The 144,179-nt window shown below is 45.9% G+C and overlaps 3 protein-coding genes across 8 annotated transcripts; 1 reads left to right on the top strand and 2 right to left on the bottom strand.

Annotated features, from left to right (window-relative positions):
* Positions 1-47,943: 47,943 nt before the first annotated feature.
* On the bottom strand, positions 47,944-91,272 carry SEC61B (SEC61 translocon subunit beta). The gene is made up of 4 exons (XM_077269487.1): positions 91,135-91,272; positions 77,307-77,404; positions 76,115-76,216; positions 47,944-50,362 (listed from the first exon to the last, which is right to left on the bottom strand). The coding sequence occupies exons 1-4, from the start codon at positions 91,135-91,137 to the stop codon at positions 50,275-50,277; spliced, it is 291 nt and encodes a 96-aa protein (XP_077125602.1). The 5' UTR covers positions 91,138-91,272; the 3' UTR covers positions 47,944-50,274.
* Positions 87,725-90,637, bottom strand: LOC143781071 (uncharacterized). The gene is made up of 2 exons (XM_077267621.1): positions 90,367-90,637; positions 87,725-90,287 (listed from the first exon to the last, which is right to left on the bottom strand). Exon 2 carries the CDS (start codon positions 89,665-89,667, stop codon positions 88,588-88,590), a length of 1,080 nt encoding a protein of 359 aa, XP_077123736.1. The 5' UTR covers positions 89,668-90,287; positions 90,367-90,637; the 3' UTR covers positions 87,725-88,587.
* A 72-nt stretch (positions 91,273-91,344) lies between the features above and the next one.
* Positions 91,345-129,175, top strand: ALG2 (ALG2 alpha-1,3/1,6-mannosyltransferase). 6 transcript variants are annotated; one of them, XM_077269481.1, is made up of 4 exons: positions 91,434-91,841; positions 92,524-92,620; positions 107,131-107,461; positions 123,451-129,173. In XM_077269481.1, the coding sequence occupies exons 2-4, from the start codon at positions 92,598-92,600 to the stop codon at positions 124,351-124,353; spliced, it is 1,257 nt and encodes a 418-aa protein (XP_077125596.1). In that variant the 5' UTR covers positions 91,434-91,841; positions 92,524-92,597; the 3' UTR covers positions 124,354-129,173. The 6 variants fall into 6 exon arrangements, with proteins under 6 accessions (XP_077125600.1, XP_077125599.1, XP_077125596.1 ...); XM_077269485.1 differs by lacking the exon at positions 92,524-92,620 and having other exon boundaries at positions 91,345-91,576; positions 123,451-129,175; XM_077269484.1 differs by lacking the exons at positions 91,434-91,841; positions 92,524-92,620 and adding an exon at positions 91,354-91,413.
* Positions 129,176-144,179: the final 15,004 nt, after the last annotated feature.

Below are 144,179 nucleotides of genomic sequence, written 5' to 3'. Positions count from 1 at the left end.
GGCTGGACAGACATCTCTCTGAGATGGTTTAGTGAATCCTGCATTGAGCAAGGGGTTGGACACGATGACCCTGGAGGTCCCCTCCAATTCCAACATTCTAGGATTTCATGATTCTACATGTGAATGGTGCTGAATGACTCCACCAGAAAGCACATCCAGTCACCATTTATAACTGTACTGTAATCACTATATGTACTGGAGGACTGGTATCTACCACTATATGTCACCATAAGGCGGTCATATCAGTGCTGGTCTTTGTATAGACTTTTATTTTCAGTAACAGGGTGGTCACCTAATGAGGTTCCCCTATACCACCATAGTTATAATCATGATTACCTGGTTAGGGGCCACAGGTGGACACAGACAGTTAGAGGCCCCTGTGCAAGAACAATATATGATCCATTTGCAGCCCAAGAGCTCCTAAAAATGCAAAATTGCACCTTTTTTGGAGGTAGAAATGGGCCTTCTTACCTCTTGCACCCATGTGCAGCTGCGCAAGTTGCACCAATGATATCTCCGCCTGTTAGGGGCCCACTCAGATGTTTCGCCCCCCCTGAGCTGAACCCCTAGCTACACCTCTGCCTATGAGACATTTCCAAAGGTTTTTAATGTCCAAATCTAAGAGCATTGTAGGAGCATGAAAGGTATTGGAGCACTGAACAATATTTAAAATTTTATGAATATTAACCTGCACTTCATGTCAGGGTATAAATATTACTTGGTCTCCTTTCACGAAGTGAGGCAGAAGTAGATTACAGAGGTTGTTCTCTACATGTTATTAATGGCCTATTCTAGGATGGGTCATCAATGTCTGATCAGTCGAGGAACGGCACCTGGCACCCCTACCGATCAGATGTTCTTGTTGTCTACCTTCCATAAATACTCAATTGCGGAGCTGCTATGTCTTTCCATAGTGGCCGTAGCAGGGTACTAAACATTTGCCTCCTATTCATATCAATAGGAGGTAGATGTGCAGAACCCTGCTGCGGCTACTATCAGAAGACAGAGCAGCTCTGCAATTGAGTCATTACAGCCGGTGGCCACCACCACAGGTGTCGGAAACAGCTAATTGACGAAGGGTGTTGGGTAAATCACAAACCTCCAACACAACCACATATTATAGGGGATTCCAAGTTTTTATATATATAATGTCAATCATAGACCCCCATGTGGACACTTTGTCATAGCGGACACATCAATTACATAACAACCCAATTCCACCATGGAACAAACAATGTACATTTTCCAATTTACATTTTTATATACTCTTTATTAGAAATAATAAAAGAATGAAATAGCCAGGTGTGTCAATTACAACCATGAAAAATATTTATACCAGGGCACTACACCCCCCTGTATATCCCCATCAATGTCAATATATCATGCCAAAATAATCTATTATATTATACAAGGGGTCTTACCCCCATAATTATCGCTACCCTGCACCAACTATCCATCACATATGCGACTCCTAACTATAGCATGTCCCAGTTAGAGACTTCATGTCATAATCAATTGATATTGTATACTCACTATAAAGTGCAGAGTGTGCAGCTAGAGGTAGGGAACCAGGAGAGGTTATCTTTGCATGTTTTTAGTGCTTTGGAGGTTGAACATTGACTCTACCATGAGCATGTTGTGATTCGTTCATGTTTTAAATTGTGTGTACTTGTAACTGTCTGGAAACCCTTTGTAAAGTTTTTAAACCTTTCTCCACCTTTATATTAAACGGACTTCAGTTTTCAGGGGTTTTTTCGGGTTATCATAACAGCGCATATTTTAACAATCTTCTACTTACCATTTGCATAGTGAATAATGAATAATTAATTCAGGATTTGTGCTAACATCGGTTTGTGTCATTCTTTTTAAGACATTGAAATACAAGCTGTTGCTGCTTGGAGCGGACCCCAAACGCAGGGCAGCGGGGTACTCGGTACCAGGTCTCTCGGTTCTGAGGATGTCACGGTGGCCCAACCTGGTCCGTGGCCCTGCTAAGGGGCGCCCAATAAAAGGTGTAGGTGGTGGTGTAGGTTGCAGTAAATAACGAGGACACAGGGTTGCAGTCTCTTTACCTCTTTACTGAAGGCTTCGGCATCCACAATCCAGAGCACTGCTAACAGGGCTGGCTGAGACCGGCCGGTCCAAAGGCACATCCAGAGTTCCCTTTACAGGTGGAAATCAGTAGCCTTCCTACTAGCGCCTGTGTGTTGTGGTACCTCCCTGCTGAGCACCATGGGATGGTCCTCACAACTGTCGTGTATGTTTCTGTTCTTTCTCTCCGTCCCCCAGATGATATGGATAGGACGCACCCGTATGACGGGGTAGGCCTGGAGTTATTTTACAGGGACCCTAGAGACGCCCCTCTCCCACAATTGCCTCCGTTGTCTTCGTTAGGTATAAAGGTGAGACAGCCAACCTAAAGTTAACTGCCCTACCGTAGTTCAAAGTAATGCGTAGAGTCTATTACTTCCTCGCCGTTCCGGCCGCCGGCTACGCGCCTCAGAAGGATGTTGCCGATCATGGGGCACGACTCCTTCTGGTTCTATCGCCTTTGTGCTGTGATCCCGTTTCTCACTTCTCCACAATATACTTCGCTTCATGTCCTTTCTTAGGATTCTGCCGCTATAAGGTAAAGGCACGGCTCCATAACGATCTGTCTGTGCTAGGCCGCTGTCAGGATCCCACCCCTGACAGGTCCTCTCTGGAACTCTTCCAGGCTGCTTTCTCCCTAACTTCCTATCCAACCCCCAGTTTTACCCATGTGCGAGGAGTGGCCTAGTAGATAGGACCTTTTGCTCCCCCTGGTGAGTGTGAAGTGTAATGTGTGACTGTGATACCTGGCAAGGTGAACTCTTTTAGTACCATCAGACGTACCATCACTCCCCCTGGTGGAAGAGCGACGTTACTGCAACGACCAGACTCTGGGGCGCTGCACTCCCTTTCCCCCATTAAATCTAGTACTCCCGGACTGGGAAAAGAAGAACAACAATACATGTTAGTAAAAGACATACAACATTTTTGAAAAGCTATGAACAAGTAAATGCTATGAACAAGTAAATGCTATGAACAAGTAAATATAACAGTGCTTCCCTTTATGGGAGGTGGGGACACTTGAACGTTGCAAAAGTTTTGGTCATGCACAGTTCATGACTCTCAGTTCAGTGGGTGCAAACTTCAAACAGCAGGGATCCCAGGTAAACAAAGGGATCCCTTTTGAAAGCTTTGGAGCAATTCACTGTCCATTACTCCATTGTCCATTTTAAGTCTGTAACAAAGATATATATACAAACTTTTTTTAACCAAATAGCAGCTATCGTTAATATTTCCAAGTTTTGTAACGAATTGGGGTTTGATTCTTGGTTCTACGTGTAGACCTCCGCAGTGCAGGGGTTGCTATTGACCGAACAGGGCCCGCTGCGCTTGCTATCGCTGGTGTAGTGCACTGTCTTTTAGCTACACTTCTAGTGAGTCTGGGTAGCACTGGTATGCTGGAGCTCTCAGGGCTGCTGCTACTAATTGTGGGTATGGCAGATTCACCGATAGCAGAGGAAGGACTTGCCGGTTCAACTGTTGGCATGGTATCCTCTGGTGGGGTCTGCTGTGATTGTGGATCTGGATGATCTGGCATCACATTTAGTTCCGGCGGGTTCAGTTGACGAAACGTTAAGACAGGTACCACGATGGCCTGATTTATTTGAGTCCAAGACTGGGGAAAATCGCCAAGAACAGTGTGTATCATCTTCTCCTCTTCTACAGGTGGAGAGGTTCCTGGATCTGTTTCCCTCTCTCTCAACTTATCAGGGCATATTTTAAGGTGGTCTCTGGATATAGCCGTTGAGGTTTCCCCTCCATCTTTACTGATGAGACAGACCTTCGTATTGTCAATATCGGGTGGCAGGATGGTATACGGTTCCGCTTCCCATTGGTCGTCAAGCTTGTGTAATCTCCTCTTCCGTTTGAGTACTTGCTCACCGGGTGACAAGGGAATCGCAGGAGAATGCTGGTTGTAGTCCCTTTATTGTTTTTGTCTGGCTTGGGCTAGACTTTTTTTTCACGCATTCCTGTATTTTGCGGTACCTTTGCTGCCTTTCTGTATCCCAATCTGCATCTGGCGAGGTATCTTCGGGGGTTAGGACCCCCATCTCTAGATCAACAGGTAACTTGCTAGATCTTCCTCGCATCAGGTATGCTGGAGTGCAGTTGGTGGAATTCACTGGGATGTGGTTGTACATGTCTACCAAGTCAGGCAACTTTGTTGGCCACAAGTTCCGTTCCTCCACAGGCAAGGTCTTCAGCAAGTCGATTACCACTTGGTTCATCTTCTCACACATCCTGTTGGTTTGTGGATAGTATGGTGTGGTTCTGATCTTCTTACACCCGTACAGATTGCAGAACTCCTGGAACACCTCCGCTTCAAATGCTGGCCCCTGATCGGTCAGTACCTTCTCCAGGTACCCATGTGGTCTACAGAAGTACTGCTGGAAGGTTTTGGCGGCCGTCCTGGCCTTTAGATCTTTGACAGGCACAACTACCAGGAATCTAGAGTAGTGATCCACGATGGTAAGAGCGTAGACATAGCCTGACGGCTAGGTGTTAGCTTCACATGATCTAGCGCGACCAGTTCGAGTGGCCGTTTGGTGATGATAGGCTGCAAGGGAGCCCGTTGGCTGTCACAGTCCTTCCTGCGTAGGCTACATGGGCCACACTCTCGACACCACTTCCCGATGGCTTTTTTCATGCCAATCCAGTAGAACCTTCCGCGGAGTAGCCTCTCCAACTTCCTCCATCCGAAGTGTCCTGCCCCATTGTGGTACGCTCCCAGAACCATTGGCGCATCTTGCCTTGGGACCACTATCTGCCATACCAATTCATGAGTGCGTGGGTCGATGCTTCTCCGGCACAGCTTACCATCGTGAATAAACAGTTTGCCTCTCCCCTTCCACAGCTGTTGTGTCTCTTGTGGATCATCCGGGCCGGGATGCAAACCTGCCTGCGTCAGGAGCTCTTTCACCCGATGGACCGTGGGGTCACCATCCTGGGTCTCTGCCCATCCGTGGTGGGGCAGGGGATTCAGCATGAAGTCCTGCGTGTTCTTGCGCCTGTTCTCCACATGATGGGAACACTGGGTAGCCTTGGGGCGATGGAAAGTGGGCAGCTCTACCTCTTCAAGTGCCTCCAGGTCTTCCCCCGTTTCTGGCAAGTTGGGCATCCGGGACAATGCATTGGCATTCGCATTCTTGTGCCCTGCCCAGTACTTGATGGTGAAGTCGTAATTGGACAGCCGGGCCATCCACCGCTGTTCCAAGGCACCGAGTTTTGCTGTGTCCAAATGCGTTAGTGGATTATTATCCGTGAAGACGGTGAATTTTACTGAGGCCAGGTAGTGCTTGAACCTCTCCGTCACTGCCCAAACGATGGCGAGGAATTCCAGCTTAAAGGAACTGTAGTTGTCAGGGTTCCTTTCAGTGGGACGAAGTTTCCTGCTGGCATAAGCAATTACCCTCTCCTTGCCTTTCTGGACCTGGGACAACACGGCTCCCAGTCCCACGTTGCTGGCATCCGTATACAGCACAAACGGTTGGTCATATTCAGGGTAGGCCAGTATCTCTTCTCCCGTCAGCGCCAACTTTAAGCAAGTGAACGATCCTTCCAGTCCATCGTTCCAATCAAATGGGGTATTCTTACCCTTGGTTTTCTTGGATTGGCCCACCAACAGGTCTTGCAATGGCGCAGCCTTCTTGGTGAAGTCCTTGATAAACCTCCTGTAGCAGCCTACCAACCCGAGGAACTGCCGGACTTCATGGAGGTTGCCGGGCTTCGGCCAGTCTTTGATCACAGTGACCTTGTCAGGGTCTGGGGCCACCATTTTGGCACTCACTACATGGCCCAAGTACTGCACCTTGGGTTTTAGCAGATGGCATTTGGACGGTTTTACCTTTAGGCCAAAGTTGGACAGGGCTTCGAACACCTCGGCCAGGTGCTTTAGATGGTCCTCATAAGTCTTGGAGAAGACAATGTCGTCCAGGTATAGCAACACGGTTTCAAAGTTCTTGTTCCCTAGACAGCACTCCATCATCCTCTGGAACGTTCCCGGGGCATAGCACAATCCGAAGGGCATGTAGTTGAATTCACAGAGACCCATCGGCGTCGTGAAGGCCGCCTTTTCCTTGTCCGCCTCTGCCACGAGAACCTGCCAGTACCCAATGGTGAGATCCAAGGTAGAGAAGTAGTTAGCAGATTTTAAAGCAGCCAAGGACTCCTCTATCCTGGGCAGTGGGTATGCATCCTTATGTGTAATGCGATTTAGCTGCCTATAATCAACACACATCCTCATTGTGCCATCTTTCTTCCTAACGAGGACTAATGGAGCTGCCCAGGGGCTACAACTGTCTCTCACTACCCCAGCCTTCTTCATCTCTCGCAACATGTCTTTGGCACACTGATAATAAGCTGGGGGTACAGGACGGTATCTCTCTTTTATGGGTGGATGATCTCCTGTGGGGATATGATGTTGAATCCCTTTTACCTGCCCGAAATCTAGGGGGTGCTTGCTGAATACCCGCTCATACTCATGAACCACCCTGTAGGCCCCCTGTTTTTGGTGAGATGGGGTAGAGTCAGTGCCTACGTGCAATTCCCGACACCAATCTTTCAGTTGCCCTGCAGAGCCGTTGTTCTCCGCCAGATTGGACGGGACCAAGGGTCCGGGTGCCTGTATCACACTATTATTAACAGTAAACAGTTTGGCAAGTGTGGCATATTTGGTTAGGTGGACCTTTTCCTCCCCACAGTTAAGAACACGTACTGGCACCCTCCCCTTGCGGACATCAACCACCCCTCTGGCTGTCAGGAGGGTAGGCCTATTATCTGAACATACAGGTTCTACCAGAGCCTGGTAGTCTTTACCCCTGAGGCCTATGGCTGCCCGACACCATATTAACATTTCACTCCTGGGGGGTATCGCAATGGGGTTTGAATCACTCACTGTGACACGGCCAATTTCACCACCAGTCAGCTCCACCTGCTGTCTCTGCATCAGAGCTCTGATTTCTTTCTGCAAGGCACGTTGTTCACTGTAACCAGCTGTTTCTGCTACCTGCTGTAACAAGACAATAACCTCTGCAAGACAATTTTCTATGACATTAGTACCAATGGTCATCATGGGATTACATTCACGTCGGTCAATATCAACAATGACCATCCCTTGGGCCTCCAATTCTACCTGCCCCACTTTAATGGTGACCTCTCTATACCCCACTTGTGGCAATGGCTGACCATTACTGGCTATTATGGTGAAATCATCAATGGGGCCACGAGTAATGTCGGTGTTCCCCCAATAACGATTATAAAGGATGCAAGGCATAGTCGTCACCTGAGAACCGGTGTCGTGCAAAGCGTTCATGGGGATACCATCGAACACGATGGGAAGAACTGGTCGCCCTCCAATGTATTTAGCTCTCCAATTTTGCGGGCCTGATCGTCCTACTCCTGGGGGTTGGCCCTCTGCCCCAGGGGTTGCTCGTTTAAATGACAGTTCCTTGCAAGGTGGCCCAACTGGTGGCAGCGGTGGCAGATAGGTCGTCCGTCCCGATGAAAGCGATCGTCGTCCCTGCCTCTGGTCGCCGAAATCCTCCTCTGTCACTGCCAGGGGACATCCTCCGGTCTGGAAGCCAACTGGATCTTCTCCTTGGGGGCGTCCTGTAGGGACTGTACGGTCCGGGCTAGGGCAGCAACGCTCTTGGTCAGCTCCTGCATCTGGAGGCGTAGTCCTGCAGGGGAATCGTCTTCCAGGATCTGGGCATGGGCCTCAGCGGAAACTGGAGCATCTGGCGCCACGTCCTGGTGGTACGTGAGAGCTTGACGCCTGGGAGGTACTGCACGGCTGGGCTGTCGCTCCGGTAGCGCCTGGATGGCTTTATTTTTGAATTGCACGAAAGTCAGGTCTGGATTCTGCATGGCAAGGAAGTGCAGTTCCTTTGGTGACTGCACAGGAGCCCCTCGATGAACCGCTCTTTCAGGAGTTTATCCTCATCTTGCATGCTGTTTGGGTCACTCTGCTTGATGGCCCGCAGTGCCTCCTGGAGATTAAGGGCATAGTCCCGTAAGCTATCCTGCGGCCTCTGCTTGCACCCATAGAACGTCAATTTAATTTCTGTAGCGGTGCGGGTGTCAAAGGTGGCTTTAAGTTTTGCAAAGACCTGCTGCGCAGTTCTCTTATCCGCGGCAGGCCAGGACTTCACTTCTCTCAGAGCCGCTCCAAACAGTTGGCCTGTTATCATATGAACTTTCTGAGGCTCTGTCAGGGGATAAAACTCAAGCAGGCTGCAGATCCCCTCCTTAAAGTCAGTTAATGTATGTGATTCTCCAGAGTACTCCAGGTAGGTACGGCATGGAGAAGGGCATTATGGCTGCTGTAGCCGCAGCAGTATCTGGCTGGCTGCTGGGGGCGGCAAGCTCTGCGGAACCTGGCGGTGGTACAAGGCCTGTACAAGGCCTGTGGCTGCGCCTACTGCAGGGCCCGGAGGTACCTCTGAGTCTGCGGATGCGACCGCCGCCTCAGCACCTCCTGGATCAGACATGGCCGTTCCTCCCCCCTGCTAACGTGGTGGAAGTCGGGGTTCCTCTTCCGGAATCGGCACCTCACCGCGTCTTCTTGCTCTGCGCTCTTTTCGGCCGGCTCCGCCCACGAAGCTATGGCTCCTCCCCTCGTGCCCCACATGGCGCGGCGATGGCGGATTTTGGCGGCAAATATAAATACACAGTCTTTGTATTAAATCACGATTCAGCACAATTCAGTCACAGTTCTAAGGCACACATGACCTGATTCCTCAGGCTTAAGTAGATCCTGTTTGTGACGCCAAGTTGGAGCGGCCCCCAAACACAGGGCAGCGGGGTACTCGGTACCGGGTCTCTTAGTTCTGAGGATGTCACGGTGGCCCAACCTGGTCTGTGGCCCTGCTAAGGGGCGCCCAATAAAAGGTGTAGGTGGTGGTGGTGGTTACAGTAAATAACGAGGACACAGGGTTGCCGTCTCTTTACCTCTTTACTGAAGGCTTCGGCATCCACAATCCAGAGCACTGCTAACAGGGCTGGCTGAGACCGGCCGGTCCGAAGGCACATCCAGAGTTCCCTTTACAGGTGGAAATCAGTAGCCTTCCTACTAGCACCTGTGTGTTGTAGTACCTCCCTGCTGAGCACCACGGGATAGTCCTCACAACTGTCGTGTATGTTTCTGTTCTTTCTCTCCGTCCCCCAGATGATATTGATAGGACGCACCCGTATGACGGGGTAGGCCTGGAGTTATTTTACAGGGACCCTAGAGACGCCCCTCTCCCACAATTGCCTCCGTTGTCTTCGTTAGGTATAAAGGGACTTCCAATCTAAAGTTAACTGCCCTGACGTAGTTCAAAGTAATGCGTAGAGTCTATTACTTCCTCGGCGTTCCGGCCGCCGGCTACGCGCCTCAGAAGGATGTTGCCGATCTTGGGGCACGACTCCTTCTGGTTCTATCGCCTTTGTGCTGTGATCCCGTTTCTCACTTCTCCACAATATACTTCGCTTCGTGTCCTTTCTTAGGAGTCTGCCGCTATAAGGTACAGGCACGGCTCCGTAACGATCTGTCTGTGCTAGGCCACTGTCAGGATCCCACCCCTGACAGGTCCTCTCTGGAACTCTTCCAGGCTGCTTTCTCCCTAACTTCCTAACCAACCCCCAGTTTTACCCATGTGTGAGGAGTGGCCTAGTAGATAGGACCTTTTGCTCCCCCTGGTGGCCGGGGTGTGAAGTGTAATGTGTGACTGTGATACCTGGCAAGGTGAACTCTTTTAGTACCATCAGACGTACCATCACTCCCCCTGGTGGAAGAGCGACGTTACTGCAACGACCAGACTATGGGGCGCTGCACTGCTTCCTGCAGCAGGTGCCCTTATTGGTGGAATAGTTGGGGCGCCTATAGGCCTGATGGCAGGATTTAAAGTGGCTGGCATTGCAACTGCAATTGGAGGTGGACTTTTAGGCTTCACCGGAGAAAAAGTTAAAAAAAAAAAAAAAAAAAAGAAAATGTTGGAAGAGAACAGGTATTGAGTATAGAATACCATCCACAGGAAGAAATAAAATCCACATAAACCATGTTTGTATTTTAATTAAAGTCTTATAAGATGTTTAAACATAATTTTTATGTAATACTGGTCATATGTATCTTTGTGATGCATGTTTGGTAATAATTTTTGCATTATTCATTTGAAAATAAATTGTAAAGATAATTGTTGACCTTGATTGTAATAGCAAGACACAAAACTAAACTTAAATAATGGTTAACATTTCAAAGTGAACATTCAGGAGTTCCTAAATAAAATTCCTCTTCCAGCTAGCACTCAAGATTCAAGGTACTCCTTAAACTGTAGGATCTCTGAACAGGTTGAGGATAGTGCCTAGGAACAGATGATTTCTCAGTATCCTATTATAAAAAAAAGCTTCTATTTTAATTCCACATATTGTTAAAATATGTATCCATTTACTTCAAGGAAACAGTATGTGACCAGAATTGCCGAACATAATGATTACAGGGAACAAGGATCCATCTCCCTGCTAAATATCTGCCAATCTTTCTTATTAATGTAGACACACACAGATTTTCACATCTATCCTAGATAAGCAACTTAAAGAGATTGTCCACTACTTCATCATTGCTGACCTGTCCTTAAGATAGGTCATCAATGTCTGATTGGCCCCCTTACAAAGGACGGACCGAAACGCGCGTTAGGGCAGGCACACACTCAGTAGGTTCACCATGGCGGGACAGTCCATCTGCACTTCCATGCTCTCTGCCTGTTTTGTGTTCAATGGTGAAGTAAAACTGCTGAAGGGCAAGGCTCCAGCGTAGCAACCTGCCGATGGTCCCACACATGGCGTTTAGCCAGCGCAGAGGGTTGTGGTCGGTCACCACGGTGAAGGTGCGACCGTACAAGTAGGGCTGCATGCGCTGCAGGGCCCAGACTATGGCCAGGCACTCCTTCTCAATGGTGGAGTAGGCCACTTCCCTCGGCAAAAGTTTCCGGCTCAGGTACAACACGGGGTGCTCTTTGTTCTCCGAGTCAACCTCCCTGAGCACAGCACCGAGGCCAAATTCGCTGGCGTCAGTCTGTACCAAGAACGGTCGACTGCTGTCAACTGCTTTCAACACAGGGGCGTTGCACAGTGCGGTTTTCAACGCCTGGAAGGCCCCCTCACAGCCATCTGTCCAGTTGACGATGTGGGGTAGCTCCTTACTGTTAAGGTCCGTGAAAGGTTTTGCCAGGCTACTATAGTGCTGTACAAAGCGCCTATAGTACCCTGCAGTGCCCAGGAAGGACATCACCTGTTTCTTGGTCCTGGGAGTGGGCCAGTCCACGATCGCTCCCACTTTCTCAGGCTCTGACTTTAGGGTGTCTCCGCCTACCCGGTGCCCCAGGTAGGGGACCTCCCTCATGCCCATCTGGCACTTTCCCGGCTTGATAGACAGTCCTGCTTGGTGAATTCGCCCGAGCACCTCCTCAAGATGCTGCAGGTGTTCCTCCCAGGAGGAACTGAAGATGGCAATGTCATCCAAGTACGCCAATGCGTACTTCTCCAGTCCCTGAAGCAGGAGGTTGACCATCCGCTGGAAAGTGGCAGGGGCATTCCGTGGACTCGTACAGTCTGAAGGGTGTGATAAAGGCGGACTTCTGCGCCTCGGGGCTCAGGGGAATCTGCCAGTATCCTCGACTCAGATCCATTATTGTCAGGTATTTTGCACCAGCTAACTTCTCAAGCAGCTCCTCGATGCGCGGCATTGGGTGCGTGTCAGAGGCTGTAATGGCGTTGAGCCCCCTGTAGTCCACGCAGAACCGGGTGGTCCGGTCCTTCTTTGGCACGAGAACTACAGGTGAGGCCCACGAGCTCTTTGACCGTCTAATCACCCCCAGCTGTAACATCTCATCGATTTCCTGGCGCATAACCTGCTGCACCTGGTCGGAGATTCAATAGGGTGTTCGCCGTAGTGGGGCATGATTCCCGGTGTCCACCTCGTGGACTGCTAACTCAGTCCTCCCAGGCCAGTTGGAGAACACGACCCGGAAGGGTTCCAGTGTGGTTTGCAACTGCTGTGGTTCAGTTAACGAGGCGCTTACCTCCACGTCCTCGATGGACCCACCGGCCTTGGCTTGGGCCAGCATGTCCAGGAGGGTGTCCTCCCCGTCTTCGGGCACGCTGAAGACCGGTAGGATGAAAGATTCACGTTCGTGATGAGCCTTCATCATGATGACTAGGGTTGAGCGACTTATATTTTTATAGGATCGGGTTTCACGAAACCCGACTTTCTCAAAAGTCGGGTCGAGTGAAATCGGCGGATCCTATAAAAAAAGTCGGGGTCGGGGTCGGCCGAAACGCGAAACCCAATGCAGTGCAATGGGATACTATGGTTCCCAGGGTCTGAAGGAGAGAAAACTCTCCTTCAGGCCCTGGGATCCATATTTAAGTGTAAAATAAAGAATTAAAATAAAAAATATTGATATACTCACCCTCTGACGCGCCCTGGTACTAACCTGCATCTTCCGTTCGTAAGAATGGCGCTTGAAAGACCTTTCGAATGCTTCACGGAAGGCTGCCGGAAAGAAGCCGAGGGTGAGTATATTCCTATTAGGTATATACTCACCCTCGGACGCACCCTGCTTCTTTCCGGCAGCCTTCCTTCTTAAGAATTAGCGCGTGAAGGGCCTTAGATGACGTCACGGCTTTGTGATTGGTCGCGGCGGCCCACGTGACCGCTCAGCGACCAATCACAAGCCGTGACGTAATTCTCATGGCCTAAATTCCTAGAATGAGGAATTTAGGACCTGAGAATTACGTCACGGCTTGTTGTGATTGGTCGCTCAGCGGTCACGTGGGCCGCCGCGACCAATCACATGCCGTGAAGCATTCGAAAGGTCTTTCAAGCGCCATTCTTAGGAACGGAAGATGCCGGTTACCAGCGGTGATGTCCAGGCTGCGTCAGAGAGGTGAGTATATCAATATTTTTTATTTTAATTCTTTATTTTACACTTAAATGTGGATTCCGATACCGAGTTCCGATATCGCAAACATATCGGAACTCGGTATCGGAATTCCGATACCAGATTCAGAAGATCGCCGACCTCATGGCCGACCCCACACAGGGGTCGGGTCGGGTTTCATGAAACCCGACTTTGACAAAAGTCGTCGACTTCGTAACCAGCATGCGTAGCATCTGTTTGAGGGTACCATTGAAGCGTTCACACAAGCCATTGGTCTGTGGGTGATACGCACTCGATACCAGGTGCTTTACCTGCATTCTCTTACAGAGAGCCTCCATTAGGCGAGACATGAATTGGGTCCCTTGATCAGTGATCATCTCCCTGGGAAATCCTACACATGAAAAGACATTCAACAGGGCATCCGCCACCTTATCTGCCCTAGTTGATGACAGAGCTACTGCCTCTGGGTACCGGGTAGCGTAGTCTACCACAGTAAGGATGTATCGCTTTCCAGAGCTGCTGGGGACGGCCAGCGGGCCCACAATGTCCACCGCGATCCTCTGGAAAGGCTCCTCTATCACTGGCAAAGGGATCAGGGGAGCCTTAAGAGCAGGCCCCGCCTTCCCCACTCTTTGACAGGTGATACAGGAGCGGCAGTAGTTTGACACATCTGTCCCCATCTTAGGCCAATAGAAGTGTTGAGACAGCCGGGCCTTTGTTTTGCTGATCCCCAAGTGTCCAGCTAGCGGGATCTCATGGGCAATCCGTAACAACTCACCCCAGAATTGCTGCGGGACGACCAGCTGTCTTTCCCTCAACCACTCCTTTTGCGATTTTCCCGGGTACTGTCTCCCGGTACAACCTTCCTCGTTCCCAGAACACCCTCTCCTTATCAGTCTCAGACATGAGCGTCTCGGCGAGTTGTCTCAAACTCTCTAGACTCGCATCTGTGCGCAGAGCGGCCTGAAACTCCTGGCTAGGGGAAGCCAGAAGTGACGTCAGGGTCTCTTCCCCACGGGGACCCTCTGGAACCTGCTCTGGGTCCACCTCTGGTTCAGTCACAGTGATGACTGAGGAGGGTCCGGAAGGCAGACAGTTATCCGCGTTCCGGGCACTCTGACTGCGGGTGACAGCAGCTACGTAGGCTGTCTCCCCGGGGATTTCTACCGACCCATCAGCCGACGCTGCTATGGGCTCTACCTCCCCATCCACCCCCATTACCTCAGGAGCATTGCTACTTATGGGCCAGTTACCTTCCTCGATGGCACTGGTCAATTGCATGGCATCACCTTCCTCATGGTTCCCATGTATCTCCCCATTTCCTGTAGTACCGACACTTGCCCCTGCTAGGGGTTCCTCACCCGTCTCACCCCGCAGAGTGACATGGCTGAGCACTCCTGTACCTATGGACACATCAACTTTCACAGAAAAATCATTATCAGGTTCAGTTGGCACAGGTACAACATTTCCACCATCAATCCTCGGGAAAAAATGGTTATCAGATGCATCATTACAAGATAAAGCATGGTCAGGTAACACATGCGATTTCCCATCATCATCATCATCATCAGGGTTAACGTTACCCTTATTAGCAGATTGGGGAGTGGTGTCAGGGACGTAGTATGCAACCTTCCTCCCCAAATCAGTCCCCAACTAAACATCAGTGGGCAAATTATCAGACAGCCCCACTTCCTTCACCCCGCTCCCGGCACCCCAATCAATATAAACCCGGGCCATTGGCAAGGGACAGCTGATGCCCCCAATCCCAGTGACAGTTAGGGTTTTCCCCGTAATGATTTCTTCAGGGGCCACCAGTTCGGGTCGGATGAGGGTTTGTTCAGCCCCGGTGTCTTTGAGGCCTGTAGCATCATGGCCTCCCACGGTGACATGCTGTACGTTGTCACACACCCTCCCAGCCACACCACCCACCAAAAGAACTGCTGCATTAGGCCCTGGGGCCTTGGATGAGGTGTTCTTCTGCTTGTCTGGACAGTGGGGACTGATATGACCAGTCCGCTTGCAGACATAACAGTGGCGAGGTTCAGTGGTAGGTCTTATGCTGTTGGCTACGGGGACAGGACCTCTGGTGTGTTGGCTGGCAGGGGTACTGGCATTGGTTGTAGGTTTACCCCCTCTCCATCTGGTGGTGACTGGCTTCCGCACTTCCGATCTACGGTTGGCCTCATAGGCATCGGCAATCTGCTCTGCTTTCGTCACGTCTTTGGGCTCTCTGTCCATCACGAACTGTCGCACCTCAGCTGGGCAAAGATGTAAGAACTGGTCTTTGATCATCAGGTCTCGCAGCTGTGCAAAGGTGGTCACTGACAGTCCTTGGATCCACTGGTCAAAGTGGGTCCCCAGTCCATGCGCCACATCGCCGTAGCTGTCATGTGGGCCACGTTGGAGGTTCCGGAACTTTCTACGGTACACCTCGGGTGTAAGCTGGTACTTGGCTATCAGAGCCTGCTTGATGGACCCATAGTCACCATCTTGTTCTTGAGCTAGTGCAGCAAACGCCTCCAGAGCTTTGCCTCTCAGCCCTGGTGTCAGGTATCGTGCCCATTCATCTGTAGGCAGTCGGTACTGTCTGCAGGCTTTCTCAAATGCCCGCAGAAAAGTGTCCAAGTCATAACAGGAAAATGGTCGGGCCGGGGCTTTGGTATCTGAGCGCTGCTGGGCTCACGGCTCTGGGCAGTAGAAGGCATCCCCCCTGCCGGAGCATCTCCCGTTCATGTTCTCGCTGGGCTTGGCACTCGGCTCTCTCAGCCTCCCGCTCGGCTCTCTCAGCCTCTTCGAATTGCAGGACCAGCTGCAGACATCTCTCTAGGTCATCTGCGGAGCATTGTTGCAGAGCCAGTTGCAGGCAGAGGTCTGCGCTCCCCTGGTTGCAAGTAGGGCCCATATTCAGTGGTTGGACCTCTGCTGCAGCACCATGTTCGCTTGTGCTGGCTTCTGCGGCCTCTGGGCTCAGTGGCCTGGCTTGGTCTGCTTCAAATTGCACCAGTTCAGCGACCATTTGAGCCTTGGACTTGCCCTGGGGGTTCAGGCCATGGTACGTGCATATCCCAGCAAGAGCGTCCTTCTGCTGGGCGTACCAGGCTTCTCCCTTCACAGCCATGGTTGCCAAATAAAAGATAGGAAAGAAAAACGAAGAGAAAGGGAGGGGATAATTACCAGTACACAATTGTCTCAGGACTAATAAACACTGAGTTCGTTCTCCAAACTTATTTGCGCAGAGTCCTCGCAAGAACTTTCAGCAAGTTTTTAGTGAGAGGAATGATTGCTCAAACCAAGTTACTAATGCTCTAATATCCCACCGCCTTGCCACCAATTTGTCACGATTCCTCACCTCTGCCACCAATATGTCACGGATTGGGGTGACTTTAGGCCAACAGACGGCTATCACATGTGCAGGGGGGCTTATCTTAGTTATCCCTCCACTGCTACAATGTGATGAAAAAAACACACACAAGGCTATTGACCTCTTAGTTTACAGCAGGGGCTTATTTTAGGTATCCCACTGCTCTTCAATATACCACGATCTGCAGGGATTTATGTATATCCCGCTTACAGTTCCACTTGAAACCTGCAGCTCTCTGGCACCCCTTTTACCCTCAGGTCAGATTAGATATTAGATATTAGAATTAGTCGCCAGAAAGGCTGCCTGCTATGCACTGGCTTTTGGACACGCTGCAGCGAGGCGATTTAACTACTCCCGCTCCGCTCAGGCAGGAACAATAATTATCAATGTCACCATCGCTACAACGACTCCCAAAGGCACAGTGCACGGTGTTGCTGCCACCAGCTTCGATTAAACGGGTCCGAAGCTAACCCAAAACAGTAGCGTAATTCCCTTCAGAAGACTTAGGGTACGTTTTAGAACAGGAAGAACGAACTAGTATTAAATATTATACTCCATAAAGTTTAGGCATTGTTTATAGAAAAATATTACAAGGATGTTACAAAATGAGACAATTGCAAATATGTACAAGGTAATTATAAAAATAACAGGGGTTAAATGAGAAAAGGTAACACTCACATGCTCTCAGTTCATTTCAGGCAACCAGGCTAGTTGGCGGAGTTCCCAAATGTCCCAATTCATCAGGGTTTTGGAGTAAGATCAGGCTCACACAGACTCCAGCAGACAGACTCCAGGCTGGGGTGAGGGTAGAAACTTATAAAGTGTAGCTCGGTGACATCACAAAAAGGGTTGGTGTTCCCAGACCCTCCTATCTCTTCAGTTTAACTAAATTCAACCTAAATTTGTCTAATGCCTATAACTCCGCTACAGAACATGTCATAGTCATAACAAACCCAGCATTCATCTCATATTAACGTTGGCATTCTAATGAGATCAAATATGTCCTATTCGTGATGCATAATTACAGAGAAACCCCTACTTTTTACCGGATGGAGTTAGAAGCACATGTTTAGTGTGGCTGATACGTCCGCCGAAGGACATTAACAATATGTATTTATTATTTTCTTAGCCTAAATGGTTGGCCCAATATCTTACTAAAACAGAACAAAGACCCTCATGTTTTAAAAGCGAGATCAGACCAGTTTCTGCTAGCACAACTTTGGACTGCAGTATGCCAGTCGTAAATACCTTTCTTCAATAAAACTCCCCCACATACATTGACAAGGCAAGCTCTTGCCTGAGGGAAAGGGAAGGCGTTTTTTTAGCCCACAGCCTGGGCTAACAAGAGAAACTAAACTTATATGATATTTCATACCATATCGTGACAGTCACTATGTGGTCTGGTCATGGTGTGGTGGTATTTCTTCCTGTATGTGGTATTATTGGTCTTGGTATAGTGGATTGTGTTGTGTATGGCGGTCATTTGTTCTCTCTGTGGCTGCACTTGTTTTTTTCTGGAAGCCCCAAAGAGAATGAATGGAGCTGCGGTCAGAAATCCCACCTGCCGCTGCATTTTAAAATAGTGATTAACCCCTTCATGACCCAGCCTATTTTGGCCTTAATGACCTTGCCGTTTTTTGCAATTCTGACCAGTGTCCCTTTATGAGGTAATAACTCAGGAACGCTTCAACGGATCCTAGCGATTCTGAGATTTTTTTTTCGTGACATATTGGGCTTCATGTTAGTGGTAAATTTAGGATGATAATTTCTGAGTTTATTTGTGAAAAAAGCGGAAATTTGGCAAAAATTTTGAAAATTTCGCAATTTTCACATTTTGAATTTTTATTCTGTTAAACCAGAGAGTTATGTGACACAAGATAGTTAATAAATAACGTTTCCCACAAGTCTACTTTACATCAGCACAATTTTGGAAACAAATTTTTTTTTTGCTAGGAAGTTATAAGGGTTAAAATTTGACCAGTGATTTCTCATTTTTACAACAAAATTTACAAAACCATTTTTTTTAGGGACCACCTCACATTTGAAGTCATTTTGAGGGTTCTATATGGCTGAAAATACCCAAAAGTGACACCATTCTAAAAACTGCACCCCTCAAGGTGCTCAAAACCACATTCAAGAAGTTTATTAACCCTTCAGGTGTTTCACAGCAGCAGAAGCAACATGGAAGTAAAAAATGAACATTTAACTTTTTAGTCACAAAAATGATCTTTTAGCAACAATTTTTTTATTTTCCCAAGGGTAAAAGGAGAAACTGGACCACGGACGTTGTTATCCAATTTGTCCTGAGTACGCTGATACCTCATATGTGGGGGTAAACCACTGTTTGGGTGCACGGCAGGGCTCGGAAGGGAAGGAGCGCCATTTGACTTTTTGAATGAAAAATTGGCTCCAATCTTTAGCGGACACCATGTCGCATTTGGAGAGCCCCCGTGTGCCTAAACATTGGAGCTCCCCCACAAGTGACCCCATTTTGGAAACTAGACCCCCCAAGGAACTTATCTAGAAGCATAGTGAGCACTTTAAACCCCCAGGTGCTTCACAAATTGATCCGTAAAAATGAAAAAGTACTTTTTTTTCACAAAAAAATTATTTTAGCCTCAATTTTTTCATTTTCACATGGGCAACAGGATAAAATGGATCCTAAAATTTGTTGGGCAATTTCTCCTGAGTATGCCGATACCTCATATGTGGGGGTAAACCACTGTTTGGGTGCACGGCAAGGCTCGGAAGGGGAGGCGTGCCATTTGACTTTTTGAATGGAAAATTAGCTCCAATCATTAGCGGACACCATGTCGCGTTTGGAGAGCCCCTGTGTGCCTAAACATTGGAGCTCCCGCACAAGTGACCCCATTTTGGAAACTAGACCTCCCAAGGAACTAATCTAGATGTGTGGTGAGCACTTTGAACCCCCAAGTGCTTCACAGAAGTTTATAACGCAGAGCCATGAAAATAAAAAATATTTCTTTTCTCAAAAATGATTTTTAGCCCAGAATTTTTTATTTTCCCAAGGGTAATAGGAGAAATTGGACCCCAAATGTTGTTGTCCAGTTTCTCCTGAGTACGCTGATACCCCATATGTGGGGGTAAACCACTGTTTTGGCACACGTCGGGGTTCGGAAGGGAAGTAGTGACGTTTTGAAATGCAGACTTTGATGGAATGCTCTGCGGGCGTCAGGTTGCGTTTGCAGAGCCCCTGATGTGCCTAAACAGTAGGAACTCCCCACAATTGACTCCATTTTGGAAACTAGACCCCCAAGGGAACTTATCTAGATGTGTAGTGAGCACTTTGAACCCCCAAGTGCTTCACAGAAGTTTATAACGCAGAGCCGTGAAAATAAAAAATGTGTTTCCTTTCCTCAAAAATATTTTTTTAGCCCAGAATTTTTTTATTTTTTCAAGAGTAACAGGAGAAATTGGACCCCAAAAGTTGTTGTCCAGTTTCTCCTGAGTACGCTGATACCCCATATGTGGGGGTAAACCACTGTTTTGGCACACGTTGGGGTTCGGAAGGGAAGTAGTGACGTTTTGAAATGCAGACTTTGATGGAATGCTCTGCGGGCATCAGGTTGCGTTTGCAGAGCCCCTGATGTGCCTAAACAGTAGGAACTCCCCACAAGTGACTCCATTTTGGAAACTAGACCCCCAAGGGAACTTATCTAGATGTGTGGTGAGCACTTTGAACCCCCAAGTGCTTCACAGAAGTTTATAACGCAGAGCCGTGAAAATAATAAATGTGTTTCCTTTCCTCAAAAATATTTTTTTAGCCCAGAATTTTTTATTTTTGCAAGAGTAACAGGAGAAATTGGACCCCAAAAGTTGTTGTCCAGTTTCTCCTGAGTACGCTGATACCCCATATGTGGGGGTAAACCACTGTTTGGACACATGCCGGGGTTCGGAAGGGAAGTAGTGACGTTTTGGAATGCAGACTTTGATGGAATGGTCTGCGGGCATCATGTTACGTTTGCAGAGCCCCTGATATGCCTAAACAGTAGAAACCCCCCACAAGTGACCCCATTTTGGAAACTAGACCCCCCAAGGAACTTATCTAGATGTGTGGTGAGCACGTTGAACCCCCAAGTGCTTCACAGAAGTTTACAACGCAGAGCCGTGAAAATAAAAAATCATTTTTCTTTCCTCAAAAAAGATGTTTTAGCAAGCAATTTTTTATTTTCACAAGGGTAACAGGAGAATTTGGACCCCAATATTTGTTGCCCAGTTTGTTGTGAGTACGCTGATACCCCATATGTGGGGGTAAACCACTGTTTGGGCACACGTCAGGGCTCGGAAGGGAAGTAGTGACATTTGAAATGCAGACTTTGATGGAATGGTCTGCGGGCGTCACATTGCATTTGCAGAGCCCCTGATGTGCCTAAACAGTAGAAACACCCCACAAGTGACCCCATTTTGGAAACTAGACCCCCGAAGGAACTTATCTAGATGTGTGGTGAGCACTTTCAACCCCCAAGTGCTTCACAGAAGTTTATAACGCAGAGCCGTGAAAATAAAAAATAATTGTTCTTTCTTCAAAAATTATGTTTTAGCAAGTAATTTTTTATTTTTGCAAGGGTAACAGGAGAAATTGGACCCCAACAGTTGTTGTCCAGTTTGTACTGAGTACGCTGGTACCCCAAATGTGGGGGTAAACCACTGTTTGGGCGCACGTCGGGGCTTGGAAGGGCGGGAGCACCATTTGACTTTTTGAACGCAAGATTGGCTGGAATCAATGGTGGCGCCATGTTGCGTTTGGAGACCCCTGATGTGCCTAAACAGTGGAAACCCCTCAATTCTAACTTCAACACTAACCCCAACACACCCCTAATCCTAATCCCAACTGTAGCCATAACCCTAATCACAACCCTAACCCCAACACACCCCTAACCACAACCCTAACCGCAACACACCCGTAACCCTAATTCCAACCCTAATCCTAACCCTAATCCCAACCGTAACCCTAATCCCAACCCTAACCACAACTGTAACCCCAACACACCCCTAACCCTATCCGTAACCCTAACCACAAGCCTAATCTTAACCCTATTTCAAACCCTAGCCCTAATTCCAACCCTAAGGCTATGTGCCCACGTTGCGGATTCGTGTGGGATTTTTCCGCACGATTTTTGAAAAATCTGCAGGTAAAAGGCACTGCGTTTTACCTGCGGATTTACAGCAGATTTCCAGTATTTTTTTGTGCGGATTTCACCTGCGGATTCCTATTGAGGAACAGGTGTAAAACGCTGCGGAATCCGCACAAAGAATTGACATGCTGCGGAAAATACAACGCAGCGTTTCTGCACGGAATTTTCCGCACCATGGGCACAGCGGATTTGGTTTTCCTTAGGTGTACATGGTACTGTAAACCTGATGGAAAACTGCTTCGAATTCGCAGCGGCCAATCCGCTGCGGATCCGCAGCCAATCCGCTGCGGATCCGCAGCCAATCCGCTGCGGATCCGCGGCCGATCCGCTGCGGATCCGCGGCCGATCCGCTGCGGATCCGCGGCCGATCCGCTGCGGATCCGCGGCCGATCCGCTGCGGATCCGCGGCCGATCCGCTGCGGATCCGTGGCCGATCCGCTGCCGATCCGCGGCCGATCCGCTGCGGATCCGTTGCGGATCCGCGGCTGATCCGCGGCCGATCCGCGGCCGATCCGCTCTGTGTGCACATGCCATAACCCTTCCCCTAACCCTAACCCTACCCGTAACCCTAACCCTACCCCTAACCCTACCCCTAGTTCTAACCCTAGTTCTAACCCTAACCCTAGTGGAAAAAGAAAAAAAAATATTTTCTTTATTTTATTATTGTCCCTACCTATGGGGGTGATAAAGGGGGGGGTTTATTTATTATTTTTTTATTTTGATCGCTGTGATAGAACCTACCACAGCAATCAAAATGTACTTGTAATGAATCTGCCGGCCGGCAGATTCGGCGGGCGCACTGAGCATGCGCCCGCCATTTTGGAAGATGGCGGCGCCCAGCGAGGAGACGGACCGACACCGGGAGCCTCGGTAAGTATAAGGGGGGGGGAGATCGGGGCACGGGGGGGCGTCGGAGCACCGGGGGGTGACATAGGAGCATGGGGGGAGCAGGCAGGAGGACGGGGGAGCGGAGCACAGGACGGAGGGGACCGGACCCCATAACGGAGCACTGGGGGGGCGATCGGTGGGGTGGGGGGGTTTCACTTCAGGTTTTCCAGCCATGGCCAATGGTATTGCAGCATCGGCCATGGCTGGATTGTAATATTTCACCAGTTTTTTAGGTGAAATATTACAAATCGCTCTGATTGGCAGTTTTACTTTTAACAGCCAATCAGAGCGATCGTAGCCACGGGGGGGTGAAGCCACCCCCCCTGGGCTGAAGTACCACTCCCCCTCTCCCTGCAGATTGGGTAAAATAGTAGTTAACCCCTTCACCCGATCTGCAGGGACGCGATCATTCCATGACGCCACATAGGCGTCATGGGTCGGATTGGCACGGGTTTTCATGACGCCTACGTGGCGTCATGGGTCGGGAAGGGGTTAACGTGTCCTGTCAGGGATAAAACTTCCCCATTCTCCCGCTCGGTGCAGTTTCTAATGGTCGGATCTAAGCGATCACCTATCCTGTGGAGCCCATGGATCAGTGATAACTTGTTTTAACCAAGAACCCCATTAATGTAAACTACCGTAATTATACATCCCAGCTATTGGGGCACACGGTAGATGTGGAGCAGCTGCCGGTGTTTTACAGCCGATGCTCCACTATAATGACAGATATTTGCATATAGCTGTAGGGTGGGCCCCTAGAGACCATTCCTCTGGTGGGCCCCAGACACCCCAGTCTGACCCTGGATGCGTGTGTGTGAGCTGTGTGTGTTAGCTGCGTGAATGCGTGTGAGCTGCATGTGTGTGTCATACAGTGGGGCTGTGCGTGTGCCTGTCATTATACAGTGGGGCTGTGCTTGTGCTTGTCATTATACAGTGGGGCTGTGTGTGCGTGTCATTATACAGTGGGGCTGTACATGTGCGTCATACAGTGGGGCTGTGTGGGTATGTCATTATACAGTGGGGCTGTGCGTGTGTGAGAGCTGCGTGTGTGTGTGAGCTGTGTGTGTGAGTTGTGTGTGAGCTGCGTGTGTGTGAGCTGCGTGTGTGTGAGCTGCGTGTGTGTGTGTGAGCTGCGTGCGTGTGTGAGCTGCGTGCGTGTGTGAGCTGCGTGCGTGTGAGCTGCATGTGTGTGTCATTATACAGTAGGGCCGTGCGTGTGCCTGTCATTATACAGTGGGGCTGTGCGGTGTGCCTGTCATTATACAGTGGGGCTGTGTGTGTGTCATTATACAGTGGGGCTGTGCGTGTGTGTCATTATACAGTGGGGCTGTACGTGTGTGTCATTATACAGTGGGGCTGTGTGTGTGTCATTATACAGTGGGGCTGTGCGTGTGTGTCATTATACAGTGGGGCTGTACGTGTGTGTCATTATACAGTGGGGCTGTGTGGGTATGTCATTATACAGTGGGGCTGTGTGTGTGTGTGTCATTATACAGTGGTGCTGTGCATGTGTGTATGTGTCATTATACAGTGGGGCTGTGCATGTGCCTGTCATTAAACAGTGCGGCTGTGCGTGTGCCTGTCATTATACAGTGAGGCTGTGTGTGTCATTATACAGTGGGGCTGTGCGTGTGCCTGTCATTATACAGTGGGGCTGTGCGTGTGTGTCATTATACAGTGGGGCTGTGCATGTGTCATTATACAGTGGGGCTGTGGTGCGTGTGTGTCATTATACAGTGGGGCTGTGCATGTGCCTGCCATTATACAGTGGGGCTGTGTGTGTATGTCATTATACAGTGGGGCTGTGCATGTGTGTGTGTCATTATACAGTGGGGCTGTGTGTGTGTCATTATACAGTGGGGATGTGTGTGCCTGTCATTATATAGTGGGGTTGTGCGTGTGTGTCATTATACAGTGGGGCTGTGGGTGTGTGTATTTCGTTATACAGTGGGGCTGTGTGTGTTTGTCATTATACAGTGGGGCTGTGCGTGCGCGTCATTATACAGTGGGGCTGTGCATGTCATTATACACTGGGGCTGTGTGTGTGGGTCATTATACAGTGGGGCTGTGCGTGTGTGTGTCATTATACAGTGGGGCTGTGTGTGTCATTATACAGTGGGGCTGTGTGTGTGTGTCATTATACAGTGGGGCTGTGCGTGTGTCTGTCATTATACAGTGGGGCTGTACGTGTGTATGTGTCATTGGTGCATTCACTGTGTCATTCTATGGACTGCAGACTTGTGCTTCTCACATTGCTCGCAGTTCTGTGGTCATTTGGCGGGTGTGTGGCTGTAAGTTTGTGATTTGCATACATGCGGTCACATGTCGACTAGACTTACATGGCCTAATGCAACTGTACTATTGAACAAGGCCCAAAACAGTCTAGTCGAAATGTGGCTGGGAATATACACTCACCGGCCACTTTATTAGGTGCACCATGCTAGTAACGGGTTGGACCCCCTTTTGCCTTCAGAACTGCCTCAATTCTTCGTGGCATAGATTCAACAAGGTGCTGGAAGCATTCCTCAGAGATTTTGGTCCATATTGACATGATGGCATCACACAGTTGCTGCAGATTTGTCGGCTGCACATCCCAAAGATGCTCCATACAAGGCAGGATGGATCCATGCTTTCATGTTGTTTACGCCAAATTCTGACCCTACCATCCGAATGTCGCAGCAGAAATCGAGACTCATCAGACCAAGCAACGTTTTTCCAATCTTCTACTGTCCAATTTCGATGAGCTTGTACAAATTGTAGCCTCAGTTTCCTGTTCTTAGCTGAAAGGAGTGGTACCCGGTGTGGTCTTCTGCTGCTGTAGCCCATCTGCCTCAAAGTTCGACGCACTGTGCGTTCAGAGATGCTCTTAGGCCTACCTTGGTTGTAACGGGTGGCGATTTGAGTCACTGTTGCCTTTCTATCAGCTCGAACCAGTCTGCCCATTCTCCTCTGACCTCTGGCATCAACAAGGCATTTCCGCCCACAGAACTGCCGCTCACTGGATTTTTTTTCTTTTTCGGACCATTCTCTGTAAACCCTAGAGATGGTTGTGCGTGAAAATCCCAGTAGATCAGCAGTTTCTGAAATACTCAGACCAGCCCTTCTGGCACCAACAACCATGCCACGTTCAAAGGCACTCAAATCACCTTTCTTCCCCATACTGATGCTCGGTTTGAACTGCAGGAGATTGTCTTGACCATGTCTACATGCCTAAATGCACTGAGTTGCCGCCATGTGATTGGCTAATTAGAAATTAAGTGTTAACAAGAAGTTGGACAGGTGTACCTAATAAAGTGGCCGGTGAGTGTATATATTGCATGCTTGCAGTCACAAGACCACCTGTTGCCGGCACCAGAGAATCTTCAGAGCGCACAGTGCGCATGATATGAGGATTCACACATAGTGTCTGTAGACATGTAGCATAAGATCCGACAACCCCTTTAAGGATAAGCACCTACTCATGGGCCACTACTGTGTGCTTGCCCCCCAGGCCAAAATTTGCCAGTCAGCCCCTGATTACAATCCAGCCATGCCCGATGCTGCAATAGCATCAGCCATGGCTGGAGATCGCAGTCTGCCCCCCGCCACCGATCTCGTCCCCACCATCCTCCATCCTGTCATCTGCTGTTCTCCGCTTCCCCATCCTCCTGTCCGCTCCCCACGCAGTCCGACCTGCCCCCCCGCTGTCCGATCCCCCCCTCATACTTACCAACCTCCGGTGTCCGTCCGTCTGCTCCATGGGCGCCGCCACCTTCCAAAATGGTGTGCGCATGCGCAGTGCGCCCGCCGAATCTGCCGGCTGGCAGATTCGATCCAGGTACATTTTGATCGCTGTGATAGGTTCTATCACAGCGATCAAAATAAAAAAAATAATAAATAACCCCCCCCCCTTTATCACCCCCATAGGTAGGGACAATAATAAAATAAAGAAAAAATATTTACTTTTATTTTTCCACTAGGGTTAGGGTTAGAACTAGGGTTAGGGCTAGGGTTAGGGCTAGAGTTAAGGCTAGGGTTAGGCTACTTTCACACTAGCGTTTTGTGATGGCCGTCGCAATGCGTCGTTTTTGAGAAAAACCGCATCCTGCAAAGTTGCCCGCAGGATGCGTTTTTTCTCCATAGAATTGCATTAGCGATGCATTGCGACGGTTGCGTCGTGTTTTGGCGGACCGTCGGCACAAAAAAATTACATGTAACTTTTTTTGTGCGTCATGTCCGCCATTTTCGACCGCGCATGCGTGGCCGAAACTCTGCCCCCTCCTCCCCGGACATTACAATGGGGCAGCGGATGCGTTGAAAAACTGCATCCGCTGCTCCCGTTGTGCATTTATTTCACAACGTGCGTCGGTACGTCGGGCCGACGCATGGTGACCGCCTCGTACCGACGCTAGTGTGAAAGTAGCCTTAGGGTTAGGGTTAGAATTAGGCTATGTGCACACTGTGCGGATTTGGCTGCGGATCCGGAGCGGATTGGCCGCTGCGGATTCGTAGCAGTTTTCCATCACGTTTACAGTACCAAGTAAACCTATGGAAAATCAAATCCTGCTGTGCCCATGGTGAGGAAAATACCACGCAGAAACGCTGCGTTGTATTTTCTGCACTCAATTCTTTGTGCGGATTCCGCAGCGTTTTACACCTGTTCAATAGGAATCCGCAGGTGAAATCCGCACAAAAAACACTGGAAATCCGTGGTCAATCCGCAGGTAAAATGCAGTGCGCTTTACCTGCGGATTTTTCAAAAACTGTGCAGAAAAATCCTCACATGAATCCGCAACGTGGGCACATAGCCTTAGGATTAGAATTAGGGTTAGGGTTGGAAATAGGGTTAAGATTAGGGTTCGGGGTGTGTTGGGGTTAGGGTTAGGCTTGTGGTTAGGGTTATGGTTAGGGGTGTGTTGGGGCTAGTGTTGGAGTTAGAATCGAGGGGTTTCCACTGTTTAGGCACATCAGGGGTCTCCAAACACGACATGGTGCCACCATTGATTTTCAGCCAATCTTGCGTTCAAAAAGTCAAATGGTGCTCCCTCCCATCCGAGTCCCAACGTGCGCCTAAACAGTGGTTTACCCAAACATGTGTTATCGCCGTACTCAGGAAAAATTGCACAACAACTTTGGGGGTCTAATTTCTCCTGTTACCCTTGGGAAAATAAAAAAAATGGGGGGCTAAAAACTTATTTTTGTGGAAAAAAAAGATTTTTTATTTTCACTGCTCAGAGTTATAAATTTCTGCGAAGCACTTGGGGGATCAAAGTGCTCACCACACATCTAGTTAAGTTCCTTGGGGGGTCTAGTTTCCAAAATGAGGTCACTTGTGGGGGGTTTCTACTGTTTAGGCACATCAGGCGCTCTGCAAACGCAACGTGACGCCCGCAGACCATTCCATCAAAGTCTGCATTTCAAACCGTCTCTACTTCCCTTCCGAGCCCTGACGTGTGCCTAAACAGTGGTTCCCCCCCACATGTGGGGTATCAGTGTACTCAGGACAAACTGGACAACAATTTTTGGGGTCCAATTTCTCCTGTTACCCTTGTGAAAATAAAAAATTGCGGGCTAAAAAATAATTTTTGAGGAAAGAAAAATGATTTTTTATTTGCACGGCTCTGCGTTATAAACTTCTGTGAAGCACTTGGGGGTTCAAACTGCTCACCACACATCTAGATTAGTTCCATGGGAGGTCTAGTTTCAAAAATGGGGTCCCTTGTGGGGGAGCTCCAATGTTTAGGCACACAGGGGATCTCCAAACGCGACTTGGTGTCCGCTAACGTTTGGAGCTAATTTTTCATTCAAAAAGTCAAATGGCGCTCCTTCCCTTCCGAGCCTTACTGTGTGCCCAAACAGTGGTTTACCCCCATATGTGAGGTATCAGTGTACTCAGGAAAAATTGCCCAATAAATTTTAGGATCCCTTTTATCCTGTTGCCCATGTGGAAATGAACAAATTGAGGCTAAAAAATTTTTGTGAAAGAAAAAGTACTTTTTCATTTTTACGGATCAGTTTGTGAAGCACCTGGGGGTTCAAAGTGCTCACTATGCATCTAGATACGTTCCTTGGGGGGTCTAGTTTCCAAAATGGGGTCATTTGTGAGGGATCTCCATTGTTTAGGCACACAGGGGCTCTCCAAACGCACATGGTGTCCGCTAACAATTGGAGCTAATTTTTCATTTAAAAGTCAAATGGCGCTCCATCCCTTCCGAGCCTTGCCGTGTGCACAAACAGTGGTTTGTGACCACATATAAGGTATCGGAGTACTCAGGATAAATTGCCCAACACATTTTAGGATCCATTTTATCCTGTTGCCGACGTGAAAATGAAAAAATTGAGGCTAAAAGAAATTTTTTGTGAAAAAAAGTACTTTTTCATTTTTACGGATCAATTTGTGAAGCACCTAGGGGTTCAAAGTGCTCACTATGCATCTAGATAAGCTCCTTGGGGGGGTTTAGTTTACAAAATAGGGTCACTTGTGGGGGAGCTCCAATCTTTAGGCACACAGGGGCTCTCCAAATGCGACATGGTGTCCGCTAAAGATTGGAGCCAATTTTTCATTGAAAAATTCAAATGGCGCTCCTTCCCTTCCGAGCCCTGTCATGCGCCCAAACAGTGGTTCCCCCACACATATGGGGTATCGGCGTACTCAGGACAAATTGTACAATAACTTTTGGGGTCCAGTTTCTCCTTTTACCCTTGGGAAAATAAAAACATTGTTGCTAAAAATCATTTTTGTGACTTAAAAGTTAAATGTTAATTTTTTCCTTCTTGTTTCTGCTGCTGTGAAGCACCTGAAGGGTTAATAAACTTCTTGAATGTGGTTTTGAGTACCGTGAGGGGTGCAGTTTTTAGAATGGTGTCACTTTTGGGTATTTTTAGCCATATAGACCCCTCAAACTGACTTCAAATGTGAGGTGGTCCCTAAAAAAAATGGTTTTGTTTATTTCGTTGTAAAAATGAGAAATCGCTGGTCAAATAAATTTTTTTTCCAGATTGTGCTGATGTAAAGTAAACATGTGGGAAATGTTATTTATTAACTATTTTGTGTCACATAACTCTCTCGTTTAACAGAATAAAAATTAAAAATTTCAAAATTGCGAAATTTTCAAAATTTTTGCCAAATTTCCATTTTTTTCACAAATAAACGCAAAAATTATCAACCTAAATTTACCACTAACATGAAGCCCAATATGTCGCGAAAAAAACAACCTAAGAATTGCTAGGATCCGTTGAAGCGTTCCTGAGTTATTACCTCATAAAGGGACACTGGTCAGAATTGCAAAAAACGGCCAGGTCATTAAGGTCAAAATATAACTTAGTAGATAAACGTGTGCACAGCATTCGACATGTGGTGCTCAGCAGGGGCTGGCTGGCAAATTTTAGCCTGGGGGGCAACCACACAGCAGTGGCCCATGAGTCGCGGCCCATCTTTAAAGGGGTTGTCGGATCTTAAGCTACATGTCTAAAGTCACTGTGTGTGAATCCCCATATCGTGCACACTGTGAGGATTCTCTGGTGCCGGCGCCGGGAACAGGTGGTCTTGTGACTGCAAGCATGCGAATGAATATATATTATATATATATATAACACACACACACACACAGTCCTACTGTATACAGTGACAGTCACACACACAACCCCACTGTATAATGACAGGCACAGCCCCACTGTATAATGACAAGCTCAGCCTCACTGTATAATGACACACACACGCACAACCCTACTGTATAATTAATGACACACACAGCCCCACTGTATAGTGACACACACACGCACGCACAGCCCCACTGTATAATGACAGGCACAGCCCCACTGTATAATGACAGGCACAGCCCCACTGTATAATGACACGCACAGCTCCACTGTATAATGACAGGCACAGCCCCACTGTATAATGACAGGCACAGCCCCACTGTATAATGACAAGCACAGCCTCACTGTATAATGACACACACACACGCACAACCCTACTGTATAATTAATGACACACACACAGCCCCACTGTATAGTGACACACACACGCACGGCCCCACTGTATAATGACAGGCACAGCCCCACTGTATAATGACAGGCACAGCCCCACTATATAATGACACGCACAGCCCCACTGTATAATGACACGCACTGCCCCACTGTATAATGACACGCACAGCCCCACTGTATAATGACAGGCACAGCCCCACTGTATAATCTCACGCACAGCCCCACTGTATAATCTCACACACAGCCTCACTGTATAATCTCACGCACACACTGTATAATCACACACACAGGGCCGGACTGGGACAAAAAAAACCAGCCCTGCCACACAAACCCCACCAGCCCACATACTATAACACTTCCCATCCTGATCAGTGAATTTTGCTATACTTTGTACTGCCCTTCAACACTCCTCTTAAAGGCGTTATTTGAAGAGCCACATGTGAATGGCGCCGCAGTGCGCATGATCGAACACAGGTCCATTTACATGGAGCTCTTTACACCACAGGCAGGCATCAGGGACACCCTGGGGATGAGGAGAGCCCAGAGGATGGCAGAGGACTGAGGAGCACAGCGCCCAGTGACCGCTCTGCAGAGGACTCACAGCAGAGGTGCCATCTCCCTCACAGGGGACAAGCGCTCCTCCTGCCGCCCAGCAGTATCTGCTCCGGAGCCAGGCGCCTCCTCCTCTCCTTCATTAGTGCCCCCGGCGCCTGCGTTGTAAGTTGGAAGGGCAGCGCAAGCTGCGCATGCCCTAAAAAAACTTACAGCGCAGGCGCTGGAGACGCTAATGAAGGAAGAGGAGGTGGCGCCTGGCACACAGAGTACTGAGGGAGGCGTTTGTGTCAGGGGGGAAAAGACATGCCCCCCTGACAAACTACAGGTATGACAGGCAAATTCTAAAAACGATTACTTCAGCGTTGGAAGGGACCAGAACTAAAAGAGCCACCTTCACAGAATGCAGCTTTAGAGCTGCACAAGGTGGCTTTTTTAGTTAAAAATGCCGGGGGGGGGGGGGGAGGGGTGACAGGTTCCCTTTAATACAGGCGCTCATTAGGGTGGAATAACACTAGCATATGGCATTGGATGTGATCTGCCAATGATACTTGGCTCTTGCTCTGCTGTGAGCATGATCCGAGTGTCCGTGCTCCAATGCTCTCGCAGCACAAGTGTGGAGGAGACGGAGAAATTAATTTTTCCATCTTCTCAATGGTCTGACTCGCCGTGTATCAGACTGCAACATCTGCTGAGAAAAAAAAAACGACTGCACACGGACAGCAAGTGAGAAGATAATCGTACTACTTTTGTGGAAGAAAATGGAACCGATTTTTTTTTTATACACTATATTAGTCCATGTGGCAACATTTCACTTCCATATCAGAGAAATGTGCAGTTATGGATCCGAAACGTTGCCTCATGGGCCAATAAGGAGTACGCTACTTTTCTCACAATTAATCGGAGTGATAGATAGACAGATACACACACATACATAATAAGAATAGATACTGAGAATTACACCATTTATGCAGGACAGTAGAAGTATACACAGCTCCACAATATACCGGATATACTTGAGTATAAGTCGACCCAAGTATATGCCGAGGCACCTAATTTTGCCAGAAAAAAACTGGGAAAGCTTATTGAGTCGAGTATAAGCCAGGTATGCATTGTCCCCACATCCCCGTCCTTGTATGCATGGCTCCCCTGTCCCTGTATGCATGGCTCCTTATCCCCGTCCTTGTATGCATAGCTCCTCATCCCTGTCCTTGTATGCATGGTCCCCCCATCCCTGTCCTTGTATGCATTGCTCCTTATCTAAGTCCTTGCATGCATGACTCCTTATCCCCATCCTTGTCTGCATGGCTCCCCCATCCCTGTCCTTGTATGCATTGCTCCTTATCCCAGTCCTTGTATGCATAGCTCCTCATCCCCATCCTTGTCTGCATGGCTCCCCCGTCCCCGTCCGCATGGCTCCTCATCCCCGTCTTTGTATGCATGGCTCCTTATCCCCATCCTTGTCTGCATGAGCTCCTTATCCCAGTCCTTGTATGCATGGCTCCTTATCCCCGTCCTTGTATGCATGGCTCCTCATCCCCATCTTTGTATGCATGGCTCCTTATCCCCATCCTTGTCTGCATGGGCTCCTTAGCTCCTTATCCCCATCCTTGTATGCATGTCTCCTTCCTTGTTCATGTATGCATGGTTCCGATAAAAAAAACAAAAAACACATCCTACTTACCTTCCCTGCATGCCCTCGCAGCATCTCGTTTTGGTGCCAGCAGCTCCTGTGGCTGGGTGATCACGTGTCCCCCACTCATTAAGGTAATGAATATTTACCCACGCCTATGGGAGTGGAGAGGGGTGAATACTCATTACCTTAATGAGAGGCAGACACATGATCACTCGGCCTGAAGAGCTGCTGGCGCCGGAACAAGATGCAGCGAGGGAGCGCAGGGAAGGTAAGTAGGATGTGTTCTGGAAGCCGGCGGCTGTGGCTGTGAATGCTATAAGAGAAATGAATATTCACGGCACTGGAATATTCTGTGACTCGCTGCTCCCCCTCCGTTTTTCTGGGACAATGACTCGTGTAATAAGCCGAGGGGGGTGTTTTCAGGACAAAAAAAAATATGCTGAAAAACTCGACTTATACATGAGTTTATACGGTATACTACAATCTATTATATACACAGAGGCATATTATATACCGTGTTAAGGAATATAGAGCGGTGTATATATTATATTAGATGGTGGCCCGATTCTAACGCATCGGGTATTCTAGAATATGCATGTCCACGTAGTATATTGCCCAGCCACGTAGTATATTGCCCAGTGACGTAGTATATTGCCCAGCCACATAGTATATTGCCCAGCCACATAGTATATTGCCTAGCCACGTAGTATATTGCCCAGCCACGTAGTATACAGCACAGAGCCACGTAGTATATTGCCCAGCCACGTAGTATACAGCACAGAGCCATGTAGTATATTGCCCAGCCACGTAGTATACAGCAGAGCCACGTAGTATATTGCCCAGCCACGTAGTATACAGCACAGAGCCACGTAGTATATTGCACAGGGACATAGTATACAGCACAGAGCCACATAGTATATTGAACAGCGATGTAGTATACAGCACAGAGCCACGTAGTATATTGCCCAGCCACGTAGCATATTGCCCAGCCACGTAGTATATTGCCCAGCCACGTAGTATATTGCCCAGTGACGTAGTATACAGCAGAGCCACGTAGTATATTGCACAGCGACGTAGTATACACCACAGAGCCATGTAGTATATTGCCCAGCTACGTAGCATATTGCCCAGCCATGTATGTCACAGGTTAAAAAATCAAAAATAAACATATACTCACCTTCCGAGGGGTCCCTTGTAGTTCTGTCGCCTGTGTGCCGTGCAGGCGGCAGCTTCCGGTCCCAGGGTGTGATGACGTCGCAGTCACTTGACCGTGACGTCATCGCAGGTCCTTCTCGCGCAGGACCCGTGATGACGTCGTGGTCACATGACCGTGACATCACGGCAGGTCCTTCTCGCAGACCATCCTTGCCAACGGAACCTGCCACTTGCATGGACCGGTCACCGGAGCGTCGCGAGGAGTGGGAAAGGCGGCGGAAGGGGAGTATATAATGACTTTTTATTTTTTTTAAATTATTTTTAACATTAGATGTTTTTACTATTGACGCTGCATAGGCAGCGTCAATAGTAAAAACTTGGTCACACAGGGTTAATAGCGGCGGTAGCGGAGTGAGTTACCCGCGGCATAACGCGGTCCGTTACCGCTGGCATTAACCCTGTGTGCGGTGACTGCGGGGAATATGGAGCGGGCGCCGGGCACTGACTGCAGGGGAGTAGGGAGGGACTAATCGGACTGTGCCCGTCGCTGATTGGTCGCGGCAGCCATGACAGGCAGCTGGCGAGACCAATCAGAAACTTGGATTCCATGACAGAGGCCGCAACCAATGAATATCCGTGACAGACAGACGGAAGTGACCCTTAGACAATTATATAGTAGATAGTGTAGAGATGTGGCAGCAGTGTATATATAGTGTGAATTCCACACTATATACATAGCGCCATACTATATAAACATCTCTACACTATACAAACATCTCTACACTCTCTCTCTATATAATATATATATCCATGTAAAAAAGAAAGAAAGTCGGACCGCACCAACAGTCTGCAGAAAGTGTGGTGGGGAACCGCTCACCTGCGCTTAGCTGGCCATGGTCTCCAATCCTGGGTGCCGAGCTCCACAGAAGAAATCCAGTAATAAGTATCGATAAAGATGGAAGGAGGAACGCACTCACAGGAGGTCCGATGCAGGTAACTTTTATTATAACGTGTGATACATCTTCACGGCCGGGGGTGCTGGAAAGGGAGTGTGGCTGTGCAGGACAACAGCTGTTTCGCGCTTGGCTGGCGCTTCAACAGGTCCGTGAGAGTGTCTGCAGGGACGCTGAGTGAAATAGGGTCAGGTGTGGCGAGGGCCCGTCCCTCCCGCCCACTTCCCCCCCCGTGCGATTCCGCCTCCACCTCACCATGTGACAAGATAAAACATACTTTAAAAACAATACACTAGATTTTACAATAAATGTCAAAACAAAAGGAAACATAGCGCACTGTTCTAATGTAGAAAAGAATCCTCTAGCAAGACAAGACTTTTTCCATTCTAATACGGAGTTCCGCACTGACGATAATAAACTATGGGCTATTATGGGACTCATAACTAATTATTGAAGTGGGCAAAAGGATCAGCTATAAAAGCTACAGAAAGATGGACATGTCCACCCTATCATTAAAACCTAAAGGGCCCATCGCCTGTGACTGTATAATCCATCTAGCTTCTTTCTGTAGAAGCATATTATGTAGATCGCCCCCTCTTTTTAGTAGGGTGACTTTATCTATGCCTGCAAACGTTAGGATATTAGGATCTCCACCATGTCTATCCCGAACGTGTTCAATTAAGTGGGGTACACCTTTGCCCGTTGAAATGGTATTACAATATTCGCGGAAACGCATGTATAGGCACCTGATTGTCTTGCCAATGTAAAAGCGTCCACACGGACAATACATTACATAAACAACGTATTTGGTTTTACATGTTATGAAGGAATTAACTGTATGTTTAATCGGTCCGATATTAAAGTGCCGTCCTGTTAGATGGTTTTTGCAATATGCGCAATGGCCGCAACGAAAGTTCCCTTTCGGTGCGCCTGATTTCAGCCAATTATTGCACTCGCCCGGTAAACGGTTACGCACTAAAATGTCCCTCAAATTTGTGCTACGTTTGTTTGATATCAAGGGACCCCTTTTCACAATATCAACAAGGTCTCTATCTTTTTCGAGAATATGCCAGTTCTTGCGTATGGCACTGCGTATAAAACCATCAATTGGGCTAAATTGAAAACTGAAATTAAAACGTTTGCCTGCAGACGTACCCCTATTGCTGTTTATATTGTTACTAACGGATTTTTCTCTTGCTTCACGTAACAGTTTAGCAGGGTAACCTCTATCCTCTAGCCTATGTATTAATTCATTAGACTACCGTAGCCCCTTCTTGTGTGCTATTAGTTCTATTTACACGTAGAAGTTGGCTGTATGGGAGGGATCGTTTGACATGTGGAGGATGATAACTGTTATAATGAAGTAGAGAGTTGGTTGCCACTGGTTTCCTATACAATGTTGTACTTAAAGTACCACTTGTTGCCTCAACGGTAACATCCAGAAAATTGAGACTGAAGCCACTAAATTCAGAAGTGAAGGACATGTTCATTTGGTTGTCATTCAAATAAGAGACAAAGGAGGTGAATGTCTGTTCGGGGCCGTCCCACACAAAAATCATGTCATCAACATATCTTCTGTAATATTTTATATGCTTGAAGTACACATTCTGTGCTGCATAGATGTACTTTTCCTCGAAGAGGCTTAAAAACAAGTTAGCGAAGGTGCATGCTGCCGGAGTCCCCATTGCAGTCCCGGTAACCTGCTTATACCACACATCTCGAAAGGTAAACGCATTGTGCGTCAAAATAAATTGCAGGCCCCCGCACACAAAGTCAATAAATGTCTGAGACCGATCAGTGGACTCCAAAATAACTCTAATAGAGTCCACCCCCAACTTTTGGGGGATCTTGGTGTATAAATTAGATACGTCTACTGACGCTAAAGCGAACCCTGTTTGCCATTGAAATTGTTTGATAGATTTTAAAAAAGCATCGGTATCTTTAAGATACGATGGAACACTATTCAATATGGGCCGAAGTAACCAGTCGATATATTTTGACAGGGGTTCCGTTAAAGATCCCACCCCGGAAACTATGGGGCGTCCGGGTGGGTTGGTCTCAGACTTGTGGATTTTGGGGACATAATACCAATGGGGCTTGATGGGGAACTCCGGCAGCAGCTTCTCAGCTTTGTTTTGTGTGATAATGCCTACTTCTACAGAATTTTTCAAAAAAGCTTGTAGTGACCCTTTAAATTTTTGTGTGGGATCTTGTGGTAATCTGATGTATGTGCTCTCATCAGCTAATTGCCTATAGGCTTCCTTTAGATATAAATTCTTAGGGATCAGCACAATTTTTCCTCCCTTATCTGCTTGTCTTATTACTGTATCGGACCACTTCGAAATTTCTCTCAATACCTTACGTTCCATATTGGACAAATTGGAGGGTGCATTAGCATATAGCAACGCCTCAACATCTTTTGTGACCAATGTTTCGAAGAGGTCGATCACATTCCCTGGGGAAATAGGTGGCATGTATCTGGATGGAACACCCCCTACAAAGGGTGCTGTGGGTAAAATAGGAATGTCTGTAGTAGTGGCAGAATCATCCGTCAAACTCAGCAATAGTGCCCCATCATTCCTGAAGTCTGCTAAAGATTGTAAACCCATTCCGGCCAGAAAACCTAATGGGCCAATCGTAACTGGTTTCTCGCCCTCCTTCAGGCTTGTTACCGACTCAGTCTTATTAGAAGGAAGAAAAGCCTTGTGCAGATGCATTTTTCGGGTAGCCTTGAATAAATCGATTTTAAAATCAGTCAAATTAAATTCTTCTGGAACGCAATATGACAATCCTTTACTCAATAAAGACAAATGGTCAGACCGTAAAACATGCTCAGTTAAGTTTAATACGTGTTGTTCAGTGACTAACGCTGGCGTCTCCCCCTCCATGACACTTTCTTTCTCTTGCGGCGCAGATCGTAGTTTCCTCCTCCTTCTTCCTCCTCGTCTTGTCCTCCTCCTAAAGGGGAACCTGATCGAATGTTGTCTTTTTCCATAGGAAAGTCATTTTCTGAATTTATGGATGCCGCTGCGCTTTCGCTGAGACTAGAGTCGGATTCGGTGGTATAATAGTCCCTTTTGGGGAACTGTCTACGTTTTCTGTTCCTGTTTTTATTATTACCAGACCGGCTGGGGCCCCTATTTTCATTATTAGGTTGTTTGTTCCATGTAAACACATGCCCATTTTCAAAATCGTTTTTGTCCCGTATGAATTTGTCCCTTTTACGGGCCTTGATCTCTGCTTGAATGGGGATCATTTTCATATCGAGTTTCTTATTAAATTGTGCCCATTGATTTTCAGTAAGTCTATTTTTTAATTCGTCCTGGGTTTTGATCAGATCAATATTTATTTGTGCATAGCTGTGCATATTGGATTTCAATACCAGTTGAAGTAACTCTTGGGAGCATTTTAACATGATGGCTTCCCATTCAGTTCTAAACGTGGGATCAGTAGTAAAGTGCACTATGTCTTTCCATACCCTGAGTCCTCGAGGCACTCTGCCACTTTCAACATACGACTTCAGGGAATTATTGGTCCAAAATAACCTTGTTTCTTTTTCTGTTAAATTTGACATTTTGTATTCCAAAGACTTTGTACTCAGTGTAGTAATCTCGTCCGCTAGCTCACACTCCCTAAAATAATTAGACACGTCCTCCCGGCCGGCTTGTAACCCTGTTTTGATGGCCTGGCCCTCCATAGTAATCTACGGAGTATATGGATTGTTTGGAGTATATTACTCTTTCAGTCCGTTTATGCTGCTGTAACAATGCACGGTGGCTATGTACACCCACCTGGAAAGACTGTGTGCTAGGTCCTAAAGGCAATAATGTCCATGTAAAAAAGAAAGAAAGTCGGACCGCACCAACAGTCTGCAGAAAGTGTGGTGGGGAACCGCTCACCTGCGCTTAGCTGGCCATGGTCTCCAATCCTGGGTGCCGAGCTCCACAGAAGAAATCCAGTAATAAGTATCGATAAAGATGGAAGGAGGAACGCACTCACAGGAGGTCCGATGCAGGTAACTTTTATTATAACGTGTGATACATCTTCACGGCCGGGGGTGCTGGAAAGGGAGTGTGGCTGTGCAGGACAACAGCTGTTTCGCGCTTGGCTGGCGCTTCAACAGGTCCGTGAGAGTGTCTGCAGGAACGCTGAGTGAAATAGGGTCAGGTGTGGCGAGGGCCCGTCCCTCCCGCCCACTTCCCCCCCGTGCGATTCCGCCTCCACCTCACCATGTGACAAGATAAAACATACTTTAAAAACAATACACTAGATTTTACAATAAATGTCAAAACAAAAGGAAACATAGCGCACTGTTCTAATGTAGAAAAGAATCCTCTAGCAAGACAAGACTTTTTCCATTCTAATACGGAGTTCCGCACTGACGATAATAAACTATGGGCTATTATGGGACTCATAACTAATTATTGAAGTGGGCAAAAGGATCAGCTATAAAAGCTACAGAAAGATGGACATGTCCACCCTATCATTAAAACCTAAAGGGCCCATCGCCTGTGACTGTATAATCCATCTAGCTTCTTACTAGGGTCCCTTGATATCAAACGTAGCACAAATTTGAGGGACATTTTAGTGCGTAACCGTTTACCGGGCGAGTGCAATAATTGGCTGAAATCAGGCGCACCGAAAGGGAACTTTCGTTGCGGCCATTGCGCATATTGCAAAAACCATCTAACAGGACGGCACTTTAATATCGGACCGATTAAACATACAGTTAATTCCTTCATAACATGTAAAACCAAATACGTTGTTTATGTAATGTATTGTCCGTGTGGACGCTTTTACATTGGCAAGACAATCAGGTGCCTATACATGCGTTTCCGCGAATATTGTAATACCATTTCAACGGGCAAAGGTGTACCCCGCTTAATTGAACACGTTCGGGATAGACATGGTGGAGATCCTAATATCCTAACGTTTGCAGGCATAGATAAAGTCACCCTACCTAAAAGAGGGGGCGATCTACATAATATGTAGAATTCGCCCTTTTCTTACTTTCGACTCTGCAAAAACTCTTACTGTCTCACTTATTCATTCTCGTCTGGACTATTGTAACTCTCTACTAATTGGCCTACCTTTTACCAGACTCTCCCCGCTCCAATCTGTCCTGAATGCTGCTGCCAGGATCATATTCCTCGCCAACCGTTACACCGATGCCTCTACCTTGTGCCAGTCATTACACTGGCTACCCATCCAATCCAGAATCCAGTACAAAACTACTACCCTCATCCACAAAGCACTCCATGGCTCAGCACCACCCTACATCTCCTCTCTGGTCTCAGTCTACCAACCTACCCGTGCCCTCCGCTCTGCTAATGACCTCAGGTTAGCATCCTCAATAATCAGAACCTCCCACTCCCGTCTCCAAGACTTTACACGTGCGGCGCCGATTCTTTGGAATGCACTACCTAGGTTAATACGATTAATCCCCAATCCCCACAGTTTTAAGCGTGCACTAAAAACTCATTTGTTCAGATTGGCCTACCGCCTCAACGCATTAACCTAATTATCCCTGTGTGGCCTATTAATAAAAAACAACAACATAATCACGTTCCTCCATCATGTTCTCATACACTTTATGCAGTTAATAGCCTCTGTGTCTGTACTGTTACATACTTAGGCAGTTAACTGGTTCATGCAGCTTTACATGAACACCCGAGCCTTACACTATGGCTGGTCCAAATAACTAAAGCAATTGTTACCATCCACCTCTCGTGTCTCCCCTTTTCCTCATAGTTTGTAAGCTTGCGAGCAGGGCCCTCATTCCTCCTGGTATCTGTTTTGAACTGTGATTTCTGTTATGCTGTAATGTCTGTTGTCTGTATAAGTCCCCTCTATAAGTTGTAAAGCGCTGCGGAATATGTTGGCGCTATATAAATAAAATTATTATTATTATTATTATTAATATGCTTCTACAGAAAGAAGCTAGATGGATTATATAGCCACAGGCGATGGGCCCTTTAGGTTTTAATGATAGGGTGGACATGTCCATCTTTCTGTAGCTTTTATAGCTGATCCTTTTGCCCACTTTAATAATTAGTTATGAGTCCCATAATAGCCCATAGTTTATTATCGTCAGTGCGGAACTCCGTATTAGAATGGAAAAAGTCTTGTCTTGCTAGAGGATTCTTTTCTACATTAGAACAGTGCGCTATGTTTCCTTTTGTTTTGACATTTATTGTAAAATCTAGTGTATTGTTTTTAAAGTATGTTTTATCTTGTCAACATGGTGAGGTGGAGGCGGAATCGCACGGGGGGGGGGGAAGTGGGCGGGAGGGACGGGCCCTCGCCACACCTGACCCTATTTCACTCAGCGTTCCTGCAGACATTCTCACGGACCTGTTGAAGCGCCAGCCAAGCGCGGAACAGCTGTTGTCCTGCACAGCCACACTCCCTTTCCAGCACCCCCAGCCGTGAAGATGTATCACACGTTATAATAAAAGTTACCTGCATCGGACCTCCTGTGAGTGCGTTCCTCCTTCCATCTTTATCGATATATATATATATATATATATTCAAAAAATATATACACACACACATCTCTACAATATACGGTAATTAGGACAACATTATGCTATGTTGTGATGCATACATCACGTAAGAGACACAGAGGCTGATGTACATAGGAGACACCGCGACTGCTGAATATATATCACATTGAAGCTACTGTATATACAATATATAGTTGACACTGCGACTGATGTATATAGTTGTAGTATCACCTATATATTGTATGTGATACTGTGACTGGTGTACACACATTATATAGATGAAACTGAAAAAATAAAATGATTGAAACGTTGAATACACGATATATAGGCGATACTGCTACTGCTGTATATGATAGTATCACCTATATATCATGTATACAGCAGTCTATATACATTATATAGGCAATACTGCTACTAATGTGTATATGTTATATATAGGTGATACTGTTGTGTATATATGTACGTGTGTGTGTATACACATACACACACACCAGTATCGCCTATATAACGACATATATACACAGCAGTATCACCTATATACACATCAGTAGCGGTATTGCCTATATAATGTGTATAGACTACTAAATATACATTATATAGGTGATACTGATGTATATAATCACTATACTACCTATATAATGTATGTATAGCAGTCTACATCTTATATAGGTAACACTGCTACTGATGTGTATATACGTTATATAGGTGGTACTGCTGTGTATACATGTACATATATGTGTATACATACATGTGTGTGTACAGTATACTGTATATACAGTATGTATACACACATACTGCAGTGTCACCTATATAAGATATAGGCTGCTATACATACATTTTAGTGGTATAGTGATTATATACAGCAGTATCACCTATATAAAGTATATATAGCAGCCTATACACATTATATAGCTGCAACTGCTGTATATACATTAAAAAATCATCTTGGGACTCACCCAGGTCCCTGAGATTGGGGGGGGGGGGGGGGGGGGAGGTCGGGAGGACGAAGGGCTGAGGTGTGTCGGGTCCTCTCCAGCGTCGGCAGTGAAGAGGATCGATTCCCAGGCATTGGTGAGCAGTCTTCTCTGACGCTGGTACAGGCCGGCCAGCGTCAGACAGTCAGGTGGAGGCGTCCTATGCGCGCCGGCCTTTTCAAATGTGCGCGCGTGGTCTCCTGCTTGCCCGCGCTGACACGGGCAGCAGACGAGCACGCGCAGGAACTAGGACCGCGGCCGTGCTCGCGCACTAGCGTGGGCCGCCGCGGCACTTATCAGCGCGGGCACTACGCGCACACAGGACCTGGCTTAGTTTTAAAGGGCCGGCTGGAGGGATGCAGCGCGCTATGTATTAAAATCGCTGCTGGTCCTCCAGCGGCCCTGTGCAGCTGCTCAGGCACCGGCCCGGGGGGCATATGCACTCCTGCCACCTGGCCCAGTCCGCCCCTGGTGCTCAGGTAGGTTCCAACACCTTAGTAATATGTAATGAAACCTGGCACTCAACTTATATTTGGAAGTGAATTTATTTTCAGCAACAAAATTTGTTGCTGAAAATAAATTCACTTCCAAATATAAGTTGAGTGCCAGGTTTTATTGCATATTAAGGTCAAAATAGACTGGGTCATGAAGGGGTTAATAAATGCCCATCGCACCTCCCTAATTTTCTCGCCAGGTTTGGACTCATTACTAAATTAACAAAATGTTTTTTCTCTTCAGGAAATTTCATTTTTCGGATTTATCTCATCAGCAGAAAGGTTTAAGATGGACCCTGGGAAGGTGCAGGCCAAAACTGATGGAGTTCAACCTTGTCATCTTAACGCTTTGCAGTGTTTTCTGCAAACCATTCATTATGGAGGTGGATTGCTTTGGAGGTCACAGTGGGGGCAGCTTTATTGCAGGGGCCCAAAACTCTGACTAACCTGCGTCCATGTGATTTTTTTTTTTCTAAAAGAAATTATCGTATATACTCGAGTATAAGCCGAGATTTTCAGCCCAAATTTTTGGGCTGAAAGTGCCCCTCTCGGCTTATACTCGAGTCATGATCGGTGGTGGGGTCGGCGGGTGAGCACTGTCATATATTCACCTAGTCCCGGCGTTCCTGTCGCTCCCCCTGCCTGTCACACTGTCTTCGGTGCCGCAGCCTCTTCCCCTGAGCGGTCACGTGGGACCGCTCATTAGAGAAATGAATAGGCTGCTCCACCCCCCATAGGGGCGGAGCCGCCTATTCATTTCTCTAATCAGCGGTGCCGGTGACCGCTGACAGAGGAAGAGGCTGCGGCACCGAAGAACAGCTGTCCGGGGGAAGGAGCGGGACGCCGGGAGCAGGTAAGTATGTCATATTCACCTGTCCTCGTTCCACACGCCGGGCGTCGCGCCATCTTCCCGGCGTCTCTCCGCTCTGACTGTTTTCAGGCAGAGGGCGCGATGACGCATATAGTGTGCGCGCCGCCCTCTGCCTGATCAGTCAGAGCGGAGAGACGCCGGGAAGATGGCGCCGAGGAGCTGCAAGCAAGAGAGGTGAGTATGTGTTTTATTTTTTTTTATTGCAGCAGCAGCAGCAGCTATGGGGCAATAATGGACGGTGCAGAGCACTATATGGCACAGCTATGGGCCAACGGTGCAGAGCACTATATGGCACAGCTATGGGGCAACGGTGCAGAGCATTATATGGCACAGCTATGGGGCAACGGTGCAGAGCACTATATGGCACAGCTATGGGGCAATGGTGCAGAGCACTATATGGCACAGCTATGGGGCAATGGTGCAGAGCACTATAAGGCACAGCTATGGGGCAATGGTGCAGAGCACTATATGGCACAGCTATGGGGGCAATGGTGCAGAGCACTATATGGCACAGCTATGGGGCAAAGGTGCAGAGCATTATATATATGGCACAGCTATGGGGCAACGGTGCAGAGCACTATATGGCACAGCTATGGGGCAACGGTGCAGAGCACTATATGGCACAGCTATGGGGCAACGGTGCAGAGCACTATATGGCACAGCTATGGGGCAACGGTGCAGAGCACTATATGGCACAGCTATGGGGCAACGGTGCAGAGCACTATATGGCACAGCTATGGGGCAACGGTGCAGAGCACTATATGGCACAGCTATGGGGAAACGGTGCAGAGCACTATATGGCACAGCTATGGGGCAATGGTGCAGAGCATTATACACTCACCGGCCACTTTATTAGGTACACCTGTCCAACTTCTTGTTAACACTTAATTTCTAATCAGCCAATCACATGGCGGCAACTCAGTGCATTTAGGCATGTAGACATGGTCAAGACAATCTCCTGCAGTTCAAACCGAGCATCAGTATGGGGAAGAAAGGTGATTTGAGTGCCTTTGAACGTGGCATGGTTGTTGGTGCCAGAAGGGCTGGTCTGAGTATTTCAGAAACTGCTGATCTACTGGGATTTTCACGCACAACCATCTCTAGGGTTTACAGAGAATGGTCCGAAAAAGAAAAAAAATCCAGTGAGCGGCAGTTCTGTGGGCGGAAATGCCTTGTTGATGCCAGAGGTCAGAGGAGAATGGGCAGACTGGTTCGAGCTGATAGAAAGGCAACAGTGACTCAAATCGCCACCCGTTACAACCAAGGTAGGCCTAAGAGCATCTCTGAACGCACAGTGCGTCGAACTTTGAGGCAGATGGGCTACAGCAGCAGAAGACCACACCGGGTACCACTCCTTTCAGCTAAGAACAGGAAACTGAGGCTACAATTTGTACAAGCTCATCGAAATTGGACAGAAGATTGGAAAAACGTTGCTTGGTCTGATGAGTCTCGATTTCTGCTGCGACATTCGGATGGTAGGGTCAGAATTTGGCGTAAACAACATGAAAGCATGGATCCATCCTGCCTTGTATGGAGCATCTTTGGGATGTGCAGCCGACAAATCTGCGGCAACTGTGTGATGCCATCATGTCAATATGGACCAAAATCTCTGAGGAATGCTTCCAGCACCTTGTTGAATCTATGCCACGAAGAATTGAGGCAGTTCTGAAGGCAAAAGGGCGTCCAACCCGTTACTAGCATGGTGTACCTAATAAAGTGGCCGGTGAGTGTATATATGGCACAGCTATGGGGCAACGGTGCAGAGCATTATATATGTGGCACAGCTATGGGGCAACGGTGCAGAGCATTATATATATGGCATAGCTATGGGGCAACGGTGCAGAGCATTGTATATATGGCACAGCTTTATGTGGAGTATCTATGGGGCAACGGTGCAGAGCATTGTATATATGGCACAGCTTTATGTGGAGCATCTATGGGGCCATAATGAACGGTATGGAGTATCTATTTTTAATTTTGAAATTCACCGGTACCTGCTGCATTTTCCACCCTAGGCTTATACTCGAGTCAATAAGTTTTCCCAGTTTTTTGTGGCAAAATTAGGGGGGTCGGCTTATACTCGAGTATATACGGGTATGTTGGAAATCATGACTTACGGTACTTGCTGTAAAATGGGCGGGTGCAGTTCATCCAGTTACTGTGGTCACTAATGACAAGAATCTAGCTTACGTTGAATCAAATAAAAGGTTAACTCCTAGACAGACCAGATGGTTATGGTTTTTCTCTAGGCTTCATTTTTCAATAACATTCAAGTCCGGATCTAAGACTGTGAAAGCTGATGCATTATCATGTAGTCTCCTTTCTGTTTCTCCTCTAGTACCTCTATTATTCCTTAGGGTATTGTGGTTTCTATGGTCACCTCGGAATTGGAAGAGGAGATCCGTGAAGTCCAGTCGTTGGCTCCTTCTGTTACTACAGGGTCCAAATTATTTGTGCCTTTATACATAATATTGCGTTACAGGCATTTCATGATTCCATCTTGAGTGGTCAACTTGGGGTTACTGCCACACAGAAAGCTATTGCTAGACTTTTTTGTGGCCATCCCTGCGTAATGATATTAATATCATATTGTATCTAATTGTGAAGTCTGCGCACGTGCTAAAACTGGCCGGCAGGGGAATTGGCTATGGCCTCATTTGTCCATGGATTTCATCACGGATTTGCCTGTCAGGTGGGAAAACTATCTGGGCGGTAGGTGACAGATTCCAGAAACAAGCTTATTTTGTTCCGTTGTCAGGAATAACTAATGCAGAGACACTGTCCCTGTTTATTTCTCATATTGTAAGGTTATATGGTATCCTTGTTAACATTATGTCTCTAAATTCTAGAGAGATTTTTGTAGTATAGTCGAGATAGACTTGTCATTTTCATCTACTTATCACCCTGAAACCTTAAGTCAGACTGAGAGGACAAATCAATCGTTGGAACAAATTTTAAGGTGCTTTGTGGCAGTTCAGCAGGAGGACTGTTCTTCGTTTTTACCTCTTGCAGTTATTGCTTTTAAAGTCGAGTACGGTATATCAGTTTTCTGGAACCTCCGTTTTTCTGTAATTATGGATTGCATTACCATTTTGAGGAATTTTCTAGGATTAGTTCAAAATGTCCTGGGGTGGAGTTCACAATACAGAGAAGTGGGGAGGTCTGGAGAGAGGCTCAAAAGAATATTGGGACTGCTAAGATTTGCCAAAAATGGACGGCCGAGAGAAGACATTTGGTGAGTCCCGTTTTTAAGACTAGAGACATCAGCCATGTTTATGAGTTTATGACCTCAGATTCCATGACTATCCCATCTCACAGCTAAGCCGTGAGACATTACTCACCATCACAGAGTGTAATAAAGGTGTTTGAGATTTCTGCAAGGTGTTCAAGTTTGTGGATTGTGCATCTGGGAAGAGAATGTAGTAGGTTGTAGTCAGACAGGGGGAGAGTTTAGATAGGGAACAGAGGTGGGTGCAGATGAGGTTCAGTGTGTGACCATCTTTGAGTGTAAAGTGCAGAAAAAAAAAGGAGAAAATAAAAGAAGCATTTCAGCATATGCCATTTTTTGTTGTCTTTGTAGGCAGCACTGGTTACTACTATAGAACAATGTGGAGGGTTTTGTGTATGTCCTGTGTACACCTGCTTTAGTTGCTGTACCATAGCCGAGCTGTTTGACATCTTGAGTCCTTATCCCCCTGTAATAGGTTTCCAATGAAGACTACATTTCCCATGATGACAATTAGAATACTCTTGTTCCCATCTAATGACCTTCTGTCCTGTGTTCTGCAGTCACACCTAAGATGTCAACCTCTCTTATTTAAACTGAAAATAATGATCTAGAAAGAGCAACCAATCACAGCACAGCTTTAATTTTTCAAGCGCAGGATCAAAAAAAAAAAAAAAAAAAGCCATGTGGAGATTGGTTGTTATGGTAATTTTTCTCTTTTAGCTAGTTTGTTATATGGTTGAATACTTCTGAAACTATGAAAAAATACTATTTACATTTGAAGGTAGCCATAAGTACCTATACCCTAACATGCTGACGTATAGAAAAGCGGAAACCCCATGGGGCAGATGCCAATTGCTCCAATTTAGAGGAAAAACTCCTGTCTCCACATATGGCATACCTTTATCTGCATGGGAGTGATATGCAAGGGGGCAGGTGGAAGGGAATCATCTGCCAGGAAGGATTTCATAGTTCACAAAAAGTCAAACTGGTTTTCTGTATACACATTGGTACTAGACTGGTTATCATACATGAGATCACATGACTCAAATTCCTGCAATGTAGAGGGGCTTAAAGTATCAATGTAACTAAAAGGAGATTAAGTAAATTAAAAGAGTAAGAATTATATGTGGTTAAAAAAAATGGCTCTGGTCCATAGAATTTGTTTTCCCTCTTCAGACTACAAACAAAAGCTGTTCTAGTAATTTGGCAATCGCCAGTTTATTTACAGACATGGATTACATGAAAATGTTTGTTTTACAGGCCATGAAGAGCTTCAAGGACATTTTTTTTTTTTTACTAAAATGCTTGTATACTGGGCCAAAAAATAAAACATAATGGCAATTGGTATTCATTGAAAACATTGCACAGATTGGATTTTACAGACTTTGTTCCATGCACATTGCTGGCTGCAGAATAAGTTAAAGGGGTATTCCCTGCTCCAAAATCCTATCCCAATATGTAGGTGTAATAATAATGCAACTATTAAATGCCCAGATTAGAAATGTAGTACAGTTTCTGATTCGCTATGTCTCTTTCCTCATGTGCAGGCATTACAAGACATTAGGTATCCATGGTTATGACCACTGATGAAATGACAGTTAGCTAGTTGCTAGTGGTCGTAACCATGGATACCTAAGGTCCTGCAATGCCTGCACATGAGGAGAGAGACATGGTGAATCAGAAAAAAAAAACAAAAACTATACATTTCTAATTGGAGGCATTTGCGAATATTATTATTATTACACATACTACATATTAGGATAGGAGCTTGGAGATGGGAATATCCCTTTAACTCAGCCGTTTTTTCCCCAGAGTTCTCTCAAGGTGATTTATGACCATATCATAGTTGAGCAGTACTTTGATGTGTTGATAAATAACACTGGTCAACAGCATTTTTGGTGCCAAAGATATTTCATCGAATTTAGGGTATTTTTGGGGTGCTGATTCTGAATATGTCATCAGTTTTGCCAGATTGGCTCAAGTTTTTGAGATTTTTGGTATCTTATTTATAGCACTTGTTGGTAAATGCGACGCATCATCTCATTAATTTCTTTGGATTAGTACTTGAACTGAGCAGTTCTCAATATAGTTTTGTGTTAATTAGTGTTCTAAAAGTTTGTTCATAGCTTGATTTTTGCACTAACTTTATGTTGTTGTCTGTTTTCCAGTGAAAAGCATGAACTCATCAAGAAGAAGTTGTCTTAACGATCCAGACTCATTCTGTTACATTTGTGGTGAATACACACTGCCAAAACATAGAAGAAACATAACAGACTTCGTAAAAAAAGTGTATTTTGCCTATTTTGGGGTTATGCTTGGGGACCAAGACAAGTTTTGGGCACCACACATAGTGTGCAAAGCATGTATCGAATTATTACGAAAATGGAGCAAAGGACAAAGAAAAAGCTTCAAATTTGGTGTTCCAATGGTGTGGAGAGAGCCAAAAAATCATCATGATGACTGTTATTTATGGTAAACACAGGTACAGGCACATCTTCACAATGAGGGACAGGCCTTCTTGCAGATTCCATGTTACTCCCATTTTCGTTTCTTATGCTTATTGAATCCTTGCACTTGCACTGCACAGAAATAACAGTCATCATGATGATTTTTTGGCTCTCTCCACACCATTGGAACACCAAATTTGAAGCTTTTTCTTTGTCCTTTGCTCCATTTTCGTGATAATTCGATACATGCTTTGCACACTATGTGTGGTGCCCAAAACTTGTCTTGGTCCCCAAGCATAACCCCAAAATAGGCAAAATACACTTTTTTTTACGAAGTCTGTTATGTTTCTTCTATGTTTTGGCAGTGTGTATTCACCACAAATGTAACAGAATGAGTCTGGATCGTTAAGACAACTTCTTCTTGATGAGTTCATGCTTTTCACTGGAAAACAGACAACAACATAAAGTTAGTGCAAAAATCAAGCTATGAACAAACTTTTAGAACACTAATTAACACAAAACTATATTGAGAACTGCTCAGTTCAAGTACTAATCCAAAGAAATTAATGAGATGATGCGTCGCATTTACCAACAAGTGCTATAAATAAGATACCAAAAATGTCAAAAACTTGAGCCAATCTGGCAAAACTGATAGCATATTCAGAATAATCAGCACCCCAAAAATACCCCAAATTCATTAAAATATTTTGGACACCAGAAAAAAAAATTTTTTTTGTTGACCTGTGTAATATAACAGAAGATCAGAAAAAGACAGATGAGTTTATAACTTGTCAGAATGGGCTGACTCACAGAATCTCGGTTAATTTATACTGCGGGGAAAGAAAGCCTGTAAAATATAAAATACTGAAATAGTTTTAATGAAATCCCAAAAATTATTAAGTTAAAAAAATAAAATGCATTTAAGAAAAAAAAAAATGCTGAAAAGCCATCTATATCCTTTCACTGTTGTAAAAGAGAAGTATCTGACAAATATCAAAAGTTATGTCTGCGCTTAAATAGACTGATGTTTCTGAAGTCCAAGCGATTTGGTCCAGTAATAGATTAGCTGTAAGCTCTTCATGAACGTGTGTATTTTCCCCAGATGTGCAGCATGAAGACTGATGCAATAAAGAGCAGGCTCATCACAAGAACTGGAACAGGTCCTCTATAACAAGAAAAATAGTAAGTATAATCATTTATATAGTAATATGACTCACATGACATATACAATTATTAGGTATCCTCGTGAAAACAAGCATGTCCATATGTTTATATTTGAGCATATTACACAATAAAGCCCTTAAAGGGAACCTACCACCCCGTTTTTTAAAAATGAGATAAAAATAGTGTGAAATAGGGGCAGAGCTGGGCTTTACATTAGGGCCTTTTCGGTGCCTTTACACCCCCGTTAGGCTGCCCAAATACCTTTGTGAAGTGGCCGTTTTCTGCTGTCACTCAAGTGGGTCAGGTCGGATGGGCGTGGTCACAGCGCTGTTTGTCCCCCAGGATCCTGCTCATCATTACGTTGGTGGCGTAGTGGTGTGCGCATGTCCAGCAGATGAATCCACTGCCCAGGAGATGAATAACGGCGCGGTCTTCGCTATTCAGCCGTTTACCGGTGGGCGCGGCCATCTTTCCTGTGGCCGCGCCTGCGCAGATGGAGCGCTCTGCTGCCCGGGACTTCAGGAAAATGGCCGCCGCGATCTCCATCTGCGCACGCGCGGAATCCCGCGGCCATTTTCCTGAAGTCCCGGGCAGCAGAGCGCTCCATCTGCGCAGGCGCGGCCACAGGAAAGATGGCCGCGCCCACCGGTAAACGGCTGAATAGCGAAGACCGCGCCGTTATTCATCTCCTGGGCAGTGGATTCATCTGCTGGACATGCGCACACCACTACGCCACCAACGTAATGATGAGCAGGATCCTGGGGGACAAACAGCGCTGTGACCACGCCCATCCGACCTGACCCACTTGAGTGACAGCAGAAAACGGCCACTTCACAAAGGTATTTGGGCAGCCTAACGGGGGTGTAAAGGCACCGAAAAGGCCCTAATGTAAAGCCCAGCTCTGCCCCTATTTCACACTATTTTTATCTCATTTTTAAAAAACGGGGTGGTAGGTTCCCTTTAAGGACCAAGTCGCTGTGTGGCTGCAGACTTATGAATCCCATCAGCACACGCACTGTGTGATGAAGGGATTCACCAGTTTCAGACCCAGTAACGGAGGTTATACATGACTTATACATACCCCTGGCCAGTGGTTATCAGTTGCTGTTTGTTTGTGGGCCTGTCTGAAGTTTAGTCTTTAACAAGTGAAATGCATGCTCAGTTGGGTTGAGATCAGGTGACTGACTTGGCCATTCAAGAATATTCTACTTCTTTGCTTTAACAAACTCCTGGGTTGCTTTGGCTTTATGCTTTGGGTCATTGTCCATCAGTAGTATGAAACGACGACCAATCAGTTTTGCTGCATTTGGCTGGATCTGAGCACACAGTATGTCTGTCTCTGAATACCTCAGAATTCATTTGGCTGCTTCTGTCCTGTGTCACATCATCAACACACACTAGTGACCCAGTGCCACTGGCAGCCATGCATGCCCAAGCCATCACACTGCCTCCGCCGTGTTTTACAGATGATGTGGTTTGCTTTGAATTATGAGCTGTACCACACCTTCGCCATACTTTTCTCTTTCCATCATTCTGGTAGAGGTTGATCTTGGTTTCATCTGTCCAAAGAATGTTATTCCAGAACTGTGCTGGCTTTTTTGGATTTTTTGTTTTTAGCAAAGTCCAGTCTAGCCTTTTTATTCTTGATGCTTATGGCCATGTGCACACTTTGCGGTGTGCTCTGCGGGTTTATCCCGCAGCGGAATTGATAAATCTGCAGGGCAAAACCGCTGCGGTTATCCCTGCAGATTTATCACGGTTTGTTCCGCGGTTTCCGCTGCGGGATTACTCCTGTACTATTGATGCTGCATATGCAGCAATATGCAGCATCAATAGTAATGATAAAAATAATAAAAATTGGTTATACTCATCCTCTGACGTCGCGATCTCCTCGGCGCTGCACTCGGCAGTCCGATTCCAAAGCTGCTGTGCCGAGAAGGACCTTCGTGACCGCGGCGTCATCACGGTCATGTGACCGCGACATCACCGCAGGTCCTGCTTGCACAGCAACTCTGACCGGACGGCTGCGGGCAGCGCTGAGAGGTGAGTATAGCATCATTTTTTATTTTAATTCTTTTTTTTGTTTTTACACTATTCATGCTTCCCAGGGCCTGGAGGAGAGTCTCCTCTCCTCCACCCCGGGTAGCAACCGCGCATTATCCGCTTACTTCCCGCAAAGTGGGCACAGCCCCATGCGGGAAGTAAGCGGTTCAATGCATTTCTATGGGTGCAGAATCGCAGCGATTCTGCACAAAGAAGTGACATGCTGCGGGTTTTAAACCGCTGCGTTTCTGCGCAGTTTTTCCCGCAGCATGTACACAGCGGTTTGCGGTTTCCATAGGGTTTACATGGTAATGGAAACGCTATGGAAACTGCTGCGGACCCGCAGCATCAAAATCGCCGCGGATCCGCGGTAAAAACCGCGAAGTGTGAACATGGCCTATGAGTGGCTTGCACCGTGCAGTGAACCCTCTGTATTTACTTTCAAGAGGTCTTCTCTTTATGGTAGATTTGGATATTGATACACCTACCTCCTGGAGAGTGTTGTTCACTTGGTTGGCTGTTGTGAAGGGGTTTATCCTGCGATCATCCACCACTGTTGTCTTCGGTGGGGGCCTAGGTCTTTTTGCATTGATGAGTTCACCAGTGCTTTAATTTCTCTCAGGATGTACCAAACTGTAGATTTTGCCACTCCTAATATTGTAGCAATTTCTCGGATGGGTTTTTTCTGTTTTCGCAGCTTAAGGATGGCTTGTTTCACCTGCATGGAGAGCTCCTTTGACCCCATGTTTACTTCACAGTAGAACCTTCCAAATGCAAGCACCACACCTCAAATCAACTCCAGGCCTTTTATTTGCTTTATTGAGAATGACCAAACGAAGGTATTGCCCACACTTTTCCATGAAATAGCCTTGGAGTCAACTGTCCAATTACTTTTGGTCCCTTCAAAAACAGGGTGACATGTTAAGGAGCTGAAACTCCTAAACCCTTCATCCAATTTTAATGTGGATACCCTCAAATGAAAGCTTAAAGTCTGAACTTCAACTGCATCTGAATTGTTTTGTTTAAAATTCCTTTGTGGTAAGGTCTATAACCAAAACTAGAAAAATGTTGTCTGTCCAAATATATATGGACCTAACTGCATATTTCCACTGACAGATGGACCTGAGGGGGTACTTGCTTTTCTTGTGGACCGATTTGAAGCTATTATTGGTAACATTTTGGATCATATTTATCTGGTGCTCTATGCTGAGCACTTCCATCCAAATCTTCAAATGATGGGATTCTTCTCAAACCCCACCAGAGGGATACATTCACTACAATGAAGAAGAGTTACTTTGAACTCCATCTGGCCTCTGTTGAACGTTTTCTTTTTCGGACGTTCCCAAAACTGTGGACGACCAAATTTTTATGTACTCCTAAAATGAGACACTGCCAGATCATAGGCCAGATGGCGTCTACAGGGTCTCCATTGGGCTCATTATAGGGAATCTTCCGTGGGGGGTTCAGTTCATTCCGCAGCGATCTTTAAGAGGCAGAAAGAACAAATCAATAGCAGGCGAAGATTTGGTTTTATTTTATATTATATTATGCTGTTCCTCGCGTGGCATAACGGATTAGATGACTTTATTCTTTGAGTTGGTGCAATTACAGCGATACCAGATTTAGAGAGTTTTTGTTTTGCTTTTGTTAGGTTTGGCTGCGGTCACAGATGCTTTATTTTTTGTTTTTGCATTGACATCTGTTGATATTTTTTTTTATAAATATTTTATAAAATGTCTTATTTTCCTATATTTCTGCTGACAGACATGTGAAAGCTTGTTTTTTTGCGGGAGGAGTTGACATTTTTATTGGTACCATTTTTAGGCACAAAAAAAGTTCTGTTTCTATTCCTATCTTTGGAAGGCAGAATGAACAAAAACCATCAATTCAGGAATTGTTTTAGGAGGGTTTTCTTTATGCCGTTTCACATGTAGTAAAATTGATATGGCAACTTTATTCCTCGCGTCACTACGATTATAGTGATCCATTTGTCTTTGTTTTGCCGCATTAATACAATAAACTGCGTGTAAGTCAGAGCCGTAAGTACCAAGTCCCATCGTAAGCACCTTTCTTTATGTATGGGCATTGATCTGCTAGCTGCCTTAATGAACCTGAAGACTCAGTAATTACTAACTAAAAGAAAATCCCATGGCAGACAAAATGACTAGTGATAAAAATTCCCAATTAAATGTCACCTGCTTAACCCAGCAGGAAGTACGGCAGCGTCTAAAAATCACTAAAATTGACAAATCTCCGGGCCCGGATGGGATACACCCTCGAGTACTGCAGGAATTAAGTACAGTCATTGACAGACCATTATTTTTAATCTTTAAAGACTCCATAATAACAGGGTCTGTACCACAGGACTGGCGTATAGCAAATGTGGTGCAAATATTCAAAAAGGGGACAAAAACTGAACTCTGTAATTATAGGCCAGTAAGCTTAACCTCTACTGTGGGTAAAATCCTGGAGGGCATTCTAAGAGATGCTATACTGCAGTATCTGAAGAGGAATAACCTCATGACCCAGTATCAGCACGGGTTTACTAGGGACCGTTCATGTCAGACTAATTTGATCAGCTTCTATGAAGAGGTAAGTTCCGGACTGGACCAAGGGAACCCAGTGGATGTAGTGTATATGGACTTTTCAAAAGCTTTTGATACGGTGCCACACAAAAGGTTGTTACATAAAATGAGAATAATGGGGATAGGGGAAAATATGTGTAAGTGGATTGAGAGCTGGCTCAGGGATAGGAAACAAAGGGTGCTTATTAATGGAGCACACTCGGACTGGGTCGCGGTTAGCAGTGGGGTACCACAGGGGTCAGTATTGGGCCCTATTTTTAACATACTTATTAATGACCTTGTAGGGGGCATTCAGAGTAGAATTTCAATATTTGCAGATGACACTAAACTCTGCAGGGTAATCAATACAGCGGAGGACAATTTTATATTACAGGATCATTTATGTAAACTAGAAGCTTGGGCTGATAAATGGCAAATGAGCTTTAATGGGGATAAATGTAAGGTCATGCACTTGGGTAGACGTAATAAGATGTATAGCTATGTGCTTAATTCTAAAGCTCTGGGCATAACCGTCAATGAAAAAGACCTGGGTGTATGGGTGGATGACAAACTCATATTCAGTGGCCAGTGTCAGGCAGCTGCTACAAAGGCAAATAAAATAATGGGATGCATTAAAAGAGGCATAGATGCTCATGAGGAGAACATAATTTTACCTCTATACAAGTCACTAGTTCGACCACATTTAGAATACTGTGCAGTTCTGGTCTCCGGTGTATAAGAAAGACATAGCTGAACTGGAGCGGGTGCAGAGAAGAGCGACCAAGGTTATTAGAGGACTGGAGGGTCTGCAATACCAAGATAGGTTATTACACTTGGGGCTATTTAGTTTGGAAAAAACGAAGACTAAGGGGTGATCTTATTTTAATGTATAAATATATGAGGGGACAGTACAAAGACCTTTCTGATGACCTTTTTAATCATAGACCTGAGACCCTGGGGGGCATCCTCTACGCCTGGAGGAAAGAAGGTTTAAGCATAATAACAGACGCGGATTCTTTACAGTAAGAGCAGTGAGACTATGGAACTCTCTGCCGTATGATGTTGTAATGAGTGAGTCATTACTTAAATTTAAGAGGGGACTGGATACCTTTCTGGAAAAGTATAATGTTACAGGGTATATATACTAGATTCCTTGATAGGGCGTTGATCCAGGGAACTAGTCTGATTGCCGTATGTGGAGTCGGGAAGGAATTTTTTTCCCCAAGGTGGAGCTTACTCTTTGCCACATGGGATATACATACATACATACATACATACATACATACATACATACATATACACACACACACACACACACACACACACACTAGATGGTGGCCCGATTCTAACGCATCGGGTATTCTAGAATATGCATGTCCACGTAGTATATTGCCCAGCCACGTAATATATTGCCCAGCCACGTAGTATATTGTCCAGCCACGTAGTATATTGCCCAGCCACGTATGTCACAGGTTAAAAAATAAAAAATAAACAAACATACTCACCTTCCGATCCAAGGGCCCCTTGTAGTTCTAACATACTCACCATACTTGTAGTTCTGTCGCCTGTGCGAGTTACAGGCGGCAGCTTCCGGTCCCAGCTTGCTCACGCAGGGCATGTGATGACGTCGCGGTCACATGACCATGACGTCATGGCAGGGCCTGTGATGACGTCGCGGTCACATGACCGTGACATCACGGCAGGTCCTGCTCGCGCAGGCACGTAGGACTTGCGATGACGTAGCGGTCACATGACCGTGACGTCATGGTAGGTCCTTCTGCCAGACCATCCGTGCCAACGGAACGTGCCGGTTGCATCACGAGGAGCGAGAAAGGCGGCGTAGGTGAGTATAATCATTTTTTATTTTTTTTTATTTTTAACATTAGATGTTTTTACTATTGGCGCTGCATAGGCTGCGTCAATAGTAAAAAACTTGGTCACACAGGGTTAATAGCAGTGGTAACGGAGTGCGTTACCCGCGGCATAACGCGGTCCGTTACCGCCGGCATTAACCCTGTGTGAGCGGAGGAGTGTATGCGGGCGCCAGGCAGTGAGTGCGGGGAGTAAGGAGCGGCCATTTTCTTCCGGACTGTGCGCGTCGCTGATTGGTCGTGGCAGCCATGACAGGCAGCTGGCGAGACCAATCAGCGAACGAATAACCGCGACAGACAGAAGGACAGACAGACGGAAGTGACCCTTAGACAATTATATAGTAGAATATATATATATATATATATATATATATATATATATATATATATATATATATATATATATATATATATATATATATATATATATATTTATTTATTTAGTCTGCAGTGTGATCCCTAGAAGTGTGTCCTAAAAGTGTGGATTACATTAGAATTAAAGCCTGAAAGATGTTTACAGACTGCCCTGCTACCTACCACCATCGCACTCTAACAAGCATCTCTATTCTTCCAACAGGTATGTTCATCCACCCAGCTCTCCTGCTGTCTGTTTATGAAGTGCACACAGTACATCACCCAGCTTTGCACATAGACTTCCCCCTGCTCCTTGCTTTCACATGGTATGTTCATCCACCCAACCCCAGCTGACCAGTCACTGCAAACAATGTTTCTGTTTGTTTTCACTTTTACCCCTATAATCTTTCACTTTCTGCTACCTCCCCCAATCCCCACACCAAGTAAGGAACTGTTCATCTCCTCTTCAATCCTCCCCATCCATCTCACCTCCTCCTCAGAACTGTTCCTTAACATACAATCCTCTGTCTCAAAGCACAGGCAGCCCCCTCATGCCCTCTCCTGCTCCCACCTGCTAACACTATCTCTGCTCCTTCTCACTGCTGGTTATATCTCTCCAAATCCTGGTCCTCCTCACCACATTCCCACAGTCATTTCTACCTCCCATCCACGCTCCATCACAAACTTCCGTAACCTCTCTAACCTTATACCCATTCGCCCAGCAACCGCTTCCCCTGTCCCACTAACAGGAGCTCTGTGGAACGCTCGCTCTGTCTGTAATTAGCTTTCCTACATCCATGATCTTTTTGTTACTTCCAAACTTTCCTTCCTCGCCATCACCGAAACCTGGCTCACCCCTTCTGACACAGCCTCCCCTGCTGCACTCTTACGGTGGCTTCCACCTTTCTCACACACCCGAGCCCAGCAGCAAGCATGGCGGAGGAGTTGGTTTTCTCTTGTCAGATAACTGCTCCTTCACCCCAATCCCACTGCCACCCTCTGTTACCCTCCCTTCCTTTGAGGTGCACTCTGTGCGCATCTACTCCCCCTCCAACCTCCAACTGGCTGCCATTTACCGCCCCCCAGGGCCAGCCACCACCTTCTTTGACCACTTCACCACCTGGCTACTTCATTTCCTTTCTGCAGACATCCCCACTATCATGGGCGATTTTAACATCCCCATTGACACTTCCCTCTCAGCTGCCACTAAACTTCTATCTCTCACTTCCTCCTTCGGCCTCACTCAATGGTCTTCTGCAGCCGCTCACAAAGATGGTCACACACTGGACCTCATCTTCACCCGCCTCTGCTCCCTATCTAACCTCTCTAACTCACCTCTTCCACTCTCTGACCACAACCTTCTCACATTCTCATCTCTCTCCACTCCATGTCTACAAACCCCACCCCACAAACTTTCACACCCTCGCAGAAATCTTAAACATCTTGACCTACATTCATTCTCTGAATCCCTCCTCCCTCTCACAGACATAAGTTCCATACACAATGCGGATGACGGTGCCGCTCTATACAACACCACAATAGCTGTAGCTTTGGAATCTGCTGCCCCACTTACACATACCAAAGCTCGCAAAATCAACAGACAGCCCTGGCACACCAGCCTGACCAAAGAACTGAGGCGAGCTTCCAGGGCTGCTGAGCGCAGATGGAAAAGATCCCACTCCAACGAGCACTTCATCGTATTCAAACAGTCCCTCACTACTTTCAAGACTACACTCGCCACAGCTAAACAAACCTACTTCTCATCTCTCATATCCTCCCTGTCTCACAACCCTAAACAGTTATTCAACACCTTCAATTCTCTCCTCCGTCCCCCAGCACCTCCTCCCTCCCCACTTATCTCCGCTGAAGACTTTGCCTCATTTTTCAAGCAGAAGATTGATAGCATCAGAGACAGTTTTGGTCAACAACCCCCAGAGCCCTTCCTCCCGACTTCCCATCCCTCCACCTCCAAAACCAACTTCTCCACCATTACAGAAGATCAACTCTCCACTCTACTCCCAAGATCGCATCTCACCACCTGTGCGCTTGACCCGCTCCCATCCCACCTCATCCCAAACCTCACCACAGTCGTCATCCCAACCCTAACCCATCTCTTCAACCTATCACTAACAACTGGTGTTTTCCCTTCAAGCTTTAAACATGCCTCCATCTCTGTATCTAGCTATCGCCCTATATCACTTCTCCCCTATACCTCCAAACTACTGGAACAACACGTTTACCTTGAACTGTCCTCCCATCTCTCTTCTTGCTCCCTCTTTGACCGCTTACAATCTGGCTTCCGGTCACACCATTCCACTGAAACTGCCCTAACTAAGGTCACCAACGACCTCTTGACCGCCAAGAGCAAGCGACACTACTCTGTCCTCCTCCTGGACCTGTCGGATGCCTTTGACACAGTGGACCATTCCCTATTATTACAGACCCTCTAATCCCTTGGCATCACAGACTTGGCCCTATCCTGGATCTCATCATACCTAACAGAACGGACATTCAGCGTCTCCCACTCACACACCACCTCCTCACCTCGCCCCCTATCTGTCCGAGTCCCACAAGGTTCAGTCCTTGGGCCCCTGCTCTTCTCCATTTACACCTTTGGCCTGGGACAGCTCATAGAATCTCATGGCTTTCAGTATCACCTCTATGCTGATGACACACAGATCTACATATCTGGACCAGATATCACCTCCCTACTAACCAGAATCCCTCAATGTGTGTCCACTATTTCATCCTTCTCCGCTAGATTTCTGAAACTTAACATGGACAAAACAGAATTCATCATCTTTCCCCATCTCACGCGACCCCCCCAACGAACCTAACCATTACAGTAAATGGCTGCCCACTCTCCCCTGTCCCACAAGCTCGCTGCCTCCGGGTAATCCTTGACGCTGATCTCTCCTTCAAACCACATATCCAAGCCCTTTCCACTTCCTGCCGACTTCAACTAAAAAATATTTCACAAATCCGTTCATTCCTCAACCAAGAATCTGCAAAAACCCTAGTCCATGCCCTCATCATCTCTCGCCTTGACTACTGCAACCTCCTGCTCTGTGGCCTCCCCTCGAACACTCTCGCACCCCTCCAATCTTTCTCTCGCGTATCACCCCTACTCTGGAACCCTCTACCACAACACATCAGACTCTCGCCTACCATCGAAATCTTCAAAAAGAACCTGAAGACCCACCTCTTCCAACAAGCCTACAACCTGCAGTAACCACCGATCGACCAAACCGCTGCATGACCAGCTCTTTCCTCACCTACCGTATTCTCACGCATCCCTTGTAGATTGTGAGCCTCCACGGGCAGGGTCCTCACTCCTCCTGTACCAGTTATGACTTGTATTGTTTAAGATTATTGTACTTGTTTTTATTATGTATACCCCTCCTCACATGTAAAGTGCCATGGAATAAATGGCGCTATAACAATAAAATATATTATAAAATAATATATATATATATATATATATATATATATATATATATATATATATATATATACATACACACACACACACACACACATACACACACACACACACACACACACTCCTATTCTATGTGTATATATCTACTCTATTCTAACCTGTCAGTGTGATTTTACTGTACACCGCACTGAATTACAGGCTTTTCAAAGGACGCCGCTGCATAAAAATCGGACAGCAATGTGGATGTCATACGGATGTTGCGATTAAAAAAAAAAAAAAAAAATCGCATGATTTTCCTCTGTTTTTTCGGCCCGTAAATCGGACCATTTTTTTCTCGCAAGTGGAAATGAGCCCTTAGTGGAACTTTCTACCTGAGGATCCCATAGACCTTGGACTACAATATCTCCCATATGGGCCCCCTAACCCAAAGGGCTGGCGTCTGTGGTTCTCCCAGGGAACCCCCGAGGGCAGGTTCTCTCGGTCTAGCCACCACCTTAGGGAACGTAAGGCTGCTGGGCTCAACTTAATTTTCCCCCTGCAGGAACCTCCCCTAAGGGCCCTATCATTAAGCAAGAAATCCCTCTGAAGGGTCCTTGTGTGGAACTGAGCCTAACTAACAGCCGGGATGCAAGATGTTAGGAAACCCAATAGGGATATGGCTTGTCTAAGGGTCATGGTGGGCCTATCCAATACCTTCAAAACCTGGTGACGAAGGTGAATTATTTTGTCAGATGGCAGAAGTCTTTCCGAATCAAAAATGAGACCCAAAAACTTCTGTACTTTTAAGGGATGTAACAGACTTTTCCGTGTTTATCAGCCTTCTCAAGCGTTCCAAAGTGGACCTAGACCTTTCTACCTGCAAAAGGCAATGATCAGCTGATCTGCCTGTAACAAAAAGTCGACCAAGTAGGCAACAATTAGGATGTCTGATTCTAAAAGGTAGGCCATGACTTAGGCAACTATCTTCGTGAAAACTCGTGGAGTGCCGGAAAGACCAAAGGGTAGAGCCCTAAACTGGAAGTGATGGACTATGCCCCCTATTGATGCTGCCAATCTGAGGAAACGTTGATAATCTGCATGTATAGGCACATGATAATAAGAGTCTTTTAGATCTAACACCGCCATAAAACAGTTTTGAAATAGTATTTTTTATTGCCGAGCCAATTCATTCCATCTTAAAGGGGCGAATGATCAAAAACTTATTGAGGGACCCAAGATAAATGATGGTTCTGAAAGAATTATCCGGTTTCCGAACCAAAAACAGGGGAGAGTAAAAACCTCTACCTCTCCGACTCCGGAACCTCCATCAGGACCTCTTTGAGGCACAGTTTCACCACCTCTGCCTCCAGGGCCGTCTTCCCTAAAGGCCCCGTCTCACATAGCGAGATCGCTAGCGAGATCGCTGCTGAGTCACTAGTTTTGTGACGCAACAGCGACCTCAGTAGCGATCTCGCTATGTGTGACACGTACCAGCGATCAGGCCCCTGCTGTGAGATCGCTGGTCGTGTCGGAATGGCCTGGACCTTTTTTTGGTCGTTGAGGTCCCACTGACATCGCTGAATCGGTGTGTGTGACACCGATCCAGCGATGTCTTCACTGGTAACCAGGGTAAACATTGGGTTACTAAGCGCAGGGCCGCGCTTAGTAACCCGATGTTTACACCCTGGTTACCAGCATAAATGTAAAAAAAAACAAACAGTACATACTCACCATCTGATGTCCGTCAGGTCCCTTGCCGTCTGCTTCCTGCTCTGACTGCCGGCCGGAAAGTGAGAGCAGATCACAGCAGTGACGTCACCGCTGCGCTCTGCTCTCACTGTACGGCGGCTCAGTCAGAGCAGGAAGCAGACGGCAAGGGACACCGAAAGGCGAGTATGTACTGTTTGTTTTTTTTGGTAACCAGGGTAAACATCGGGTTACTAAGCGCGGCCCTGCGCTTAGTAACCCGATGTTTACCCTGGTTACCCGGGTGCTGCAGGGGGACTTCGGCATCGTTGAAGACCGTTTCAACGATGCCGAAGTCGTTCCCCTGATCGTTGGTCGCTGGAGAGAGCTGTCTGTGTGACAGCTCCCCAGCGACCACACAACGACTTACCAACGATCACGGCCAGGTCGTATCGCTGGTCGTGATCGTTGGTAAATCGCTATGTGAGACGGGGCCTTAAGAGTGAAGACCAGAAAGGAGTTATCATAAATTTCGCCCTGAAACAAAATGAAATTCCAGTTTTAGACCTGATGATATCAAGCCCCGCCCGCACCCAGTCACTGTTGGTAATTTGTGATCAGGCTGGGTAGAAGACCGACAATTTACTCCCTACGGGAACTGCTAGTCATTGAGACGGCTTTTTGTGTTCTCGTGAAGAATATCTAAACATGAACCCTGTACCTTTTTTCTTTTTATTATCCTACTTGGCTCGGTCCCTGGAAGGCCTCCCCTGACCGAACAGTTTCCTTCTGAAGGGACGCCGTTAGGAAGAGGATGGCAGGCTGGGAAATTTCTTTTTGTTGTCTCCCGCCTTATCCAGAAGCTCGTCCAAGACTGGGCCAAAGATATTCTCCCTCACATGGAATATCACAAAGCCTAAATGTAGCCTGGATATCCCCCATCCAGCATTTTAACCACAAAGCCCTACGAGCCGCAATGGAGAGACCCGCTGCTCTAGCAGCCATCCTGACCGAATCCACTGAAGCATTGGACAGGAATGCTGCAGCCCCCTGAATTACTGGTAGGGCTCCCAGAATAGACTCATGAGAGGCTCCATCCTTTAACTGAGACTCGAGTTGGTCGAGCCAGATCATCAATGACCTGGCTGCAGAAGTGGATGCCACTGCTGGTCTCTGGGATCCGGCCACCATTTTCCAATCCCCTTAACCCTGCTATGGAACCATGGGGTCATATAGACCCCAGCGCTGAATAAATTGAAATATTTCTAAAACTGGGCAATCTCAGACATTGACCTTCTATATATTTTCAAGTAACATTTCTGCTTATGTTGATGATATTTTGAATTTGTTTTTCAATTTTGTTTCTAAGTTATTCTCAATTTTCTGTGTTTGGGACTCTCCTGACCCCATAGTACCTTTAGGCTAAGTGCACACGTTCAGGAATGTATGCAGAATTTTCCTGAGCAAAACCGGACACCCTTCCCAGGAAATCCGCACACGTTTTTTTCGCAGTTTTCTTTGCAGATTTTTCACGTTTTTTTCCGGAGATTCCCCAATTCACTGATTGTTAACAGTGTTTGACAAGTGTGACCAACTTTTTACTATTGATGCTGCCTATGCAGCATCAATAGTAAAAAGGTTTTGCTCAGGAAAATTCTGCACACATTCCTGAACGTGTGCACTTAGCCTATAATGTTAAAAATAATAAAATAAAAAATCGTGATATTCTCACCTCCGTCGGCCCCAGCAGCCTTCCCGCTCCTCGCGATGCTTCGGTTCCCAGTTATGCCTTGTGTCAATGACCCCAGATGACGTAGCATCACGCGAGACCGCTACATCAAAGGTTATTGCCGCAAAGCATCACTGAGAACAGAAGCGTCGCTGCTTGGGCCACCGGAAGGTGAGAATATCACGATTTTTTATTTTATTTTTTTTACAGGTATATGGTTCCCAGGGCCTGGAGGGGAGTCTCCTCTCCTCCACCCTGGGTACCAACCGCACATGATCCGCTTACTTCCCGCATGGTGGGCATAGTAAGCGGATCAATGCATTCCTATGTGTGCGGAATCCCCGCGATTCCGCACAAAGAATGAACATGCTGCGTTTTTTTCCGGAATGCGATTCCGCAGAGGAAAAAAACGCAGCATGTGCACAAAAAATGTGGAATGCATTCTAATAGGATGCTTAATGTAAGCGTTTTTATAGCGGTTTTATCGCGTTTTTATATCAGAAAACCGCCGAAAAAAACCACGAGAAAACCCGACGTGTGCACACAGCCTTATTGTCCAACATTATTTATTTATTTATTTTTTATATTTTCTGTTTATTCACAGGTTTTGTAATAGAATTGTAAATAAACAATGGCTAGACAAATTGTGATGAAATATTGGCAGCTTTGGAGGCTTCTAGTGATATCGATACTGAAAACGAAGGTAATTTGGAAGATAATTTGAGCTGGTTCGGGAGGGAGATCTCGATGCCGCATCGGATTCAGACAGCGAACAAAGTGCTATTCTGTCTGGCACTGGCGACGCTAAGGCTGTGTGCACACAAAGCAGATTTTTCACAGTTTTTCGCTATAAAAACGCTATATAACCACAAAAAAACGCTCACATTAAGCATCCTATTTAATAGAATGCAATCCGCATTTTTTGTGCACATGCTGCGTTGTTTTCCTGAGCGGAATCGCATTCCAGAAAAAAACGCAGCATGTTCATTAAATTTGCGGAATCGCGGGCATTCCGCACACCTAGGAATGCATTGATCTGCTTACTTCCCGCATGAGGCTATGCCCACTATGCGGGAAGATAGCAGATCATGTGCGGTTGCTACCCAGGTTGGAGGAGAGGAGACTCTCCTCCACGGACTGGGCACCATATAATTGTTAAAAAAAATAAATTAAAAAAAAAAAAAGTGATATACTCACCTTCTGATGGCCCCGGAGTCTTCCCGCCTCTCAGCGGTGCACGCGGCCGTTTCCGTTCCCATGGATGCTTTGTGTGAAAGACCTGCGATGACGTCGCGGTCACGTGACGTCATCGCAGGTCCTGCACACAAAGCATCTATAGGAACGGAAGCCGCTGAGGAGATCGGCTGCCTTCGGAAGGTGAGAATAACCATTTTTTTAAATTATTTTTAACATTCTATCTTTCTATTGATGCTGCATAGGCAGCATCAATAGTAAAAAGTTTATCACACTTGTTAAACACTATGTTTGACAAGTGTGACCAACCTGTCAATCAGTTTTCCAAGCGATGCTACAGATCGCTTGTAAAACGCTAGCATTCTGCAAGCTAATGATGCTTGCAAAACGCTAGTTTTTAGCAGGAATATGCATGCCAATTCCGCATGCGCTATACCCGCGGCAGGAGTTGCAGAATTGCCGCGTAAATTTCAGCGGCAATTCTGCGACGTGTGCACTTAGCCTAAATGTCATGATGTTTTTACTAAAATCCACACAGTTGCAGTTATTGTGCATTTTTTTTATTGAATTTGAATACTTTCAGTTATTAGTAAAGTATTTTGGTATACATTTCAGTTTGTGTTTGATGATGACAAATCACTTGAAAATCGTAGTTACTTAAGTTACTTACCGATAACGGTATTTCTCTGATCCCATGATGGCACCACGGAGAGAGGGGTCCGCCCCCAGGGACAGGAAACCTACAGGTGAAAAAGGGCGTACCTCTCTCCCACATCAGTTGGTTTACAGAGCCTTTATACAGAACTTCAGCTGCAACTCAACATTTGCACAAATTAAAACTTAACCAATTTAACTTATCAGAGGCACCGTGACTAAGCTAATGACTAATACATTATAGTGTGCACACCTGTGTGTGAAAGGGAAGGAATATACGGGTGCCATCATGGGATCAGAGAAATACCGTTATCGGTAAGTAACTACGATTTTCTCTATCCCCCATGATGGCACCACGGAAAGATTTGCATAGATTGTAACTCTTAGGGAGGGACCACTGCCTCTAGAACCCTTCGCCCAAAGGTGAGATCTGAGGAGGTCAAGTCTAAGCGGTAATGTTTGAAAAATGTAAACCAACTGATGTGGGAGCGAGGTACGCCCTTTTTCACCTGTAGGTTTCCTGTCCCTGGGGGCGGACCCCTCTCTCCGTGGTGCCATCATGGGGGATAGAGAAAGTTATGTTTGATTTTATAACGGTGTTCTGATGAAATGATGACAGAATAAAACTTGACTATTCGGAACAGCCAGCATGTTTATTTTAATGAAATATGATAATTTTGAGCCAGGGGTCATATAGACCCCATGGTACCAAAGCAGTGATTTTTTTTCATGGTTCCACAGCAGGGTTAAGGAAAAAGTCAGCCTTCCTATCCAGAGGATCCTTTAGGGCGGGGGTGTCAAACTGCATTCCTTGAGGGCCTCAAACCATTAATGTTTTCAAGATTTCCTTAGCATTGCACAAGGTGCTGGAATCATTATCTGTGCAGGTGGTTAAATTATCACCTGTGCAATACAAGGAAATCCTGAAAACATGACCTGTTTGCGGCCCTCGAGGAATGCAGTTTGACACCCCTGCTTTAGGGTACCCAAGTCCTCAAAAGGTAAAGAGTAGTGATGAGCGAGTATACTCGTTGCTCGTTGGGTTTTCCTGAGTACGCTCGGGTGATCTCCGAGTATTTGTTATTGCTCAGGATTTAGTTTTCATCGCCTCAGCTGCATGATTTACGGCTGCTGGACAGGCTGAATACATGTGGGAATTCCCTAACAAACAGGCAACCCCCACATGCATTCAGCCTGTCTAGCAGCCGTAAATCACGCAGCTGAGGCGATGAAAACTAAGTCTAAGAGCAGTAACAAATACTCGGAGATCACCAGAGCAACGAGTATACTCGCTCATCACTATTAAAGAGGATTTTTTTATGCTTTGGCTACCGCTGCATCCAGTTTTGGGGCTTTATTCCAAGCACTAATAGCTGGGTCGGCAAAGGGGTATCTCCACTTCAGGGACGGTGGCAAGGAGCCCCTTTTTTCCGGCCTCTTCCATTCCCGGAGAATCAGGCGGAGCGCTGGGCATATGGATAAGGACAGAAGGTTATAAAATGTGCAAACCTTCATTAAAATGCTGAGCACACAATGCGTTTCGGCGGCTGAATGGCTCCTTCATCAGGCTCCGCCTGACCGCACATTCTTTTCTTCATTTACCTACACTGTTGTAAGCTGCGGATGGAGCAGCATAGGCTTTACCATTTGGAGATCCGCAGGACATGTGGTCATGTAGTCTAGCCACATGTCAGCTTGGATTCCACGCCCCACAGCTTGACGGCCGGCTATCCACTCACCGCAGGCTTCTCCTGTGGTTGTGCAGGGGTGCACAACCTGGACAGGCGGGTGGATCTCCGATTTATTTTACGTTCCTCTTGACCATCAGGTGTAATCCTAGGAGCGCCCTCTTGCTCTGTTTATAATTCCAGGAGAATCAGACTCTGACTTTTGTCATTCAAGGGAAAGGATCTATGTTTCCGCTGATCTAGCCCCCTAAACATGACATCATGCATGGAAAGTTCTGACCTAGGCTCTACCATCCCCATTGTTCCTCTAACAGAGTTCACCAATTTGTCCACGCAGTCCAGGGGGAACCAGAAGCAGCCAGAATCTTCTTCAGATGAGGAAGATCAGGGAGATGAGTCGATGGAATCATCCTTCTTTATCCAATCAGCAGAAGAATCTGAATCCGGAAAGTCTGTCTTGCGCTCCTTGCCCTTTCCTCTGGAACTCTCCCCTTGGGGCAGGGACCTAATGGATTCCCTTACTTCTGTCCTAATGATCTCTCTTAAGCTTGCGGTGAAGTCGGGAGTTTCTTCTGCTACCTGAGCGGGATTAAGTGAGAGGCAACGCAATCTATTCTAGAACTGGTGCTGTTCCCGCTTCCAGAAACCTCACCGTCTGCTGGACACAGGGGGTAACATAACTTTTTCGGACAAGAGTCTGGCAGAGGGCATCCACAGAGGGTGCATTCCCTCTGCTTTGATTTAACTGTGCACTTCCTCCCCTAGAAATTAAAAAAGGGAAGACTGCATCACTGAGTGAACATTCACGAAGATCACTCACCAGTGTCAGCAGACATAGGTATCGGATCATGAGGGGAGCATTTCTCAGCCGATGCTACAGACTCCCTTCTGGAAGAGCTCTTGCAGCTGTACTGATCACTCATCTGGCCACGGCCTGTACAGTCACGGGATTTTTGCCGGGCAGTACGAGGCTTCTGAGTAGTGTGCTGATCTGCAGAGATTCCCTGCTGCAGCTGCTCTTCCTGCTGCTCATTAGTCTTCATCATGAAAAATGGGCTCAGAAGCGTGGACTCCATGTGGAGCCAGCCATTTAGGCCCCGCACGCAACCGCAGCACCATCCTCCACGAGACGACCTAGACACAATTTTAGGCCTCGACGTCACCACGGCAACCTCAGCCGAAAACACCTAACGCGTCAGAGGGCTGCCCAAGAATGTCAGCGAACGAGCCCTCAGCATGCCGACGGCCCCATCCCTGGAGCACCCAGTTGCCGCCGGACCCAGAGCACAGAGTCCCGCGCATGTCACATCCGCCAGAGGCCACAGAGACCCCAGGGAGAATAGTTACCTCCGGCGCAGGCCCATCCGAAGACTGTAATCCTCCAGACATTGCTTCCTGCTGCTCGCTCAGACGTGCAATCCATCGAGGACCACCGTGGCGCTTCCAGGAACCCCGCACTGGCGGAGGCAGGGGGCCCCCGCTGACAACCGACCGGCCGGGCCTGGGATCCGATGCTCCTGGCAGGTAACTGTAGGAACCAAGTCCCATCAGGAACAGAAAACCAACTGATGCGTGGGAGAGGTGCCGCCCTTTTGTATCTGTAGGTTTCGTGTTCCTGAAGGGTGGATCCCCTCTCTCGTGGTGCCTTCATGGGAGACCAAATAAAACATTTTTTCGTTATCTTCACACTTTATCTTTTTCCATATGTAACCAACTTTTGGTTGCATGCTGCATAGAAGTTGAAGAAAAGCGGGCACTCACCATCCGGATAAAAATCCAATCTTTATTCTGACATGTCATATGCAGGACAGACAGGGAAAAACAGGCTACCACAAGACGGCCGTTTCGCGCAGTTGCGCTTCCACGGTTCTTGACTGCAAGAAACAGCCGTCGTCTTGTGGTAGCCCATTTTTCCCTGTCTGTCCTGCATTTGACATTATGTCAGAATAAAGATTGGATTTTTATCTGGATGGTGAGTGCCGGCTTTTCTTCAACTTCTATGCAGCAGTGATTTGGACTTGTTTCAGCGTGAGCACCCTATATCCGCATTGGCTTCTTGGTATCTGAGGCAAACGGAGAATGATTGGGTGATAGAACCAGCTGGGAGTGCGGTCTTTTTTTGGTTTTTGAACTTTTGGTTGCATGCCTTGGCCTCAAATTGCAATAGCAATTGCAAGCAATGTTCAATTGCTTGGTGCGAAGTTAACATGCTTAAAGAGAGCCCCCTCCCTTAAATAACTATCTAGCTATCGCTGTCACTACTGACAACAGTGTTTAATGGCCACAATCTGTGCTAATACCAATTATGGCCATTGCAGCAGAGGGCCAACTGTGATATACAGCTGACATCTGCTCTTGATGGTGACGCTCAGCATCTACTCATGATGTGTTTGTGAGCGGCTGCCATCTTTGCGCTGTGTATGTACAGAGGTTTCCTGAAAGTTCGCCGTGGTCCTCCTTCGGTCAGCTCTCTGCTGTTCTGAGGACGTCTTTAGGGCCACAGTGACCTGTGGGCTGCAGGTGATAGCCTCATGGGCCACATACAGCCCTTGGGCCATGTGTTTGAGACCCATGCATTACATAGTTCATAATAGGGAAAATAAACTCCAAGCAAAATGTGGCGCTAAGCACCCTAGGATTTTTTGAATGCATCCACTTCCAGTGAAGAATGTTAATATAAATTAATTTATTTTCTCAAAAAAAAAATTATATATAATTTTTAGATAGATAGATAGATAGATAGATGAAAAAAAGAAAGACCGCACAAAAAAAATAGAAAAAAAAGGGCTTTAATGCCTGAACGGCGTGGCGACGTTTCGGATATCTTTATCCTTTTTCAGGCTTGAAAAAGGATAAAGATATCCGAAACGTCGCCACGCCGTTCAGGCATTAAAGCCCTTTTTTTCTATTTTTTTGTGCTGTCTTTCTTTTTTTCATCTATTACCAAAGACCATTTCAACAGTGGTTGGGAAGACGCTGCACTACAATTTGGTAATATAAGATGCTGTTCCGATTTTGAACTATATAGAGATAGATATATATATACATATATACACACATATATACACATACACACTCACCGGCCACTTTATTAGGTACACCATGCTAGTAACGGGTTGGACCCCCTTTTGCCTTCAGAACTGCCTCAATTCTTCGTGGCATAGATTCAACAAGGTGCTGGAAGCATTCCTCAGAGATTTTGGTCCATATTGACATGATGGCATCACACAGTTGCCGCAGATTTGTCGGCTGCACATCCCAAAGATGCTCCATACAAGGCAGGATGGATCCATGCTTTCATGTTGTTTACGCCAAATTCTGACCCTACCATCCGAATGTCGCAGCAGAAATCGAGACTCATCAGACCAAGCAACGTTTTTCCAATCTTCTACTGTCCAATTTCGATGAGCTTGTACAAATTGTAGCCTCAGTTTCCTGTTCTTAGCTGAAAGGAGTGGTACCCGGTGTGGTCTTCTGCTGCTGTAGCCCATCTGCCTCAAAGTTCGACGCACTGTGCGTTCAGAGATGCTCTTAGGCCTACCTTGGTTGTAACGGGTGGCGATTTGAGTCACTGTTGCCTTTCTATCAGCTCGAACCAGTCTGCCCATTCTCCTCTGACCTCTGGCATCAACAAGGCATTTCCGCCCACAGAACTGCCGCTCACTGGATTTTTTTTCTTTTTCGGACCATTCTCTGTAAACCCTAGAGATGGTTGTGCGTGAAAATCCCAGTAGATCAGCAGTTTCTGAAATACTCAGACCAGCCCTTCTGGCACCAACAACCATGCCACGTTCGAAGGCACTCAAATCACCATTCTTCCCCATACTGATGCTCGGTTTGAACTGCAGGAGATTGTCTTGACCATGTCTACATGCCTAAATGCACTGAGTTGCCGCCATGTGATTGGCTGATTAGAAATTAAGTGTTAACAAGAAGTTGGACAGGTGTACCTAATAAAGTGGCCGGTGAGTGTATGTATGTGTGTATGTGTGTGTGTGTGTGTGTGTGTGTGTGTGTGTGTGTGTGTGTGTGTGTGTGTGTGTGTGTGTGTGTGTGTGTGTGTGTGTGTGTGTATGTATGTGTGTGTGTATATATATATATATATATATATATATATATATATATATATATATATATATATATATATATATATATATATATATATATATATATATATATATATATATATATACACACATATATATATATATATATACACACACATATATACAGTGGGGCAAAAAAGTATTTAGTCAGTCAGCAATAGTGCAAGTTCCACCACTTAAAAAGATGAGAGGCGTCTGTAATTTACATCATAGGTAGACCTCAACTATGGGAGACAAACTGAGAAACAAAAATCCAGAAAATCACATTGTCTGTTTTTTTATCATTTTATTTGCATATTCTGGTGGAAAATAAGTATTTGGTCAGAAACAAAATTTCATCTCAATACTTTGTAATATATCCTTTGTTGGCAATGACAGAGGTCAAACGTTTTCTCTAAATCTTCACAAGGTTGCCACACACTGTTGGTATGTTGGCCCATTCCTCCATGCAGATCTCCTCTAGAGCAGTGATGTTTTTGGCTTTTCGCTTGGCAACACGGACTTTCAACTCCCTCCAAAGGTTTTCTATAGGTGAGATCTGGAGACTGGCTAGGCCACTCCAGGACCTTGAAATGCTTCTTACGAAGCCACTCCTTCGTTGCCCTGGCGGTGTGCTTTGGATCATTGTCATGTTGAAAGACCCAGCCACGTTTCATCTTCAATGCCCTTGCTGATGGAAGGAGGTTTGCACTCAAAATCTCACGATACATGGCCCCATTCATTCTTTCATGTACCCGGATCAGTCGTCCTGGCCCCTTTGCAGAGAAACAGCCCCAAAGCATGATGTTTCCACCACCATGCTTTACAGCAGGTATGGTGTTTGATGGATGCAACTCAGTATTCTTTTTCCTCCAAACACGACAAGTTGTGTTTCTACCAAACAGTTCCAGTTTGGTTTCATCAGACCATAGGACATTCTCCCAAAACTCCTCCGGATCATCCAAATGCTCTCTAGCAAACTTCAGACGGGCCCGGACATGTACTGGCTTAAGCAGTGGGACACGTCTGGCACTGCAGGATCTGAGTCCATGGTGGCGTAGTGTGTTACTTATGGTAGGCCTTGTTACATTGGTCCCAGCTCTCTGCAGTTCATTCACTAGGTCCCCCTGCGTGGTTCTGGGATTTTTGCTCACCGTTCTTGTGATCATTCTGACCCCACGGGGTGGGATTTTGCGTGGAGCCCCAGATCGAGGGAGATCAGTGGTCTGGAATGTCTTCCATTTTCTAATTATTGCTCCCACTGTTGATTTCTTCACTCCAAGCTGGTTGGCTATTGCAGATTCAGTCTTCCCAGCCTGGTGCAGGGCTACAATTTTGTTTCTGGTGTCCTTTGACAGCTCTTTGGTCTTCACCATAGTGGAGTTTGGAGTCAGACTGAGGGTGTGCACAGGTGTCTTTTTATACTGATAACAAGTTTAAACAGGTGCCATTACTATGGGTAATGAGTGGAGGAAAGAGGAGACTCTTAAAGAAGAAGTTACAGGTCTGTGAGAGCCAGAAATCTTGATTGTTTGTTTCTGACCAAATACTTATTTTCCACCATAATATGCAAATAAAATGCTAAAAAAACAGACAATGTTATTTTCTGGATTTTTGTTTCTCAGTTTGTCTCCCATAGTTGAGGTCTACCTATGATGTAAATTACAGACGCCTCTCATCTTTTTAAGTGGTGGAACTTGCACTATTGCTGACTGACTAAATACTTTTTTGCCCCACTATATCTATATATATTTATTAGAGATATACGATATCTATCTATATATATTTATTAGAGCTATACGATATCTATCTATATATATTTATTAGAGCTATACGATATCTATCTATATATATTTATTAGAGCTATACGATATCTATCTATATATATTTATTAGAGCTATACGATATCTATCTATATATATTTATTAGAGCTATACGATATCTATCTATATATATTTATTAGAGATATACGATATCTATCTATATTTATTAGAGATATACGATATCTATCTCTATCTATCTATCTATCTATCTATCTATATATATATATATATATATATATATATATATATATATATATATACACATACACACATACATATATACACACACACACACACACACACACACACACACACATACATACATACATATATACACACACACACATACAATTATACACAGTACAGACCAAAAGTTTGGACACACCTTCTCCTTTAAAGATTCTTCTGTATTTTCATGACTATGAAAATTGTACATTCAAACTGAAAGCATCAAAACTATGAATTAACACGTGGAATTATATACTTAACAAAAAAGTGTGAAACAACTGAAAATATGTCTTATATTCTCAAAGTAGCCACCTTTTGCTTTGATGACTGCTTTGCACACTCTTGGCATTCTCTTGATGAGCATCAAGAGGTAGTCACCGGGAATGGTTTTCACTTCACAGGTGTGCCCTGTCAGGTTTAATAAGTGGGATTTCTTGCCTTATAAATGGGGTCGGGACCATCAGTTGTGTTGAGCAGAAGTCTGGTGGATACACAGCTGACAGTCCTACTGAATAGACTGTTAGAATTTGTATTATGGCAAGAAAAGCAGCTACGGTAAGTAAAGAAAAACGAGTGGCCATCTTTACTTTAAGAAATGATGGTCAGTCAGTCCGAAAAATTGGGAAAACTTTGAAAGTGTCCCCAAGTGCAGTGGCAAAAACCATCAAGCGCTACAAAGAAACTGACTCACATGAGGACCGCCCCAGGAAAGGAAGACCAAGAGTCACCTCTGCTTCTGAGGATAGGTTTATCAGAGTCACCAGCCTCAGAAATCGCAGGTTAACAGCAGCTCAGTTTAGAGACCAGGTCAATGCCACACAAAGTTCTAGCAGCAGACACATCTTTACAACAACTGTTAAGAGGAGACTTTGTGCAGCAGGCCTTCATGGTAAAATAGCTGCTAGGAAACCACTGCTAAGGACAGGCAACAAGCAGAAGAGACTTGTTTGGGCTAAAGAACACAAGGAATGGACATCAGACCAGTGGAAATCTGTGCTTTGGTCTGATGAGTCCAAACTTGAGATCTTTGGTTCCATCCAGTGTCTTTGTGCGATGCAGAAAAGGTGAACGGACGGACTCTTCATGCCTGGTTCCCACCGTGAAGCATGGAGGAGGAGGTGTGATGGTGTGGGAGTGCTTTGCTACTGACACTGTTGGGGATTTATTCAAAATTGAAGGCATACTGAACCAGCATGGCTACCACAGCATCTTGCAGCGGCATGCTATTCCATCCGGTTTGCGTTTAGTTGGACCATCATTTATTTTTCAACAGGACAATGACCCCAAACACACCTCCAGGCTGTGTAAGGGCTATTTGACCAAGAAGGAGAGTGATGGGGTGCTACTCCGGACCTGAACCCAATCGAGATGGTTTGGGGTGAGCTGGACCGCAGAGTGAAGGCAAAAGGGCCAACAAGTGCCAAGCATCTCTGGGAACTCCTTCAAGATTGTTGGAAGACGATTCCCGGTGACTACCTCTTGAAGCTCATCAAGAGAATGCCAAGAGTGTGCAAAGCAGTCATCAAAGCAAAAGGTGGCTACTTTGAAGAACCTAGAATATAAGACATAATTTCAGTTGTTTCACATTTTTTTGTTGCGTATATAATTCCACATGTGTTAATTCATAGCTTTGATGCCTTCAGTGTGAATGTACAATTTTCATAGTCATGAAAATACAGAAAAATCTTTAAATGAGAAGGTGTCCAAACTTTTGGTCTGTACTGTACATACACACATATACTGTATATGTATATAGATTTTTTTTTTTTTTTTTTTTTACATTTTTTGTTTTGAGAAAATAAATGAATTTTTATTACATTTTTCACAAAATCCTAAGGTGCTTAGCGCCACATTTTGCTTGGAGTTTATTTTCCCTTTGAATTCACCACCTATGTGGATCCGAAGCAGGATCAACAGTTCTCCAACGTGAGCTGCACCCCTTATTGGATTATACAAGATACGGAGAAGAGTTGCCTATAAAAGAATTGATTCCTTGAGAATCTCAACGTGCATTTCTTATCAATTAAAGGTGAGCATAACCACAGCTAAAATAATTTTTTTACTGTTTGTAAAAATGCATCAGAGGAAGCGCCGCACTTATCTCCTTTTTTTTTCCTCCTCTTTCCCTGAACCAGGGTATTTCTAAATAGTTCATATTAGGGCAGATTTATAAGATTTATTAACGTACCCCTATTTGTAAGATTATCTTGTCACAGGAACATTATTATTATTTTTTTTTTTTTTTGAATCCTCCAATTGTGGAACTTACTGTATATTTATCACAAGATCTATTGATTAAAGAGTTTATGGGACAACCCCTATAACTTTTTCACTTGTAAAGCTTGCAAACCAGTCGACAACTTGCAACTCATTTCAGCACAAAAAAAAAACCAAAAAAAAAAAACAAACTTACACTTTAAGACCCGGGGAGTCTTCAGTGTAGAATCTCCACATGCCCCCGGTACCAGCAGATGTGGTCCGCCCTGCACTTCTTGTTCCACTACTTGTAGTTTTCCTATAATATTAGGGATTAAAATAAATATGTAAAATACATATTTTAAAGGGAACCCATAACCTAAAAATGCTATTAACCTATAGATATGGGGTTAACCAGCAGGTTATAGGCAACATGTCAAGACCCCTATGCCCTACAATACATCATCATTTGTGTATTTATTTTTAAATTCTCAGCCTAACCAGCCCTTTATTCTGTTAGTCACCTGAACACCAGTTGAAAAAAAGAAGCATTTTTAAGCAGTGTTTCTTATGCAAATTAATCCTTTGACTAGTCCATAGGGCATTCTTTTCCCCACACTAGTTGGCCCTCTTTGCATTTTATCACGCCCCTGCTGGAGTAGCAACAAGATTCTTTGCCAGCTATCTGCAAATCTTGCACATGCACTTGGATTTTTTCAGGCATGTCATTGCACTTATGAAGCTGGGTGTACGCTTCCCAGCTTGAGACGCAGTGAACATGACCAAAACTGCAGAAGATGTATGTGAGCCGAGTACTCTCTAGAGCAGGGGTGTCAAACTGCATTCCTCGAGGGCCGCAAACAGGTCATGTTTTCAGGATTTCCTTGTATTGCATAGGTGATAATTTAACCACCTGCACAGATAATGATCCCAGCACCTTGTGCAATGCTAAAGAAATCTTGAAAACACGCATGGTTTGAGGCCCTCGAGGAATGCAGTTTAACACCCCTGCTCTAGAGCATTATGGCACCATCAGAATGTTTCCCTACACAGCACTGCTTCATGGCGGGGGACAATCATTTAAATACATCTTCCCACCTGCATGGTTTCCATCTATCTGCACCCTTCGCTGGCTCCATGAAGCTGAAGCTGTCAAAGAAAGGGGGAGTGGGAGAATAGAGTGAAACAAAGCAGGTGGGAAGGTGTATATAAATGATCGGCAGCGCCAAGCTGCACCGAGCAGAGAGACTTTGTTTCAACAGTCACTCTATGCTGACAGAGTCCCTTTAAGGTATCAACATGATCACATATTCCAGCAGTTTGCCCATAGAGATTAGTAAAGAATGGTGTTTTTCCTTAACATACACTCTTTCCATGGTGAGAATACCATGCACCAATCAGTTTCCTACCTCTGTCTCACAGTAGATCCTGCTGCTCTTGGTGAAACGGCTTTACTTGGGGAGCGGCCAGAGGCGCCAACATTGGTAGAACTTGCTGCAGGACCAGGCTGAAGGAGATGAAACAAGTCAGTGGGAGATATTTACCAAGCTACATTTACCAGAAAAACTGTATTTCACAACGTTTCCAATAAAAGCTGTGCACAGTTTAACATGCAGCACAAAATAAACCATCTAATAGATGGTGAAAATAGACTAGACAGTCTGAAATGCTCCAAATAATTAAAAAGCATTCACCACTGATATTTTTAGACTCTTCTGAAGTCAGTTTTGACAGCGCCCCAGTCTCACCAGGGTATCCACTATGACATCCAGCCGACACCTGATAAGGCAGCACACCATACATCTTCAGCGCTTTGCAGAACTCCTAACCCTCCATATGCATGGTGGATGTAGGGAAGGAGTTAAGATTGTCTAGTCCAATTAGACAGCACTGACACTGGACCCATTGTCTGTACAGAAAGGAGGGTTATTCCACTACCACATGGACTATTGGAGCGTTCCATAACTCAACATGGAAAGAGTATTTCAAAATGACAAAAAGGGAAAGCTGAACTAACAAGCAGTGTCCAGAGAAGTACAAATAAAAGCTTAGCGCTGCTTACACCGTGCATCAGCGTGTCATATGCCTGAAGGATTTCCCAACTTTCCTCCAAAAGAAAACTCACATGTATTGTGTATTAAGAACTCCCGCCCACAATCCGGAACAGCAGCGTTTTGGGTGCAGCGCACCTGTGAGATTTATAGAAATCCCATGCCCACTGTGCTTCTATTTAATGCTGCGTAAACTCCCCGGCAGTGCAGGATTACAAGTTGCCGCACGTTAGTTCTGCAGAGGAGACCCTAGTCACTGCTGTATAGTTTCACCCACAGCAATTCATTGGACACAGAAAATCCACATGGTTCACTGAACACTTGCAGATTCAACTGCATAATTAACCCCTTAACCTATTTTGACCTTAATGACCTGGCCATTTTTTTAAATTCTGACCAGTGTCCCCAGGGGTGAACCTAGCCTCTCTGCTGCCTGAGGCGAACGGAAAAATGGCGCCCCCACCACAGTCCCTGCTGGAGGGGGGGGGGGGGGGAAGGCGGGAGGGAGGGAGGGAGAAGGGGGGGCGGGCACTTGACCCCGGAGTTTTATAAAAAAAAAACCTAGCAGCGCAAATCCAGTTACCGTATATACTCGAGTATAAGCCGACCCGAGTATAAGCCGACCCCCCTAATTTTGCCACAAAAAACTGGGAAAAGTTAATGACTCGAGTATAAGCCTAGGGTGGAAAATGCAGCAGCTACCGGTAAATTTCAAAGGTAAAAATAGATACCAATAAAAGTAAAATTAATTGAGACATCAGTAGGTTAAGTGTTTTTGAATATCCATATTGAATCAGGAGCCTCATATAATGCTCCATAAAGTTTGATGGGCCCCATTAGATGCTCCATATTAAAATATGCCCCCCCATATAATCCTGCATAAAGGGTAATAAGGGCCCCGTAAGATGCTCCTTAGAGATATTTGCCCTATATAGTGCTGCACAAGTGCTATGGCCCCATAAGATATAAGTATAATAGACTCCCCATAGTCCTCCATATAGTATAATATATTCCCTCTAATCCTCCATATAGTATAACGCACTCCCCATAGTCCTCCATAGAGTATAATACACTCCCCATAGTTCTCCATAGAGTATAATACACTCCCATAGTCCTCCAGAGTATAATGCAGTCCCCATATAGAACATAATACTGACATATAGTATAACGCAAGCCCCCATAGAATATAATGCAGCCCCCCCATAGAACATAATGCAGTCCCCAACAGAATATAATGCAGTCCTACAGCATTATGGCCACCATGTACTGATATATATATTGTATTCATGGGTGTGGAGAGCAGTGAATATTCATTCCCTTTAGTAGTGGGCACATGTGATCGCCTAGCAGCAGGAAGCCTGCAGCTGCGGCTACTGTGACCGCTATTAAAGTGAAATGAATATTCACTGCTCTCCACTCCTATAGTCCCTCCCATCTCTCGGCACCGGCTTCAGTGCATAGTGGTGGGAGTGACTATGGGTGTGGGGAGCAGTGACTATGAATTTCTCTTTAGCAGCGGGCACAGGCTTTAGGCGTAGCAGCCGACTCCTGCCTCCTGTCACCCACTGCTCCTTCACTGGCACTGGGTGAGCCCCTTTGACTCACGGGCCCCATAGCAGCTACATGGTGTGCTGCTATTAGCGACACGCCACTGGCTGGGGGCAGTGGCGGACACTAATAGCTTGTTGCCCCTGTTCAAGAAATGTGTCTGGGCCCCCCTTCCTGATACACTGCTTATGATGATGGCAATCTGGCAATGGCACCCTGGAGCCTCGGGCTCTGAGAAACAAGTCAGATTGCCCTCATCACTGCCCTGCAAGCAGGGGCGTACATAGCAGTCACAGGGCCCCCATAGCAAAAGTTCTATTTTGGGACCCACACCTCTAAAAAATATATATATTTATATTTTTTCACTGAGAGATATACATTATATATATATATATATATATATATATATATATATATATATATAGTGTGTGTTTGTAATAAATATATGTTACACATAGATACACATACATATACCTTATATGCAAACACACATACTGCAGTGTACATACATATAGATACATATACCATACATACACGCAGATACACATACATATACTGTATATGCAAACACTCACATATACCGTACATACACACAGATACACACATATATATACTGTCATACATACATGTACTATGCATACACACATGCATATACCGTACATACAGACACATACCGTACACACATACCGTACATACATATACTGTACATACACACAGATACACATACCGTTATACATACACGCATACACCGTACATACATACAGGTACACATACTTGTACCGTACATACATATACAGTTATATACACAAAGTATACACATACCGTACAGACATACACATACTGTACATACATGCACATAAACATACATACCGTATATACATACAAATTTTTTTTGCCTTCCCCTGGATCAACATGTAAGGGCATGTTAGGCTATGGGTTGAACTAGATGGACTTAAAGTCTTCCTTCAACCTTAATAACTATGTTACTATGTTACATACAGATACACACATATTATACACACAGACATATACTGTACATGCATACACAGATACACACAGAAGCATACACATAGATACACACTGTACATACACAGATGCACATACATACATAAACAAGCATATACATACACACATACTAATCTTGTATAGGTGATCAGAGGAGCCTTGGAGGAGGGCAGTTCAGCTGGAGAGGGCTGCAGACCCCCACTGTGGGGGATGGGGCACAGAGCAGACTGATATCAGCCCCCTGGTGCTGCTGTGCTGTCCAGTGCAGTGAGCTCCTCCCTATCTCTTCACAGTGAGGACGGAGATGCTGCAGCCTGCTGGGAACAGAGCAGTGGAGGGAGAAGACACACTAAGTCCTGCTCTCCCTCCACTGATGTTCCTGCGTCTGCATTGGGACGCGCCATGCAGGAGAACAGAGACAGCAGCCAATGAGCGCTCTCCTCAGTCTGGTGAGGAAAGCGTTCATTGGCCAGCGTCTCTCCCTGCATGATACGCCCCCCTTTTGAAGTCCTGCACTTTGCGCCCCGCTCTCTCCCCAGCTGAGAGTGTTGGCAGGATTAGAGGAGGGAGTGACAGGGGCCTGATGCTACATGATACGGGGCCTGCCTGCAGGGGCCACCCTCCACCTCTCGGCCCCAGAGCAGTGGCATTGGCGGTATGTCCGCTCCTGGCTGGGGGACGGGAACTACAGAATCTGCCGCCCCCTTCTTCTGCCGCCTGAGCCAAAGAGCTCAAATGGCCTAATGGTAGCAGCGTCACTGAGTGTCCCTTTGAGGTAATAACTCAAGAACGCTTCAACGGATCCTAGCGATTCTGAGATTGTTTTTCGTGACATATTGAGCTTCATGTTAGTGGTAAATTTAGGTCAATAATTTTTGCGTTTATTTGTGAAAAAAACGGAATTTGGTGAAAATTGTGAAAATTTTGCAATTTTCAAATTTTGAATTTGTATTCTGTTAAACCAGAGAGTTATGTGACACAAAATGGTTAATAAATAACATTTCCCACATGTCTACTTTACATCAGCATAATTTTGGAAACAAATTTTTTTTTTTTGCTAGGAAGTTATAAGGGTTAAAATTTGACCAGCGATTTCTCATTTTTACAACAAAATTTACAAAACCATTTTTTTTTTAGGGACCACCTCACATTTGAAGTCAGTTTGAGGGGTCTATATGGCTGAAAATACCCAAAAGTGACACCATTCTAAAAACTGCACCCCTCAACGTGCTCAAAAACACATTCAAGAAGTATATTAACCCTTCAGGTTTTTCACAGCAGCAGAAGCAACACGGAAGGAAAAAAAGAACATTTAACTTTTTAGTCACAAAAATGAACTTTTAGCAACCATTTTTGTTTTTAATTTTCCCAAGGGTAAAAGGAGAAACTGGACCCAGAAAGACTTTTTGAATGAAAAATTAGCTCCAATCGTTAGCGGTCACCATGTCGCGTTTGGAGAGCCCCTGTGTGTCTAAACATTTGAACTCCCCCACAAGTGACACCATTTTGGAAACTAGACCCTCCAAGGAACTTATCTAGATGTGTGATGAGCACTTTGAACCCCCAAGTGCTTCACAGAAGTTTATAACGCAAAGCCGTGAAAATAAAAAAAATAATTTTTCTTTCCTCAAAAATTAATTTTTTACCCCGCAATTTTTTATTTTCACAAGGGTAACAGGAGAAATTGGACCCCAAAAGTCGTTGTCCTGTTTGTCCCGAGTATGCCGATACCCCATATGTGGGGTTAAACCACTATTTGGGTGCATGGCAGAGCTCAGAAGGAAAGTAGTGACGTTTTGAAATGCAGACTCTGATGGAATGGTCTGCGAGCGTCCCGTTGCGTTTGCAGAGCCTCTGATGTACCTAAGCAGTAGAAACCCAACACAAGTGACCCCATTTTGGAAACTAGACCCCTCCCCCAAGGAACTTATCTAGATGTGTGTGAGCACTTTGAACCCCCAAGTGCTTCACAGAAGTTTATAACGCAGAGCCGTGAAAATGAAAAAAAAAAATTTTTTCCCCACAAAAATTTTTTAGCTCCCAATTTTTATCAGGAGAAATTAGACCCCCAAAATTGTTGTACAATTTTTCCTGAGTACGCTTATGCCCCATATGTTTGGGTAAACCACTGTTTGGGTGCACGTCGGGGCTCAGAAGGGAGGGAGCACCATTTGACTTTTTGAATGCAAGATTGGCTGGAATCAATGGTGGCGCCATGTCGTGATTGGAGACCCCCTGATGTGCCTAAACAGTGGAAACCCCTCAATTCTAACTCCAACCCTAACCCCAACACATGGAGGGGAGAGGAGGGCAGCGGAGCACAGAACAGAGGGGATAGATCGCGGTCTCCAGCCATAGCAGATGATATTACAGCATCGGCCATGGATGGATTGTAATATTTCACCAAGTTTCATAGGTGAAATATTACAAATTGCCCGATCTGCAGGGACGCGATCCCTCCATGACGCCACATAGGCGTCACAGGTCGGATTGGCACCGACTTTCATGACGCCTACGTGGTGTCGCAGGTCGGGAAGGGGTTAAAACGGAGCAAAATGACGCTGTGTCCAAAACGCTGCTATTCCTGATCGAGAAACATTCCATAGGTAAATAGCCTCACCAAAACCTTGTCAAATGACAAATGCACTAGCAGGATGCAGCAGGCCCCCATTGATAAAGGCAGGGGCAGCACAGGTGCAAACTACTGATAGAAACAGCCACCCACTCACCTGGCAAATTATGGAGGGGTTGGCTGCCTAGTAGCAAAAATGCACAAAAAACATGCAAACTTACCAGTGTGACTGGTGTTCTATGCAAGCCCTATTTGTGTGCATTTTTGCTACTAGGCCGCCAACCCCTCCATAATTTGCCAGGTGAGTGAGTGGCTGTATCTATCATTAGTTTGCACCTGTGCTGCCCCTACCTGTGTCAATGGGGGCCTGCTGCATCCTGCTAGTGCATTTGTCATTTGACAAGGTTTTGGTGAGGCCATTTATTCCTGATCGAGGGCACATAGCCCGACTTGTAGTAAAACTGCACAGTTCTAACCTGCATCTTTCAAATAGTACTAGCGTACGCACAGTGGGGCAATGCATGGTCATTGTCCACACTAAAAATCAGAGCCCAAGAGCTTTTAGGATATGTGCCCACAATCAGTAAACTTTGCGGGTCGGACACTGTGCACTTGTGCAGCGGCCAGATGTTACAGTCTAGCGGATGGGATTTCAAGAAACTCGATGCCCACTATAGGTGCACTGACCCTCGCTAGGACCGCAGACCACAGCATTTAAATTTATTTTGTGAAGACGCGAGTCTCCACAAGATAAATTTCCCCCGTACAATGTATTGGACATGGTGAATCCCCACCGTTCAATTAAAACACGCGGATTCACCTGTGTTCAATAGATGGCAGCGCTTTGGATGCAGCGATCATTTGCTGCCAGTTCCGGATTGTGGGCGCATGCCCTTACGCTTATTTTTCATAAATTGCACATACGGTATTGGCTACATATGTGCTATGGGTTTTCATTACCAATATGGCTCCATTTGCATTTTAAGGCTGCCTGTTTCCATACTTCTTACGGAAAGCAAAACCAAGATGGCTGCAGAAGACAAATGGTGCAAGATTTGTGACAAAACCTAAACGTAAAAACTATGTTCTGCCCAAAACACATTTAGCAAAAAGAAAAAAAAAAAAAAAGACCCAATGCTCCATAGAAATTGAGATCCACCAAGTTTGACCAATGTAGTTTTCATCAATAGTAAAGCCTTTAGGAAACCCTAGGGTCAGGGGTGTTGACTATCTACTCTACAGTCCTTGTGAAAGGGACACAGGTGGAGCAAAATACTGAAAACTAACCTTACAATCCGAAATCCGATTTATCGCGAGGACAGATTCTCTTCTACAGAGGAGGTCATTAGCAGACCTACATGCTGGGGCAAATTTAGAGGCATTCACACTGCACAATCAGCCGAAGAATAAGCAAATACTCATTTGTGAGGTGAAAAAAATCATTTGGTTTGCACCCAGATCATTGCTCTCTGCAGCACATCCCTATGGTGCTGACAACTGCAGCCTGTGCCCATGGAATGCGCCATCATACACTATTCAGTCCGCCTGCGTAAGGTCATTACAGGACCAACCAAGCTGCCGGGTCAGGCTGTGCATGGAGCAGTGTGAACGCATCCTTAGGCTACTTTCACACATCAGGTTTTTGGTTTCAGGGAGAATCCTGCTAATGCTTTAAAAAAACGGATGCAACAGATCGGTTTTTGTGCCAGATCCGGTTTTTAATTTTTAACATGGGGGGAGAGGGAAAGAACGTAAAATCTGCATGATTTGAATGGAAACTGCTTTGAAAAACTGGATCCGGAGGCCAGATTCATTGTTTCACACCTGTTTCACGCGTTTTTGGCCGGTTCTGTCACTGTGAGCTTTTTTCGCCGGACAAAAAAACATTGCTCTGAACGTTTTCTCCGTCCGCTGGAAATGACTAATTGGACGGATCAGGAAAAAATTGGATGAAACGACTGGTCATCAGGCGCAATCCGACACAACTCTGAGAAAAAAAACGGACCCTTTTTTTCCCCAAGAATTGCCGGATTGTGCCTGAAACAAAAAACCGGATGTGTGAAAGTAGCCTTAGCCAGAGCTGTTGAGCAGCCAAAACCTTGGAGGATGCCATGTCTTATTACTAGGACACACCATTCCTTGGGCTGCCAGCAGTCACAGCTATACATTGGAGGATGCCATGTCTTATTACTAGGACACCATTCCTTGGGCACCCAGCAGACACTGCTGTCAGCAGTCACAGCTATACATTGGAGGATGCCATGTCTTATTACTAGGACACACCATGCCTTGGGCACCCAGCAGACCACACTGCCACCAGCAGTAGATTTTGGCTAGAAACGCTGTATGCTTCTGAGGGTAAGTTCACACAGGGCGTTTTTGCTGTGATTTCTATGCTAATTTTCAGCTGCTTCTTACAGTACCAGCAAAGCCTACGAGATTTCAGAAATCTCATGCAAACACATTGGGTTTTTGTGTGATCAGTATTTTGTGCTTTGCTGCGTTTTTTGGACATGGAGCATGTCACTTTTAGCGTTTTTGCTGCATTTTTTCACCCATTGACTTGAATGGGTGTTGAAGAAATGCTGCAAAAACGCAGGTATCATTATTTGCTGCGTTTTTGCAACTGAAAATTCAAGGACATTAGCATGGACAAAGAGAAAAACGCACCTAAACCTGCGTTTTTGATGCAGCTTCTTTCCTGCCAAGATCAGGTTTTGCTGCAGGAAACAAAAAAAAAAAAAAAAAAAAAAAAAAAGCAGCAAAAACGCCCTGTGTGAACTTAGGCTAGTTTCACATTTGCGTTCGAATACGCAGCGTTTAATCCGCATCCGCAGGAAAAAACGCATAGAAACACGTACAAACGCAGCTTTTTTTTACACGCATGCGGTTAATAAAACGCAGCGTTTTCACACGTTTGCGTTTTTTGTGCGCATGGTGGGAAATTTTACAGGAGAATCTAGATAACCAGACACAGTCAATGGGACTACAGAAGGCGTGTATTATGGGATATCTATATTTAGACCTTAGGACTGCTGAAATCTTAACAGTGTGCTACTGTATCCTGTGTCAAGATGGATCTTTGCATGGAGATCAACTTTTCAACTCAAAAATATTTCACGGATCCGTACATTCCTAAACCAAGAATCTGCAAAAACCCTAGTCCATGCCCTCATCATCTCCCGCCTTGACTACTGTAACCTCCTGCTCTGTGGCCTCCCCTCTAACACTCTCGCACCCCTCCAATCTATTATAAACTCAGCTGCCCAACTAATCCACCTGTCCCCCCGCTATTCCCCGGCCTCTCCCCATTACCCAGAAACTCCAGTACAAAAGCCTAACCATGACATACAAAGCCATCTACAACCTGTCTCCTCCATACATCTGTGACCTCGTCTCCCGCTACTTTCCCGCTACTTTCCTGCACGCAACCTCCGATCCTCACAAGATCTCCTTCTCTACTCCCCTCTTCGCGCAATCGCATACAAGATTTCTGTCGCACATCACCCCTACTCTGGGACTCTCTACCACAACATATCAGACTTTCACCTACCATCGAAACCTTCAAAAAGAACCTGAAGACCTACCTCTTCCGGCAAGCCTACAACCTGCAGTAACCATCGATCGACCAAACCACTGCACGACCAGCTCTATCCTCACCCACTGTATCCTCACCTATCCCTTGTAGATTGTGAGCCCTCGCGGGCAGGGTCCTCTCTCTTCCTATACCAGCTGTGACTTGTATTGTTCAAGATTATTGTACTTGTTTTTATTATGTGTACCTCTTCTCACATGTAAAGCGCCATGGAATAAATGGCGCTATAATAATAAATAATAATAATGATGGAGAGCTTTTATTTCAACCTGGATTTAAGCATCAAGCAGTTTCTTGCATGTGCGTTTGCTTGGGAGCAACACTGAAATCGCAAAAGATGGAGAAGGACACGGCATAGGCGTTATTGGCGACACCCCATTATCGAACTACGTGAGAGCCGTGGAGCCCATCACATGCTATATGGCGAGCTTAATGCCAACCCGGACAAATTCCCGGAATATACAAGGATGTCGCAAGACTAGTTCCGGGATTTGCTTGGTCGTGTCCAAGGAGCCATCCGGAGACAGGACACCCAGCTCCGTAGAGAGATTCCACCAGAGGAACGTCTGCTGGTTACATTAAGGCACGTAACGATTCTAAACAAATGCCAGTCAATTTTGGTTGTTCTGACATGTATACTTTGTATTTTCCTTTATGTATTTAGCAGAACACCACCATAAATAGAATTGATTGTAAATTTTGTTTAATTTATTTTATTACAGATTTCTGGCAACCGAAGAGAGTTTATCATCCCTCCACTTCCAATACCGGCTTGGAATTTCCACCCTGTCCGGAATAGTTGCGGGCACCTACCGGGCTTTGTGGAATGTTCTCCGGGATGAGTTTATACCCCTACCTACCGCGGACATGTGGATTGAAATTGCTGAAAAATTCTGGAGTGTGTGTGTGATTTCACCATCTGTTTGGGAGCGGTGGATGGAAAGAACATCCACATTATCAAACCAGCCAGAACAGGATCAGAGTACTTCACCTATAAAAATATATTTCTGTTGTGCTTATGGCAATAGCAGACTGTCGATTCATCGCCGTGGACATTGGAGCTTTTGGCCGTGGCAACGATCCCCAGACTTTCAAGAACTCGGATATGGGGCGCCGTGTGTATGGCAAAAATGTTAATTTTCCACTGACTTTCCCCAAAACTCAAGGTCCACCGATGCCATTTGTTATGGTTGGGGATGAGGCCTTTCAGATGTGTGAAAACCTACTGAAGCCATATTCCAGTCGGGACTTGAACCACACTAGAAGGATCTTTAACTACAGACTGACCAGGGCCCGAAGAACAGTGGAGTGCACCTTTGGGATTCTAGTTTCAAAATGGCACATTCTTGCAACAGCCATTAATCTAAAAATGGAGACAGTCGATGAGGTGGTCAAAGTCTGTGTGGTTCTCCACAATTACATAATGGCTAAGGAGCGACCCAACATTGAACTGGATGAACCAGTTGCAAACCCATTGCCAGATTACCAGCATTACCCGCTGCGGTCAACTGCTGAAGTTGGCCACATGCGGGACCAATTTGCTGCCTTTTTTGATTCAGATATTGGACGTGTGGCATGACAGGACAATATTGTGCAAAATGTCCTGTTGGGTTTGGGTCTGTACCAGTTATGATACTAATATTTGTTGTTAATAAACTTTATATTTTTGGTATCTTGACCGTGTCTCCTATGTATTTCCTCTACACGGTGTGGCGCACGGTGTGTGTTGCCGGCGTTGAAATACACAATTAACCAAACATTTTATGGGGCAAAACACATTATTATTTATTTTAATAACAAAAAAAAAAAAAAAAAAAATTAACTGCGCCTGCTTGGGGTAGAGTGCTGGAAACGGGGGGTATGTAGCTGTGAAGCTTGACTCACTGTGGACGACGCAGGGGTGGCAGTTGAAGGGGCAATTAAATTACTGGGGTCTGGAAGATCGGGGATGGGGCTCGACACATGAGAGGGCTGAGACACACTTGAAGGGCGAGACAAACCTGACATAACAGACACATTGGGAGGTGAGGGGGGAGGAATAAAAAAGTCAGCTTTTTTTTCTTCCCTTTTTGGGATCGGCGCTGCGGTCTGGGGAGCCTCGGCGGGCTCATCTCTTGCGGCCTAGTCATAGTGGCCAAACTGTCACTGTCTTTGTCCCGCTGCAGCATGGTTGCGGTAGCAGTTTGTAAGGCCATGTCAGGGTCCTGCTGCATGGTGGTGGCGGAGCGGAAAGGAATGCCAGGGTCCTGCTGCATCGTGGTGGCGGAGCGGAAGGGAATGCCAGGGTCCTGCTGCATCGTGGTGGCGGAGCAGAAGGGAATGCCAGGGTCCTGCTGCATCGTGGTGGCGGAGCAGAAGGGAATGCCAGGGTCCTGCTGCATCGTGGTGGCGGAGCAGAAGGGAATGCCAGGGTCCTGCTGCATCGTGGTGGCGGAGCAGAAGGGAATGCCAGGGTCCTGCTGCATCGTGGTGGCGGAGCAGAAGGGAATGCCAGGGTCCTGCTGCATCGTGGTGGCGGAGCAGAAGGGAATGCCAGGGTCCTGCTGCATCGTGGTGGCGGAGCTGAAGGCCATGCCAGGGTCCTGCTGCAACGTGGTGGCGGAGCGGAAGGGAATGCCATGGTGCTGCTGCATTGTGGTGGCGGAGCAGAAGGGACTGCCAGGGTCCTGATGCATCGTGGTGGCAGAGCAGAAGGCCATGCCAGGGTCCTGCTGCTGCATGGTGGTGTCAGTGGAGGAGGTCCAAGTTGTCATCCGTCCTACAGCACTCGGCATGGTGGTGGTGCTGTAGTGGTGTCCGGCAGTGCTTGGAATGGAGGTGGCCGTGCAGTGGTATGCAGCAGAGGTCGGCATTGAGGTCAAGAGTGACAGTGTAGGCACAGGTGGATATACCGCCACTGTCTGCTGAAAATACTGACTTTGCAGCGTAGCCTGCACATAAGCAGCATTGCAGGCCTGCATGACACTAAGCTGGAGATAAGGACTAAGGTGTTCCGACATGCCCTGTTCAATTTGATTAAAAAAATGATGTGCTGGCCTCTGGAGGTCGGCTTTTACTTGGTCAAGGCTTTTGGTGACCTCCTGGATACCCGTATTGATATGGCTAATGGCAGTATCCAGTTGGTCACCCAAAGCCTTGAGTCAATCGTGAAAAACCGAGCTCAAGTGCAAAAACTCGGGCATGAGTGACCTGTCTGATGCCCTCTGCCGCTGCCGGGAGGAGCCACGTCACGTTGTCCGAGTGCTGGGGAACCCGGGAGTCCCACAACGGGACTCGCTCATGGACCAGGGAGATGAGGATATCGTTGTCAATGAGGTCCTCATCCCGTTCTGGAATCTAAAAAATAAAATAAGACATTAAGGTTGGAGACATTAACATAAGGAAAAGAAAGAAAACAGAGGTAGAGAAATGGCATGAATAATGAAAGTAAAGATAAAAAAAGGAGTCCAGAAGAAAAAAAGAAAGAAAGAGGAAAGTAATGAAAGAAAGATTCAAGAATACTAAAGTGAGGATACGATACAATAAACAGTCAGCCAGGTATAGTTACACGCTGCCACCTTGCCACCCGATCGTGACCCCGCTGCTCCTGCTCAGCCTCTGCCGCATTGGAAGAAGTGCTCTAAAAAAAAGGAAAAAAAAATGTCACATGTGTAGATGTGACAGTGAATACTTACCAATCTGAGAAGTCGAGTACTCACTTCACTGACATGTTCGGCTTGTGAAGGACCAGGATGTTGCTCCTCATCAGAAGATGACATTCTGATGCATGCAGAAAGAAAGAAATGGCAGAAATTAGGACATGTAGAGACAGAAAATAGAAAATAAAGGCATTGGCTAGGATATACTCACATTGTTCAGAGGGTAGATTCCTTCCTGTGTCTGCTCTGCTGCGTCTGGAAAGCTTCTCTGTCTGCTGAGTAGTGACCTGCAAATGTCCACTCCCTCCCTTTATCACCTTGTATGTGAGGGGTGTCTAGACATGTTTTCCTGTGGTGCAACGCACGCGTTCACAAACGCATGTGCTTGCGGCCGCATGCGTTCACATAGACAGCAATGCGTTTTTTTGCCGCATTCCATCCGCTAACAACCTCATACGTTTCTAGGTGGCAAATTGACGCCTCTAAAATTACTACATGTAGCATTTACCGTGCCAAACCGCAGACGACGAATGTGTCGTCAAACGCGGCAAAACGCAACTGATCGCAGACACATGCGTCCCTAATGTTAAATATTGGAACACACGACGCATGCGGATAATTGCAGAAGAAACGCTGTGGACACAACCGCAAATGTGAAACCGGCCTTATCCTGAATGTACTAGAGTCCACTAACCACTGGGGACAACCCGACCAGTAACACAGGCTCTCCTTGCCCCCAGATGCACGGGAGCGATAGGAGGCGGACGCTTGTAGTAACGCCAGGCCGAAAGCAAAGCTAGCTGACATCACTGGCAGTGGGACACTCACCATTTTGCTGACGGGTCGTTGTCGCCGCTAACGTTCTTTGACACCTTCCGAAAATGAGAAAAGACGCGTCACCTCCCCCACTCCACTAATAGAGCCACGTTACCGGAAACCCAGTCGGCAGCCAATCACCGCGCAGAGAGTCCACAATGTCACGCCCTGCTCTTACAAGTAGACGTGACATTGCCTCTGAATTTGTCTCTACCTCAGTAACACAGGTTGGCAGCGGCAGCCATTTTGTCGAAGCTCTAACATAACTACAGACACTAGGAAATATCTCCGGTATAATGGCTGACAGACTAGCGACAAGTGTGAACACTGGTGGTGTGTGCTACGGCTTCTGGGCATAGGACACGTCAGCGCTTGCGGCCTGAGAGCTTGTGTGTCTGTGACGAGTTTGGCCCCTGATGCGGGCCATGTTGTGAGCGTCCTTGTTCCTCGGCATGTGAGTACCGGCAGACCGCTCACTCCTCGGCTTTGGGTGCGTGGCTACACATGGCGGAGGTTTTTGACTCTAAAGGAACATGCCGTCCTCTTGCCCACAACCCATCTTTATCCTGTTTTTTTTATATTTGGACCGTTTCATTAATCTGCCCATTGCCTTTTCTGGGGCCGACACCACACTACTGGTACACCACGGACTAGTGCATTATACCCATAGAGGATGGTGGCATCAGCTTGCAAGTTGTCTCTGCGGGTGCCATTAGAAGGTGCTGAAAAAACTCGCTGCAGTTACCTCTTATTAAAGGGAACCTGTCACCCCCAAAATCGAAGGTGAGCTAAGCCCACCGGCATCAGGGGCTTATCTACAGCATTCTGTAATGCTGTAGATAAGCCCCTGATGTATCCTGAAAGATGAGAAAAAGAGGTTAGATTATACTCACCCAGGGGCTGTCCCGCTGCGGTCCGGTCCGATGGGCGTCGTGGTCCGTGGCCTTCCATCTTCTTACAATGACGTCCTCTTCTTGTTTTCACGCTCCGGCGCAGGCGTACTTTGTCTTCCCTGTTGAGGGCAGAGCAATGTACTGCAGTACGCAGGTGCCGGGAAAGGTCAGAGAGGCCCGGCACCTGCGCACTGCAGTACTTGGCTTTGCCCTCAACAGGACAGACAAAGTACGCAAGAGCCGCAGCGTGAAGACAAGAAAAGGACGTCATCCTATGAAGATGGGAGGCCCCGGACCGCCCGCCCAGGTGAGTATAATCTAAACTCTTTTTGTCATCTTTCAGGTTACATCGGGAGTTTATCTACAGCATTACAGAATGTAGATAAGCCCCTGATGCCGGTGGGCTTAGCTCACCTTCGATTTTGGGGGTGACATGTTCCCTTTAAAAGTCCTCAGGGCTGCAAATGGGGAAATGTTTTACTAATCCAGGTTACTGCTCATTGCCTAGGTTACAGGCCAACTTTACTGGGCAGCGGCTGAGCTGTGCCAATCTTCAGAAGCGTCCCGCCCGCTGTATCCAGGATGCCATACAGAGGGTCTTGTAGGTAGGCGCTTCACTGGCCCTTTTAGGGGGTTTGTCTTATTAAGCTATTAGTAACAGTGGCAATTTGGTACGTAATGACAGGCCAATTTTACAATTCTGACCACTGTTACTTTATGAGGTAATTATTATTATTATACATTTTCATTGCGCCACTTATTCCATGGCGCTTTACATGTGAAAAGGGGGCAAGTATAGACAAATACAATAAACATGAGCAAAAAACAAGGCACTAACAGGTACAGAAGGAGGGAGGACCCTGCCCGCAAGGGCTCACAGTCTGCAGGGGATGGATGAGGATACACTAGGAGAGGGTAGAGCTGGTAGTGCGGCGGTTCAGTAGGATGAGGATCACTGTAGGCTTGTCGGAAGAGGTGAGTCTTCAAGTTCTTTTTTAAGGTTTCTATGGTAGGCGAGAGTCTGATGTGTTGGGGTAGAGAGTTCCAGAGTAGAGAAGTCTTGGATGCGATTGTGGAGGGGAGTAGAGAAGGAGATCTTGTGAGGATCAAAGGTTGTGTGTAGGTAAGTACGGGAGACCATGTCAGAGATGTATGGAGGAGACTGGTTGTGGATGGCTTTGTATGTCAGTAAGGGTTTTGAACTGGAGTCTCTGGACGATAGGAAGTCAGTGAAGGGCTTGGCATAGGGGAAGAGGATGGGGAATAGCGGGGAGTCAGGTAGATTAGTCGGGCAGCAGAATGTAGGATGGATTGGAGTGGTGCCAGAGGGGAGGCCAGAGAGTTGGAAGTTGCAGTAGTCAAGGCTGGAGATAAGGGCGTGCACTAGTGTTTTGTGGTTTCGTTGTCGAGGAATGTGCGGATTTGGGAAATATTTTTGAGTTTGAGACTGCAGGAGGAGGTAAGGCTACTTTCACACTAGCGTCGGGAACAACCCGTCGCTCTGCGTCGGGCCGCCGTTCCCGACGCTAGCGTGGTCTCCGCCGCACAACGGGGGCAGCGGATGCATTTTTCCCACGCATCCGCTGCCCCATTGTGATGTGCGGGGAGGTGGGGGCGGAGTTCCGGCCGCGCATGCGCGGTCGGAAAAAGCGGACCGTCGGGAGCAAAAAACGTTACATGTAACGTTTTTTTCTCCCGACGGTCCGCTACCACACGCCCAAGCGTCGCAAAACGGACGCGACGTTTTGCAATGCGTCGCAAATGCGTCGCTAATGTTAGTCTATGACGAAAAAACGTATCCAGCAAGAACTTTTGCTGGATGCGTATTTTCGGCAAAACGACGCATTTGCGACGTATTGCAGTTAACGCTAGTGTGAAACTAGCCTAAGGGCTTGGATATGTGGCTTGAAAGAGAGGGCAGAGTCGAGCACCGAGCATGCGGGATTGGGGAAAGTGAGCAAACATTGACCTTGATGCATAGGTCTGGTGAAGGGTTAGAGTGAGCTGGGGGAAAGCTGATGAATTCTGTTTTGTCCATGTTCAGTTTTAGAAAGCGAGCAGAAATGAAGGCCGAGATAGCAGACAGTGTGGGATTTTGGTGAGTAAGGAGGTGAGGTCAGGTACAGATAAGTAGATTATTATTATTTATATAGCACCATTAATTCCATGGTGCTGTACATGAGAAAAACGGGTAACGTACAGGGTTATAGATAACATTTACAGTAAACAAATTTACAATAACAGACTGGTGCAGAGGGGAGAGGACCCTGTCCTTGCGGACTTACATTCTGCGGTGTAATGGGGAGGAGACAAGGTCGGGGGAGCGGCAGCTCTGGCGTTTGGTGAGGCGGCAGCTTTGGTGGTTGGTGATACGGCAACTTGGGTGGTGGTGACGCGGCAGAATGGTTCTTAAAGGCTGTAGGCTTTCCAGGTAGAGATGATTATGCAAACCGTGGGATTCTATATCACACTGAGGAGAAGAGAAGGGTGGCCATATTACTATATATATAACATAGTAACATAGTTAGTAAGGCCGAAAAAAGACATTTGTCCATCCAGTTCAGCCTATATTCCATCATAATAAATCCCCAGATCTACGTCCTACAGAACCTAATAATTGTATGATACAATATTGTTCTGCTCCAGGAAGACATCCAGGCCTTTCTTGAACCCCTCGACTGAGTTCGCCATCACCACCTCCTCAGGCAAGCAATTCCAGATTCTCACTGCCCTAACAGTAAAGAATCCTCTTCTATGTTGGTGGAAAAACCTTCTCTCCTCCAGACGCAAAGAATGCCCCCTTGTGCCCGTCACCTTCCTTGGTATAAACAGATCCTCAGCGAGATATTTGTATTGTCCCCTTATATACTTATACATGGTTATTAGATCGCCCCTCAGTCATCTTTTTTCTAGACTAAATAATCCTAGTTTCGCTAATCTATCTGGGTATTGTAGTTCTCCCATCCCCTTTATTAATTTTGTTGCCCTCTATGAGCTGTCCCAGGCCGGTAGGGCTAGATGGAGAAGAGTAGGGGTCCCAGAACTGAGCCTTGAGGGACATCGGCAGACAAAGGGCGAGGTGAGGAGGTGGTGTGGGAGAGGGAGACACTGAAAGTTCGGTCTGTTAGATATGACGAGATCCAGGATAGGGCCAAGTCTGTGATGCCAAGAGATGATAGAATTTGTAGCAGGAGGGAATGGCCCACAGTGTCAAAGGCAGAAGACAGGTCCAGGAGAAGGACAGAGTAGTGTCGCTTGCTCTTGGTGGTTAGAAGGTCATTGGTGACTTTAGTTAGGGAAGTTTCAGTTGAGTGATGGGATTGGAAGTCAGATTGTAAACGGTCAAAAAGGGAGCAGGAGGAGAGGTGGGAGGACAGTTCAAGATGGACATGCTGTTCCAGTAGTTAGTGGGTAATAACTGTTGAATGCTTCCACGGATCCCACTGATTCTCAGATTTTTTCGTGACATAATGTACTTTACCACTGATAGTGGTAAAAATTCTTCTATATCTATTATAATGCTAGGAGCCTCACTCTGTCCAAAGCCTTTATAGACTGCGCAAGAGCAACGCATCTGCGCAGTCTGGAACCCACAGAGTTACGCCTCCGGGGATGAGGATTGTGGCCCAGGAGATGGTGGTATGCTTAAGCACTGAATGCATACCACGATCACCGGCACGTGCCAGGAGGGGGTGAGTATGACGGGGGAGAGTGAGCCATGCTATATTCACCTGTCCCCGTTCCACCGCCGCGCTGTGTCTCTCGCGTCCTCTGGCTGCGACGTTCAGGTCAGAGGGTGCGATGACATGTTTAGTGCGCACCCCCTGCCTGAACAGTCACAGCCAGAGGACCTGGAAGACACAGCGGCGCGCTGTAGTGGAGCGGGGACAGGTAAATATCGCAAATGCCGGGGGCCTGAGCCAGTGGCGACACCGGCACCTGACCCCCATAGCGTGCCGGTGTCCCCGCCTGCTCAGGACCCCGGCACTCGGCGCCCAGCGACGAGAGGTGAGTATGTCTTTTTTTCTTTTTTTATCGCAGCAGCATACGGGGCATATTATTGTATGGAGAATCTTATGAGAGCCATCAACCTTTGTGGAGCAGCATGTGGGGCATATTATGCAATGGAGCATCTTTTGGGGCCAGCAATCTTTATGGAGCAGCATATGGGGCATATTATACTATGGAGCGTCTTCTAGAGCCAACAACTTTTCTGGAGCAGCATATGGGCCATCAACCTTTATGGAGCAACCTTTGGGGCCGCCGGACTGACACCAGCACCGAGATATTCGGGTAAGACGGGCTAAACCTTTTTTTTTTTTTTTGCTACTGTGCACTGACCTCTATGGCAAACAATTAGGTATGGCAGTATACTTGGTTGGCTACTTGTGCCATATACATCCATATGACTGCCTGCCATTAAACTACACGGATATGGAGGTATATTAATACATCTAGTGATTCACCGGGTAGTGGTGGTGCCCATTTGCACTATGCACTTTAAATGATACATGATATACCTCATGATGGTTATCACCTGCCCTGGTAAATCACTGGCGTTTCCTGTCTCCCTGGTGCCACTGTGAGTGTCCTCTTGTCCGCCATACACGTACTATTAATGTAACCTGTCTGTCAAGTGTTTTATCTTTATGTTATATATATCCTCAAATAAAGAGTTGTTACGATTTTATATTGAGTCTTTTGGGTGGATTTATACTCCGTGGTTTGCTATAGGAAATTATTAATAGTGGAGTCTTGCCCTGTTATTTATTAATTGGCCTTGATAGGGTGCAACCCTATGGTAGGTCTGCACTGATATGCATCAGTGGTGTCTGTATTTAACCTTTATGGAGCAGCATGTGGGTCATATTATGCTATGGAGCATCTTATAGGGCCATCAACCTTTATGGAGCAGCATATGGGGCATATTATGCTATGGAGCATCTTATAGGGCCTGCATCCTTTATGGAGCAGCATATGGGGTATATGCTAGAGAGCATCTTATGGGGCCATCAACCTTTATGGAGCAGCATATGGGGCATATTATTCTATGGAGCATCTTATGGGGCCATCATTAACCTTTGTGCAGCATTATATGGGGCGTATTTTTATATGGATCATCTTATGGGACCATCATTAACCTTTGTGCAGCATTATATGGGGCATATTTTTGTATGGAGCATCTTATGGGGTCCATCATGAACTTTCCAGTAGCTGCTACTACATTTCCCACCCTAGGCTTATACTCGTGTTCCCAGTTTTTTGTGGCAAAATTAGAGGTCTTGGCTTATACTCGGGTCAGCTTATACTCGAGTATATACGGTACCTATCCGGTATTGCCATGGGGTCTCTTCGGGCCGGAGGCTGGGACATGAATCCTCCGTCGGAAATGGCTCATGCGTGTAGCGGACTTTAGGCGCCATTTTGTAAGTTACGCATACGGGGATGAGGGTTGCGGCGCCAGAATCGGCGTCTGCGCTTTCCAGCGCCATTTTTATACTGAATCTATATATAGAATACTTCAGCGGAGCAATCCAGCCTCTTTCTAATATATATATATATATATATATATATATATATATATATATATATATATATATATATATATATATATATATATATATATATATATATATATATATATATACACTCACTGGCCACTTTATTAGGTACACCTGTCCAACTTCTTGTTAACACTTAATTTCTAATCAGCCAATCACATGGCGGCAACTCAGTGCATTTAGGCATGTAGACATAGTCAAGACAATCTCCTGCAGTTCAAACCGAGCATCAGTATGGGGAAGAAAGGTGATTTGAGTGCCTTTGAACGTGGCATGGTTGTTGGTGCCAGAAGGGCTGGTCTGAGTATTTCAGAAACTGCTGATCTACTGGGATTTTCACGCACAACCATCTCTAGGGTTTACAGAGAATGGTCCGAAAAAGAAAAAAATCCAGTGAGCGGCAGTTCTGTGGGCGGAAATGCCTTGTTGATGCCAGAGGTCAGAGGAGAATGGGCAGACTGGTTCGAGCTGATAGAAAGGCAACAGTGACTCAAATTGACACCCGTTACAACCAAGGTAGGCCTAAGAGCATCTCTGAATGCACAGTGCGTCGAACTTTGAGGCAGATGGGCTACAGCAGCAGAAGACCACACCGGGTACCACTCCTTTCAGCTAAGAACAGGAAACTGAGGCTACAATTTGCACAAGCTCATCGAAATTGGACAGTAGAAGATTGGAAAAACGTTGCTTGGTCTGATGAGTCTCGATTTCTGCTGCGACATTCGGATGGTAGGGTCAGAATTTGGCGTAAACAACATGAAATCTTTGGGATGTGGTGGAACGGGAGATTCGCATCAGGGATGTGCAGCCGACAAATCTGCGGCAACTGTGTGATGCCATCATGTCAATATGGACCAAAATCTCTGAGGAATGCTTCCAGCACCTTGTTGAATCTATGCCACGAAGAATTGAGGCAGTTCTGAAGGCAAAAGGGGTCCAACCCGTTACTAGCATGGTGTACCTAATAAAGTAATAAAGTGGCCAGTGAGTGTATATATATATATATATATATATATATATATATATATATATATATATATATACATATCTAGAAAATACGTCTGCGCAGCAAGCCAGTCACTTTTTTACTGCACATGACAGAATGGGGGCGCAGAATGAGTGCAGCACATGACAGAATGGGGGCGCAGGATGGGAGCCGCACATGACAGAATGGGGGTGCAGGATGGGTGCAGCACATGCCAGAATGGGGGCGCAGGATGGGAGCAGCACATGACAGGATGGGGGCGCAGGATGAGAGCAGCACATCACAGGATGGGGGCGCAGGATGGAAGCAGCACATGACAGGATGGGGCCGCAGGATAAGAGCAGCACATGACAGGATGGGGGCGCAGGATGGGAGCAGCACATGACAGGATGGGGCGCAGAATGGGTGCAGCAGATGACAGAATAGGGCGCAGGATGGGTGCAGCACATGACAACGGGGGCGCAGGATGGGAGCAGCACATGACAGAATGGGGGCGCAGGATAGGAGCAGCACATGACAAGATGGGGGTGCAGGATGGGAGCAGCACGACAGGATGTGAGCACCACATGACAGGATGGGGGCGCAGGATGAGAGCAGCACATGACAGGATGTTGGCACGGAATTAGAGTAGCACATACCAGGATGGAGGCTGCACATACCAGAATGGGGGCGCAAGATGAGAGCAGCACATGACAGGATGAGGGCGCAGGATGGGTGCAGCACATGACAGAATGGGGGCGCAGGATGGGAGCAGTACATGACAGAATGGGGGCGCAGGATGGGAGCAGCACATGGCAGAATGGGGGTGCAGGATGGGAGCAGCACAGGACAGGATGGGGGCGCAGGATGGGAGTAGCACATGACAAGATGAGGTGCAGGATGGGAGCAGCACATGACAGGATGTGAGCACCATATGACAGGATGTGGACTCAGTATGGGGACGCAGGATGAGAGCACCACATGACAGGATGGGGGCGCAGATTTGGAGTAGCACATACCAGGATGGGGGCAGCACATACCAGAATGGGGATGCAGGATGGGAGCAGCACATGACAGCATGGGGTGCAGGATGGGAGCACTACATGACAGGATGGGGGCGCAGGATGGGAGCACCACATGACAGGATTGGGGCGCAGGATGGGAGCACATGACAAGATGAGGGCACAGGAATAGAGTAGCACATGACAAGATGAAGGTGCACAAAACAGGATGAGGGTGCAGGATGGGGGCTGCACATGATAGGAAGGGGGCGCAGGATGGGAGCAGCATATGACAGGATGGGGGCGCAAGATGGTACCAGCACATGACAAGATTAGGGTTCAGGATGGAAGCAGCACATACCAGGATGGAGACCATATATCAATATAAATGCTCGCCACCCGGGCGTAGAACGGGTTCAATAGCTAGTAACTAGTGATGAGTGAGTATATTCGTTGCTCGGGTTTTCCCGAGCACGCTCGGGTGATCTCCGAGTATTTGTGACTGCTCGGAGGTTTAGTTTTCCTTGCCGCAGCTGCATGATTTGCGACTGTTAGCTTGATTATATGTGAGGATTCCCTAGCAACCAGGAATCCCCCACATGTACTCAGGCTGGCTAGCAGCCGTAAATCATGCAGCTGCGTCAACAAAAACTAAATCTCCGAGCACTAACAAATACTCGGAGATCACCCGAGCGTGCTCAGGGAAACCCAAGCAACGAGTATACTCGCTCATCACTACTAGTAACTTATATTTATACTAGATGGTGGCCCGATTCTAACGCATCGGGTATTTTAGAATATGTATCTAGTTTATTTATGAAGGTTTACGAATAATGCAATGAATACACCAGATTTTCCAGGTAAAATATATACATTATCATAAACTTTTATTGCTCATAGAACTTAATACAACTGAACGAAATTATTAAACACTTTGACTGACAGAACTTGTTCAGTAAACGTGAGTGAACTACGTCACACTGTGACAGAACTTGTTCAGTAAACGTGACTGAACTATGTGGCACTGTGACTGCCAGAACTTGTTCAGTAAACGTGAGTGAACTACGTCACACTGTGACTGACAGAACTTGTTCATTAAACGTGACTGAACTACGTAACACTGTGACTGACAGAACTTGTTCAGTAAACGTGACTGAACTACGTAGCACTGTGACAGAACTTGTTCAGTAAACGTGAGTGAACTATGTCGCACTGTAACAGAACTTGTTCAGTAAACGTGACAACTACGTGGCACTGTGACTGCCAGAACTTGTTCAGTAAACGTGAGTGAACTACGTCACACTGTGACTGACAGAACTTGTTCAGTAAACGTGACTGAACTACGTGGCACTGTGACTGACAGAACTTGTTCAGTAAACGTGACTGAACTACGTAGCACTGTGACAGAACTTGTTCAGTAAACGTGAGTGAACTATGTCGCACTGTAACAGAACTTGTTCAGTAAACGTGACAACTACGTGGCACTGTGACTGACAGAACTTGTTCAGTAAATGTGACTGAACTGCATGGCACTGTGACTGACAGAACTTGTTCAGTAAATGTTCAGCACTGCGCCTGTCGCTGATTTGGCGCGGGCGGCTGGCGTGACCAATCAGCGACGCGAGATTTCCATTACAGACAAACCAGACAGAATTATACGATTATATAGTAGACTAGATGGTGGCCCTATTCTAACGCATCGGGTATTCTAGAATATGTATGTAGTTTATTCATGAAGATTTAAGAATAATGTAATGAATACACAGGATTTTCCGGGTAAAATATATACATTATCAATACATTTTATTGCTCATCGAACTTAATACAACTGAACGAAATTATTAAACTCTGTGACTGGCTGATTGGTCGCGAGCGGCTGGGGCGACCAATCATCGAAGCAGGATTTCCATTACAGACAAACAGACAGAATTAGACGATTATATAGTAGACTAGATGGTGGCCCGATTCTAACGCATTGGGTATTCTAGAATATGCATGTCCGCGTAGTATATTGCCCAACCACGTAGTATATTGCCCAACCACGTAGTATATTGCCCAGCCACGTAGTATATTGCCCAGCCACGTAGTATATTGCCCAGCCACGTAGTATATTGCCCAGTGACGTAGTATATTGCCCAGCCACGTAGTATATTGCCCAGCCACGTAGTATATTGCCCAGTGACGTAGTATACAGCAGAGCCACGTAGTATATTGCCCAGTGAAGTAGTATACAGCAGAGCCACGTAGTATATTGCACAGCGACATAGTATACAGCACAGAGCCACGTAGTATATTGCCCAGTGACGTAGTATACAGCACAGAGCCACATAGTATATTGCACAGCGACGTAGTATACAGCACAGAGCCACGTAGTATATTACCCAGTTACGTAGTATATTGCACAGCGACGTTGTATACAGCACAGAGCCACGTAGTATATTTCCCAGTGACGTAGTATACAGCAGAGCCACGTGGTATATTGCCCAGTGACGTAGTATACAGCACAGAGCCACGTAGTATATTGCCCAGAGACGTAGTATACAGCACAGAGCCACGTAGTATATTGCCCAGTGAGGTAGTATACAGCACAGAGCCACGTAGTATATTGCCCAGTGACGTAGTATACAGCACAGCCACGTAGTATATTGCCCAGCCACGTATGTCATAGGTTAAAAAATAAATATATACTCGCCTTCCGCGAGGGCTCCTTGTAGTTCTGTCGCCTCCTTCCCGCGCGCAGGACCTGTGATGACGTCACGGTCACATGACCGTGACGTCATGGCAGGTCCTTCTCGCCGACCATCCTTGCCACCGGAATGTGCCACTTGCATGGACCGGTCACCGGAGCGTCGCGAGGAGCGGGAAAGGCAGTGTAGGTGAGTATATAATGATTTTTTATTTTTTTTTATTATTTTTAACATTACATGTTTTTACTATTGACGCTGCATAGGCAGCCTCAATAGTAAAAACTTGGTGACACAGGGTTAATAGCGGCGGAAACGGAGTGAGTTACCCTCGGCATAACACGGTCCGTTACTGCTGGCATTAACCCTGTGTGAGCTGTGACTGCGGGGAGTATGGAGCGGGCGCCGGGTACTCACTGCAGGGGAGTAGGGAGGGACTAATCGGACTGTGGCTGTCGCTGATTGGTCGCGGCAGCCATGACAGGCAGCTGGCGAGACCAATCAGCGACTTGGATTCCATGACAGACAGAGGCCGCGACCAATGAATATCCGTGACAGACGGACATAAAGAAGGACAGACAGAAAGACGGAAGTACCCCTTAGACAATTATATAGTAGATATGAAAAAAAGGAAATTTGGCAAAAAGTTTGAAAATTTAGCAATTTTCAAACTTTGAATTCTTATGCCCTTAAGTCATGTTACAGAAAATAGTTAATAACATTTGCCACATGTCGTCTTTACATCAGCATAATTTTGGAAACATTTTTTTTGTTATAGGATGTTATAAGGGTTAAAAGTTGACCTGCAATTTCCCATTTTTACAACAAAATTTACAAAACCATTTGAAGTGACTTTGAGGGGTCTATATAATAATAATCTTTATTTTTTTATATAGCGCTAACATATTCCGCAGCGCTTTACAGTTTGCACACATTATCATCGCTGTCCCCGATGGGGCTCACAATCTAAATTCCCTATCGGTATGTCTTTGGAATGTGGGAGGAAACCCACGCAAACACAGAGAGAACATACAAACTCTTTGCAGATGTTGTCCTGGGTGGGTTACAACCCAGGACTCCAGCGCTGCAAGGCTGCAGTGCTAACCACTGCGCCACCGTGCTGCCCCATTTTCTGCTATGTAACAGAAAATACCCCAAAATGACACCATTCTAAAAACTGCACCCCTCAAGGTGCTCAAAACCAAATTTAAGAAGTTTATTAACCCTTCAGGTGCTGTTGTGAACTCCGTTTTCAGGCTCCCTCTTGTGGTCACAGATGGTATTGTGTGACTTTGGTTTTTTGGCTCCCCCTGGTGGTTTGGTTTATTATCCTGCGGGTCTGCTGGATCAGCTGCCTCGTTATTCACCAGGGAGGCTCCTATTTAGCTCTGCTTCACTTCCACTTGTTGCCCGCTGTCAATGTATTCAGTGCTATTCTGGTTACTCCTGATTATCTCGTTTTCTGCCTCTTCAGGATAAGCTAAGTTCTGTTTGAATATTTTTTGCTCATCTGCCTGCAATATGATTTCTGTGTATGATGAGTCTAGTCCAGCTTGCTAATATGTGATTTCTTTTTGCTGGTAAGCTCTGAGGTATGGAGTTGCTTCCCCCGCACCGTTAGTTGGTGCGGGGGCTCGAGCAATCTCTGCGTGGATATTTTGAATAGGGTTTTTTATTGACCGCACAGTTCCCTTCTTTTTTTCTGCTATCTAGTATTAGCGGGCCTCATTTGCTTAATCTGATTTCATCTCTGCGTTTGTGCTTTCCCCTTAACTCACCGTTAATATTTGTGGGGGGCTATATCTTTGGGGTCATTCCACTGAGGCAAATGAGGACTTACTTTCCCTCCAGGAACAGTCAGTTTCTCAGGCCGTGACGAGACGTCTAGGATTTTTAGGTAACGTTCCACGGCTGCTTATAGTTGTTTGCGGATAGGATCAGGTTGCGGTCAATCTAGTTACCACTTCCCCAGAGCTAGTAGTCTGTTCAGTTACTTAGCTAGTCCGACCTGCGATCCTTGCCACTAGGATCATAACAGTACAGCCGGCCTATAAAGTGTTAATTGCATGGCAGAAACAGGAGAAAAGAAGCTTGGAGATTTTTTTTTTTTTTTTTGCTGCCGTGTGTCTAGCTGCTGTGTGTCTGGCTTCTCTCCTCCTCTTAATCTTGGTGTGGCTCTGAGTTCAGCTGCTGATATGGATATCCAGAGTTTAGCCTCCAGTGTGGATCATCTTGCTGCAAGGGTACAAAGTATTCAGGATTTTGTTGTGCACAGTCCTATGTCAGAGCCTAGAATACCTATTCCGGAGTTGTTTTCTGGAGATAGATCTAGGTTCCTGAATTTTAAGAACAATTGCAAGTTGTTTCTTTCTTTGAAACCTCGTTCCTCTGGGGATTCTGTTCAGCAAGTTAAGATTATTATTTCTTTCTTGCGTGGCGATCCTCAAGATTGGGCTTTCGCATTGGCTCCAGGGGATCCTGCATTGCTCAGTGTGGATGCGTTTTTTCTGGCCCTTGGATTGCTCTATGAGGAACCTAATCTGGAGAACCAGGCTGAAAAAGCGTTGTTGGCCCTCTCTCAGGGGCAAGATGATGCAGAGGTGTACTGCCAGAAATTTCGGAAATGGTCTGTGCTTACTCAATGGAATTAGTGTGCCCTGGCTGCAAATTTCAGAAAAGGTCTTTCTGAAGCCATTAAGAATGTCATGGTGGGGTTCCCTATGGTGGGGTTTTATTTTTGACCAATTATATGGTGCCCAGTGCGTGGAGGAGAGTCTCCTCTCCTCCACCCTGGGTACCAACCGCACATAATCTGCTTACTTCCCGCATGGTGTGCACAGCCCCGTGCGGGAAGTAAGCAGATCAATGGACTCCTAGGTGTGCGGAATCCCCGCAATTCCGCATTTTTAATGAACATGTTGCTTTTTTTTCCGCGATGCGATTTTTTCGCGGAAAAAAATCGCAACATTTGCACAAAAAATGCAGAATACACTGTAAATAATAGGAGGCATATGTTAGCGTTTTTTTCTCGTTTTTATCACGTTTTTATAGCGAAAAAACGCGAAAAAAAAGCTAAAAATCCTGAACGTGTGCACATGGCCTTAATGTCTTTATTAATTGCAATTTTGAGTCATTTTGCCTGGGCGGTGTAACTATAATTTGAGCATGAGGAACTTGCTCTTCTTCCTGATCTCAAGAATGGTTGTGCATTTGCCCAGCCATTTTGTTAAGTAATGATATGAAGATAGCTGAACACATTTGTTAGTGTTCACATCAACAGATCTGTATCAACGAAAACTAGAGTCTAGAGCACAAATCGCAGGAAAGGTCTTTTGATATTTTAGGTTAAATTCCTAAGAGTTTTTGTAACTGCATAAAAAAAGCAGTGTTTTACGGTTCAGCAAAGTGGGAGGGTCCGGAGGGATTTATAGAAATCATATTTATATGCTTAGTAATCTGACCTGTTGGGCGGGTTTGATTTCTCTTGTGCATATGCTAACTACGGTACTTTCTTTAGTGGATTTTCTCCATAGAATTACATTAGATGCAAAAATACACTAACAATCTTGTGGATTACATAAAGTTTTGTCAACGCTAAAACCAGGAAGTATAAAAAACAAAACCGCTTTATTTAACCCCTTAGTGACAGAGCCATTTTTTTTAAATCTGACCAGTGTCACTTTATGTGGTAATAACTCTGGAACACTTCAACAAATCCCAGTGATTTTGAGATTGTTTTTTCATGACACATTATACTTTTTGATAATGGTAAATTTGAATGATTATCAAATTTTCAAACTTTGAATGTTATTATCCCTTTAATCCAAATAGTCATACCACAACGAAACATTAATAAATAATATTTCCCTCATGTCTGCTGCTTTACATCAGCACCATTTGTAAAATGCTATTTTATTTTGTTAGCATTTTAGGAGGTCTAAAAATGTAGCAGTAATTTTTTCAAGGAAATGTACAAAATGTATTTTTGTAGGGACCTATCCAGGTTTGAAGTGCCTTTAGGGGTCCCATTTATTGGAACCTCCCAAAAGATTTACCATTTTAAAAACAGCACCCCCTGGCATATTGAAAACTGCAGTCGGGTAGTTTATTAACCCTTCATGTGATTTTCAGGAATTAAGGCAAAGTGGCATGACAGAAATGAAAATGTGTATTTTTACCACCTAAATGCCGCAAACTTCTGAACAGGTTCCTATAGCCGGGAGACTCTAAGGCCGCTATTTGGCCATGAATTGCCATCGCAAACATTAGGACCACACAGTCATGATCTGACTGCACCAATTGGGATAAAGAGGAAGCCCCCACACCCTGGTAACCATTTATATGATGTAGTCATTATTGAAAGCAGCATCTAAGGGGTTAAACAGATTTGGACGGTGCAAACACTGATCGTGTCTGATGCAGCAAATTGTCATCTATAGTGTACAGCCTACAGCTGCTGGATTGTCACCTGTATGTGGAGGCTATTCTCATATCTCAGCTCAGTTAAAAGACGTATTGGCGGTCATTAAGGGGTTAAAACATGACATACCAACAAGTGATGAAGAACCTCAGCATCAAAAACCACCAAAACAGTTATAACCTAATTTATTTAATAAGTGCAGAAATCTACAATAGCAAAATCTCACCAAATACTCATTGTGTGTAGGCGGCCTTAAGGGATCTTTCACGGGTTTTATGCTGGACGAAATGTTCAGAGTGATGTGCAGTGCAGCACTGCAGCGGGAGGTGGTCGGGAGGAGTAGAAGCTGAGTGACTTAGCCTTCAGGCTACCTATCTAGCGGTGTCTGTACTTCTGCCTTGAGTTTCTGCATTATCTCTAAATTCTTTTTTTGGAAGGTTGGTGATTCATGAAAGCTTAGTAATGTCCTATTTATTTTCACACAGATTATACACAGCTGATACTATGGAACCGTCTGTGCTGTTTATTCATCCAGACCTTGGAATTGGAGGAGCAGAGAGACTGGTCGTTGATGCGGCACTTGCACTTAAATCGCGTGGTTGTCGAGTTCAGATATGGACAGCCCATTATGATGTGAATCATTGTTTCTCAGAGACAATAGAGTCTGGCATCCCAATTAGATGCTGCGGAGATTGGCTTCCCCGAAGCTTTTTTCACAGATGTTTGGCTCTTAGTGCATACATTCGAATGATATTTCTGTCCTTCTACATACTCTTCCTCAGTGGAGAAGAATTTGATGTTGTGTTTTGTGACCAGGTAAGTTTTTGCTTTCATCTAGTAGATCACACTTAACCCCTTTACCCCCAAGGGGGGTTTGCACGTTAATGACCGGGCCAATTTTTACAATTCTGACCACTGTCCCTTTATGAGGTTATAACTCTGGAACGCTTCAATGAATCCTGATGATTCTGACTTTGTTTTCTCGTGACATATTGTACTTCATGATAGTGGTAAAATGTCTTTGATATTACCTGTGTGTATTTGTGAAAAAAACGGAAATTTGGCGAAAATTTAGAAAATTTCGCAATTTTCCAACTTTGAATTTTTATGCCCTTAAATCGCAGACATATGTCACACAAAATACTTAATCAGTAACATTTCCCACATGTCTACTTTACATTATCACAATTTTGGAACCAACATTTTTTTTTTGTTAGGGAATTATAAGGGTTAAAAGTTGACCAGCAATTTCTCATTTTTACAACACCATTTTTTTTTTAGGGAACACATCACATTTGAAGTCACTTTGAGGGGTCTATATGATAGAAAATACCCAAGTGTTACACCATTCTAAAAACTGCACATCTCAAGGTACTCAAAACCACATTCAAGAAGTTTATTAACCCTTCAGGTGTTTCACAGGAATTTTTGGAATGTTTTAAAAAAAAAAACAAAACTTTTTTTCACTAAAAATGTCAGCTCAATTTGTTTTATTTTACCAAGGCTAACAGGAGAAATTGGACCCCAAAAGTTGTTGTCCAATTTGTCCTGCGTACGCTGATACCCCATATATGGGGTTAAACCACTCTTTGTGCGCATGGCAGAGCTCGGAAGGGAAGGAGCGCCATTTGACTTTTCAATGCAAAATTGACTGGAATTGAGATGGGATGCCATGTCGGGTTTGGAGAGCCCCTGATGTGCATAGACATTGAAACCCCCCACAAGTGACACCATTTTGGAAAGTAAACCCCCTAAGGAACATATCTAGATGTCTGGTGAGGACTTTCACCCACCAAGTGCTTCACAGAAGTTTATAATGTAGAGCCGTAAAAATAATCATATTTTTTCACAAAAATGATCTTTTCGCCCCCAATTTTTTATTTTCCCAAGGGTAACAGAAGAAATTGGACCCCAAAATTTGTTGTAAAATTTGTCCTGAGTACGCTGATACCCCATATGTAGGGGTAAACTACTGTTTGGGCGCATGGCAGAGCTCGGAAAGGAAGGAGCGCCTTTTGAATTTTCAATGCAAAATTGACTGGAATTGAGATAGGACACCATGTCGCTTTTGGAGAGCCCCTGATGTGCCTAAACAGTAGAAACCCCCCACAAGTGACACCATTTTGGAAAGAAGACCCCCTAAGGAACTTGTATTTTCCCAAGGGTAACAGGAGAAATTGGACCGCAAGAGTTATTGTCCAATTTGTCCTGAGTACGCTGATACCCCATATGTGAGGGGGGAACCACTGATTGGGCGCATGGCAGAGCTCGGAAGGGAAGGAGCGCCGTTTGGAATGCAGACTTAGATGGATTGGTCTGCAGGCGTAACGTTGCATTTGCAGAGCCCCTGATGTACCTAAACAGTTAAAAAAAAAACAAAAAAAAAACCACAAGTGACCCCATATTGGAAATTAGACCCCCCAAGGAACTTATCTAGATGTGTTGTGAGAACTTTGAACCCATAAGTGTTTCACTACAGTTTATAACACAGAGCCGTGAAAATAAAAATCTTTTTTTTCCACCAAAATTATTTTTTAGCCCCCGGTTTTGTATTTTCCCAAGGGTAACAGGAGAAATTGACCCCAAAAGTTTTTGTCCAATGTGTCCTGAGTACGCTGATACCCCATATGTTGGGGTAAACCCCTGTTTGGGTGCATGGGAGAGCTAAGAAGGGAAGGAGCACTGTTTTACTTTTTCAATGCCGAATTGGCTGGAATTGAGATCGTACGCCATGTCGCGTTTGGAGAGCCCCTAATGTGCCTAAACAGTGGAAACCCCACCAAGTCTAACTGAAACCCTAACCCAAACACACCCCTAACCCTAATCCCAACCATAACCCTAATCACACCCCTAACCCTAATCCAAACCCTAACTTTAGCCCCAACCCTAACCCTAACTTTAGCCCCAACCCTAACTTTAGCCCCCAACCCTAACCTAACTTTAGCCCCAAACAAAAAAAGGACTCACAAGAAATACACATTCATAGGAATGTCTAAACCACATTCCAGCCACGCACTAACCCACGTTGCTAATAAAAAGCTTTTTATATCTTTTTTTTTTATGTTTTGGTTATTTATATTCATCATTTTGATCGCGTGCTATTCCACTTTTTGTTTGGCGGTATGATAATAAAGCGTAGTTTTTTTGCCTCTTTTTTTTTTTTTTTTTTACGGTGTTTAATGAAGGGGTTAACTAGTGGGACAGTTTTATAGGTCGGGTCGTTACGGACGCAGCAATGCTACTGTAAATGTGTACTTTTATTGTTTTTTTTTTAAATTTAGATAAAGAAATGTATTTATTGGAACAATATATTTTTTTTTTCTACACATGTAAATATTTTTTTTTTACATTTTCACATTGCCCCGGGGTGGACATCACAGTAAAGTGACAGATCTCTGATCTGACACTTTGCAGTGCACTGTGTCAGATCAACGATCTGACAGGTACTGCAGGGAGGCTTCCCGGCACCTGCTCTGAGCAGACGCTTGAAAGCCACTTCCCTGCAGGACCCGGATGGCCCCCTGCGGCCATTTTGGATCCGGGCCTGCAGGGGAGAGGAGGTAGGAGACTCTCGGAGCAACGAGATCACATTGCATTGGTCCGAGGGTCTCAGGGAAGCACGCAGGGAGCCCCCTCCCTGTGCGATGCTTCCCTGTGCCGCCGTAATGCTGCGATCATCTTTGATCGCAGTGTACCGGGGGTTAATGTGCCGGGAACGGTCCGTGACCGCTCCTGGCACATAGTGCCGGATGTCAGCTGCGATAGTCAGCTGACACCCGGCCCCGATCGGCCGCGCTCACGAGGGGAGCGCGGCTGATCAGTGATGACGTACTATCCCATCGGTGGTCATACGGGCCCATACCACCTTGATGGGATAGTACGTCAGATGTCAGAAAGGGGTTAGAGAAACAAAAGGGGTTGAAGTAGGCGAAAAGCAGCAGACACAGGAAAACCTTGGAATTGAAGGAGTTAATACAGTTGTTGAATTTAAATTGCGTGGTTGCTGAGTTTAAATATGAACAGCTCAGATATGGACAGCTCGTTACGATGCATGGCAATGGAAAACATAGTCGGAGAAAGACAAACTACACACCTAGAAACTCTGCTCCTGTCTATGAATTAGCATTGAATTTGCTTCTGGAAAAGTAGCTGTGGGTAGAGGACTTTGAGGTGGGCAATTTTAAGCAGAGGCCTATTGGACAGTTATCAGTGAGATTTTATATTTTGTGAACTAAGGCTTATTTGCACAGCCCAACCACAACTGTTACACTTTGGCGACATACAAGCCAATCAGCAATCATTTAACACATTCATAATGGGTTTTTTAAATTTTTTTCTTTAACCTCTTAACGACCGCCGATATGCCTTTTAACGGCGGTAGTTAAGGGTACTTAAACCACAGCGCTGTGGAAAAATGTACAGCACCCCCCAGAGTCGGATTTTCTCTGGGGTCTCGGCTACCGGGGGGTAGCCGAAACCCTAGAGAACATGATTGGGGTCGGTTTTTACCGACACCCGGGTTGCGATCGCCGATAATCATTGTAAAGCTCTTTGTATAAACAGGAGGTCTCTTTTCCCTGTATACTGTCTTTTTCAGACCTTAAGACACACTTTTTTTCCTCCAAATTTGTGAGGAAATGTGGGGTGCGTCTTACGGTACGGATGTAATATGTGGGGAGGGGGCAGCGGTGAGTGAGATCACACTGCACTAGGATCCCACTCGTAGGAGGCAGGAAAATGTCCCCGCTGCAGGAATCCGGTGCTGGGGAAACCACGTGGTCCGGATACTTAAAGTGAGGTGAATATTCAGTATCCGCTTCCCCGCCCACTTGTCAGCGCCGAGCAATGAGCTGGGAGCAGCAAATGAATATTTCTTCACTTAATCAGCGGATCCACATGGTTTCCCAAGCTCCGGATTCCTGCAGCAGCTGGGGAGATCTGTGTGTCTGGTGGAGGAGGGGGCAGGAGCAGGATGCCAGAGGAGAGATCTCCGCTGCATGACATCACAAACCCTGCCCGGACTGTGCTGGATGCTGAGTGCTGCGGCATAAGGACCTGTGTGAGGTCATGAAGAGGGCGTTCTGGAGCATCACATGACAGCATAGAGCCATCCCTTTATTTCGTCATCACAGGTCCTTCAGACATGGCACTAGAATCTGCAAGCTTCCTCTTGTGACCTGTGGAGAGGCAGCAAGAAGGATGGCTCTGTGCGATCATGGGATGCTCCAGCTGTTTATCTCTCCATAATGTGGCTGGCTGGCTGCGGGACCTGCACAGCCTGAACAACTAAGAATTAATTAAAAGGTTAGTCTTTACAACACACAAAAAAGCACTCCGACACTCCTGTGGTAAACTATAACTAAGAGCATGCCACTGCATCTGCAGGACATGCTGGGAGTTCTCACATGGGATCTTAAAACAGCACTCCAGTGTTATTTTTCAGTGCTGGAGTGGTGCTTTAAATATCAGCCCTGTGCCCCCATTTGTCTTCATATAGTACTTTACAGACACCACACTGGTCCCGCAGTACCATCTTGTACCCGTAGCTTCCAACATAATAACGTATTATAGTCCTTTGCGTCTTATAGTCCGAAAATTATGTTAAGTCATGAGTCACTGCAAAAGTCCCTGACGGGGGAGGGGCTGATCAGCTCAGTGAAGAGTTGAGGGAAATGATCCATGTGTGGAATTAGACTTCCTGTTTCTATATAGAGCAGAGAAAAGAGAAGGATGAACTGGGTGAAAAGGCAAAATGAGCAATTGTAAGTACACAATGTTATTTGATATGATGACTGCAATATATTAGGAGGATAAACACTTTGTATTGATTAATAAGGAAAAATCAGTTTTCCCAATACTAAATTTTTCAATCTAGGCAAAATATGCCCTTTATAAACGTCACATATATGATGTTGCTGCATCTGGTAACAATATGTACTATATCACTATATATCCCACTCGGTGAGCTCCACAAAATAAATTGGAATTATGAATGCCAGAAGTGCTTGTTTTGTTTATACTTCCATATAATAAAATGAAATAACTTCAGCTTACTCTACAGAAAAGAAGCCCTCGTTGAGCTCTCTGTAAATGAAAATAACTAAAAAAGTTATGGCTCTCATACTACAATGCAAAAAAGTTTTTTTGTTTTTTTTTTACAAGGTTGCCTACTTTCATGAAAGTGGACACCTGAACGATGTAAAATAACTAAAATGAAAAACTCAGAAGGTTCTTGCCCTCCCTGTGTCCCGTGCCTGCTTCCTGCTACTGCTGGTGTTTCACATCAACAGAGCACATCAAAGCCCTAGCCAGTCACTGAGCGGTGATGCATGCAGTTCACATACATCGCCCCTCCAGCTAATACACCAGAACTGGAGCAATAGTGAAGGGCTATTCTAGACCCTGGGATGGTGAGTATCTGCTGAGTTTATTTTAGCTAGTTTACACAATTTGGGCTAATTTCCTGAAAGTGGACACACCCTTTAAAAAGCAGCAACACATATTGACCTATGCTGTAAAATAAAACCATTATTTATCCTGCACTGTGAACACTGTTAGAATAAGGCTAAGTACACACGTTGCAGAATTGCCGCGGAAATTTCCGCGGCAATTCTGCAACTCCTGCTGCGGGTATATCGCATGCGGAATTGGCATGCGTATTCCCGCTAAACACTAGCGTTGTGCAAGCGTAATTAGCTTGCAGAATGCTAGCGTGGAAAACAGATTGACAGGTTGGTCACAGTTGTCAAACATAGTGTTTAACAAGTGTAACCACCTTTTTACTATTGATGCTGCCTATGCAGCATCAATAATAAAAGATCTAATGTTAAAAATAATAAAAAAAAATAAAAAATGGTTATTCTCACCTTCCGACGGTCCCCGATCTCCTCAGCGGTGCACGCAGCGGCTTCCGTTCTCAGGCATGCTGTGTGCGAATGACCTGGGATGACGTCACGGTCACATGACCGCGACGTCATCCCAGGTCCTTCGCACACCGCATCCCTGGGAACGGAAGGCGCCGTGTGCACCGCTGAGAGGCAGGTGGACTCCGGGGGCCATCAGAAGGTAAGTATATCACTATTTTTTATTGTAATTCTTTTTTTTAACAGTGATATGGTGCCCAGTCCGTGGAGGAGAGTCTCCTCTCCACCACCCTGGGTACCATCCGCGCATGATCCGCGGGAAGTAAGCAGATCAATGCATTCCTATGTGTGCGAAATCCCTGCGATTCCGCAAATTAATGAACATGCTGCGTTTTCTTCCGGAATGCGTTTCCGGTCAGAAAAAAAATGCAGCATGTCCATACAAAATGCGGATTGCATTTTTTTAATAGGATGCTTAATGCGAACGTTTTTTTTTTTTTCGTGGTTTTATAGCAAAAAAACCCTGAAAAATCCAGAACGTGTGCACACAGCCTAAAATGTGAAAAACGTTACTAAAAATGATTGTGTTTGCTCACCCAACATCACAGATGTAATAAGTGATCAAAAAGACATACAGTATGTACCCATTTTTTTGAGAAGGACAAAACAAAAACACGCAAAATGGGTATTGTCATTATTTATTGACCTGCAGAATTGCATTTTCTTTTGTTCATTCCACCTTCATAAAAATGTAAAAAGTGATCAAAATTTGTATGTACTAGAAAAATGGTATCACTGAAAACTACATCGTGTCATGCAAATAAGCCCTCATACATCTCTACTGATAGAAAATTGTAAGACCTTTGGCTCTCAGTAACAAATGATTTCTCTCATACAGTACATTGTACAAAAGTAATACAGAGCAAAATTTCATGATTTTATTACTGCAATGATCAGGTTAAACATAGAATAAAGTAAACACTTTATGTGTAAAGCACGTGAATAGTGTAAAACTTGAAACATCCAAAAACAGAAGCATTGTTGTTCAATTTTCTCAGTCCCCCATGACACCACCACAGAGAGAGGGGATCCGCCCTTCAGGGACAGGAAACCTATAGGATAAAAGGGCGGCACCTCTCCCCTGCATCAGTTTTGCTTCCTGTCCCTGACGGGGAACATAATAGGTGTCAGTACCTGAAGATGTCCGAAGCAAGAATCTTGAGCCAGCCAGTCGGGTTCTGGCAGCGGGGAGGCCCCTGCCACGGCTGGTGCGGTGTCCGATGCTGCCACTGCTGGGACCGATGGGTCTGAAGGTGTGTGGGGGGAAGTGCAGCCGCCACTCTGGATAGGAGGTAGGGGCTTCTGGGATCCGGCGCGCACGAGAAGCGTCTATCCAAGATGGATGCCGCGCCGGAAATGGCGATCACTTCCGGTTCGGGGCGAGCGCATGCGCTGACTGTGCATGAGGTGCACCAAGATGGCCGCCACCCCGGATCCAGTCCTGTTCATTTCTGGGCCCCTGGCAGCGCGCGCATGCGCAGAAGAAAGGAAAAAAAAATGGAAACCAGCAACGCAGCCATTGGGGAGGGGGCTGGTAATAGGCGCCATTTTTTAAACCGATGGACAATGGAGCTCCTTGCTGCATGCCGTCCCAAGGAAGAGAAGCCATGGAAGACAACGACCAGCAGCTCCAGCCGCCGCATCCACCACAGCAGCAGCGCCACCACCAGTGGACAAAACCGGATGTGTAGAGGAAGAGATCTTCTGCTGACACCCGCAATACTCGGACAAGCAGCCATTCCATGCAGCATAGCAAGAGCTCGAGCATGGTAAACCAGCCAACACCACCACCTACGGATCTCATACAGGATCCTACGCCTCCTCCAGAACCGGTACCTATGGCTGCTTCAGATTGGTGAGTTATCTTCGTGAAAGTTCACTAGTATAATTGGGGTCCCCCTCTTCTCCGTTTATCTTGGGCAAGGAAAAGAATGGGGAAAACAACACAGAACCTGCTCCCTGTGCGAGAAGGCCCTACCTCAATACTGGGATAAGAAGCTCTGTGACTCCTGTATAGAAAGAGTCCTCTGTGAGGAAACCCCAAACTTTGCCTCTGAGTTACGATCTGTAATAAAGTCAGAGGTAGAAACAGTATTTAAATCCCTTAAAGATGGGGAAAAAATTAAGGGAAAAACACCTATAGCCTATTCCCACTCTGATTCATCTAGTTCCAACAGTGGGGACTCAGACACACGTGACTCCTCCTTCTCTTCCTCGGATAACGAGAGTGGAGGTTGTCATTGCTTTCCCCTAGATGAAGTCGATGCACTTGTGAAGGCAGTAAGATCGACTATGGGGGTGCTGGATCCCCATCCTGACAAAACGGTTCAGGACATAATATTTGGGGGATTAGGCCAAAAAAAGCGCAAAGTTTTTCCCTCTTAATGAAAACATCCAAGCTTTAATTAAAAGGGAGTGGGAAAAGCCAGAAAGAAAAAAACTCTTCGGTACCCTCCCTTAAAAGGAAATATCCCTTTGACGAGGAGGCTTCTACTTCATGGGATAAAGCCCCTAAACTTGATGTTGCAGTAACTAAGGCCTCAAAAAAATTTGCGCTACCCTTTGAGGACATGGGAACCCTAAAGGATCCTCTTGATTAAAAGAGCGGATACCTTCCTTAAAGGGGCCTGGAAATCGGCAGGAGGATGCTTGAGGCCAGCGATAGCAGCTGCATGCACTTCTAGGTCCCTAATGATTTGGGTTGATAATTTAGAAAAACAACTGAGGGATGGCGTATCCAGAAATAAGGTGATAGAATCTATCCCCATGATAAGAGGGGCGGCGGCCTTTTTGGCAGATTCATCAGCTGACTCGATTAAACTCGCACCTAAATCAGCAGCCCTTTCAAATGCAGCCCGTAGAACATTATGGCTAAAAAGTTGGCCGGGTGACCTACAAACGAAACAGAAACTTTGCTCAATCCCATGCGAAGGTAAATTTTTGTTCGGGGAAACCCTGGATGATATCTTTCAAAAAGCAGGAGACAAGAAAAAAGGGTTCCCTAATCTGGCCCCACCATTTGTTAAGCGGCCCTTTCGGAATAGGAAGTTCTTTCGAAGAAGGTCCCCAAGGGAGCAGAGCAGATGGGATGACGAGAAAAGGAGAGATAGAGGGTTCCTTTTCAGTAATTCCTCACTAGACAAAAAGACCCCCAAGTGACAGCTCCCCCAGGGTGGGAGGGAGATTATCTCAGTTCCTTCCGGCCTGGGAATAAAACTCAACCAGCCCCTGGATATTGAACTTGATAAAATCAGGGCTTCGCATAGACTTTACTCCCCTTCCTCCCCAAAACTACGTGGTCACTCCGCTGAGATCCTCCCCTCAACACCAAGATGCCTTAGAACAAGAAATTATAAAGCTCATAGACACAGCCGTCATCCAGGAAGTCCCCCCACATGAAAGAAGGATGGGGTTCTTTCTATTCCCCATTATTCTTAGTTCCAAAACCGGACGGATCCTTCCGGACAATAATAAACTTACAGAAGCTAAACAGTTATGTGAAGAACCAGAGATTCAAAATGGAATCAATAAAATCAACGATAAAAAAAATCTGTTTCCTGATAGTGTTGGATCTCAGCGGCGCGTATTATCACGTCCCCATCCATAAAGACTCAGAAATTCCTCAGACTAGCAGTGGTCATGAAAGGGGAAATAAGGGAATACCAATACAGAGCCCCTTCCCTTTGGCATATCAGTGGCACCCCGCATATTTACCAACCTGATAGTTGAAATGATGGCCCATCTAAGAGAAAAAGACATTTTGATAGTCCCATACTTGGACGACTTTTTGATTGTGAGCAATTCAGCCCAACACTGCCGACAACAGTGCGACAGAGTGGTAAATACTCTAACAAAGTTAGGCTGGCTTATAAATCTACAAAAATCAAAACTAGAACGAACCAGAGTTCAGGAGTTTCTGGGCCTAACCTTGGACTCCACAACACAAGAATGTCGTCTTCCAGCCCAGAAAAAACAAAAGATAATAAATCTTATGTTGAAAGCTCGCTCAAACCCTTGTATGACCTTAAGAAGGGCGATGTCATTACTAGGGTCCCTTTCTGCTTGCCTTCCAGCGGTCCAGTGGGCACAACTCCACACGAGAGACCTCCAGTGGGACATTCTGAGGAATCAGGTTACACTAAGAGGGCGTTTAGAAAGTCATATGACTCTTAAGTTCAGCCACTATTCATTCCCTAGTTTGGTGGTTGGATCCCAACAACCTGTCAAAAAGGATTCCTTGGGTAATAGAAGTGTCTCTAATAGTCACCACAGATGCAAGTCCCACGGGTTGGGGAGCTCACCTAGACAACAGGGTCACTCAGGGGATTTGGACAGGTCAGGAACACAAGGCTTCCTCAAATCAAAAAGAACTCTGGGCGATGGGCCGTTCAGTTATCCTTCCTTCACAGCCTACGGGGGCATCATGTCTGAGTATTTTCGGACAATCAGGTAGTGGTAGCCTACCTGAACAACCGGGGGGGACCAGGTCTCGAGCCCTAATGAAGGCCACTTCTGAAATCTTCTGCTTAGTAGAGAACCACTTCCTATCCCTCTCCGCGCTGCATATAAAAGGGGTAGAGAATCAAAAGGCAGACTTCTTAAGCCGCACCCAATTAAAACGGGGAATGGACACTAAATCAATGTTTTTTCGATCAGATCACAGAGCTTTGGGGGGTCCATGTAATAGACCTTTTCGCCAATATAGACAACAGAAAAGTAAAAGAATTTTGTTCCCTAGACCCCAGAGGGAGCCCTCGGGCGCTGGATGCCTTCATGATTCCCTGGACTGAGGGTCTCGCATATGCCTTTCCCCCACCTATACTCATCCCGGCAGTTCTGCGGAAAGTCAGACAGGACAGGGCGAGACTTATCCTAATAGCCCCCTTCTGGCCCAAAAGGACCTGGTTCTCCTGGCTGAGGATGCTATCGGTCACCGATCCCTGGGTTCTGCCGGATCTTCCGGACCTCCTATCACAGGGACCGGTGTTCCACCCTCAGTCAGGGAATCTCCACTTAACAGCGTGGAATTTGAAAGGTCACTACTAAAGGGAAGGGGTTTTTCGGATAAAATAGTCTCCACACTATTGAAAAGTAGAAAAACCGTGACCACTAAAATCTATGGCAAGACCTGGAAAAAGTTTCTGTCCACCTCCTGGGTAAAATTACAGGATAGGGTCCCCATTGCTGAGGTGTTAGAATTTCTACAGAAAGGTCTAGATTTGGGCCTCTCAGTAAGCACCTTAAAAGTACAGATAGCGGCTATAGGTGAATTGTACAGTGAAAATATAGCTGCCAACCCTTGGGTGACAACATTCATTAAAGCTGCTATTAGATCTAGACCCATAACCATAAAAAGACTACCACCTTGGGACTTGAACCAAGAATTGTCAGCTCTAACAGTATCCCCATTTGAGCCTATAGAGTCGATACCTCTTAAAACCTTATCACTTAAAACGGCCCTTCAGATAGCCCTAACATCAGCCCGTAGAATAAGTGATCTCCAGGCCCTGTCCACGAGCCCTCCCTTTACAAAAATCCTGGATGATAGGGTTATCCTAAAAACTGTCCCTGCCTATCTACCCAAAGTAGCATCCAAATTTCACAGGTCCCAGGAAATAATCCTTCCTACCTTCTGTCCAGACCCTAAAAATAAGAAAGAAGAAAAATTCCACACATTGGATGTGAGAAGGTGTTTAGTTCAATACCTAAATTCCACCCAGCGGCATAGGAAGGAAGGGTCTCTCTTTATCTGCTTCCAGGGACCCAGGAAAGGACTCAAAGCTTCCAGAGGCACTATAGCACGCTGGATAACAGATGCGATAGCCATGGCGTACTCGTCTACTGGAAGCGTAGTTCCCGAGGGGCTGAAAGCACACTCTGCAAGGGCTATGGCGAACTCCTGGGCCGAAAGGTTGGAGGTATCAATAGACCAAATCTGCAAGGCGGCCACCTGGTCATCACCTTCAACCTTTTTTAGACACTACCGTTTAGACCTAACCTCTTCATCTGACTTAACCTTCGGAAGAAGGGTTCTGCAGGTTGTGGTCTCTCCCTAAGCAACAATCTCTGCAATTCTCTCTGTGGTGCTGTCATGGGGGACTGAGAAAAGCATAGATACTTACCGATAACGGTATTTCTCAGAGCCCATGACAGCACCCGCTTATTCCCCCCCCTCATTACGTGTGCGGTGAGCATTTATATTATACGAAGTATGTTTTTTTATATATAGACACGGTGTACACCTGTTAAGCGATATGTTAAAAGTGCATGTTTTTTTATTGTCACTAAGGCTACTTTCACACTGGCGTCGTGCACTGCACGTCGCTATGTGTCGTTTTGTAGCAAAAACGCATCCTGCAAAAGTGCTTGCAGGATGCGTTTTTTCTCCATTGACTTGCATTAGCGAGGCATTGCCACACGTCGCAACCATCATGCGACGGTTGGGTCGGACCGTCGCCACCAAAAAACATTGCATGTAACGTTTTTTGGTGCGTCGTGTCCGCCATTTGCGACCGCGCATGCGCGGCCGGATCTCTGCCCCCTCCTCCCCGCACCTCACAATGGGGCAGCGGATGCATTGAAAAACAGCATCCGCTGCCCCCGTTGTGCGGCGCTTCCACAGTATGCGTCGGTGCGCCGCAACGTCGCATAGCGACGTGCAGTGCACGACGCTAATGTGAAAGTAGCCTTACCTTGAGGACCTCCGATGCTCTGTAAACCAAACTGATGCAGGGGAGAGGTGCCACCATTTTATCCTATAGGTTTCCTGTCCCTGAAGGGCGGATCCCCTCTCTCTGTGATGCTGTCATGGGCTCTGAGAAATACCGTTATCGGTAAGTAACTATGCTTTTTTCCACCATACAATTAATAAAATGTTATAAGTTAAATGTACCATAAAATGCTGTCACTGACAAATACAACTCATCCCACAAATAGCAACAAAAAATACAAATATCGAGGGAAAAATAAATCTCCAAAATGAACCGGTCAGTCCTTAGAGAGTTACATTGTATGTCTGAGAATCACTTAGAATGGCTTGTTCACACGTTTTTCAAGGATAAAAACCATTGGACTTTTCAGTAGCAGCAAAGTAAATGAGATTTCTGAAATGTCTTGCACATGCTGCAAAATTTTCCTTGTGGATGTGAGTGTTTTTCAAAGCTGCAGTATGTAGATTGTTTCAAGTGAATGGGAAAAATGCATAAAAATGGCATACCGTATATACTCGAGTATAAGCCGACCCGAGTATAAGCCGACCCCCCTAATTTTGCCACAAAAAACTTGGAAAACTTATTGACTCGAGTATAAGCCTAGGGTGGAAAATGCAGCAGGTACCGGTGAATTTCAAAATTAAAAATAGATACTCCATACCATTCATTATGGCCCCATAGATGCTCCACATAAAGCTGTGCCACATATAATGCTCTGCACCGTTCATTATGGCCCCATAGATGCTCCACATAAAGCTGTGCCATATATACAATGCTCTGCACCATTGCCCCATAGATACTCCACATAAAGCTGTGCCATATATACAATGCTCTGCACCGTTGCCCCATAGCTGTGCCATATATATAATGCTCTGCACCGTTGCCCCATAGCTGTGCCATATATATAATGCTCTGCACCGTTGCCCCATAGCTGTGCCATATAGTGCTCTGCACCATTGCCCCATAGCTGTGCCATATAGTGCTCTGCACCGTTGCCCCATAGCTGTGCCATATATATAATGCTCTGCACCATTGTCCCATAGCTGTGCCATATAGTGCTCTGCACCGTTGCCCCATAGCTGTGCCATATAGTGCTCTGCACCATTGCCCCATAGCTGTGCCATATAGTGCTCTGCACCATTGCCCCATAGCTGTGCCATATAGTGCTCTGCACCGTCCATTATTGCCCCATAGCTGTGCCATATATGTCATGAATCCCAATGGCTAGGGATAGCAAGGGACAAGCAAAGTAATACAAAATATCGGACGAGCTCTAGGGTGATGGAACCTGGGCTGACCGCTGCCCTACGCCTGACAAACGCAACTAGAGATAGCCAGGGAGCGTGCCTACGTTGGTTCTAGACGCCACGCACCAGCCTAAGAGCTAACTAGTACTGCAGAGAAAATAAGACCTCACTTGCCTCCAGAGGAATGAACCCCAAAAGGTATAGTTGCCCCCCACATGTATTGACGGTGAAATGAGAGGAAGGCACACACATAGAGATGATATATATAGGTTCAGCAAATTGAGGCCCGCTGTAAACTAGAAAGCAGAACGATACAAAAGGGGTCTGAGCGGTCAGCAAAAAACCCTAATCAAAAAACCATCCTGAGATTACAAGAACCCATGTGCCAACTCATGGCACATGGGGAGAACCTCAGTCCACTAGAGCTACCAGCTAGCATAGAGAAATAATAAGCAAGCTGGACAAAAAACCAAACAACTGAAAATCAGCACTTAGCTTATCCTGAAAGATCTGGGAGAAGGTAGGCAGGAACCAAACAGAGCACATCTGAATACATTGATAGCCGGCAAGGAAGTGACAGAAAGGCCAGGTAAAATAGGAAACACCCAGCCTCTGATGGACAGGTGGAAACCAAAGGCCGCAACCCACCAAAGTCACCCAGTACCAGCAGTAACCACCAGAGGGAGCCCACAAACAGAATCCACAACACATATAGTGCTCTGCACCGTTGCCCCATAGCTGTGCCATATATATAATGCTCTGCACCGTTGTCCCATAGCTGTGCCATATAGTGCTCTGCACCGTTGCCCCATAGCTGTGCCATATAGTGCTCTGCACCGTTGCCCCATAGCTGTGCCATATAGTGCTCTGCACCGTTGCCCCATAGCTGTGCCATATAGTGCTCTGCACCGTCCATTATTGCCCCATAGCTGTGCCATATAGTGCTCTGCACCGTTGCCCCATAGCTGTGCCATATAGTGCTCTGCACCGTTGCCCCATAGCTGTGCCATATAGTGCTCTGCACCATTGCCCCATAGCTGTGCCATATAGTGCTCTGCACCGTCCATTATTGCCCCATAGCTGTGCCATATAGTGCTCTGCACCGTCCATTATTGCCCCATAGCTGCTGCTGCAATAAAAAAAAAAAAAAACACATACTCACCTGTCTTGCTTGCAGCTCCTCGGCGCCATCTTCCCGGCGTCTCTCTGCACTGACTGATCAGGCAGAGGGCGGCGCGCACACTATATGTGTCATCGCGCCCTCTGCCTGAACAGTCAGTGCGGAGAGACGCCGGGAAGATGGCGCGACGCTCGGCGTGTGGAACGAGGACAGGTGAATATGTAATACTTACCTGCTCCCGGCGTCCCGCTCCTTCCCCCGGACAGCTGGTCTTCGGTGCCGCAGCCTCTTCCTCTGTCAGCGGTCACCGGCACCGCTTCATTAGAGAAATGAATAGGCGGCTCCGCCCCTATGGGAGGTGGAGCAGCCTATTCATTTCTCTAATGAGCGGTCCCACGTGACCGCTCAGGGGAAGAGGCTGCGGCACCGAAGACAGTGTGACGGGCAGGGGGAGCGACAGGAACGCCGGGACTAGGTGAGTATATGACAGTGCTCACCCGCCGACCCCACCACCGATCATGACTCGAGTATAAGCCGAGAGGGGCACTTTCAGCCCAAAAATTTGGGCTGAAAATCTCGGCTTATACTCGAGTATATACGGTAATTAATGCTGGGTAAAATATGCGCAACACTCTGGTTTTACATGCAAAAAAAATCTGCTGCCCTTACGCCACGTGTGAACATTCCTTAATACCGTATGTTAGCAAATATTTACCACAAGACAAAAGATGCATCTGAGTATGTTGCTTGGTACACATTACAGAGCTATGTCTGTTTTTTTATGTTGCTTTTTTTTTTACCCCAGGTGTCTGCCTGCATTCCAATTTTCAAACTGGCCAGAAATCCGAAACGTCTCTTATTTTATTGCCATTTTCCAGACCAGCTACTTACTCAGAGGTTATCTGTGGCTAAGAAGATCTATAGAACTCCAATTGACTGGTTGGAAGAAAAGACTACTGGCATGGCAGACTGCATTCTAGTCAATAGTCAGTTCACTGCTAAAATCTTTAAAGAAACATTTACATCATTATCTCATCTAGAGCCCAATGTTTTATATCCATCATTGAATGTTGAGAACTTCCAGCCTTGTGATTCTGACGGCCTTACAGAATTTGTACCTGCGAAGAGAAAGATTGTATTTCTTTCCATCAACAGATATGAGAGAAAGAAAAACCATAACCTAGCACTGGAATCTCTGTGTACTCTTCGTGATAAAGTAAGCTTGCAGGACTGGGAGAAGGTTCACCTCATCGTGGCAGGAGGATACGATGAGAGAGTGACAGAGAATGTTGAACATTATCAAGAACTTGCCCAACTTGCAGTTAAATATGACATTAGCAACCATGTTTCTTTCTTAAGATCTTTTTCTCATAAACAAAAGCTTTGTCTTCTTCAAAATTGCACATGTATATTATATACTCCGAGCAATGAACATTTCGGGATTGTCCCAGTAGAAGCTATGTACATGTACTGTCCAGTAATAGCTGTTAACTCTGGTGGTCCCCTGGAGTCTGTTGTCGACAATGTCACAGGGTTTTTATGTGCGCCTTCACATGAAGCTTTTTCTGATGCAATGGAAAAGTTTATTAAAGATCCTACCCTTAGAATGACAGTGGGAAAGTCAGGACATGCAAGAGTTATGGAAAAGTTTTCTTTTGATGCATTTTCACATCAGTTGTACCATTACATATGTAAGCTGGTGGAATGACATTCACCCAAAAATGTTTAGGTTGATAATTATATGTATGATACTTTTAAAGACTACCAAAATATTGCGCTGAACATGTTAAAACGAAGGAGTCTCTTTAGTTTTGAAATTGACAGTTGTCCTGAAGCCATTCATGTCCTAACCTGCAGTTTTACTGACAAAGAATTGTGAGTCTACAAATGTTACCTTAGTCTTCATACTTCTTTACTATTTGGTCAGGATTTGCAGTATTATATGTGAATCCAAAGTCAGGATACTATAAATGGGGAAAATCTAAAGATTTGGATATCTTTGGTATTTTTGACCCACTTTTGGTTGACATACTAGTACAAAAATGGTGGCCAAAGTAAGGTGTACATATGGCTAAATCCAGGAATCCAGACTCAAATGAAGTATGTAATCTGGTCTTTAGGCATGCCCAAAGCACCAAAAATCTGAGTTCATGTTCTAGTTAGATGTAAAGAAATATTGGTTTGTTTCTGGGGTTTTTTGCTTATGTAAAGTAGGATCAACCCTCAAAAGCTGTATATAGGTCATGGAAAGTTGAAATAAAATAGCAGATATCAAGGTGTCTTATTCCTGAGAAATCTCTGTTTTCTAAATATGAAAGTGAGGTGTTGAGATTTATGGGCCAGACAATGATCTAGAGAATCTGCCTCCAGAGCTTATTTCAAATGTAAGGGGGCATTACTAGTGTGAGACATATAATGACTGACCCTTTGTTCTCATAATTACATAGCTCTGCATTTAGATCAGAGCCTAACACATTACAGCAGAGGTTAACTGTCTAATTACAAACACTTCAAGTTGTCCTATCACAGTGCAGACACTCTGCTATACTGCCCCTCCTCCACACACTGGCTACCCTTGAGATGAAAGCTGAAGCACTATAAGAGGACAACAGCAGATGTGTTTGTAATGATACAAAGCAGGCAGGCTGCCATTGTAGGGGAGAGACACAGTATAGCATAGCTGATCTCACTACAACTGTGTTTGAAACAAGGTTGAACTCTGCTGTTTTGTTTTGGTTATATTCAGGTACAGCTCTTCAGCTGAGTTACCATCACTACGAGAGGACAATTGCTGTTCCAAATGTGTATAATGAGGAAGGGTTCACTTCTGCTGTACTGTTCTGATCTGATTGCAAAAGCTGTGTGTGGTTATGAGAGCAAAGTGTCAGTCTTCACTTTTCTCACAATGGTAATGTTTTCTTTCATTTAACCCCTTAGTGACAGAGCCAATTTGGTACTTAATGACTGAGCCAATTTTTACAATTCTGACCACTGTCACTTTATGAGGTTATAACTCTGGAACGCTTCAACGGATCCTGCTGATTCTGAGATTGTTTTTTCGTGACATATTGTACTTCATGTTAGTGGTAACATTTCTTCGATATTACTTGCGATTATTTATGAAAAAAACGGAAATATGGTGAAAATTTTTAAAATTTTTCAATTTTCAAACTTTGTATTTTTATGCCCTTAAATCAGAGAGATATGTCACAAAAAATAGTTAATAAATAACATTTCCCACATGTGTACTTTACATCAGCACAATTTTGGAAACAAAATTTTTTTTTGTTAGGGAGTTATAAGGGTTAAAAGTTGGCCAGCAATTTCTCATTTTTACAACACCATTTTTTTTTAGGGACCACATCACATTTGAAGTCATTTTGAGGGGTCTATATGACAGCAAATAACCAAGTGTGACACCATTCTAAAAACTGCACCCCTCAAGGTGCTCAAAACCACATTCAAGAAGTTTATTAACCCTTTACGTGCTTCACAGGAACTGAAACAATGTGGAAGGCAAAAATGAACATTTAACTTTTTTTTGCAAACATTTTACTTCAGAACCATTTTTTTTTTCACAAGTGTAAGAACAGAAATTTAACCATACATGTTGTTGTGCAATTTCTCCTGAATACGCCGATACCCCATATGTGGGGGTAAACCACTGTTTGGGCGCACCGCAGAGCTTGAAAGAGAAGGAGCGCCGTTTGACTTTTTCAATGCAGAATTGGCTGGAATTGACATGCCATGTCACGTTTAGAGAGCCCCTGATGTGCCTAAACAGTGGAAACGCTCCACAAGTGACACCATTTTGGAAACTAGACCCCTTAAGGAGCTTATCTAGATGTGTGGTGAGCACTTTAAACCCCCAAGTGCTTCACAGAAGTTTATAACGTAGAGCCGTGAAAATAAAAAATCACATTTGTTTACACAAAAAATGATCTTTTCGCCCACAAATTCTTATTTTCACAAGGGTAACAGGAGAAATTAGACCACAAAAGTTGTTGTGCAATTTCTTCTGAGTACATCGATACCCCATATGTTGGGGTAAACCACTTTGGGCGCACCGCAGAGCTTGGAAGAGAAGGAGTGCCGTTTTACTTTTTCAATGTAGAATTGGCTGGAATTGAGATCGGACACCATGTCGCGTTTGGAGAGCCCCTGATGTGCCTAAACAGTGGAAACCCCCCACAAGTGACCCCATTTTGGAAACTAGACCCCTTAAGGAACTTATCTAGATGTGTTGTGAGCACTTTAAACCCCCAAGTGCTTCACAGAAATTTATAAAGTAGAGCCGTGAAAATAAAAAATCCTTTTTTTTCCCTCAAAAATGATTTTTTAGCCTGCAATTTTTTATTTTCTCAAGGGTAACAGGAGACATTGGACCCCAAAATCTGTTGACCAGTTTGTCCTGAGCACGCTGATACCCCATACGTGGGGGGGGGCACTCTTTGGGCACCCATAGGGGCTCGGAAGGGAAGGAGCGCCGCTTGGAATGCAGACTTTGATGGGATGGTCTGATGTTGCATTTGCAGAGCTCCTGATGTACCTAAACAGTAGAAACCCCTCACAAGTGACCCCATTTTGGAAACTAGACCCCCCAAGGAACTTATCTAGATGTATGGTGAGAACTTTGAATGCCCAAGTGCTTCACAGAAGTTTATAATGCAGAGTTGTGAAATAAAAAAAAATAAAAAAATCCACAAAAAAGATATTTTTAGCCCCAAATTTTCATTTTGACAAGGGTAACAAGAGAAATTGGACCCCAAAAGTTGTTGTCCAATTTGTCCTGAGTACACTGATACCCCATGTGTGGGGGGGACCACTGTTTAGGCGCATGGCAGAGCTCGGAAGGAAAGGAGCGCCGTTTTGGAATGCAGACTTTGATAGAATGGTCTGTGGGCATTATGTTGCGTTTGCAGAGCCCCTGATGTACCTAAACAGTAGAAACCCCCCACAAGTGACCCCATTTTGGAAACTAGACCCCCCCAAGGAACTTATCTAAATGTGTGGTGAGAACTTTGAATGCCCAAGTGCTTCACAGAAGTTTTATGCTGCAGAGTTGTGAAAATAAAAAATATTTTTGTTTTCACAAAAAAGACTTTTTAGCCCCCAAGTTTTTATTTTCACAAGGGTAACTGGAGAAATTGGACCCCAAAAGTTGTTGTTCAATTTATTCCGAGTACGCTGATGCCCCATATGTTGGGGTAAACCACTTTGGGCGCACCGCAGAGCTTGGAAGAGAAGGAGTGCCGTTTTACTTTTTCAATGTAGAATTGGCTGGAATTGAGATCGGACACCATGTCGCGTTTGGAGAGCCCCTGATGTGCATAAACAGTAGAAACCCCCCACAAGTGACCCCATTTTGCAAACTAGACCCCTTAAGGAACTCATCTAGATGTGTAGTGAGCACTTTAAACCCCCAAGTGCTTCACAGAAATTTATAAAGTAGAGCCGTGAAAATAAAAAATCCTTTTTTTTTTTTCTCAAAAATGATTTTTTAGCCTGCAATTTTTTATTTTCTCAAGGGTAACAGGAGACATTGGACCCCAAAAGTTGTTGTTCAATTTATCCCGAGTATGCTGATGCCCCATATGTGGGGGTAAACCACTGTTTGGGCGCACGGCAGAGCTCGGAAGGGAGGGAGCACCATTTGACTTTATGAGCGCAAAATTGGCTGTGGCGTTTAGAGACCCCCTGATGTACCTAAACAGTGGAAACCTCCCAATTCTAACTCCAACCCTAACCCCAACACACCCCTAACCCTAATGCCAACCTGATCCATAATCCTAATCACAACCCTAACGATAATCACAACCCTAACCCCAAAACAACCATAACCCTAATCAGAACCCTAAATCTCAAACCTAACCCTAATCCCAATACACCCCTAATCCCAACCCTAACCTTAACCCTAATCCCAAACGTAACCCTAATGCCAACCCGAATCCAAACCCTAACCCTAATCCCAACTCTAACCCTAACTTTAGCCGCAACCCTAATCCTAAATTTAGCCCCAACCCTAACCCTAAATTTAGCCCCAACCCTAACCCTAAATTTAGCCCCAACCCTAACCCTAAACCTAAATTTAGCCCCAACTCCTCTAGCTGCCGGTCGGCAGATTATGGCGGGCGCACTGCGCATGCGCCCGCCATTTTCTTATTGAAGGAAGAACTGGCGGCCAGGAGAGGATACAGGAGGACCCAGGGACACCGGTAAGTATGATAGGGTCCCCCGAATCCCCCTATTTCTCTATCCTCTGATGTGCGATCACATCAGAGGACAGAGAATTACACATCGCTTTTTTTTTTTTTTTTTTTTTTGCGGTCGCCAGTAAACAGTTAATTACCAGCGATCGCAAAACGGGTCGGTAAAAACCGACCCCGATCATGTTCTTTGGGGTCTCGGCTACCCCCGGCAGCCGAGACCCCAAAGATCTCCCGGGTGCCGGCTGGCGGGCGCACTGCGCATGCGCCCGCCATTTTTTGGCCGGAAGAAGATGGTGGCGCCCATCGGGAGCCACGAGGAGCACCGGCGGGAGACAGGTGAGTATCGGGGGGCGATCGGGTACCCTATTTCTCTGTCCTCTGATGTGCGATCACATCGGGGGACAGAGAAATAAAACGGCAAATCGCGTTTTGTTTTTTTTTTGCGACCGCGGTAAACGGTTAATTATCGGCGATCGCAACTCGGGGGTCGGTAAAAAACCCCCGAATCAGACCAGTCCGATGGGTGTCGTAGGTCCAGGTTCGTCACCCCCCAACTCATGATCGCTGCCCTCCTGTTGATTCATCACTCCCCGGCATCACGCTCCTGTGCAGGCATACTTATCTGCCCTGTTGAAAGCAGAGTAAAGTGCTGCAGTGCACAGGCGCTGGGCTTCTGAACTTTCCCAGTGCCTGCGCACTGCAGCACTTTATTCTACCCTCAACAGGGCAGATAAGTACACTTGCGCAGGAGCATGATGCCGGGAAGCGATGAAGCAACAGGAGGGCGGCGATCATAAGATGGGAGGCGCCAGACCTGCGACACGCATTGGACCAGACTGCCCCCCCATAAAACGTATTTCTCCTATCTTTCAGGTCGGACCGGGGGGCTTATCTACAGCATTATAGAATGCTGTACATAAGCCCTGAAAGGCAATTGCCGTATTTTATATCAGCCAAAACTGCTGACAGGTTCCCTTTAAAGTTTCCTACTGCACAGTGAAACCATCTTTAAAATAAAACATTCCTTCTTGGTAACTACCGTATATACTCGAGTATAAGCCGACCCGAGTATAAGCCGACCTCCCTAATTTTGCCACAAAAAACTGGGAAAACTTATTGACTCGAGTATAAGCCTAGAGTAGGAAATGCAGCAGCTACCGGTGAATTTCAAAAATAAAAATAGATGCTCCATACCGTTCATTATTGCCCCATAAGATGCTCCATATAAAGCTGTGCCACATATAATGCTCCATACATTTCATTATGGCCCCATAGATGCTCCATATAAAACTGTGCCATATAGAATGCACCATACATTTCATTATTGCCCCATAGATGCTCAACATAAAACTGTGCCACATATAATGCTCCATACTGTTCATTATTGCCCCATAAGATGCTCCATATAAAGCTGTGCCATATATAATGCTCCATACCGTTGATTATTGCCCCATAGATTATCCATATATAGCTGTGCCATATAGAATGCTCTGCACCGTTCATTATGGCCCCATAGATACTCCATACAAAACTGTGCTATATAGAATGCTCTGCACCGTTCATTATGGCCCCATAGATGCTCCATATAAAGCTGTGCCATATAGAATGCTCTGCACCGTTCATTATTGCCCCATAGATGCTCCATATAAAGCTGTGCAATATATAATGCTGCTGCTGCAATAAAAAAAAATGACATACTCACCTCTCTTGCTGCCCGCAGCTCCTCAGCGTCCTGTCTCGGCGTCTCTCCGCACTGACTGTTCAGGCAGAGGGCGGCGCGCAGATTAGTATGTCATCGCGCCCTATGACCTGAACAGTCAGAGCAAGAGGACGGGAAGACGGAGCGGCGCCCGGCGTGTGGAACGTGGACAGGTAAATATGTAATACTCACCTGCTCCCGGCGTCCCTGGCTCCTTATCCCGGAGAGATGGTCTCCGGGTGCCGCAGCCTCTTCCTCTGTCAGTGGTCACCGTTACCGCTCATTAGAGAAATGAATATGCGGCTCCACCCCTATGGGAGTGGAGTCCATATTCATAACTTTAATGAGCGGTCCCACGTGACTGCTGAACAGGGGAAGAGCTGCGGCACCCGAAGACCATGGGACAGGCAGGGGGAGCGCCAGTAGCCCCGGAAGCAGGTGAGTATATGACAGACCTCTCTCCCCCTCACCCGCCGACCGTGACTCGAGTATAAGCCGGGAGGGGCACTTTCAGCCCAAAAATTTGGGCTGAAAATCTCTGCTTATACTCGAGTATATACGGTATATGAGCATTTTATTCTATTTATGTTGATGTAAAAAAACAAAAATTATAGGAAAATAAAGAAAATAGTAAACAAAACTATTTGGTTATTATACGTGTATAATACTGTGTATGTCATAGTTATTTGTATGAATGGTGGTTATATTAACCTAGTTTATCCAAAGAAAGGAGGAAAACACGCCACTCCATGCTGTTAGAGATATACACTACCGTTCAAAAGTTTAGGGTCACCCAGACAATTTTGTGTTTTCCATGAAAACTCATACTTTTATTAATCAAATGAGTTGCCAAATGAATTGAAAATCTAGTCCAGACATTGACAAGGTTCGAAAAAAAGATTTTTCTTTGAAATAATTTTCTCTTTCAAACTTTGCTTTCGTCAAAGAATGCTCCCTTTGCAGCAATTACAGCACTGCAGACCTTTGGCATTCTAGCACTTAATTTGCTGAGGTAATCTGGAGAAATTTCACCCCATGCTTCTAGAAGCCCCTCCCACAATTTGGTTTGACTTGATGGGAACTTTTTGCGTACCATATGGTCAAGCTACTCCTACAACAGCTCAATGGGGTTGAGATCTGGTGACTGCGCTGGCCACTCCATTACAGATGGAATACCAGCTACCTGCTTCTTCCCTAAATACTTCTTGCATAATTTGCAGGTGTTCTTTGGATCATTGTCTTGTTGTAGGATGAAATTGGCTCCAATCAAGCGCTGTCCACAGGGTATGGCATGGCGTTGCAAAATGGAGTGATAGCCTTCCTTATTCAAAATCCCTTTTGCCTTGTACAAATCTCCCACTTTACCAGCACCAATTCAACCTCAGACCATCACATTACCTCCACCATGCTTGACATATGGCATCAGGCACTCTTCCAGCATCCTTTCAGTTGTTCTGCATCTCACAAATGTTTTGTGTGATCCAAACACCTCAAACTTGGATTTTTCTGTCCATAAAACTTTTTTCAAATCTTCCTCTGTCCAATGTCTGGGTTCTTCTGCCCATATTAATCTTTTCCTTTTATTAGCCAGTCTCAGATATGACTTTCTTTGCCACTCTGCCCTGAAGGCCAACATCCCGGAGTCGCCCCTTCACTGTAGATGTTGACACTGGCATTTTGTGTGTACTATTTAATGAAGCTGCCAGTTGAGGACCTGTGAGGCGTCTATTTCTCAAACTACAGACTCTAATGTACTTGTTTTGTTGCTCAGTTGTGCAGCGGGGCCTCCCACGTCTTTCTACTCTGGTTAAAGCCTGTTGGTACTATCTGAAGGGAGTAGTACACACCGTTGTAGGAGATCTTCAGTTTCTCGGCAATTTCTCACATGGAATAACCTTCATTTCTAAAAACAAGAAAACAAGAATAGACTGTCGAGTTTCACATGAAAGTTTTTCTTTTTTCACCCCCCACATCCGATCACTGGCTCGCTCTTCTTATCTGCATCTCAAAAACATTTCCAGAATTCGCCCTTTTCTTACTTTCGACTCTGCAAAAACTCTTACTGTCTCACTTATTCATTCTCGTCTGGACTATTGTAACTCTCTACTAATTGGCCTACCTTTTACCAGACTCTCCCCACTCCAATCTGTCCTGAATGCTGCTGCCAGGATCATATTCCTCGCCAACCGTTACACCGATGCCTCTACCTTGTGCCAGTCATTACACTGGCTACCCATCCAATCCAGAATCCAGTACAAAACTACTACCCTCATCCACAAAGCACTCCATGGCTCAGCACCACCCTACATCTCCTCTCTGGTCTCAGTCTACCAACCTACCCGTGCCCTCCGCTCTGCTAATGACCTCAGGTTAGCATCCTCAATAATCAGAACCTCCCACTCCCGTCTCCAAGACTTTACACGTGCGGCGCCGATTCTTTGGAATGCACTACCTAGGTTAATACAATTAATCCCCAATCCCCACAGTTTTAAGCGTGCACTAAAAACTCATTTGTTCAGATTGGCCTACCGCCTCAACGCATTAACCTAATTATCCCTGTGTGGCCTATTAATAAAAAACAACAACATAATCACGTTCCTCCATCATGTTCTCATACACTTTATGCAGTTAATAGCCTCTGTGTCTGTACTGTTACATACTTAGGCAGTTAACTGGTTCATGCAGCTTTACATGAACACCCGAGCCTTACACTATGGCTGGTCCAAATAACTAAAGCAATTGTTACCATCCACCTCTTGTGTCTCCCCTTTTCCTCATAGATTGTAAGCTTGCGAGCAGCAGGGCCCTCATTCCTCCTGGTATCTGTTTTGAACTGTGATCTCTGTTATGCTGTAATGTCTGTTGTCTGTATAAGTCCCCTCTATAAGTTGTAAAGCGCTGCGGAATATGTTGGCGCTATATAAATAAAATTATTATTATTATTATTATTATTATTATTATTATTTTTTCTGGCCATTTTGAGAGTTTAATGGAACAAACAAATGTAATGCTCCAGATTCTCAACTAGCTCAAAGGAAGTCCGGTTTATAGGTTCTCTAATCAGCCAAACTGTTTTCAGCTGTGCTATCATACTTGCACAACGGAATTCTAGCCATCCATTTGCCTCCTTACACAGTTAGCAAACACAAAGTACCACAAATGGGCCTCTATACACCTATGAAGATATTGCATTTATGAACCAGACTTTTGCAGCTAGAATAGTCACTTACCATATTAACAATGTATAGAGTGTATTTCTTAATCATTTAATGTTCGCTTCATTGGAAAAAACTGCTTTTCTTTCAAAAATAAGGACATTTCTAAGTGACCCTAAACTTTTGAACGGTAGTTTGTGTGTATATGTGTGTGTGTGTATAATATCTATCTATATATATATATATATATATATATATATATCATACACACACACTACACTACACTACACTACACTCACTTCGCCCCTTGTCAGTGTTCCTCAAGGCTCTGTTCTGGGACCCATACTCTTCTCCATCTACCCCTCCGGCCTGGAACATCTCATAGAATCCCACGGTGTGCAGTACCATCTCTACGCCGATGACACACAGTTCTAATCTACCTATCCGGACCTGACCTCACCTCCTTACTTACCAAAATCCCACACTGTCTTTCTTTCCCCCATCTCACTCTACCCCTCCACCAGACTTATCCATCAATGTTAATGGCTGCTCACTTTCCCCAATCCCACATGCCCGGTGCCTCGACTCTGCCCTCTCTTTCAAGTCACATTTCCAAGCCCTTGCCTCCTGCCGTCTCAAACTCAAAAATATTTCCCAGATCCGTGCATTCCTTGACTGCGACACCACAAAAACACTAGTGCATGCTCTTATCTCCCGCCTTGACTACTGTAACTTCCTACTCTCTGGCCTCCCCTCTGGCACCACTCCAATCCATCCTACACTCTGCTGCCCGACTAATCTATCTGCCTCCCCGCTATTCCCCAGCCTCTCCCCTATGCCAAGCCCTTCACTGGCTCCCTATCGCCCAGAGACTCCAGTTCAAAACCCTTACGACATACGAAGCCATCTACAACCTGTCTCCTCCATACATCTGTGACATGGTCGCCCGGTACTTACCTACACGCAACCTTCGATCCTCTAAAGATCTCCTCTACTCCCCTCTCATCTCTTATTCCCATAACCGCATCCAGACTTCTCCTGTGCTTCCCGCATACTCTGGAACTCTACACCAGCACATCAGACTCTCGCCTACCAGAGAAACCTTAAAAAAGAACCTGAAGACTCACCTCTTCCGACAAGCCTACAGCCTGCAGTGATCCTCAACCTACTGAACCATCGCACAACCAGCTCTACCCTCTCCTAGTGTATCTTCAACCATACCCTGCAGACTGTGAGCCCTTGCGGGCAGGCTATGTGCACACGTTCAGGATTTCTTGCAGAAATTTCCTGAGCAAAACCGGACATTTTCTGCAAGAAATCCGCATGCGTTTTTTTCTCGCTTTTTTTTGCGCGTTTTTGACGCGTTTTTGTGCGTTTTATTCGCGTTTTTTCTGGAGCTTCCCAATGAATTAAATAGCGGGAAAAACGCAAAAAATCCCCAAAATTAATGAACATGCTGCGTTTTTTACGGCAAAAATGTGTACAAAAATTGCGGAATGCATTCTGAATGATGGGATGCATAATGTATGCTTTTTTTTATTCTTTTTTATAGTGAAATAAACGCAACGTGTGCACACAGCCTAAAAGTTTTAAAAATTTGGTACAGAAGGAAAAACTGCAAAAAGTAAAAAGTTAAAACAGTTCCCAACACTTCAGTCTGCGCTCAGATGCAGTCAGACACACACACTTCTCCTTTTTTATGCTGGTGTATCCAAAGTCACTAAAATCACATATCTCAGAAATAGTCAGAGATACCACTCCGTTTTACTTCCTCAAAAAGTCCTACACTGTAGCTAACACTTATCTCAGAATGCAAGAACAGGAAACCAAGCAAAAACAGATGTGACAGTGTGATTTGCAAGGGATATTTCCCTTCTAACAGCAGAAGGAGAAGTGTGGACAAGAGAAAAAAAAAACCTTTCTTTTGCAACTTTATGCATTTAAACAGGGGTGGATTAAGGGTAGCCAGGGCCCCGGGCTTTTCAGACTCTGTGGGCCCCCCAGTCATGTGACAGGGTCATGCGACAGGTTCATCATATACCTGAACCAGATTATTCCAGAAAAATAGTTGCTGAGTGAAACTCCACTTCTCACTTATCACACATTAACAGTTCCCATCACCAGATCACACATATAGCCGGCAGCTTTTGTTTTGGCCAAAAGATTTTTCAAGCCGCCACCATAACACGGTAGACGCTTTTGGCCGGGCCCTACTCTATTGTAACCTATTAAATATTTGTTAAATTATACAATTTAGGTGTATTTTTATTTATTTTTCAATTTTTAAAGTGACTAATAATATCACATACAAGGAACAAATACAACACCATGACCAGACCACATATTACCACCAGTGACCGAATAATATCACATACAAAGAACAAATACCACCGCACCATGACCAGACCACATATTACCACCACAAAGTGACCAAATGGCACATACAAGGAACAAATACCGCAACACCATGTCCAGACCACATATGCCCCCTCATTTAAAACAGTATACTCAAAAAATAAAATAAATACATCACTGCAGTAATAATATCCCTAAATTAGTCCCTATGGTAATAATAATCGCCATCCGGGCTCTTGTGTGTCTCATTCCTGGCTTCAGCCATATGTTCTCCCATCCTGCCCTCATGAGTATCCATTCTGCCCCATATGATCTCCCCATCCTGCCCCATCTGTCTCCATCATTTCCATCCTGCCCCATGATTCAATCCTGCCCCATGATCCTGCATGATCTGTCTCCAATCCTGCCCCCAGTGTCTCCAATCCTGCCCCCAGTGTCTCCAATCCTGCCCCGTATCTCCATTCTGCCCCCTATGTCTCCAGCATTCTGCCCCGTGTCTCCAGCATTCTGCCACATGTCTTCAGCATCTCTGCCCCCAGTGTCTGCAGCATCTCTGCCCCCAGTGTCTCCAGCATTTCTGCCCCCACTGTCTCCAGCATTTCTGCCCCCAGTGTCTCCAGCATTTCTGCCCCCAGTGTCTCCAGCATTTCTGCCCCCAGTGTCTCCAGCATTTCTGCCCCCAGTGTGTCCAGCATTTCTGCCCCCAGTGTGTCCAGCATTTCTGCCCCCAGTGTGTCCAGCATTTCTGCCCCCAGTGTGTCCAGCATTTCTGCCCCCAGTGTGTCCAGCATTTCTGCCCCCAGTGTGTCCAGCATTTCTGCCCCCAGTGTGTCCAGCATTTCTGCCCCCAGTGTGTCCAGCATTTCTGCCCCCAGTGTGTCCAGCATTCAGCCCCCAGTGTGTCCATCATCCAGCCCCCAGTGTGTCCAGCCCCCAGTGTCTCCAGTATTCTGCCCCCAGTGTGTCCAGCATTCAGACCCCAGTGTGTCCAGTATACTACCCCCAGTGTATCCAGCATTCAGCCCCCAGTGTGTCCAGTATTCAGCCCCCAGTGTGTCCAGCTTTTCTGCCCCCAGTGTGTCCAGCATTCTGCCCCCAGTGTGTCCAGCATCTTTGCCCCATCTCTGCCCCATCTGTGTCCAGCATCTCTGCCCACAATGTGTCCAGCATCTCTGCCCGATCTGTGTCCAGCATCTCTGCCCGATCTGTGTCCAGCATCTCTGCCCGATCTGTGTCCAGCATCTCTGCCCCAATGTGTCCAGCATCTCTGCCCCAATGTGTCCAGCATCTCTGCCCCCAATGTGTCCAGCATCTCTGCCCCCAATGTGTCCAGCATCTCTGCCCCCAATGTGTCCAGCATCTCTGCCCCCAATGTGTCCAGCATCTCTGCCCCCAATGTGTCCAGCATCTCTGCCCGATCTGTGTCCAGCATCTCTGCCCGATCTGTGTCCAGCATCTCTGCCCGATCTGTGTCCAGCATCTCTGCCCGATCTGTGTCCAGCATCTCTGCCCGATCTGTGTCCAGCATCTCTGCCCCAATGTGTCCAGCATCTCTGCCCCCAATGTGTCCAGCATCTCTGCCCCCAATGTGTCCAGCATCTCTGCAGCATCTCAATAAAAAAGTTCTTCTCAACTGACCGCGCTCCATCGGGGAAGCTCCCTCCTTGCAGCTGAAGCGCGCACTCGGCGGCGACTGATAATTACATCAGACGCCGGCGACGTGCACGCTGCTGCTGATGTCAGCTGCCAGCCTCCGATTGGCTGGCGGCTGTTAACTATTGACGTGCGGGCGCGGGCCCACAAGTCAATAGTGATAAACTGCCACAGCTCCGGTAGGGGCCTGGTGAGCAGATGAGACGGGGCCCGCAGGCCCCCTCTGCCCACCGGGCCAATACGCCAGTCAGGGTAGTAATGCCCTGATGGCGGCAGTCAATTTCAGCGGTAGCCCAGGGCCCCCCACACCACTGGGCCGTGGGCTACCGCCCAGATTGACCTCGTTATAATCCACCCCTGCATTTAAAGCAACAGTACGTGACATGAACAAGAACCGATAGACGTCCGGGAAAAATCGATGCCTTCTTTATTCTGTGACACGTGCAGGCCGCTCTGGAAACAGACAACTGTCAATCGCACTGAGCACGCATATGCTCGGGCCGCCTGAGCGATAAGCACGACAAGCGGGGATCCTACTACCCTCCAGTCCGGTCGTCCTGACTGGCTCGCCGGCTACGGGAATCTGTGGTAGCCCTCTAAGCTATCACCATTTGAGCCTGGATACCTGGGACTACCTGTCCCTCCTATGCATGGGAATCTGTGATAGCTTATCGAGCGATTTGACCTCATGTCATCTGTTTCCCAGCAACCACAAACAAAACAGTCACTGTTCCAACAATCTCCCGGATGTACACAGACATAAAACACACACGACACACAGCAGACACCTTGGCTTATATCCCAGGGTTTGGTTAAGGCGTGGACTTTTTACACTACCTGGGAATGCGGTGGTGACCACACCTGACCAGCAAGAGGTATAGACCCGGACTGGGCACAGGGGACATTCAGGTAAGATGACATGATTTTCTTACCATACTTATGGAGCTGCGCAGTCTCCGTCCCATGAGCCGAGGCCGTGGCCAACACCTCTGTCTCTCTGGTCAGTAGGGTCCCTACAGATGTTATGGAAATTTGGTTTGGATAAATCTATCCCTGTGTGTGCTGCGGCCGTTCCCAATAAGACTGAGTATTTTGAGCGCTCATCAAGAATGAGACTGTACACTATGGTGACAGAAAAACTTTCCATCAATACTGACGACTTATTGTACATATATGGTTTTATAATTGCATATAGAAAAGGGGTGGTTAGTTAATTACCATATGGTCAAGCTCCTCTGTTATTGGTTATCTAAATATATATGGAATATTGTGATTAATGCACATATGAATGCCGATTAAGCAACTAAAGTGTAGCTGTCTCCGTTTTCTGCATCTGGGACAAAAGTTGAGACATCTGATCATCACTTAGTACATCTGGTGCTGTTCCGCTTTTGCCTGGAAAGCCTCAAACTAGAGTTGAGCGACTTTTACTTTATTAGGATCTACTCGGGTTTCGCGAAACCCGACTTTCTCAAAGGTCGGGTGAAATCGGCCGATTATTGCGAAAAGTCGGGGGCCGACTGAAACAGGAAACCCAATGCAAGTCAATGGGGAATCAAAGTCGGCAGAGAGTGGAGGACAGGAAAACACCTACGGTGCCCATTTTAATGCAAAAAACATCAATTCTTGTTACTTAATTTGTCAATCTTAGTTTACCTTATAATAATAGTTAGGCATTGAAAATTGGGGGTCATTTGGCTAAAGTTGTGGGGGGGTAGGGCTGGTTCAAATTTTTCGTGGGCCCAGGAAACGCGGACTATGTCACGGCGGTGGAGCAGGGAGAGGGAAGTATTTCAACTTTGCAAGTGCTGTGATCCTGAGCAAGCAGGGGGGCCACTCGTTTGCATTTGCACTGGCACAGGGCCCCTCAAAGTACGGTGGTGTGTATAACGGCTGGGGCACCTCCCACCGACAGAGACACTTTTGCGTACTATGAGGGGCCCTGTGCCAGTGACGTCGCCAACGAGTATGCCCCCCCACCTGATGAAGGAACCTGCACTTTCATCTGCACCTTCCTCTTTGTCCCCGTGTAAGGTGGTATAGTATGCGGGAAGGGGAACCTGACTTTCAGCAGGGTCAGATTCTGACTGTGTAGAGTGCAAGGGGAATATAGTGGTCTGGGTCAATGTACCAGCAGACTCATCTAGCAGTGGCTGGGCAATGGGCAGGATGAGGAGGAAAAACAGAGAGGCCCAAATAATAAAGTAGGCTAAATGCAGTTCAAAATTGGTAACAGGAGAGAACAGGCGGCACTGCTTTGTTCAGTGGAGGAGAACAACAAGCGATGGCAGACATCGTTAGTAGACCCAATTAGTAGAAAATTGCGGCTCAGCTTTGTTCAGTGGAGGAGAAAAGCAAGGAGCGGCAGACACCGTTAGTAGGCCCAACCAAACAAGTAGGCCAAATGCAGTTTAATTTTTGAAACAGGATGAAAATTGCGGCTCAGCTTTGTTCAGTGGAGGAGAAAAGCAAGGAGCAGCAGACACCGTTAGTAGGCCCAACCAAACAAGTAGGCCAAATGCAGTTTAATATTCGACACAGGATGAAAATTGCAGCTCAGCTTTGTTCAGTGGAGAAAAGCAAGGAGCGGCACACACTGTTAGTAGGCCCAACCAAACAAGTAGGCCAAATGCAGTTTAATATTCGACACAGGATGAAAATTGCGGCTCAGCTTTGTTCAGTAGAGGAGAAAAGCAAGGAGCGGCAGACACCGTTAGTAGGCCCAACCAAACAAGTAGGCCAAATGCAGTTTAATATTCGACACAGGATGAAAATTGCGGCTCAGCTTTGTTCAGTGGAGGAGAAAAGCAAGGAGCGGCAGACACCGTTAGTAGGCCCAACCAAACAAGTAGGCCAAATGCAGTTTAATATTCGAAACAGGATGAAACTGGCGGCTCAGCTTTGTTTAGCGGAGGACAATTGTAAGGAGTGGCGCAGACAGACTTAGTAGGCCTAAAATAAAAAAGTAGGCTCAATGCAGTTCAAAATTGGTTACAGGAGTACACAGGCTGCATAGCTTTGTTCAGCGGAGGACAATTGTAAGGAGTGGTGCAGACACAGTTTGTAGGCCCACATTAAAAAATTAGGTTCCAAGCAGTTCAAAAATAATAACAGGAGTAAACAGGCGGCATAGCTTTGTTCAGTGGAGGACTGCTGTATTGAGTGGCACAGACAGACACATGTAGTAGGCCTAAAATAAAAAAGTAGGCTAAATGCAGTTCAAAATTGGTAACTGAAGTACACAGGCGGCATAGCTTTGTTCAGTGGAGGACAGCTGTATTGAGTGGCGCAGACAGACACAGGTAGTAGACCTAAAATAAAAAAGTAGGCTAAATGCAGTTCAAAATTGGTAACTGAAGTACACAGGCGGCATAGCTTTGTTCAGTGGAGGACAGCTGTATTGAGTGGCGCAGACAGACACAGGTAGTAGACCTAAAATAAAAAAGTAGGCTAAATGCAGTTCAAAATTGGTAACTGGAGTACACAGGTGGTACAGCTTTGTTCAGTGGAGGACAGCTGTATTGAGTGGCGCAGACAGACACAGGTAGTACCATCAGACCAGATTATATTAAATAAAATATATTTTTTTTTATTCAAAATAAATTGCAATCACAAAAAACATCACCAAAACGTATGGAAATTTGTATTATTACTAAAATTGTATAATCTACAACAGATATTTATTTATTAAGAATATAAAACATACAACTATAGATAATATGTATCTCCTCCAATCGAGGTTTACTTAGGGATAGATAAAAAAAATATATATATAAAAATCCCGTATGTGCAAGACAGGGCAAGTCCAAATATCTGTTGTAGATTATACAATTTTAGTAATAATAAAAATTTCCATACGTTTTGGTGATGTTTTTTGTGATTGCAATTTATTTTTAATAAAAAAAATATATTTTATTTAATATAATCTGGTCTGATGGAATTTTTTAAGGGTTCATTTCTATAGTGTTTTTCCTCAGTTTATAAAAATTATTATCTCTGGTGTTTCTTTCTATATAGGTTGTTGTTAGACACAGGTAGTAAGCCTAAAATAAAAAAAGTAGGCTAAATGCAGTTCAAAATTAGTAACTGGAGTAAACTGGCGGCATTGCTTTGTTCAGTGTCAGAAAATTGTAATGAGTAGCAGACTAAGTTAGTAGGCCCAAATAATAAAGTGGGCTAAATGTCTGCCAAAAAATTGTTCATAAGTAAAATGGTGGCATAGCTAGATACAGGGGTGGGCTCCTCTGCTGAGTAGCAGACAGTGGTAGTAGGCGCAAAGTATTAACTGGTCTAAATGGAGGCCAGGGCCCCTGTATATTTTAACTATCATTTATCATTTCAACAAATTTGTATTGGCAGTGCCATTGAAGGATTAAACAGCACAGACTACACAGTGGTGGAGCAGGGAGAGGTAAGTATTGCAAGTGGTAGAGCACTGTTTGAGCAAGGAGGAACACTCGTGGGCGGCGGTACTGGCACAGGGCCCCTCATATTACGACGGTGTGTCTGACGTTGGTTGTGCACCACCACCGTCAGAGACACTTATTTGTACTATGAGGGACCCTGTGCCAGTGCCATCGCCCAAGAGTGGGCACACCCACCTGTCCAGGCAAACGGCACTCGCACGGCTGCTTGCGCCAAGTGGTGACCACGGCCCTGTGGGGGGAGTCAGCCCATTTAGGGAGGTATAAAAATGGCTTATGGTGGACATTCAGCAGCTGCAAAAGGAGGAATTAGAGCAGTCAGTAAGAGGAGGCCAAAAGCAAGACATTTTTCAGGCAAGCTACGTGTCAGCAGGGAAAGGTGGGGCAAAATAATTTGAAATCCATGATTGGTTCATTTTAATGAAGGTTAGATCATCAACAATTTGGGTAGCCAGACGAGTCATTTTTTCGGTCAGTATTGAACCAGCAGCACTGAAGACTCTTTCTGATAGCACACTAGCAGCAGGGCAAGCGAGCTCCTGTAATGCATATTCAGCCAACTCAGGCCAGATGTCTATTTTAGATGTCGAGTAATCAAAGGGGAATGGCCTGTGAGGGAGAACATCGATAAGGGAGGAAAAATAGTTTGTAACCATACTGGACAAATGCAGTCTCCTGTCGCTTTGAATTGATGCAGCAGTACCTGTCGTGTCTGCCGTCATTGCGAAATCATTCCACTACCTGGTCATAAAACCCCTCTGTCCAATGCCACTTCTGATTTGTGCACTTCTAACACCTCTGCCATGTTGCTCCCTACAGCTCGTGTGAGAACCATCACCGTCGCTGTGTGCTGGGAATGCCTGAACCAAATGGTCTAAGAGTTGCTTGTTTGGTAGCCAATATTTGCTCAAGGTTCTCATCTGGCATGATATTTTGTAATTTTCCTTTATATCGTGGATCCAGGAGGCAGGCCAACCAGTAATCGTCTTCGGTCATCATTTTGATAATGCGGGGGTCCCTTTTTAGGATACGCAAGGCATACTTAGCCATGTGGGCCAATGTTCCAGGTGTCAATTCACTGCTTGTGCTGGGTTGAGGAGCACTGTCTTGCAAATCAACATCACTTGTCTCCCGCAAAAAACCTGTACCTGACCTTGCAACACCACCAGTTTCTATTGCCCCCTGAGAAACATCCCCCTCCCATAAATATTCATTCCAATCATCCTCCTCCTCTTCGTCCACCACCTCGTCCAGGAGAGTTCCCTGAGCAGACAATGGCTGACTGTCATCAAGGCTTCCCTCCTCCTCGGCTGCAGACGCCTGCTCCTTAATGTGCATCAAACTTTGCATCAGCAGACGCATTAGTGGGATGCTCATGCTTATGATGGCGTCGTCTGCACTTACCAGCCGTGTGCATTCCTCAAAACACTGAAGGACTTGACAGAGGTGTTGTAGCTTCGACCACTGCACACCTGACAACTCCATGTCTGCCATCCAACTGCCTGCCCGTGTATGTGTATCCTCCCACAAATACATTACAGCACGCCTCTGTTCGCAAAGCCTCTGAAGCATGTGCAGTGTTGAGTTCCACCTTGTTGCAACGTCGATTATTAGGCAGTGCTGGAAAGATTCAGCGATCGCCGATGGTTCAGCATACGGCTGGAGTGTACGGGTGACCGGCAGATGTGCGAGCAAAGTCTTCGCACCTTCAGGAGCAGGGCTGGTAACACCGGATAATTTTTCAGGAAGTACTGTACCACCAGGTTCAAGGTGTGAGCCAGGCAAGGTATGTGTTTCAGTTCTGAAAGGGCTATGGCAGCCATAAAATTCCTTCTGTTATCACTGACTACCTTGCCTGCCTCAAGATGTACACTGCACAACCATGACTGAGATTCTTGCTGCAAGAACTCGGACAGAACTTCCGCGGTGTGTCTGTTGTCACCCAAACACTTCATTTCCAACACAGCCTGCTGACGCTTACCACTAGCTGTTCCATAATGGGACACCTCGTGTGCAACACTGGCAGCTGCGGATGGAGT

Source organism: Ranitomeya variabilis, chromosome 6 (assembly GCF_051348905.1).
Source record: "Ranitomeya variabilis isolate aRanVar5 chromosome 6, aRanVar5.hap1, whole genome shotgun sequence".
NCBI lineage: Eukaryota > Metazoa > Chordata > Amphibia > Anura > Dendrobatidae > Ranitomeya > Ranitomeya variabilis.
This window is presented reverse-complemented; position numbering and strand designations above follow the sequence as displayed.

Excerpts from the sequence above, each read along its gene's own strand:
- ALG2 (XM_077269481.1), top strand. The coding sequence starts at position 92,598 with ATGCCATACAGAGGGTCTTGTAG. Across the intron at positions 92,621-107,130 it reads CCATACAGAGGGTCTTGTAG|ATTATACACAGCTGATACTA; the intron begins GTAGGCGCTTCA and ends ATTTTCACACAG. Across the intron at positions 107,462-123,450 it reads ATGTTGTGTTTTGTGACCAG|GTGTCTGCCTGCATTCCAAT; the intron begins GTAAGTTTTTGC and ends TTTTTACCCCAG.
- LOC143781071 (XM_077267621.1), bottom strand. The coding sequence starts at position 89,667 with ATGTCGGAACACCTTAGTCCTTATCTCCAGCTTAGTGTCATGCAGGCC.
- SEC61B (XM_077269487.1), bottom strand. Across the intron at positions 76,217-77,306 it reads GGATCTACTGTGAGACAGAG|GAAAACTACAAGTAGTGGAA; the intron begins GTAGGAAACTGA and ends CTAATATTATAG. Across the intron at positions 50,363-76,114 it reads GACTCCCCGGGTCTTAAAGT|AGGACCTGTTCCAGTTCTTG; the intron begins GTAAGTTTGTTT and ends TTCTTGTTATAG.